General features: G+C 40.9%; 2 protein-coding genes and 1 non-coding gene across 10 annotated transcripts in view; all 3 read left to right on the top strand.

The window, feature by feature from the left end:
- Positions 1-50,233: 50,233 nt before the first annotated feature.
- On the top strand, positions 50,234-89,303 carry LOC113461395 (alpha-L-arabinofuranosidase 1-like). Of its 8 annotated transcripts, none has more exons than XM_089928781.1 (12): positions 50,234-50,449; positions 51,405-51,510; positions 52,229-52,283; positions 56,525-56,736; positions 57,063-57,184; positions 57,286-57,439; positions 82,869-82,940; positions 83,067-83,170; positions 86,995-87,051; positions 87,387-87,585; positions 88,281-88,424; positions 88,859-89,303. In XM_089928781.1, the coding sequence occupies exons 2-12, from the start codon at positions 51,478-51,480 to the stop codon at positions 88,979-88,981; spliced, it is 1,275 nt and encodes a 424-aa protein (XP_089784907.1). In that variant the 5' UTR covers positions 50,234-50,449; positions 51,405-51,477; the 3' UTR covers positions 88,982-89,303. The 8 variants fall into 8 exon arrangements, with proteins under 8 accessions (XP_089784907.1, XP_089784904.1, XP_089784905.1 ...); XM_089928778.1 differs by having other exon boundaries at positions 50,236-50,449; positions 51,330-51,510; XM_089928779.1 differs by having other exon boundaries at positions 50,236-50,512; positions 51,330-51,510.
- A 26,696-nt stretch (positions 89,304-115,999) lies between these two features.
- LOC120106309 (small nucleolar RNA R71) lies at positions 116,000-116,105 on the top strand. The gene has a single exon (XR_005508492.1). It is a non-coding gene; the product is annotated as a small nucleolar RNA R71 (small nucleolar RNA).
- A 27,442-nt stretch (positions 116,106-143,547) lies between these two features.
- Positions 143,548-144,179, top strand: part of LOC103698018 (E3 ubiquitin-protein ligase At1g12760-like) — a 6,025-nt gene continuing 5,393 nt past the window's right edge. The window contains exon 1 of the mRNA XM_008779969.6: positions 143,548-144,179. This exon is cut by the window's right edge and continues 162 nt beyond it. Within this exon, the coding sequence (XP_008778191.1) occupies positions 143,830-144,179 (350 nt within the window). The 5' untranslated portion in view covers positions 143,548-143,829.

Below are 144,179 nucleotides of genomic sequence, written 5' to 3'. Positions count from 1 at the left end.
CATTTGTTTAATGCATTTTTATTAAGCCATATCTGTAAAAGAAGTACGAGTATCTTTGTCCGTACTAAAAGGTTCTTGATTTGGTTTTCACATAAAGATAGAGGTTGAATACCCCGGCTAGATCATCTAAGTGCCTTATGTTCTGACTTTGGTTGACCTATAGTCACGTTGCAGTCACATTATATGGTTCAGTTTACCTTCTCTTTTTGATTAAAAAAAAAATGAGGAGATGACAAGTCTAACCTCGTGGCGTAGTCTGGTTTGAGTAATTAAGTCCGAGGGGTGTTTCACCTAATATCTTGAGCCAATTGGATCGGGAGTCATTGGCTGAAAGCTTGTTACATGGACCTTACTAGAGCCTAATGGGGTCGGACAGTTGTAGTCGTCATATGTATTTAAAAAAAATGAAATAAAAATAAGCATGAATGAGTAGGTCAGGTTGAACCTAGTGACATGTGGTAATGGCTGGTGTTGGGAGAAAAACCTCAAGTCATACCGCCACGGAGGCGCTCGGCCAAAAAGCGCCGGCCGGAAAGGCGCTCGGCCAAAGGGTGCCGACCAGAGAGCACCAACCAGAGGGGTGCTCGGCTAGAAAGAGCCGACCAGAGGACGCCGACCAGAAAAGCGCTCGATTAGAGGGCGCTGACCAGAGAGGAAAGAGCGCGAAATAAAGGCGCTCGGCTAGAAGGCGCTCGACCAAAGGGCACCGACCAGAAGCATTAGAAGCGACCCCGCCACAGGGCGCCCCATTGGGCGACCAGCTCGGCTCGGCACCCCTGCCGAGCCGATTGCCTTGACCAAATGTTCAACCCCTGCCTAACCCCCTGAGGGACTTGATAACTCCACTACAACCTGCCGCTATCTCCAAGCCGTCAAGGCATAAGATCTCCGCAGGTATTTGGCATAACCTGCCATTAATGCATGAGACCCCCTCAAGTCTCCGATGCACTCAGTCATTTAATGAACACGGCTCAAGACGATCTCCGGATCACTGAACCATCAAAGCGTATGGCTCTCCCTGACCGCCGGTTCACTCGGTAATAAATGCACTTACCATCCATGGACCCCGGGCCTACCACGGCCGGCGGTTCAACCACTCCAACAGGTCCGATCGACCGTGACAACTCCCTGGTTCCGGTCTGATTCGGCCTCATATTCCACTACGCCATTAATGGGCCAAATCGTGCCCAATTATTACAAAAGAGGACAAACTCCCTGTCACCTCCCGGGCAACATAAAATCCCTCTATAAAAGGGAGCCTGGGAGGAAAGAAGAGGAGGACCGGAACACAAGTAAACAGCACAGACACAATTGAGCACGATATCCTCTTCATCTTCTTCACTCTCTGGCTTGCTCTCTCCACATATTTGCCCCCTCTGACTTAAGCATCGGAGGGCCGGCGCCGGGGAGCCCGGCCACCGGCTTTTTTGCAGGACGGGACAGGACAGGACGCACTCTCCTCTCCGCTCTCTCACACCCCCCAGGAGGGCACAGGAAGACGCAGCCGGCCGGCGCACCGCCGTCCGCCCTCCCCGCGGCGGAGCTCCTCCTTCTCCGGCTTCGCGGCGGCCCCCGGGTCCAATTTCCAGCAACAGTTGGCGCTAGAGGAAGGGCCCGAGTTCGCTGCCATGAAGCTAAGAAGCAAAGGGGCTTCCAACGCCTCTCGACATCCTCCACCCAGCCCTGAGCATTCCGTCCGAAACTCACCACCTCCGGCTGAGTCAGTTCATCAAGTTCGGCCGGAGCAGTTTGATGCCCTGGTGCAACAAGTGCAGGCCCTGGCTACCGCTGTCCAAAGCCTGCAGCCCAGGGGCATCCCAACGGCACCGCCTCCTCCGGCTCCAGTTCAACCGGAGCCCCTTACAAGCGGACTTCCCCTTCGAGGTCAGGACTCCCAAGTCCAGGCCTCCCTCTGGAGAGAGCACCCAGCCAGGGGCCACGGAGGCTGGCCACAGCCTTCAGAAGCTGAGTCGGTTCCAGGGCAACCTGCGCTCAAACGAACCGCTACAGCGATCCTCCAGAATGGCGAACTCAACAAGAAGGTCGAGAAGCTGGAACGCCAAATCCAGGCACTCCACGGGAGGAAATCAGGACGTGACGGCGACTTCGAGTTCAATACGAAGTCGCCCTTCTCCCCGGAGATTGAAGATGAACCGGTTCCACTACGGTTCAAAATGCCCCAGGTGGAGCCTTACAACGGCAAGGCTGATCCCCTTGACCACCTGGAGAGTTACCGGGTCTTAATGGCCCTACAAGGAGCCTCGGAGGCCATGATGTGCAAAGCTTTTCCGGCGACACTCCGAGGACCAGCCCGGCTGTGGTTTGCCGGGCTGAAGCCGAGTACTGTCTCATCCTTTGAGCAGCTCGGCAGACAATTTGCTGGCAACTTCGCCGCCAGCCAGCCCCAGCGACGGACGTCAGACTCCCTCCTGGACATTAAGCAGAAGGAGGGAGAGTCCTTTAAAGAGTATTTGGATCGGTTCACCGCCGCAACATGGGAGGTCCGGGAGCTTGACCAGTCAATCGCCATGTCGGCGTTGAAGACTGGAGCCCGGTCTTACAGATTCGTCTTCTCGATTGAGAAGAATTTCCCTGCGGACCTCACCGAAATGTTCGCCCGGGCGCGGAAGTACGCCAAGGCTGAGGAAACCGTGGCCGTTAGGCGGGGCGGGGCCGAGCAGAACCCCAAGAAGAGATGCCGCGAGGAGCGCGGCCAGCCCAGAAGCTCATCTCCGCGACGAGCTAAGAATCCGCCCCGCCCGAAGAGTCCACCCCGGTTGAGGGGACCACCACAGCAGAGGTTCCCACAGTGGGCCCGCACGCCCGAAGGGAGGTATGAAAGATACACTCCCCTTAACGCTCCTCGGGCTGAATCCTCATGGAGATTGAGAGTCGGGATTGCATCCGGCTCCCACCTCCGAAGCCAGACACCAGAATCCGGCGTGATCTCCGGAAGTATTGCCGTTTCCACCGGGATCACGGCCATGATACCGAGGAGTGTTACCAGCTCCGAAATGAGATCGAAGCACTCATCCGCCGAGGGGTGCTCGATCGGTTTGTGCAGGGCCGGCGCGAAGGGAAGAAGCCCGCCGAAGGAGCAGCACAGCCTGAAGGTTCAAATGCCAACAGGCCCATCGCCGGCGTCATCAACACTATCCGAGGCGGGACCTCGGCTGGGGAGGCCTCAGGGGAAGAAGCCTCCTCGAAGCACCCGCGCACCTCTGAAGCCGTCTCCTTCTCAGATGATGATCTAGAGGGAGTCGAAACTCTCCATGATGATGCCGTGGTCATCTCCATGATCATAAATAAATTCGATGTAAAACGCATCCTGGTTGATAATGGAAGCTCGGCGAATGTTTTGTATTTTGGTGCTTATTGTAAAATGGGGATGACAAAAAAGCAACTACGGAGGATGAATGCTCCGTTGGTTGGATTCACTGGGGATTCAGTCCCAGTAGAGGGCGAGATCGACCTTCTGGTCACAGCCAGGCTCGCCCCTCGTGAAAGTACCGTGGGTATGAGCTTCCTTATAATACGCCTGCCCTCGGTTTACAACGCCATCCTCGGAAGGCCAGGACTCAACGCCCTCCGAGCAGTGGTCTCGACTCACCACCTGCTGATGCGATTCCCCACCAGCCAGGGAATCGGTGAAGCTCGAGGGGACCAAATGGTGGCGAGGCGATGCTACCTAGCAACCCACGAGGCAAGACGACCAGCCGAGGTGCCTGCCCCAACGACTGACCAGCCCTCAACTGAAGTTATGGAGGCACGGGTCAACCCCCAGAAAGAGCGGGTAGAGCCTGGTGAGTTGTTAATTCAAGTTCCCTTACGAGAGAACTTTCCCGAGCTAACCGTGCAGGTCGGCTCTGGCCTTGGCGAACACGAGAGGAGTCGCCTCGTCAACTTCCTACGGGACAATATGGATGTCTTCGCATGGTCGCCTGCAGACATGCCGGGGATAAATCCGGAGGTCATGGTCCACCGGCTTCAGGTGAAGCCGACCTACAAGCCCGTGCGACAAAAGAAGCGAGGCGCCGCCCCTGAACGACAGCGAGCAGCAGCCGAGGAGGTCAGCAAGCTCCTTGAGGCTGGCTTCATCCGGAAAATATCCTATCCGGAGTGGCTCGCCAACGTGGTCCTCGTCAAGAAAGCCAGCGGGAAGTGGCGTATGTGCGTGGACTACACCGACCTGAATAAAGCCTGCCCGAAGGACAGCTTTCCACTCCCCAGCATCGACCAGCTTGTGGACTCCACCTCGGGTCACGAGCTGTTGGCATTCATGGACGCCTTTTCCGGATACAACCAGATCCGCATGGCGCCAGAAGATGAGAAAAAGACAGCCTTCATCACCGACGGGGGAACCTACTGCTACAAAGTGATGCCGTTCGGTTTGAAAAATGCCGGGGCAACTTATCAAAGGCTGGTCAGCCAGATCTTCAAAGACCAAATAGGCCGAAACATGGAGGTCTACGTGGATGACATGCTGGTGAAAAGCAAGGTGGCGCAAGACCACATAGCCGACCTCAATGAAGCATTCTCCACACTCCGAAAGTACCAGATGAAGCTCAATCCAGCTAAATGTGCATTCGGGGTCACCTCCGGCAAATTCCTCGGCTTCATCATTACACAACGAGGAATTGAGGCCAATCCAGAGAAGATCCGAGCCCTCCAAGAGATGGCGCCTCCCAGGACGGTCAAGGAGGTACAACGGCTCACAGGCCGAGTCGCAGCCCTCAGGAGATTCATCTCCCGCTAGGCCGAGCGCTGCCTTCCATTCTTTGCAGCCCTCAAGAAACCGAAGAACTTTTTGTGGTCGGACGAGTGCCAGCAATCTTTTGAGGAGCTCAAGCATCTACTGGCTTCCCCTCCCCTGCTCACAAAGCCTCAACAGGGAGAGCTTCTTTATCTATATCTAGCTGTCTCCCCTGTAGCAGTAAGCTCGGTCTTGGTCCGAGAGGAGGGTAAACTCCAAAAGCCAGTATATTACACCAGCCGGGTCTTGAGGGACGCCGAGACCCGATACTCCAAGCTGGAGAAGACTGCCTATGCTCTGGTCATCTCAGCTCGAAGGCTCCGACCCTACTTCCAAGCCCACACAGTGGCCGTACTGACCGATCAGCGGTCAAGCAGATCTTGCAGAGATCAGACCGTGCGGGCCGAATCACTAAATGGGCCATCGAGCTCGGGGAATTCGACCTCGAGTACCGATTCAGACCGGCGATCAAAGCACAAGCGCTCACAGACTTTATAGTCGAGTGCATCATACCGGACGAGGCCGAGCCCGAGCCTGAGCCACCAACAGAGCCGACCCCGAGTTTGACATGGACTCTGCATGTCGATGGCTCTTCAAACTCGGGGGGTAGTGGAGCGGGACTTATCCTCACCAGCCCGGAGGGGGTGGTCGCCGAGCAAGCCTTGCGCCTCGAGTTTCCCGCTTCCAATAATATGGCGGAGTACGAAGCGCTTGTTGCCGGGCTCAAGCTAACCAAAGAGCTAGGAGTGAAGGACTTAAAGGCCTTCAGTGATTCTCAGCTCGTCGTCAACCAAATTATGGGCGACTTTGAAGCCAGAGACCCGACCATGCAGAAGTATCTTCAGAAGGTACGGGATCTCACCTCGACCCTGGATTCTTTTCACATTCAACATGTTACCAGGTCGGAGAATCTCAGGGCCGACCAGCTATCAAAGCTGGCATCCTCTCGCATGAGCGAGCTTCCCAAAACGGTAGTACTGGAGTATCTCCAAAAGCCCAGTATAGACGAGCCTGAGCAGACCCTCTGCACTGAGTTCGAGCCAAGCTGGATGGATGAACTCACCAGCTACCTGCAAGACGAAGTCCTCCCCACCGATGAACGAGAGGCTCGCCGAATCAAGCGCTCCGCCACCCGATACATATTGTATGAGGGAAGGCTCTATCGGAGATCTTTCACATCTCCCCTCCTCAGATGCCTCCGCCCAACGGAGGCTGATTACGCCATGCGCGAAGTCCATGAAGGAATCTGTGGAAATCATCTGGGAGGGTGAGCATTGGCCCACAAAATTTTACGCCAAGGATATTATTGGCCGACACTCCAGAAGGACGCTATGAACTTCGTCCAAAGATGTGACCGATGCCAGAGGAACGCCAATGTTCAACGCCGACCTTCGGCTCCCTTGACTTCAATCAGTTCGCCTTGGCCTTTTGCCCAGTGGGGAATTGACATTCTAGGGCCACTTCCACTGGCCACCGGGCAAAGAAAGTTCCTGGTCGTCTCCATCGACTATTTCACAAAGTGGGTGGAAGCTGAGCCCCTCGCCCGGATCACCGAGCAGAAGATGCGGGATTTCGTCTGGAAGTCCATAATCTGCAGATTCGGGCTTCCCCGCATCCTCATCTCTGACAACGGTCGCCAGTTTGACAACATTCACTTCAGAGAATTCTGCTCCGAGCTTGGCATTGACCACCGCTTCACCTCGGTCGCGCACCCTCAGACGAACGGAGAAACCGAGAAACAAACCGTACTATTTTGCAGGGTCTCAAAGCCAGGCTCGACAAATCCAAAGGACAATGGGTCGAAGACCTATACAATGTCCTGTGGGCTTACCGGACCACGTTCCGCATCCCCACCGGCGAGACTCCCTTCAACCTGACATACGGGACGGAGGCTGTCATCCCACTGGAGATTGGAATTCTTTCTCCAAGAGTCGAGCATCACGACGCCAGCTCCAACTCTTTGCAGCTCAGAAGTAACCTTGACTTAGTCGAGGAAATAAGGGAGGCCGCCCGAGTTCGTATGGCGAGGTATCAGCAAAGGACAGCTCAGTACTACAACGCCAGGGTCAAAGTCAAATCTTTCAGACCAGGGGACCTTGTCCTCAGAAAAGCTGAAGCCTCTCGACCAACTGAGCAAGGGAAGCTGGCCCCGAACTGGGAAGGACCATACCGAGTCACGCGCATCCGCCGATCCGGAACTTATAAATTGGAGTCTCTAGATGGGACTCCCATTCCGTGGAGCTGGAGTTCTGAAAATCTCCGCGTGTACCACCAGTAGAACCCCAAGGGGTCCCTCATTATTCAACTATTGAATTTCATTCTATGAATTTCATTTCATAATAAACTTATGGTCTGCATACTCATTTCAAGCTCACCGATTTTCCTGGTTATCTCATGATCCCAGGTTTATTTCTCCTCCCCTGACCACGGTTGGGATACCCCGATATCTCGGGATAATGGAGGACTTACGAGGATTCCCTGAAGATGTTCGTGAGTTCGTGATACGTGCTCCATCGGCCAACGAGCTCGGCTCGTTCTCCTACCCTGACCACGGTCAGGATGCCCCGAGATGTTGGGATGCCCCGATCCATCGGGATGGCTCGAGACGTCGAGATACGGTCTTAAGTGACCGACGAGCTCGGCTCGTCCTCCATCGACTTCCACCGACGAGCTCGGCTCGTGCTCCATCGGCCAACGAGCTCGGCTCGTTCTCCTACCCTGACCACGGTCAGGATGCCTCGAGACGTCGGGATGCCCCGATCCATCGGGATGGCTCGAGACGTCGAGATACGGTCTTAAGTGACCGACGAGCTCGGCTCGTCCTCCATCGACTTCCACCGACGAGCTCGGCTCGTGCTCCATCGGCCAACAAGCTCGGCTCGTTCTCCTACCCTGACCACGATCAGGATGCCCCGAGACGTAGGGATGCCCCGATCCGTCGGGATGGCTCGAGACGTCGAGATACGGTCTTAAGTGACCGACGAGCTCGGCTCGTCCTCCATCGACTTCCACCGACGAGCTCGGCTCGTGCTCCATCGGCCAACGAGCTCGGCTCGTTCTCCTACCCTGACCACGGTCAGGATGCCCCGAGACGTCGGGATGCCCCGACCCGTCGGGATAGCTCGAGACGTCGAGATACGGTCTTAAGTGACCGACGAGCTCGGCTCGTTCTCCATCGACTTCCACCGACGAGCTCGGCTCGTGCTCCATCGGCCAACGAGCTCGGCTTGTTCTCCTACCCTGACCACGGTCAGGATGCCTCGAGACGTCGGGATGCCCCGATCCGTCGGGATGGCTCGAGACGTCGAGATACGGTCTTAAGTGACCGACGAGCTCGGCTCGTCCTCCATCGACTTCCACCGACGAGCTCGGCTCGTGCTCCATCGGCCAACGAGCTCGGCTCGTTCTCCTACCCTGACCACGGTCAGGATGCCCCGAGACGTCGGGATGCCCCGAGACGTCGGGATGCCCCGATCCGTCGGGATGGCTTGAGACGTCGAGATACGGTCTTAAGTGACCGATGAGCTCGGCTCGTCCTCCATCGACTTCCACCGGCGAGCTCGGCTCGTGCTCCATCGGCCAACGAGCTCGGCTCGTTCTCCTACCCTGACCACGGTCAGGATGCCCCGAGTCGTCGGGATGCCCCGATCCGTCGGGATGGCTCGAGACGTCGAGATACGGTCTTAAGTGACCGACGAGCTCGGCTCGTCCTCCATCGACTTCCACCGACGAGCTCGGCTCGTGCTCCATCGGCCAACAAGCTCGGCTCGTTCTCCTACCCTGACCACGGTCAGGATGCCCCGAGACGTCGGGATGCCCCGATCCGTCGGGATGGCTCGAGACGTCGAGATACGGTCTTAAGTGACCGACGAGCTCGACTCGTCCTCCATCGACTTCCACCGACGAGCTCGGCTCATGCTCCATCGACCAACGAGCTCGGCTCGTTCTCCTACCCCGACCTAGGCCGGGATGCCTCGAGACGTCGAGATGCCCCGATTCTTCGGGATGCCCCGATACGTTGGGATGCGGTCTTCACTGACCAAGACGAGCTCGGCTCGTTCTCCACCGGCTTCAACCAACGAGCTCGGCTCGTTCTCCATCACCGGATTTCTCTGCCGACGTCCTCAAAGAGCGGACCCCGAGCAGAGGAAGCGTTTTCAGTCGCCTCGGCGCAAGGACGCACACGGTACAAGAGGAAGCGTCTTCAGTCGCCTCGGCGCAAGGACGCACACGGTACAAGGTACCCATTTATTTAAAGTTTTTACATTACTTATCTATTCTTGGATCTCTGCCGACGTCCTTAAAGAGCGGACCCCGAGCAGAGGAAGCGTCTTCAGTTGCCTCGGTGCAAGGACGCACACGGTACAAGGTACCCATTTATTTAAAGTTTTTACATTACTTATCTATTCTTGGATCCCTGCCGACGTCCTTAAGGAGCGGACCCCGAGCAGAGGAAGCGTCTTCAGTCGCCTCGGCGCAAGGACGCACACGGTACAAGGTACCCATTTATTTAATGTTTTTACATTATCTTATCTATTCTTGGATCTCTGCCGACGTCCTTAAGGAGCGGACCCCGAGCAGAGGAAGCGTCTTCAGTCGCCTCGGCGCAAGGACGCACACGGTACAAGGTACCCATTTATTTAATATTTTTTACATTATCTTATCTATTCTTGGATCTCTGCCGACGCCCTTAAAGAGCGGACCCCGAGCAGAGGAAGCATCTTCAGTCGCCTCGGCGCAAGGACGCACACGGTACAAGGTACCCATTCATTTAATGTTTCTACATTATGTTTTGGATTTCTCTGCCGACGTCCTCAAAGAGTGGACTCCGAGCAGAATGTTTTAGTCGCCTCGGCGTGAAAACACTCACGATACCAACAAACTTGGTATAAACCTAGTCTGTTGAATCCCCGTCATGAGCTGACGAGCATTCGACCCATTCGCTGGAAAAGAATCCGGTCCGCCCCGGCAACCCGAGGCTCGGATTCAAAGTTCACTACGCTAAAAAATCCAAGTCCTAGCGACCGCCCCAGGGCTTGGTCGAATTCTGGACTAGGCTCGAAAAAATTCTCCGAGCCCAAATCCCCTTGGTATAAGCATGAGCGTCGCTATACCACTGGTCGAAGGACCGAGCAATGGAGCTCGGCTAACCAAACCTAAAATCAAACCCTGTGGCGGGTAAAGCTGAGGCCCTAGAGCCCATGTCCTCGGAACCTAAAATGGATCCGAGCAGAGAAACTTGGACTACAACAGACGAGTTTCCAAAAAAGTATATTCATTTCAAAAAGCCCGTAGGCTGAGTACAAAAATTCGGGTTCGGCCCTTACAAGTATGGGGGGCCATCCCGACTTTACAAAATAACAAAAATTACACTAAGGCTCGAGCTCGACCACTTCGGCTTCGGCAGTATCGGGAGCGGTAGGCTCAGCAGTCGGGGCTTCAGTAGCCTCGGCAGCAATGGGAGTAGCCTCAGGGGTGGCTTCGGGGGCGGCTTCGGTCACCTCGGCTGGACCTCCCTGGTCGGCCCCCGGAGTTTCTGCCTCCGCCTCCGGCCTCTCGACCCCTGCTCCCGGTTGGAGCAGGTTTACATCGAAATCCGGGAGAAGCCGCCGCAGTTGGTTGCGGAAGTCCCGGAAGCCCTGAATTAGCCCGTTCATGCCCTCCTCTGCTAGGAGGTCGTGAAACTCCTCCGACTCGCGGAAGAGCCTTACCGCGTTCTGGGCTTGCTCCCGAGCCTCGAGCTCCCGAGCCTCGTGGTATGCGGCCTTCCGCTCGAGGGTTTTTATTTCCCGCTCGAGCTCCAAGTGTCGGAGGCGGGCATTCCCCACATCCTGCTCGCGGGAGGCCAACGCCAGCTCGGCTGCGGCCAAACGAGCCTCGGCGGCGCGCACTTCGGACCTTGTTAGTGTGTGCGCGCCCTTCTCTTCATCAAGCTCGGCGGTCAGAGCTCGAATTCTTTCTCCGGATGCTCCAATTCTCTCTTGGAGCACCTGACGTTCGGCCTCGGAGGCCTGGTACCTCGCCTCGGCGGCCAGGTACCTCGCCTGGGCCTCCTCGTAACCGCGCTGGCACCTCCGGGTCCGCTCCCGGTAGTCTTGGACTATGTGTATCAGCATTTCCGTCTCGTGCAAGTGCTGTAAAAGAGACGAAAAGAAAAATATAAGGCGCTGCGAGTAAACTTTTTACAAATTACACAGATGGAAATTTTTACTTACCCGGACGGCGTTGCAGCGGGTAGCGTCCATGAAGGCATTGTAGCTCATGGACTGTATCGTGGCCCGGTCGACCGGGAGCAGCGCGATCCGAAATACTTTGCGCGCCACTCGAGGGTTTTCGAGGGCTGAATCGCCCTCGAATACCGACCAGGTGAGTGCAAGAGGCACTCGCTCCCCCGAGCCTGATGGGCCCGGAAGGCCAGCATCGATGCTCCCCGGCTCGGAGCTAGGGGGCTGGGGTCGGACAAGCGGCCGATCTGACTGCCGCACGACTGAGGCGGGGCGCGCAAGCGCGGGACCCGCGGAACTCCTCCCCTAGTCGGCAACTGAAGCATCCTGCCGACCAGGAATTTGTGCCAAGGGCACCGGGCATGGGAGCACCACCGAAGCTCCCCGGGAGCCCGAGCCCCTGGAATCCGCACCCTCCCTCTGACCAGCATCGGGGTGCGCGGGGCGAGAAGGCCCCACCTCGGAGTGCGCAGGGCGAGAAGGACCCGCCTCGGCCACTGCTGTCGCCGGGGTTACTGGGGTCGCCGAGACCTTCTGTTTCTTTCTCGGCTCGGTGGGCTCGCCCGAGAGCTCGGCGGCCCTCTTCTGGAAGCGAGCATAGAGGACTTCGCTTTTAGTCACCATCTTTGCGATATCTGCAAAGGCGAATAGGATTAGAACATTAGAACAGTAAGGAAATAAAAAGAGACACTGTAACTATCCTTACCGTGGGGACGTGCCGAGCTCAAGCCCACGTTCACCAAAGCGTCCTCACATATGAGGCCGTTCAGTAAGATGCCGTCCCCGAGGCTGCGGATGGCGTCGAGGATCCCCTGCTCACGTGGAGAAAGTCTGGGGGGTTTGTTGATGGACTTGAGCTGAGCCGGTCCCCACCTGGGGTCAAACCCCCAGGACTGTGCAGAACCAAGGAAGAAGAATTTCTCCTTCCAGCCATGAATGGATGAGGGAGCACCATGAAAAAGTGGCCGACCCGCCCGAAGGGCGATATACAACCACTCACCGTCTCCCGGATTCGACTTAAAAATAAAAAGCCGCCGGAAAACGTTGACAGAGGTCGGAATCCCGTGCAGTAAGCATAGTGACAGGAAACCCATCACTGTCCTCCAGGCATTCGGAGCGAGTTGCGCCGGAACCAGCCGGCATACCATCAGCAACTCATTCACGAAGCCGTGAAGAGGAAATCGGAGACCGGCCCAGAGTGACTCTAGGTACACTCCAATCCGGCCTACCGGAGGATCGGTTACCCGATCCCCACGCCTGGCGGGTTCCAAGCGGAACCCGTGAAGAGGGAAAAACCACTCTTCAGTCATTTCGACCTCCAGGACGCTCATGGTAGACTCGACCTCACTGGGGAGAAAGGGAAGAAAGGGATTAAGAAAGAAAAAAGGACGACCTGGGGAAGACGCCGGAGAATAGAACTTCGGACCGTGAAAGGCTGAAGGAAGAAAAGCTGGAAGAAGGCGATAAGAATGGGATAGAAGACCAGGGTAGAGTTTATATAAACCTCCCCAACGGCCCCGATCGGCAAAAAGAAAAGCCGCACCCCGTTGAGATGACCACACGTGTCGGTCCAAAAGACAGAACGACGCATTTAATTAGGGCTAACGCTTCGAACGCCGAAGCGCCCCATCGGATCGTGCGGCCCCATCATGAGCCCACGGCGCGAGGACGCCTCGCAAAAGGTGTCCCAATAATAAGGCTTTTCGGGAAAGAAGAGACGCCGCCTATTAAAGGCATCTCGAAGCATCCGATAATCCAAAATGCGCAATAAATTAAAATTTTCGGAATTCGTAACGACCCAACTGAAGCTACTTCCCGCGCTCCAGCTGGTAGCCAACTGGAACTCGGAAGTCGGGGGGTAGTGTTGGGGGAAAAACCCCAAGTCATACCGCCACGGAGGCGCTCGGCCAAAAAGCGCCGGCCGGAAAGGCGCTCGGCCAAAGGGTGCCGACCAGAGAGCACCAACCGGAGGGGTGCTCGGCTAGAAAGAGCCGACCAGAGGACGCCGACCAGAAAAGCGCTCGATTAGAGGGCGCTGACCAGAGAGGAAAGAGCGCGAAATAAAGGCGCTCGACCAAAGGGCGCCGACCAGAAGCATTAGAAGCGACCCCGCCACAGGGCGCCCCATTGGGCGACCAGCTCGGCTCGGCACCCCTGCCGAGCCGATTGCCTTGACCAAATGTTCAACCCCTGCCTAACCCCCTGAGGGACTTGACAACTCCACTACAATCTGCTGCTATCTCCAAGCCGTCAAGGCATAAGATCTCCGCAGGTATTTGGCACGACCTGCCATTAATGCATGAGACCCCCTCAAGTCTCCGATGCACTCAGTCATTTAATGAACACGGCTCAAGACGATCTCCGGATCACTGAACCATCAAAGCGTATGGCTCTCCCTGACCGCCGGTTCACTCGGTAATAAATGCACTTACCATCCATGGACCCCGGGTCTACAACGGCCGGCGGTTCAACCACTCCAACAGGTCCGATCGACCGTGACAACTCCCTGGTTCCGGTCTGATTTGGCCTCATATTCCACTACGCCATTAATGGGCCAAATCGTGCCCAATTATTACAAAAGAGGACAAACTTCCTGTCACCTCCCGGGCAACATAAAATCCCTCTATAAAAGGGAGCCTGGGAGGAAAGAAGGGGAGGACCGGAACACAAGTAAACAGCACAGACACAATTGAGCACGATATCCTCTTCATCTTCTTCACTCTCTAGCTTGCTCTCTCCACATATTTGCCCCCTCTGACTTAAGCATTGGAGGGCCGGCGCCGGGGAGCCCGGCCACCGGCTTTTTTGCAGGACGGAACAGGACAGGATGCACTCTCCTCTCCGCTCTCTCACACCCCCCAGGAGGGCACAGGAGGACGCAGCCGGCCGGCGCACCGCCGTCCGCCCTCCCCGCGGCGGAGCTCGTCCTTCTCCGGCTTCGCGGCGGCCCCCGGGTCCAATTTCCAGCAACAGCTGGTTTAACTCCATTGTATTGGACCTCTGTGTACCTGGGTTGTTTAGTTGGGATTAATAGCTCCTTCTTTATATGCGAACCATTCTTGACAAATTTAGATAACATGAGATATTCTGAAAATTTGATGGATCAGGCTCTAATAAACTGTAGTAAACACTTGTGAACTTGAGTAGTGCACCTAAAATTCAAGCGGTACCATGTTGTGGTGGAGGTATTAGTGCTCTAAGAAAGTCATTCTGTTTATGCATACTACACTTTAGTATTACCCTTGCTTTGATAGTTGCCATGCTTGAGAAAAATATATATCACGTGTGTATCGACTTAAATTTCATTATATATTATTTTATGAATGATGTTTGTGGGTAACATCACTGCAAATCCTCACGAGACAACACTCATCCACTAAGGTAACCTAGGGGTTTAACGGCTTGTTGCGCGTGCTAAGTGCAATCGTGATGCCCTACGAAAATGGGTACGTATCTTAGTTTTGTGTCTTTAGCTTCAATAAAAAATCATAGGTTAGACGACATCTTTTGTGCTCTTATTTTATCGTTTGCTCGTTAATTGCTAGAGACTAGCAATAAGCTAGTTGGGCGGTGTGATGAGAGCACAAAAGTGCGATCTACATGCTGCTTAAATTAATATTATTGCTAATAAATAATGATAAAAGTGTTGCATTAATTTCATATTTTTTATTTTGGCACAGATCAGAGTTTAAATGCGCATTGGGTCTATAAAGATGCATCACCTCAGGCCAACAGCTGAGCGCATAGGGTCAGCCCCATTTGCACACTAGAAGGAGCATTAACAGACCAAGTTGAGTCTAATGGAACAGCAACCAAAGAGGCTAGATTCATTATCCGGGAGGATCCAACGGTCCGTGCGGTTCATAGTAGCATGCTCACCATCCCACACATCCGTCCGTGATTCATCCGTGAGCCAGCCTTCCGGATTAGGAACCAATCCTTCTGCACCGTTTCCGCATCCGTTCTCAGCATTCGTGCATATCTAGCATCCTCCCAGCCTCATCCACGCCTAGCATTCCCAGCTCTCCTTGGCCAAAGAAGGAAACCAGAAGCAGCGATCTCTCATTCCGTGATCAGCTCCAGCGTCCACGAGCCTCCCAGCCGTCCGCCTCCTCCGTTCTTCCGCGAAGCACCTGCGATCAACGTCCCCTTCTTTCGGACCCGCATCAGACCCCCCCAGCCGTTCGTGAGCATCCCAAGCCCAACACCCAGCCATCCGTAGTGATTCTCCCGCATCAAATCCTCCGCAAGCTTCCGTTTCCGCGTCTGCCTCTTTCCACCATTTCAAAGCTTCCGCGATCAACGTCCGAGCAATCTTTCGGATTCCCAACATCCCGTGAAGCGTTGCAGCATCTGCGAGCATCTTCTGCATCCATCCGCTCGTCGTCCGCACCCGGGATCAGCCCCAGTCATCCCGTTCGTCCATTCGAGTCCCAGCATCAGCCCAGCCGTCCGCAAAGCACCCCTCCGCGTCCGCTCTGCGTTCTCTGCATCCCACGCGCGATCAGGGAAATCATTGATTCCATGGGCTCTCGGGATCTATATGTAGAGAGCTTCCTCAACTGGGAGCAGATCATCGGGGGAGATTTCACATAGACAAGGGAGTTCGGTCGAAGAGGAGAAAGGGGGAGAGAAACAGAGAAAAGAAAACAGAGCATGTTCTGTTTTCCGAAAAGAAAAGAAAAAAAAAGAAAGGAGGAACAGGGGAGAGTTTTAATGTTGATGGTCGGCTAATCCCTTTGGTCAAGGGTGATGGGAGAACCCTTGACTTGTTACTCTCTTGAAGTAAACTCTGAACCTTGGTTTTAATTGAGTTACATCTTTTCATATATTCTGATTCTCTCCTATTTATTTATTAGATAGATTCATCATGTTTTATATTTATTGATGCATGGATTGCTCTGATATTTGATTTGTCGTAGATATAATTGACACAATGAATGCTTAGACATTGAGTTCATGTATTCAAACGATATATTTCATGATTAGAACTATTTTATTTATTTGATCCTTGATCGAGAATCGCCGAGTTTATTTGTTGAAAGTAATATTATCAAGGGGGATTCCGGATCCCTAACCAACTCTATCTTATTGAACTTTGTTTATTCACCTATTATTCTCTTCTTTTAATTTCTAAAAAATCAACTGAAAATTACATCTGAAGTTACGCTAATAATATATAGATCGTTTCTTGAGGAATCGACCTTGAACTCCGAGTTATACTGTTAGATGTATGCCCTAGAAGCCAATTTGGCTGACACATTGTTGATTCTAGGGACATAATTTTGTACTTGACTATTTATTATTGAATAAATAAAAGGCATCTTTTTCATTCATATTGTTTATGTGTCTATGAATCGTCCAAGAAATTAATAAGATGATGATACATATTCTCAAGAGTTGAGAATTTGAGCCATGTATCATTGGTGATTAATTTCTAAATGCTCCTGATCAAAGGATCATCACGAGGACGGTGATCGATCCGATCAGTGCACAGATCACTCTCCTTCTGGATGGACGAGACTTGAGTCCACAGTGTAGGGATACTGAAGTGATAGTGCAGGTGCTTGTTAGAGAACAAGGGTACTGAGCGTGACCAATACAAGAAGTCACTTGGATGTCTATCCACTCGTCAGTGACTTGCTTGATGTTGCAGTAGTGTGACTGGTCCTTTGACCTGCGGTGCTTCGGCTACTCACAGTGAGGTTATTGTAGTTTGACTGCACACATACATGGTCTCTAGCCATATGGGTCCATGCAGTGTAGATTGGCTGCAGTAAGTTCACTGTAGGAGTAGGGTATGCACCTATATGGAATCTATCGACCTTGATAGATAAGGAGAGATCCTATGTGATTTATAAGACTGAGTTCGTAAGACCTCGGCCGGGGCAGTATGCACAGTGGAGAAAGAGTTTTTCACTATCGAACTCGAGTCGAATAAATCTTGACATATGACAGACGATGGGGTTTGACGAGTTGTCCATGACCTCCGTCCTGTAGGGATCCACGATAGTAGGACTGTATCACATGTTTAACTGCACCTAGAGGTTCATCATTCTATTCTGCTGGGTAGCCACTACATGCTGCTAGGTGTCACTGGTGGATGGTGGGACTCATAGGGATTATCTTGATGATCGATAAACCCTAATGAGTTGAGTTGGAATCGTTCCAACCCATTGAAAGGAGTTTTCAATGATATAGTGATAGAGATCACAATATATCTCACTACCAGTCAGAATAGAACCTATGGGGTCACACACACTAGAAGTATTGACCGATCCGATGGTTGAAATCGTGATTAGGAATCACAAGAAATCAATTTGATTGATAAGAAATTGAAGAAGAACAAAGGGAATTAATTAATTGGACTTGAAACAAGAATCCTACTTCGGGTAGGATACCTAGAGTTCTAATTGGATTAGGACTGGGATTCCTACTTGGAATAGGATTCCTCAATCCTAATGAGATTAGGAGTTTTGAATTAAAATTGGATTCCTACTTGGAGTAGGATTCCTAGAAATCCTAATAGGATTAGGACTTCGGATTCAAATAGAGTCCTAATTAGATTAGGACTAAAATTAAACAAATCCTAATTGGATTAGGATTCCTTAAGTCTAAATTAATTATTAATCTAATGAATCAACATGACTCCTAATTGGATTAGGATTGAAGAGTTCAATTGAGTCATGGTTCATTCAAGTCCTAATTGGATTAGGACTAGCATAGATTGAACCCAATTTGGCCAATCCTAATTAGATTAGGATGAAACCATGAGAGAGGCACCTAATCCTCTTTGGAAGAGGATTAGGTTAACCAACTAAGAGGGGCATCAGCCCCTCTCCAAATGCTTGGGGCGACAAGAAGAGAGGAGCTAGGGCCGGCGCCCCCTTCTTATTTGGTAGGTTGTCATTGGAACTCCTAAAAGTTAGGAGCTCCAATCCCTTTTTAAAGAGGACTAGAGGCCGGCGCCCTAGGAGAGCTTTTCATCCTCCTCTTGCTGCCGCCACCCTCCCCTCTCCTCTCTTGGTTCAGCCGCAAGCAAAGGAAGAGCAAGGTCCAAGCGTTGGCGTCTTCCTCTTCCTCCAATCCTTCTTCCAACGCAGGGAAAAGAAAGAAGGCTGCAGAAGCTGTGTTCTTCTTCCTTGAGTTCCTTCTTCTTCTTCCTCCTCTCAAGCACTTTCAAGAGTTGAAAGAAAGAGAAGAGATCAGCCATCAAAGGAGTCTTTGCAAGGGAGCTAGCACCCCGGGAAGACAAGAAAGCTTTGATCGGTTCTCTACTTCGTGTGGATACCCGTAGAGGCCGGACGTTTGAACGGCTTCAAACGAACCCTCTTCCAAAACCACGAATTCAGATTCGCGGTGATCATCTACCCGCGCAAGGTGAAGATTTGATCTTCCTATTAGTTCTAAAAGTTTTAATTCTTACCTAATTACGAAAGGTCTCGAAACAAGCGTTCATGCGATGAACGTCGAACCCGTGCATGCCGATTCCGCTGCCATCTGAAATTTTTTGAAATATCAGCGGCATGGGCGGGTTCCCAACAGTGGTATCAGAGCCTAGGCTTCGTAGATTAAGGTAAGAATTAAATATCTAAAGGCATATTAGATCTGAAAATTAAATGATCATGCATGCTGAAAAATTCTGCATGCAGATTTTTTCAGGGGTGCTGATTTTTACATGCTGATTTTTATGTGATAAAAAGATGATTCTAATTGCATTGTTAATGGGATTACAAAGTTTAAAATCATGATTAGCATGATCAGCGACCTATGTCATGATATAATCAGTTATGTTTCAGATCTGAAAATTATAATTGTAGCATACAGTGATGATCATAGGATTCAACCCATTTTGGTATCAAATGTAATGACCTGCGATGTGATCTGCGATGTCATATAATTTTTCAGATGCTTGCATGCATCTTATTTGATGTTTTGAGAGGCCTGCGTGCCTCCTAAAAGGAGATGTAAATTATTTTTATTTTTATTTTACATCTGGTTGTATTTCTGTGATGTGATGTACATCAATGATCAAGTCGAAGACGATGCATGAGATGAACAGGGGTCTAAGCGGTTGATGGCGATGGGATCAAGAGTTGATCAAGGATCGAATCAAGGAAGCTTGGATCCAATTCAAGAGTTGAAGACCACTTGATCGATTGATGTGCATGTGCTTGTAATACGACCTAATTAGAATCCATGATCATCACCTAGTTAAAGTTTAGCTTTAATTATTGCCGCGATTATAACTGCCTGCAATGCGCCGTTTGCATGTGATGTGAATGAGAGTCGGGTAGATAGGTCTACATGTGATGTAGCAAACCCAATTGAGACCTAAATCAAAACCTCCTCAATCAAGTCGAGAGTGAACCGACATAAGCAAGTCATATTAGATTAATTGATCTAATTGGTGTCTAGGAAAGCATGAAAGGTGGTTACTTAATTAGGACCTTACTCTCTGAGTAAGGGGAGCCTCCCACCTGCTTACCTGGCCAATTGTTCGATTACCTCTTATGAAAGGCTCAAGTTGCAAACACTAAGACCTGATTAACCAATATTAAGTCAATAGGTCTTCCACTGTAGTAGAGCTGCTAAGGCCTTTCTGATGTTGACTTGTCTCGGCTGGATACAGTGGTCAAGTTGCATTGGGGGGCTGGACCTCTCTATAGACATGAGATGTTGTAGGGTAAAGGTGGGGTTGGGCACCAATAACTGTTAGGTGAGGACCCAATGACGACTTTATTCCTACGGTTATACAGTGGGTCTGACTTAACTAAGAAATGAGACCAATAACTGTTAGGTGAGGTCTTCATGGCTTAGAGACCAAGTTGCACTGCAACATGCTTGAGAAGCATTGTACAAGAGTTGTACACTCATCCATCTATGTGTCACCAATAACTGTTAGGTGAGGTGGCATGTGAATTGGTGGGACCGCAGTACCCACTAGAAACCCTAGTCGTGTGGGATTTCCGTTTTCCTACCAGGGGAGTGTGAGGAATTCGAAAAAATAGTGGGAGTCATATTTGTTCTAAAAGACCTTAGGACAGATTAGGATCAAGTACAAGAGTCTAACTAGAATCTTTACTCTCTGCAGATACAATGTCGGCTTCAAACCCTTTGACCCGTATTCTTGAGACCAACCGACTGACTGGAACCAATTACAAGGACTGGCTTAGAAAGCTCAAAATAGTTTTGGACTGTGAGAAGATAGGCTATATACTCGATTCAGATATCCCCACATTACCAGCACGTCCCACTGATGTTCAGCGTGAGATGCATAAAAAGTGGTTGGATGATGACATTAGAGTAAAATGCTATATGATGGCATCTATGTCTAATGAACTCCAATGCCAGCATGAAAATATAAAGACTGCTAGGGACATACTGGCACACCTACAAGAGTTGTATGGTGAGCAGAGTCGCACAGCTCGTTTTGAAGTGTCCAAGAGGCTTTTCAAAGCGAAGATGCGCGAAGGGCAGTCTGTCCATGATCACGGTCTGACCATGATCAAGGACCTAGAGGAGCTTGAGAAGCTCGGTATGGACATGCACAAGGAATTGCAAGTGGATTTGATCCTACAGTCACTTCCTGATTCATTTGGTCAGTTTATAGTAAACTACCACATGAATAAGATTGAATGCACTAAGACTGAACTAATCAACATGTTGGTAACTGCTGAGGGAGCCTTGAAAGGTTCAAGGGGCAATGTCCTCGCTGCTGAGTTAACTTCTGGTTCCAAGAGAAAGTCTACTTGGAAGAAAAGGAAGCCTACAAAGAAGCAGAAGAAAGACAAGAAGCCAAAGAAGGAAGTTCAAAAGAAAAAGGCTAACGACAAAGGAAAATGTTTCCACTGCAATGTCGAAGGCCACTGGAAGAGAAACTGTCCTTCATACCTCGAGAGCCTGAAGAACAAGAAAGGTGACACACCTTCAGAAGGTATAGACTTGCTCATAATTGAAACTAATCTAACGGTTTCTTCTACTTCCAGTTGGGTTATAGATTCTGGTTCTAGTGCTCATTTGTGCACTACCATGCAGGGTCTAAAGGAAAGTAGAAGGCTGGCAGAAGGTGCGGTAACCCTTCGGGTTGGCAACGGGGCAAAAGTTGCTGCTGTGGCTGTGGGCACCTACCATCTGTGACTACCGTCTGGATTTAGTTTAATACTTAGAGACTGCTATTATGTACCTGTTGCTAGCAGAAATTTGATTTCTGTTTCATGTCTAGCACAGGAAGGTCATGTTTTTACATTTGACAAAGACTGCTGTTCTATTTATTTGAGAAATAAAATAGTCGCACGTGGTTTTATGATTGACAGTCTCTATCATTTACATATGGATGTATCTGTGAATGTTACCGAGCAAGATGTGAGTGCCAAAGGATCCAAAAGATCCAGAGATGAGATAAACCAAAGATATTTGTGGCACCTCAGACTTGGCCATATTGGAGAAGATAGAATGAACAAAATAGATAAAGATGGGCTCTTAGGCTCATTGACTTCCGAGTCATATCCAGTTTGCGAGTCCTGTCTTCAAGGAAAAATGGCTAGACTGCCCTTTGTAGGACATGGGGAGAGGACCACTGAAATACTTACCCTAGTACATACAGATGTATGTGGCCCATTCGATGTGCTAGCCAGGGGATGTTATTCTTACTTCATTACCTTTACCGATGATTATTCACGGTATGGGTATGTGTATCTTATGAGACACAAGTCTGAATCCTTTGAAAAGTTCAAAGAGTTCAAAAATGAAGTAGAAAAACAAACTGGAAAACCTCTTAAGGCTCTTCGATCAGATCGGAGAGGAGAATACCTTAGTGGGGAATTCCGGGACTATCTCAAAGAAAAACGGCATAGTCTCACAATGGACACCTCCGGGTACACCTCAACTCAACGGGGTGTCAGAGAGGAGAAATCAGACCCTATTGGATATGGTCAGGTCCATGATGAGCTTCACTGATTTACCTATGTTCCTTTGGGGAGATGCCTTACTCACAGCGATTTATTTATTGAATAGAGTTCCCTCTAAATCCGTTCCTACCACACCGTATGAGATATGGCATGGTAAGAAACCAAGTCTGGGTCATCTCAAGATTTGGGGATGTCCGGCCCACGTCAAGCGACTACAGGCGGACAAGTTAGAGGCTAGGACCATAAGTGCTCGTTTTATAGGATATCCTAAAGAGTCATTAAGATACAATTTTTACGTCTCAGAGGATCACAATGTGTTTGTGAGCCGTCATGCCATCTTCTTGGAAAATCAGTTTATGCTTGATAGAGGCAGTGGGAGGAAAATTGAGCTTGAAGAGAAAGTCTCTGAAAAGCAACGAGTCATGGATCCTAAAGAACCTATTCATAAGGAGCCAGTACACGATGTCCCTCAACCACCTCGTAGATCTAGTAGAGTCTCCCATCCTCCCGATAGATACTTAGGTATACTTGAAGAGGATACTGAGGAAATGTTCCTAGTGGGCGATAGGGATCACATACAGGATCCCAAAACCTACAACGAGGCGATATCTGATATCGATTCCGAGAAATGGCTGGAAGCTATGAAGTCAGAGATAGACTCCATGCATTCCAACTAAGTCTGGACCTTAGTAGATCCACCAGAAGGTATTGTACCTATTGGATGCAAATGGATCTACAAAAGGAAGATAGGTTCGGATGGAGAGGTAGAGACCTATAAGGCAAGGCTTGTGGCGAAAGGGTATAGTCAGCGCGAAGGCATTGACTATCAGGAGACCTTTTCACCTGTAGCCATGCTAAAATCCATCCGAACATTGCTTGCCATTGCAGCATTTCATGATTATGAAATCTGGCAGATGGATGTGAAAACTGCTTTCCTGAATGGATATCTTGATGAAGATATCTATATGAAACAGCCTTTGGGTTTCACTTCCAGTGATGGAGATCACAAGGTCTGCAAGCTGCAAAGGTCCATCTATGGACTAAAGCAAGCCTCTCGGAGTTGGAACACTCGTTTCGATGATGCAATCAAAACGTTTGATTTCATCAAAAACGAGGAGGAACCATGTGTTTATAAAAAGGTTAGTGGGAGTGCTGTCGTTTTTCTCGTACTGTACGTAGATGACATTCTCCTGATTGGGAATGATATTCCCATGCTAACCTCGTTCAAGGTCTGGTTGTCAAAAGAATTCTCCATGAAAGACCTTGGGGAAGCATCCTATATTTTGGGAATAAAGGTCTATAGAGATAGATCTAAAAGGATGCTTGGCCTGTCACAGAAAATGTACATAGAGGAGGTGCTGAAGAGGTTCAGCATGGAAAACTCCAAGAGGGGTCTCTTACCCCTAAGGCATGGAATTCATCTCTCCAAGAAGATGTGCCCCAACACATCTGAGGAAATTCAACGCATGAGCAAGATTCCTTATGCATCGGCAATAGGAAGCCTCATGTATGCCATGTTATGTACACGACCTGATATAGCTCTTGCTGTGAGTGTCACAAGCAGATATCAGTCGAATCCAGGTGAAGAACACTGGACAGCTGTGAAGAATATTCTTAAGTACTTGAGAAGAACTAAAGATTTATTCTTGGTTTTTGGAGGATCATCAGAGTTAAAGGTAGAAGGGTACACAGATTCAGACTTCATGACTGATGTCAATGACAGGAAGTCAACATCTGGATATGTGTTCTTGTGCAATGGTGGTGCGGTAAATTGGAAGAGTTCTAAACAACCGATCATTGCTGATTCTACTATGGAAGCCGAATACATCGCCGCCTCTGAAGCTGCTAAGGAAGGCTTCTGGTTCAAGAAATTCATTGCAGAGTTGGATGTGATGACATCAGATGCCATAACACTCTACTGCGATAATAATGGCGCCATAGCCCTTGCTAAGGAGCCAAGGTCTCATCAGAAGTCTAAGCATATAGAGCGGCGCTTTCACCTCATACGCGACTATGTGGAGAAGAAATATGTAGAGGTGCAGAGAGTAGACTCCGCGGATAACGTGGCAGACCCGTTCACTAAGCAGCTGAGTCAGCAAAAGACTGAAGCCCACCATGAGAAGATGGGCCTAAGATATATGACCAATTGGCTTTAGTGCAAGTGGGAGATTGTTAGATGTATGCCCTAGAAGCCAATTTGGCTGACACATTGTTGATTCTAGGGACATAATTTTGTACTTGACTATTTATTATTGAATAAATAAAAGGCATCTTTTTCATTCATATTGTTTATGTGTCTATGAATCGTCCAAGAAATTAATAAGATGATGATACATATTCTCAAGAGTTGAGAATTTGAGCCATGTATCATTGGTGATTAATTTCTAAATGCTCCTGATCAAAGGATCATCACGAGGACGGTGATCGATCCGATCAGTGCACAGATCACTCTCCTTCTGGATGGACGAGACTTGAGTCCACAGTGTAGGGACACTGAAGTGATAGTGCAGGTGCTTGTTAGAGAACAAGGGTACTGAGCGTGACCAATACAAGAAGTCACTTGGATGTCTATCCACTCGTCAGTGACTTGCTTGATGTTGCAGTAGTGTGACTGGTCCTTTGACCTGCGGTGCTTCGGCTACTCACAGTGAGGTTATTGTAGTTTGACTGCACACATACATGGTCTCTAGCCATATGGGTCCATGCAGTGTAGATTGGCTGCAGTAAGTTCACTGTAGGAGTAGGGTATGCACCTATATGGAATCTATCGACCTTGATAGATAAGGAGAGATCCTATGTGATTTATAAGACTGAGTTCGTAAGACCTCGGCCGGGGCAGTATGCACAGTGGAGAAAGAGTTTTTCACTATCGAACTTGAGTCGAATAAATCTTGACATATGACAGACGATGGGGTTTGACGAGTTGTCCATGACCTCCGTCCTGTAGGGATCCACGATAGTAGGACTGTATCACATGTTTAACTGCACCTAGAGGTTCATCATTCTATTCTGCTGGGTAGCCACTACATGCTGCTAGGTGTCACTGGTGGATGGTGGGACTCATAGGGATTATCTTGATGATCGATAAACCCTAATGAGTTGAGTTGGAATCGTTCCAACCCATTGAAAGAAGTTTTCAATGATATAGTGATAGAGATCACAATATATCTCACTACCAGTCAGAATAGAACCTATGGGGTCACACACACTAGAAGTATTGACCGATCCGATGGTTGAAATCGTGATTAGGAATCACAAGAAATCAATTTGATTGATAAGAAATTGAAGAAGAACAAAGGGAATTAATTAATTGGACTTGAAACAAGAATCCTACTTCGGGTAGGATACCTAGAGTTCTAATTGGATTAGGACTGGGATTCCTACTTGGAATAGGATTCCTCAATCCTAATGAGATTAGGAGTTTTGAATTAAAATTGGATTCCTACTTGGAGTAGGATTCCTAGAAATCCTAATAGGATTAGGACTTCGGATTCAAATAGAGTCCTAATTAGATTAGGACTAAAATTAAACAAATCCTAATTGGATTAGGATTCCTTAAGTCTAAATTAATTATTAATCTAATGAATCAACATGACTCCTAATTGGATTAGGATTGAAGAGTTCAATTGAGTCATGGTTCATTCAAGTCCTAATTGGATTAGGACTAGCATAGATTGAACCCAATTTGGCCAATCCTATTTAGATTAGGATGAAACCATGAGAGAGGCACCTAATCCTCTTTGGAAGAGGATTAGGTTAACCAACTAAGAGGGGCATCAGCCCCTCTCCAAATGCTTGGGGCGACAAGAAGAGAGGAGCTAGGGCCGGCGCCCCCTTCTTATTTGGTAGGTTTTCATTGGAACTCCTAAAAGTTAGGAGCTCCAATCCCTTTTTAAAGAGGACTAGAGGCCGGCGCCCTAGGAGAGCTTTTCATCCTCCTCTTGCTGCCGCCACCCTCCCCTCTCCTCTCTTGGTTCAGCCGCAAGCAAAGGAAGAGCAAGGTCCAAGCGTTGGCGTCTTCCTCTTCCTCCAATCCTTCTTCCAACGCAGGGAAAAGAAAGAAGGCTGCAGAAGCTGTGTTCTTCTTCCTTGAGTTCCTTCTTCTTCTTCCTCCTCTCAAGCACTTTCAAGAGTTGAAAGAAAGAGAAGAGATCAGCCATCAAAGGAGTCTTTGCAAGGGAGCTAGCACCCCGGGAAGACAAGAAAGCTTTGATCGGTTCTCTACTTCGTGTGGATACCCGTAGAGGCCGGACGTTTGAACGGCTTCAAACGAACCCTCTTCCAAAACCACGAATTCAGATTCGCGGTGATCATCTACCCGCGCAAGGTGAAGATTTGATCTTCCTATTAGTTCTAAAAGTTTTAATTCTTACCTAATTACGAAAGGTCTCGAAACAAGCGTTCATGCGATGAACGTCGAACCCGTGCATGCCGATTCCGCTGCCATCTGAAATTTTTTGAAATATCAGCGGCATGGGCGGGTTCCCAACAATACTACTTGTGCGATTCTTCTGCACTTGGAAGAGCATTTCTGTGACACATCAGCTACAATGTAGAAGATACATATATCAAATTATAACTTTGAAAGCCTGTTGTCCACTTTTCTGTTTACCTAAAAATATGCTAAACAGATCGTTGTGAGAACCGACAAATAAAGTTTAATTTAATTTTACTCTTACCTTTCCTACTCGAAGAATAGCGGTTGTAAGAGGTCGATCCACAGGGAGGCGATTGGAGTTGCATAAAAATTAGAACGTTTACTCGGATTTGAAATTAATTTTTGAATGATAAAAGGAAAACATTACGTCGGAGATGTTAATAGATTCTCTAGTCTACTGGAGAATGATTTTTAATTGAAATTAACTAGAAGACATGTACTTAGATTCAAAGAGCATTTATATATTTAACTAATCAAAGAAGAGCTTTGGCATAAATTAAAATGGATGAAAACAAGAAGATTGAAGCGAACATAAATTGCATAAAGGAAGATTTAATGTATTGTATAAAAAAAAATAAAAGATTGCATAAATAAAATCTTAAAAGTAAAACTCTCCACCAAAATAAAATTCTCTAAAGTTAAAACTTAAAATATTGTTTGCAATTAAAACTCAAACTCAAAATACATTGCTCTCAATTAAAATTCAGACTAAAAATAACACATTGCTCTTAATTAAAATAAAACTAAACATAAAACATTGCTCTTAAAAATAAAACTAAGCATGAAAAGAAAAAGAAAAAGAATAAAAAAAACAAAACACGGCACTGTGCTCTGTTTGAAAACAAAGCATGAACACTCCTCCTCTCTGTTTCTTCTTCCCCGGACCAGCCGACCACCCTCTTCTCCCCTGTTCTTTGGCCCAACCGAGCACCACTGCCGAGCGCTCTACCCTGGTTCTTAGCCTCAACCCCAACCGAACACCTCTCCCTCCTTCTCCTCCGTTCTTCTTATAGGCTCTTGGAGACATATTGAAATTGCTGAGAGGAGCGGTGATCGCGGAGCTCAGATGCGGCGTCAGAGGCTGCGGGATCAATGGGAGGAGCTGGCAGCGACGCGGATGGAAGGCGCTTGATCTGCGGAAGGATTTGGGACGCATGCGGAAGGTGGGGACGCGGATCCGGGCGCTGGAAGGAGGCGAATCGTCCGGGATCGCACACGGAAGAGGAAGGATGCTTGGGCTTCCTTTATGGACGCAGGATCGTTGCTCTTCCCTTCTTTGGTTGCCGGATTGGAAGCGGGAGGAGGACGTGAATGACGCTTCGAATCCGGAAAGCTGAATCAAGAGCGGTGGGGACACACTGAAATGGAAGATGCCACGGGATGCTGTGGCGTTGATGGGATCACGAAAGAGGGGAGTCATCCGGGATCTTTGCTGGGAGGAGTCGTGGATCACGGGGTCGATGGCGTGAACGGAAGAAGATGAGATGGTTTCCTTCTTTGGGTGCTGGATTGGATGCTGGGAAGGAGGAGGACATGGATGACCGTGATGCACCGGAATGCTCAAATGGAGAAGGAACGGGGACCACGAACGGCTGGGATGCGGCTTCGGCTTGATTTGGGAAGGAGCTGGGACGTTGCGGGATCACGAGAAGGAGCTTGAATCTTTGGCTTAACGGCTAAAGCGACTCCTTGAAACGGACGGCTACTGATCGTGGGACGTTGTTTTGATTGCGTTGATGGCGTGGAGGAGCCGATCGGAGTGGATTTATTCGAAATGTTGATGATTGGCTTGGCGGATGGCTGGGAATGGAAGGTTGCAACGCTGGTTGGGAGCTGATCTGGATCATTGGATGCGGACACGGAGATGCTCGCGATGTTGTGTTGTATCACGGGATGAAGTCAGGATGTGCAGGCTCTGGAAGATGCTGGCTTGACTTGAGCTTGGGCTGCCGGGCATTGGGCTCAAACCCGATATTATTGGGTTTCTTGGATTACTTGCACTCAAACACAAATACAACGTTAATTAGTTAATTTTATTATTGATGATTAGCTATAATACTAATTAAGATGGTATGACGATTGTACTTTTGTGCTCTCATCACACCTTCCAACCAGCTTATTGCTAGTCTCTAGCAATTTAGTACGAAAATGAGAAAATGAGAGTGCAAAAGTGTTGTTTATTATTATATATATACATGAACTAAGATAAATACTCACTTTCGTAGAGCATAACGATTGCACTTAGCACGTGCAACAAGCCGTTAAACCCCTAGGTTACCCTAGTGGACGAGTGTTGTCTCGTGAGGGTTTGCAGTGAAGTTACCCACAAACTTCAATCCCAAAATAAAGTTTGTTTTATGAAATGAAAATCTAATTTCAAGTACATAAGAATTTCAAAAGCACACAAGGTTTTAATTACTAAGTAGCCCAAATTCCAGGTTAGTATGCAATTTAAGTTGAAGTCATTAAGTTTTCTGTTAGGGAGTTGTAATACTTATTTATACTTGAGTGCTTAGTGAAGTCTAGACCATGCACCAGCTAAGGTTTCGGATCTCCAAAATATCACTAATGCTAGTAGTTTCCAAGAATTGGTCGGACAAGACCTATTTGCTGATTCAAAATCATCTTATCTGCAGGATTTCGAGAGCTGTGGATGTTTACTTTAATACCTCATGGGCTTTATATGTAATATTCCAGTTTACTCGAATTTTTATAACGATGGCTTTCACACTATTGTCTTTCTTAAGGCCAATATACATTTTTTTTTTTTGCATGAAAGAGAAATGATAATGTATATATTGTGCACTTTTACTCCTGTGATGATTCCTCCATGTAGCGAGCAATTAGTCGACAATTCTCACACCAGTTGGCATGAGGTGTCGGGCATTAAGACTCCCCTACGGACCTATGCTCGGGTTCCTCATCACAAATCCAATGACCTTTGACAACAGGTAGCCCTTTTCGATGTACTTGACTAAATCTACCAAATATTTTATTTTTTTTTTGGATCAGAAAAAGATGGTTCATCAGGATTCGAGGTTGCTGCCATATTCTCAACACAATATCGACCCTATACCTTAGAAAATGCAGGCTAGATGTGTTGTGAAATTCAAAGCACTAATTAGCTTACAACTCACTAAAAGGAACTTAATAAAAAGAACTCAATTTGCACTATTTTCGACTAGTCATTAGGCTCTTTAGATTTTATATACCTTGTGTGTTGTAAAGAAAATTTTTTTTTTCCAAAAATTTTCACTAAAAACTTTTTTTTTTATAAAATTCCAAATGCTTAAGAATACCCCTAAACCTAAATCTAACATTGTCCTCAATGTTAAAGAAAATTTAAAGCAATAAGAGGATAGAGGAGAAGTTACCTGATATGGGTGGGTAAATTGAAAATTTGGGGCAAAATCCTCCAAACCCGCATGTTAGTAATTTATTATTTTTTTTATATTATTATTATTATTTTTTTATAATATCTCTATGTTGGGTTGCCTTCCAAGAGCGCTAAGTTTTATGTCTTCAGTCAGACAATTTTAATTCATTCATGATAGACAGGGTCGGTCAGAAGTGTCTCCTTGACTTCTGGACTCAGATACTCAAGGTATGGTTTTAAACGATGTCCATTAACTTGAAAGGACCTACCATCCTTGGTATTGCATATTACTACTACACCATGCGGGTGCACTTTCTCTACTGTGTATGGGCCAGTCCAGCGACATTTAAGTTTTTCAGAGAATAGATGTAATCGAGAATCATATAGAAGAACTTTTTGTCCTTGGTGAAATTCCTTACGAATGATCATTTTATCATGCATGATCATCATACGATCTTTGTACTTCTTGGCACACTCGTAAGCATCGTTTCCAATTTCTCCAAGCTCATCGAGTTGAAGCTTCCTATGTTCTTCCGCTTTGTCAAGATTGAAATTTAAATTTTTAATCACCCAATAGGCCTTGTGCTCTAACTCGACAGGTAAATGGCAGGCCTTGCCATAGACAGTTCTATATGGAGACATTCCAATTGGTGTTTTGTAAGCTGTCTGATATGCCCACAGTGCATCTGTTAGCTTAAGAGACCAATCCTTCCAAGATGTATGAACAGTTTTTTCAAGGATGGTCTTGATCTCCCGATTGGAAATTTCGACTTGTCCACTTGTTTGTGGATGATATGGTGTACTGACCTTATGATTAATGTTGTACTTTCTCATAAGGGCTTTAAAGATTTTATTACAAAAATGTTTCCCCCCATCACTAATGATAGCACGAGGGGTGCCAAAACGAGCAAAGATAGATTCTTTAAGGAACTTGATCACCACTTTGTGATCATTGGTCTTACACGCGATAGCCTCAATCCATTTTGATACATAGTCAACTGCCACAAGAATGTACTGATGCCCAAACGACATAGGAAAAGGACCCATAAAATCAATACCCCAAACATCGAAAATTTCTATAATTAAGATAGGGTTCAGGGGCATCTCATTCTTTCTCGAAAGTTTTCCTAATCGTTGACATCGATCGCAAGATTTACAATAGTCATGCGCATCTCGAAAAAGTGTGGGCCAATAAAATCTGCACTGCAAAACTTTTGCAGCAGTTTTCTTCCCACTAAAATGACCACCACAAGCATGGTCATGACAAAAGAAAAGGACATTCCTTTGATCGTGTTCAGGGATGCATCGTCTGATGATTTGATCAGGACAGTATTTGAACAAGTATGGTTCAACCCAAAAATACCATTTTACACGAGCTAGGAAGCGGAATTTCTCTTGTTTGGTCCATGAACTGGGCATTCGTTCAGTAACTAGATAGTTGACTACATCAGCATACCATGGAACATTGGTATGGGAAATCAACATTAATTGTTCATCAGGGAAGGTCTCGAACACAGGCATGGATTCTCCAGATGATTCAACAATTAATCTGGACAAGCGGTCAGCTACAACATTTTCAGATCCCTTTTTATCTCGTATTTCAAGATCAAATTCTTGAAGCAATAGGATCCAACGAATGAGTCTTGCCTTGGCATCCTTCTTTATGAGAAGGTACTTAAGGGCGGCATGATCAGAATAAATAAGGACCTTGGATCCTATCAGATAGGGATGAAATTTGTCAAGAGCAAAGACAATAGCCAACAACTCTTTTTCAGTTGTAGAATAGTTAAGTTGGGCATCATTCAGAGTTTTGCTCGCATAATGAATCACATGGGGAAGCTTCCCCACTCGCTGACCTAGGACGGCACCTATTGCATGATCAGATGCATCACACATGATTTTAAATGGCAGATTCCAATCAGGGAACCTTATGATGGGTGCTGAGGTTAGTTCAGACTTCAGTTTTTCGAAAGCAGTTATACAAATCGGCGAAAAATTAAAAATAGCATCTTTCGCTAACAGATCGCATAAGGATTTCGACAATTTACTGAAATCCTTGATAAAGCGGCGGTAAAAACCCGCATGCCCTAAAAAAGATCTGACTTCCCTAACAGTTTTGGGAGGTGGTAACTTGGCAATTAATTCTACTTTGGCTTTATCCACCTCGATTCCCCTTTGTGACACGATGTGTCCCAAAACAATATCTGATTGGACCATAAAATGATATTTTTTTCCAGTTAAGAACTAAATTTTTCTCTTTACATCGTTCTACAACAAGGGTCAAGTGATGGAGACATTCATTAAAATTAGATCCGAATATAGAAAAGTCATCCATAAATACTTCTAAAAATTTCTCCACCATGTTGGAGAAAATGCTCATCATACACCGCTGGAATGTAGCCGGTGCATTGCATAACCCAAAAGGCATGCGACGATAGGCAAAAGTGCCATAAGGACAGGTGAATGTGGTTTTCTCTTGATCCTCACGTGCAATTGGAACTTGGTTATATCCAGAATAACCATCAAGGAAACAGTAATGAGAGTGGCCAGCTAGACGTTCTAACATTTGGTCAATGAAGGGTAGTGGGAAGTGGTCTTTCTTAGTCATGGCGTTTAGCTTTCTGTAGTCGATGCACACTCGCCATCCAGTTTGGATTCGAGTTGGGACTAACTCATTTTGGTCATTCTTGATCACAGTAATTCCAGATTTTTTGGGTACGACTTGAACTGGGCTCACCCACTGGCTATCAGAAATAGGATATATAATCCCTGCATCTAAGAGTTTAATGATTTCAGCTAGAACCACATCCTTCATGACTGGGTTAAGTCGCCTTTGTGGTTCTCTAAAGATTTTTGCATCCTCTTCTAGATGAATTTTATGTTGGACCATAGAAGGGCTAATCCCCTTAATATCAGCTATAGACCAGCCGATCGCTTCTTGATTTTTCTGAAGGATATTTAACAACTTCTCTTGCTGTTCTTCAGTTAAATTTGATGCAATAATAACAGGTAAGGTGTTGTTGTCCCCTAGAAATGCATATTTTAGGTTTTCAGGCAGAACCTTAAGTTCAAGCTAGGGAGGTTTGATACTTGAAGGTACTAGCTAGGATTCAGGTATAGGTAATGATTCAAATTTAGTAGCCCATCTGCTAGTATCCATTACAGGAATGGAATCTAGCAATGCATTAACCTCCTGATTCGACTCTCCTTCCTCACAATCTTGACTGAATTGGGCCAAACATCTTTCTAGTAGATCAGAATAACTTGATTCCTCGAAGGACTTGCTGATTATATTTTCAATCATGTGAATTTCTTCTAAATCGTCCATCTCAGATGGTTGATTACTACTGTGAAAGATATTGAGTTGGACGGTCAAGTTTCCAAATGCTAGGTCATTATCCCATTTCGGCAACTGATCACAACATTTGAAGTGGCCAAAAATGGTCTACCAAGGATTACCGGGATGTGACTACCTGGATTTTTTACTGGTTCAATTTCGAGGACTACAAAATCCACAGGGTAGTAAAACTCATTTACCTTTACAATTACATCCTCTACAATTCTCTTAGGATATTTCACAGTCCTATCTGCTAATGACAAAGTAATGTTTGTGGGCTTTAATTCCTCCAAACCTAGTTCGGTGTAGACAGAATAGGGTAATAGGTTTACACTTGCTCCTAAGTCTAATAGGGCTCTCCGAATGATGGTTTCTCCTATTTTAATTTCAACAGTGGGGCAACCAGGGTCCTTGTATTTTGGGGCAATTTGTTGTTGAATAAGAGATGAGGCTTGTGCCGCCATCACAGCTTGCCTAGGAATACTGGTTTTCCTTTTCACCAAGGTTAGGCCTTTTAAGAATTTTGTAAAGGAGGGGATCTGTCTGATGGCATCTAGGAAGGGTAAATTTATTTGGGCATTTTTAAAGACTTCCATGATTTCATCGTACTGAGATTTTTTCTTTGAGTCTTGTAGTCTACTAGAAAAAGGAGCCTTGGGTGTGTACGTCTCTATTGGTTTCTCCTCTATTCATTGTGTTCCCTGTTCTTATGCCTTTTTCTGAGTGGGGTTCGGTTCATGCTTTTCTTCTTTTTCTTGTACAAGAAGTTGGACCTTGTTGTCCACTTGCTTGCCAGACCGTAAAGTGGTAATTGCCTGGACTTCATGGGTAGGGTTTCCATTAGAATCAATCTGAAACTGGCCTCTCGGCCCTTGATTCTGTTGCCTACTAGGGTTAGGCACTGGCTGACTAGGTAGTTCACCTTTTTTCTATCCCCTAGAGAGTTTGCTATTTGGCTTACACTAACCTCAAGTTTTGCAATTGCTTGCGCATGGAATTGGTTAGTCTGGGTTTGAGCCATGTTGGTCTGTTGTTGTTGTTGGATGAAGTCTTGTTGCTGCTTCATCATATTAGCCATCATGGTTTCTAGAGTTGAAGATTGTTGTGGGGCAGGGATATTGTAAGGAGGTACAGATGGAACCAAAGATTGGTTCATTTGTGATGGACCTATTCTGGAAAAGTTCCTCTGAAACCTGGTGGACCACTTTGATGCTGAATAGGTTCATTTTGCTTGTATGAGAAGTTTGGGTGAAACCTATTATCAGGGTGATAAACTGGGCTGAATGAATTGGGAGTGGGCTTCTTGAAGGCACTATATGAGTTTAGAGCATTTGCTGCTCAGCCTTAATGTTGGGTAAACTAGGACAACACTCCACTAGATGCTCAGAACTGTTACACAAGATACATAAACTATGTGACTCGTGATCCACTTTCATGATGGGATTTAACTCTTTATATGAACTCGAGCTAGTGGAAACAGTGAAAGCATCAAACTTTTTACTTAAGTTGTTCATTCTAGTCACCAGATTGGACATGACATTTTTGAGTTCTGGGTCTACTTTCATTTCATAAGTACCTGGTTTTCTAGACCCGAACTCATCTCTATTTACTTCCTCTCCATAGCTACTCCAATTTTGGGCGTTCTCGGCTAAGTCAACAAGAAATTCATAGGCTTGATCCGGGGTTTGGTTCATGAACCTACCTTTGTGCATGGACTTGATCATGTTTCTATGTGCCGGAGGTAGTCCTTTGTAAAAGAAATGTACAAGATCAGCCTTGTCAAGCCCCTGGTGCGGGCACTTGACCAAAAGATCATGGAATCTTTTCCAAAGTTGGAAAAATTCCTCCTCAGATTTTTCTCTAAAAGTTCTGATAGCATCCTTATCGATCATCGGGATATTCCCTATGAGTCTCACCATCCACCAGTGACACCTAGTAGCATGTAGTGGCTACCCAGCAGAATGGAATGATGAACCTCTAGGTGCAGTTTTCGTGTGATACAGTACTACTATCGTGGATCCCTACAGGACGGAGGTCATGGACAACTCGTCAAACCCCATCTTCTGTCATATGTCAAGATTTATTCGACTTAAGTTCGAGAGTGGAAAACTCTTTCTCCACTGTGCATACTGCCCCGGCCGAGGTCTTACGAACTCAGTCTTATAAATCACATAGGATCTCTCCTTATCTACCAAGGTTGATAGATTCCATATAGGTGCATACCCTACTCCTACAGTGAACCTACTGTAGCCAATCTACACTGCATGGTCCCATATGTCTAGAGGCCATGTGTATGTGCAGTTAAACTACAATAACCTCACTGTGAGTAGCCGAAGCACCGCAGGTCAAAGGACCAGTCACACTACTGCAACATCAAGAAGTCACTGACGAGTGGATAGACATCCAAGTGACTTCTTGTTTTGGTCACGCTCAGTACCCTTGTTCTTAACAAGCACCTGTACTATTACTTCAGTGTCGCCAAACTGTGGACTCGAGTCTCGTCCATCCATAAGGAAAGCAATGTGTGCACTGATCGGATCGATCACCATCCTCGTGATGATCCATTGATCAGGAGCATTCAGAAATTAATCACCAATGATGCATGGCTCAAATTCTTAACTCTTAAGAATATGCATCATCATCTTATTAATTCTTGGACGATTCATAGACACATAAATAATATGAATGAAAAAGATGCCTTTTATTTATTCAATAATAAATAGTCAAGTACAAAATTATGTCCCTAGAATTAACAATGTGTCAGCCAGATTGGCTTCTAGGGCATACATCTAACAACCTCGGACTAACAATGTCAAGTACAAAATTATGTCCCTAGAATAGTCAAGTACAAAATTATGTCCCTAGAATTAATAATGTGTCAGCCAGATTGGCTTCTAGGACATACATCTAATAATTTTTTTTTCACATTTCAGTATCTAAAGCTAAGACAACCTCGGACTGGGTTCAATAATAAATAGTCAAGTACAAAATTATGTCCCTAGAATTAACAATGTGTCAGCCAGATTAGCTTCTAGGGCATACATCTAACAATAATAAATAGTCAGGTACAAAATTATGTCCCTAGAATTAACAATGTGTCAGCCAAATTGGCTTCTAGGGCATACATCTAACAATTTTTTCTTTCACATTTCAGTATCTAAAGCTAAGACAACCTCGAACTGGGTTCCGCCCAAAGCTATAGAAGCTTGGTCAGGAGAGCCCTGACTTGATCTCCCTTTGTCCGTGGACCATTCCTCTAGAGATGGATCCATCGCGGGAGAACGAAAAGATAAAAAAGGAAGAAGGTCCAAGAAAATCTAGATTGAAGGCCTAAGAAGAACTTGTTAGGGAGAGTCTCTACTCCTACATAGGTTCGGTCCTATTAAAAATAGGGTGACACCCATGTATACCTATCAGAGCACGTATCTCTATACGCCTCCGGACAGAGAGCCACGCTTCGTCATACGATCACGTGTGAGAGTTTCCGGAGATCGGTCACAACTCTTAGACCCTTGCTCTGATACCACTGTTAGGTTTCCCAGTGCCCTAGGGCGCAGCAGAAGATACGGAATTATAAAATTTTCTTATAAAACCCATTATATAAAACCCTAATAAAACAAGATCACCTTAATAGTATAACCAAATAATGTAGAAAATATAATCTTGGTATAGAAGAATACCTATCACGCTATATCCAATATGTCTGAAGATGTCCTAAGGTGCCCAAATGTTCACCCTCCAATGTTGATCTTTAGAACCCCAGGGCGCCTCCTTATTTATAAGAGATGGAGGGATACATCATAAAGGGATGCATCCCATCCACACACCTCATCATGATGAGGCATGTGCCAAGAGAGGCATCTCATCATGACGGGGTGCTAAGGAGAAGGGTGTATCAACTTCTTTCTCACGTCTCCCTCTTAAATCCTAATGATCCAAGGGCCCAAATGCAGTGAACCAAAGCCAATGGTCCAGATCTAGGCGCCATCTAATGGTCTAGATCAAGGCATCATCATCCAGGGTGCTATCCAATGGTTCAGAAGCAAGATGCCATCACCGATGGTCCAGATTCAGGCGCTGAGCAACGGTCCAGATCTTTCATTCAGATAGCCATCCAGTGGTCCAGATTCAGGCGCTGAGCAACGGTCCAGATCTTTGATCCAGAGAGCCATCTAGTGGTTCAGAATAAAGCGCCAACCAGTGGACCAGATCCTTTATCTAGGAAGCCATCCAATGGTCTAGATGAAGGCGCCAACCAGTGGACCAGATCCTTCATCCAGGGAGTGATCCAATGGTCCAGAAGTGAAGGCCCTATCAAACCCAATCCAATTGGGTTTAACCAACTTAAAGGAAATATTAAACCTAATGAAATCATGTCTAATTAAAGCCAAATGGGTTCTAACTCTTAGCTAACCCATATTAGGTCATGATCTAATCATATTAGATCAACTTAATCTAAAAATCAGATTCGAATTTAATTTGAATCAGGAGCTAGGGTTTGCAACAGGTGCTAGCATATTTTCTTGCAAACATAATCTAATCCAATTAGACCCTTGATCAATTTCCTTGTGTGTGACCCATTGGGTTCCTTATCTTAGCCAGCAGTAGGTGCAGGTGCAAGTGACCTAACCTGATTAGAATACCTCTAATCTAATTTAGGTTCAATTTAGTGCTAAACCTGACTTAGCAATCAGAACCTTTCTGATGCTTTGATCTAATCAAACTTTTTGATCTGATCAACCCACAAGACAAGATTGACGTCTAGCAATGTATCATGTCTACCCAAAAGATGAGGAATGTATTGGACAAATCCAAACATACCCTTTAGTGGCAAGTTACCATGCAATTCAATTCCTCAGTCATACTACATCCTGAATAAGTGCATGAGTATGGATCAATATCAAACTCAATCACTTATTCATGTCTCTCTCAATCTTTTTATATGATAATTCAAACAATGAAACATTAGAAACTCTTTCTAATTTTCATTTTGTTTTGATCAAAGGCTTCTTGAATCATTATAAGATTAGAATAAGTAGGATGTTACCTTCTCTTATTAGAAGTGACTGATTCCTTGTTGACCTACTCACAACCTTCGTATAAAAACCACCATATCCAGAATACCCCGTACACAACGCAATGTCGTGAATGAGGGTAAACCAAAATATAGGTTCAAGTGCACAAGGTACCATGGTGATCTCAGGTCTAAGGATCACTTGCACAACTCCCACTATGAGAACCATCTTTTGACAATTAAGTAAGAATCCATAAGATGTTCTCATGGCTGGTCATTTCAGTGAACTCATTCCTCTAATGAGCATCCATATCTTTGTATTAGTGTCTCACACAAATGATTGTGAGATCAATCACCCTCTACATCGAGCATACATAAGATGTGCCAGTCTTTCCAGTAATATTGATCGCCGACTCAATATACCAATTTGACTGGAAATATTCTAAATTAGGATTTTAGAATTTTAGGTCTCACTGGTATGATCTCATCATAACCCTAAAACCAATGTCCTAATTTATGGAGTTCATCATCCAATAATAAAACAGAGAAGCAGCAAATGATGAAACACAATGCCTTTATTGATATATATCGATTGTCAAAGTACATGATTTGGAGGATTACAAAGAGAAACCCATCAAATGATTGGCTTATAGGGCATCTACTCTTTCAATCTTCCACTTGGACTAAAGCCAATCGCCCTTATATTTTAACCTCATACAATCGAGGTGACGATTGAATTGCTGCTGTGGTAGAGCTTTAGTAAATGGGTCTGTTATATTGTTCTTTATGTCTACTCGTTCAATCTTGACGTCTTGTCTTTCAATTATCTCTCGAACAAGGTGAAAGCGTCTCAAAATATGCTTGGATCTATGATGAGACCTTGGTTCCTTAGCCTGTGCAACAGCTCCAGTATTATCGCAATAAACTGGGACTGGTCTGGCAATCTCAGGAACTACACCCAGCTCTGTGATGAACTTCTTCATCCAGACTGCTTCCTTAGCAGCTTCACTAACAGCTATGTATTCTGCCTCAGTAGTTGAGTCAGCTATAGTTTGCTGTTTAGAACTCTTCCAACTCACAGCTCCACCATTCAAAGTGAAGATATATTCAGAGATTGACTTGTTATCATCTGGATCAGATTGAAAGCTAGAATCTGAATAGCCTTTTAGTTTCAATTCTGATCCTCCATAAATCAGAAAAACATCTCTAGTCCTTCTCAAGTATTTGAGAATGCTTTTCACAATTTTCCAATGATCCTCCCCGGGATCTGCCTGAAATCTACTTACCATATCCAACGCATAAGATACATTAGGCCTGGTACATAACATAGTATACATGATCAACCCTACTGCTGAAGCATAGGAATAGAACTCATTCTATTCCTCTCTTCAGATGTCTTAGGAGACATCTTCCTAGAGAGTTGTATGCCATGTCCTATGGGTAAGAAACCTTTCTTACTTCCATCCATGCTGAACCTCTTCAGCACATTATCTATGTACCTAGACTGGGACAAACCTAGCATCCTTTTAGATCTATCTCTATAGATCCTTATACCAAGTATATAGGATGCTTCATCCAAGTCTTTCATGGAAAATTTTTTTGATAGCTAAGTCTTGACCGATTTCATCATTGGAACATCATTTCCAATGACTAATATATCGTCCACATATAATATCAAGAAGACAATAGCACTCCCACTAGTCTTCTTGTACACACAAGGTTCATTTATATTTTTAATGAAGCCAAACTTTTTGACTATCATGTCAAAATGGATGTTCCAACTTCTAGATGCCTGCTTTAATCTATAAATGGATTTCTTAAGCCTACATACTTGATTTGCTCTCCCTCTTGAGACAAATCCCTCTGGCTGTGTCATATAAACCTCTTCCTCAAGGTGACCATTAAGGAAGGCGGTTTTGACATCCATATGCTAGATCTCATAATCATAGTATACAGCTATAGCAAGCATAATCCGAATAAATTTGAGCATAGCTACTGGCGAAAAAGTTTCATCATAATTAATACCTTGTTTTTGCCTGAAACCTTTTGCCACTAGCCTGGCCTTATAGGTTTCTAGTTGGCCATCAGCTCCTATCTTCTTCTTGTTTACCCATTTGCACCCTATTGGAATCACTCCCTCAGGTGCATCAACCAAAGTCCACACTTGGTTTGTATACATAGAATCTATCTCGGATTTCATGGCATCCAGCCATCTGTCAGAGTTCCTACTCTTGACAGCTTCCGAATAGGTCAGAGGGTCATCGTTATCAACGATGTGGGCTTCATTATTCTCAATGATAAATCCATACCTCTCAGGTGCATTTCGCACTCTTTCTGACCTTCGGAGAGGAGTAGTGTGTAGTGGCTGTACCTCTTCCATGGGTACATCTGGTTGAGGATTATTATGTGTCTCACCTTGTAGGTGTTGAACTTCATCAAGTTTAATTCTTCTATCCTTGCCCTTTTCTAAGAAAAACTCTTTTTCCAAGAAAGTGGCATGCCTAGCAACAAATACATTTTGTTTGGTAGGATCATAGAAGATATATCCTAAATTGTCTTTAGGATAACCTACAAATATACATTTGTCCGATCTAGCACTTAGCTTATGTCCAAAATTTCTTTTGACATAAGTATGACAACCCCATATTTTAAGATACTTAAGATTAGGTTTCTTTCTTTTCCATATCTCATATGGAGTGCTAGATACAGACTTAGATGGTACTCTATTTAATACTAATGCAACAGTTTCTAGGGCATATCCCCAGAAGAAAATTGAAAGATTTGTGAAGCACATCATGGACCGTACCATATCTAATAAGGTACAATTCCTTCTTTCAGCTACACCATTTAATTGTGGCGTATATGGAGGTGTCCATTTAGAGAGTATACCCTTTAATTTAAGATAGTCTAAAAATTTACTAGAAAGATATTCTCCTCCTCGATCAGATTGAAGGATTTTAATACACTTCCCAGTTTGTTTTTCGACCATACTTTGATACTCTTTAAATTTATCAAAAGCTTCGGATTTATGTTTCATTAGATACACAAAACCAAACCTTGATAAGTCATCAGTAAATATGATGAAGTAAGAGTACACATCAGTGTGTACGAGTTCTAACAACTCACTTGCCCTTTCTCCATGTCCCGAGAATGGAGGCTTGGTCATTTTACCCATAAGACAAGATTCACAAGTTCCTAATGATTCAAAATCATAAGGATCAAAGAATTTATCTTTATACAACTTGTGTAACGTTGTCTCACTAATATGACCTGATCAGTAATGCCAGAGGAGGGTATTATTAATATTCTCTCTTTTTCTTTTATTATCTTTGCCAATATGAAACATAACATTATTAAGACATAATACTAAAAGACCATTTTCCATAGTATCATGACAATAATACTCATTATATAAAGAAATAGAGCAACCATTGCTCTTTCCATTTATTTTGAATCCTTTCTTAAGCAATAAAGGAATTGAAATTATATTTCTAATAATTTTTGGCATAAAATAACAGTCTTCTAGCTTCAAGAACTTTTCGGAGGGTAGCTCCAGTATGTAGGTGCCAACAGCTTCAGCCTGGATGGATTCTCCTCCAGCGCCATATAGCTCGAAGTCACCTTCTTCAAACTTCTAATTTTCTGCAGTCCATGCAAAGATTTGCATATGTGAGAACCACAACCGGTATCCAATACCCATGAATTAGAATTATAAGAACTTAATGTCATATTGGCATGTAATAAAAACATACCTTTTGATGCAACACTTGCATCAGGCTTCACACTTGCAAGAAAGTTCTTGCAGTTCCTTTTTCAATGCCCCGTCTTGCCACAGTGGAAACAGGTACTGGGTCCAGAGATTTTCTTTTCCTTCTTCTTTTTGATGCAACTCTTAGGGTTTAGTTTTTTTTTTGAACCCTTGTTGTCCGACTTCTTCTTTAAGCTCTCACCAATGAGAAGGATCGGACCCTTGTCCTTCTTGATGTGAGACTCTGCTGTTTTCAGCATATTTAGAAGCTCAGGCAGGGAGGAATTCAGTTTATTCATGTGATAATTCACGACAAACTACGAGAATGAGTCGGATAGTGATTGCAGGATCAAATTCTGACGGAGCTCAGTGTCCATAGCAAAGCCAAGTTGACTCAATCGAGTGATCAAGTCTATAACCCTTAAACAGTGGTCTTGCACAGACGATCCCTCGATCATTCTAGCACGGAACAACTACTTAGATATCTCATATCTAGCAGTTCTGCTCTGCTCACCATATAACTTCTTCAAGTTAAGGAGTATGGAGTGAGTATCCATGCTATCATGCTGCCTCTGCAAGTCATTATTCATAGAAGCAAGCATGATACATTTGACAGTCAAACTGTTATTTTTTCACATACGATATGTGGTCAATTCCTCCTCAGTTGCATCTTCCCCTGCTGACCCTAGGTTAGGGGTTTCAAGAATGTAGGAAAGTTTTTCTTGTGTGAGAACAGTCTTTAAATTTCTCAACCAGTCCACATAGTTGGGACCAGTCAATTTGTTTGTATCTAAGATACTTCTAAGTGAGAGTGAAGATGCCATTTATGCAGAATTAATCTATAATTACAAAGAACACTAATATAAGCAGACCAATCATGATGACATGTATTCAATCAGATAAGGACTTTTATCTAATTGTTACTCCCACTATTTTTATCGAATATCATAATCCTCAAGTATGATGAACGAGAAAATACTAATTTTCTTAGTGGGGTTGAGATCCAAATTCCTTATAAAAGATCTTATGGGAATCACAACAAGCCCTTATAAGTTCAAAGGTAGGAAACTCTTTCCAATTACATCCCATGCAATTTCCAACTTTATCCTGTCCTCTAGCACACATATAGTCTTGTGGAAATCACAACAAACTATTGTGTCTAGTGAAGTCAAACCCTTCATTTTTATACAGTCATATTTGAATAATGCTGCCCTTGTGGGAATCACAACAAGGCAACATATTAAAATATGCCATATGCATCATATGCACCAAAATATTACAATATCAATCCCTAATACTAGCCTTGTGGGAATCACAACAAGCTAGCGTAGATATTGACATAATAATATCTAAGCATGAAGGAAGGACCTTTATAGTGTTATATCAGCAATTAGTTTTTCCATGGAGGTCAATCAAATAGTTGGCCAGGTAAGCAGATGGGAGGCTCTCCTTACTTAGTAAGGTCCTAATTAAATAACCACCTGTAGCCTCTTTCCTAGACACCAACTAGTTAATTGATTCAGAATGGCTCAGCTTAAAACAATTAACACTACGACTTAATTATGAATTGAGTGAGGGCTTTCAAATAGTAGTATCTTACTAACATTAAGCTCAACCATAAAAGACAATCAAATAATTGGCTAGGATAGCAGGTGGAAGGCACCCCTCACTTAGAGAGTGAGGTCCTAATTAAGTAACCACCTATGGCTTCCTTCCTAGACACCAACTGAGTCGATTGTTCCAGAATTGGTCAGCCCAAAGTTTCATACTGCTATATTGGTCTCATTGCACATTCTATAATTTAGCACTAGGAATTATACTGTGCTACAACATGAATATAACACTATCTCATAGCATAAACTAATCATGCATACAAACAACCAAGCTATCTCATAGCATCAAGATAATAGCATGTATTATCATTTGGTTAAACTGATTAAGGGTGGCTCTGATACCACTATTAGGGGGAGTCTCCACTCCTACATGGGTTCGGTCCTATTAAAAATAGGGTGACACCCATGTATACCTATCAGAGCATGCATCTCTATACGCCTCCGGACGGAGAGCCACGCTTCGTCATACGATCACGCGTGAGAGTTTCCGGAGATCGGTCACAACTCTTGGATCTTTGCTCTGATACCACTGTTAGGTTTCCCAGTGCCCTAGGGCGCAGCGGAAGATACGGGATTATAAAATTTTCTTATAAAATCCATTATATGAAACCCTAATAAGCTAAGATCACCTTAATAGTATAACCAAATAATGTAGAAAATATAATCTTAGTATAGAAGAATACCTATCATGCTATATCCAATATGTCTGAAGATGTCCTAAGGTGTCCAAATGTTCACCCTCCAATGTTGATCTTTAGAACCCCAAGGCGCCTCCTTATTTATAAGAGATGGAGGGATGCATCATAAAGGGATGCATCCCATCCACACACCTCATCATGATGAGGCATGTGCCAAGAGAGGCATCCCATCATGATGGGGTGCTAAGAAGAAGGGTGTATCAACTTCTTTCTCACGTCTTCCTCTTAAATCCTGATGATCCAAGGGCCCAAATGCAGTGAACCAAAGCCAATGGTCCAGATCTAGGCGCCATCTAATGGTCCAGATCAAGGCATCATCATCCAGGATGCCATCCAATGGTCCAGAAGCAAGATGCCATCACCGATGATCCAGATTCAGGCGCTGAGCAACGGTCCAGATCTTTCATTCAGAGAGCCATCCAGTGGTCCAGATTCAGGCGCTGAGCAACGGTCCAGATCTTTCATCCAGAAAGCTATCCAGTGGTCCAGAATAAAGCACCAACTAGTGGACCAGATCCTTCATCCAGGAAGCCATCCAATGGTCCAGATGAAGGCGCCATTTAGTGGACCAAATCCTTCATCTAGGGAGCGATCCAATGGTCCAGAAGTGAAGGCCCTATCAAACCCAATCCAATTGGGTTTAACCAACTTAAAGGAAACATTAAACCTAATCAAATCATGTCTAATTAAAGCCAAATGGGTTCTAACTCTTGGCTAACCTGTTAGATGTATGCCCTAGAAGCCAATTTTGGCTGACACATTATTAATTCTGGGACATAATTTGTACTTGACTTTATTATTATTGAATAAATGAAAGGCATCTTTTTCATTTATATTGTTATTGTGTCTATGAATCGTCTAAGGAATTAATAAGATGATGATGCATATTCTTAAGAGTTGAAAATTTGAGCCATGTATCATTAGTGATTAATTTCTAAACGCTTCTGATCGATGGATCATCACGAGGACGGTGATCGATCCGACGAGATCAGTGCACACATTACTTTTTCTGTGGATGGACGAGACTCAAGTCCACGGTGTAGGGACACTGAAGTAATAGTGTAGGTGCTTGTTAGAGAACAAGGGTACTGAGCGTGACCAATATAAGAAGTCACTTGGATGTCTATCCACTCGTCAGTGACTTGTTTGATATTGCAGTAGTATGACTGGTCCTTTGACCTGCGATGCTTCAGCTACTCACAGTGAGGTTATTGTAGTTTGACTGCACACATACATGGTCTCTAGCCATATGGGTCCATGCAGTATAGATTGGCTACAGTAGGTTCACTGTAGGAGTAGGGTATGCACCTATAAGGAATCTATCGACCTTGATAGATAAGGAGAGATCCTATGTGATTTATAAGACTGAGTTCGTAAGATTTCGGCTGGGGCAGTATGCATAGTGGAGAAAAAATTTTCCACTCTCGAACTTAAGTCGAATAAATCTTCACATACGACAGACGATGGGGTTTGACGAGTTGTCCATGACCTCCGTCCTGTAGGGATCCACGATAGTAGGACTGTATCACATATTAACTACACCTAGAGGTTCATCATTCTATTCTGCTGGGTAGCCACTACATGCTGCTAGGTGTCACTGGTGGATGGTGAGACTCACAGGGAATATCTCGATAATCGATAAACCCTAATGAGTTGAGTTGGAATCGTTCCAACCTATTGAAAGGAGTTTTCAATGATATTGAGATAAAGATCGCAATATATCTCACTACTAATCAGAATAAAACCTATGGGATCACACACATAGAAGTATTGACCGATCCGATGGTTGAAAAGTGATTATGAATCACAAGTAATCAATTCGATTGATAATAAGTTGAAGAAGAAATGGAAATTGATTAATTGGACTTAAAACACGAATCCTACTTGGAGTGAAATTCCTAGAGTCCTAATTGGATTAGGACTGTGAGTCCTACTTGGAGTAGGACTGGGATTCCTACTTGAAGTAGGATTTCCACAATCCTAATTAGATTAGGATTTCGAATTTATTTTGGATTTCTACTTAGAATAGGATTCCTAGAAATCCTAATTGGATTAGGACTTCGGATTCAAATTAGAGTCCTAATTGGATTAGGACTAAAATTAAATAAATCCTAATGAGATTAGAACTTCTTAAGTTCCAATTAATTATTAATCTAATGAATCAAGATGACTCCTAATTAGATTAGGATTGAAGGGTTCAATTGAGTCATAGTTCATTAAGTTCTAATTGGATTAGGACTTACCTAGATTAAACCCAATTGGTTCACACTTGGACTAAGCCTAATTAGATTAGGGCTTAACCACATTAGGGCCTCCCAATCCTTACTTAATGAGGATTAGGGTTTACCATGAGGGAGGGGTGCAAGCCCCTCCCCTTTTTCATCCTTGGTGCGGCATGAAGAGAGGGGTCGGCGCCCCTCTTAGGAAATAGATCAAGGGCTCCTAACTTGTAGGAGCCCTAGATGCTTTATAAGGAGAGGGGCTTGGCGACACCTAGGTATTGGAAATTCTCCTCTTCCTTGTGCCGTACACCCCCTCTTCTTCCTCTTGGTTCATCCGCAAGCAAGGAGAAAAAAAGAAGAAGGCCTTGGCGGCCTCCTCCTCCTCCTTTCCTCCTTCCAACGCAGGGAAAAGAAAGAAGGCTGCAGGGGCTTTGATCCTTCTCTGATCTTCATCCTTCTTCTTCCTCCTCCCAAGCACAATCAAGGGTTGATTCAAAGGGAGGATATCATCCATTAAAAGAAGTCTCTGCAAGAGAGCTAGCACCCCGGGGAGACAAGGAAACCTTGATCGGTCCTCTACTTCGTGTGGATACCCGTAGAGGCCGGACGCTTGTGCGGCTTCAAGCGAGCCCTCTTCCAAAACCACGATCATCAGGTTGCGGTGATCACCTACCCGTACAAAGGTGAAGATCTGATCTTCCTAAAGTTTTTAAAAGTTTTTAATCCTTATCTAACTACGAACGATTTTTGAACAACATTCATGCGATGAACGGTTGATCCCGCGCATGCCTCTTCCGCTGCCATCTAAATTTTTTTAAATTTTCTGCGGCATGGGCGGGTTCTAACATAACCCATATTAGGTCATGATCTAATCATATTAGATCAACCTAATCTAAGAATCAGATTCGAATTTAATTTGAATCAGGAGGCTAGGGTTTGCAACACGTGCTAGCATGTTCATCTTACAAATATGATCTAATCCAATTAGACCCTTGATCAATTTTCTTGTGTGTGACCCATTGGGTTCCTTATCTTAGCCAGCAGTAGGTGCAGGTGCAAGTTGACCTAACCTGATTAGAATACCTCTAATCCAATTTAGGTTCAATTTAGTGCTAAACCTGACTTAGCAATCAGAACCTTTCTGATGCTTTGATCTAATCAAACTCTTTGATCTGATCAACCCACAAGACAAGATTGATGTCTAGCAACGTATCATGTCTACATGAAAGATGAGGAATGTATTGGACAAATCCAAATATACCCTTCAGTGGCAAGTTACCATGCAATTCAATCCCTCAGTCATACTACATCCTGAATAAGTGCATGAGTATGGATCAATATCAAACTCAATCACTTATTCATGTCTCTCTCAATCTTTTATATGATAATTCAAACAATGAAACATTAGAAATTCTTTCTAATTTTTATTTTGCTTTGATCAAAGGCTTCTTGAATCATCATAAGATTAGAATAAGTAGGATATTACCTTCTCTTACTAGAAGTGACTGATTCCTTGTTGACCTACTCATAACCTTCGTACAAAATCCACCATATCCAGAATACCCCGTACACAACGCAATGTCGTGAATGAGGGTAAACCAAAATATAGGTTCAAGTGCACAAGGTACCATGGTGATCTCAGGTCTAAGGATCACTTGCACAACTCCCACTATGAGAACCATCTTTTGACAATTAAGTAAGAATCCATAAGATGTTCTCATGACTGGTCATTTCAGTGAACTCATTCCTCTAATGAGCATCCACATCTTTGTATTAGTGTCTCACACAAGTGATTGTGAGATCAATCATCCTCTACATCGAGCATACATAAGATACGCCGGTCTTTCCAGTAATATTGATCCCCGACTCAATATACCAATTTGACTGAAAATATTCTAAATTAGAATTTTAGAATTTTAGGTCTCACTGGTATGATCTCATCATAACCCTAAAACCAATGTCCTCATTTATGGGGTTCATCATCCAATAATAAAACAGATAAGCAGCAAATGATGAAACACAATGCCTTTATTGATATATACGAGTGTCAAAGTATATGATTTGGAGGATTACAAAGAGAAACCCATCTATTGATTGGCTTATAGGGCATCTACTCTTTCAGAACTTACCGAAGACTCCCAACGGTAGAAGAGCACCCGTGAGGCGGTGAAACTCTGACGGAAATGCAAGAAGAAAATGGTTACAGAGGCTCGATCATAGTCTCTCTCTCTAAGCTCCCGAGCACAAAAGATTGAAATGGGGGAGATGCACCAGTCTCCTGCCTTTTTTAAAGCCCCAAACAACCTAGATAGGCATGGCGGTTCACCTATCCTAATCGATCCTCACCATATGTCGCTCGAATGTTCGCTCCCTGATGGTCACTCGGATCGCCATCGGCCTCCAATGTCTAATCATTGCGCCGATATTCCCACCACAAACAATAATGCTTCAAAAGGCGTAGACGCCAGCATGTCCTTCATAAATGCAATATCTAGAAGATTTCTCTTTGTAGCAAAATCGAAGGAATAGCTATGGCGGCACGATTTCATAGTTAGATTCGGTTTCAGAAATCATCTTAGCTGGTCAAACTCACTGGCAAACCTACTTTCATTGCCTAAGCCAACAAAATAGCTCGACCTCAAAAGTAGGGGGCAAATGATATGCCTAGAAACCGACTACAGTCGACGTGGCAGACCGATTAACCAGAGCTCAACATCAAGCCCCCAATCAACTAGCTAAAGCTCGCCACATGGCTAGTCTAGAGGCACACGAAGAGTTCTTTGAATTTCAAAATCTCTCCATCGCTGGTGACACCTCAGCCATGATTGCAAGTGATTTCTTTAATCACACGGGCGAGATGCATAGAGCGTGATGTGTGAGCGAAACAGCCGCATGCGACCTTGGGGATGTGGGATGGGTTGCCAAAGACGGTTGATCTGTATGTCCTAATCCCTCAGTGATGGGCACTGATCCTCACCTTTACAAATTAATGCCGAAGATTTTTCAGGTAAGTGCTCTCAAGCTCTAATATGTCCTTGTATCGTTACTCTGTTCCTCTCACAATATCTCCACTATTTTCTAAGAGTCTATTTGGCTTAGGCATCGGAGGATCCCTACCAAATACTCTTTATCTTTGCTATTTTAGATCACATTCGCCATTAGAGCAAAACTCTAAGCATGGTTTTTTTTTCCCAATACCATCAGCGTCGTTCCCATCCGAGTATATTGCTGCTTGATTAAATGGATTAGCAACAATCTGTAGAAGAAATTTTATGCTATTTCTGAAAATCTATATTGACTCTTGAAGATGGTGAAGCGACTCTCGACGGCGAGTAGATCACGGGGAAGATGGCGATGCCTTCTCTCTCTCCTTCGCGCTCTCAAAGGTACGGCAGCTAATCAGACGGTGGAGCGTGCCTCCTTTGTCCTAGTAGAGGATCCACCGAAAAATTTTCATAGTGGAGGAAATCAGCTGTACACTCCAAACTTCAAGGTATGGCCAACCTGCCATTGCAAAACGAAAACGTGGCAAAATAGCTCAGGCTGCAATTAATTCAGCTTTATAACAAATGTCCGTGCGAACAGAGAATCGAAGGAATATGATCTTTCGTACAACAGATATTACATTTAATCCACCCACCCGAAAGTCATCCAGAGTTACGAAACTTATCCCGCTTGACGTGTACCTCTATTGGAGATTGAGACGTGCCACCAGAATAAAATCTTACACCTGTCCTTCCAATCATTCTTTCATTTTTTTTTTATCCAAAATGACCACTGGGCGGAGCTCGGACTCTCGCAATCTCAACCGTCCACTAGATGATCTCTCATCAATTCGACAGTCCTGATCGGCAAGATAACGTTCAAGGCTATATATGATATCTATCCTGTCAGGAACTCACACGGAACCGCTTTTTAAATTTTCCTTCCGCGAGCGAAGTACAGTGTACCGCAATAAAAGCACAGTGGAGTTTGGCCTGCAAACAAGGGAACGAGGAGTGAAGAATCCGCGTGCCGGCGCTTGATCGGAAGCCGTCGGATGCTGATCGGACGGGCGAGATCTCGGCGATCGTTATGACAGCGACTCCCTGACAGCAGCACGAAGAACGTCTGTTGGTACTCTCTACAAACCCTATAACTCATGCTTTAGTACTGGTGATCCCGATCAGCTCTCGCGGGGTTTGTATCCAACTTGATTAGAGCTTGAACTTTCGTTTTGTTTCGGCGAATTGAATCGTCTTTTAGGCATAAAATTGACTGGAAACCTGGTAATCTTATTGCCTTTTTGTTTGCGCCTTTTCTATTGATAGTTTCCAGGGGACTATTCTGTTTGGTTTCTCTTCTGTATGATAATGGAAAAGAAATTTCTGTGTCTCAAAGTTTTTTCTGCAATTCATAGGTTCATTTGACTGACCTTCTTTTTAGTTTTGTTGCATCAGTTTCTTGAGCTTTGCAGAATGATAGATTGATTGTATGATATTCTAATGCCAAAAAAATAGAGATTCTTTTCTTCTCAGTTGGTCTTTTCTTTTGCCGATCTTTCAGAGTTTTTTTTGGGCACTATTTTTTACTGATCTTGGCTTTGCCATCCAGACTAGATGTAGGATAGTGTATTAGTGTCAGATCATATTTTATACTAGTTTCAAAGAAAAGACAGTTAAGGATACTGTTTCTGGCTACCAATTGTTATTATTGCTTTTCTCTTTTATTCAACCAACTTGGAATTTTAAGTTGGATCAAAAATATTGATAAATGTAGTTTTTTAATGAGAATGACTCCCTACTGGAAACACATTCACCATAAATAACACATTCCATGCAGTTTTACCTGATATGGCATCAATATCAATTTTTACACAGAACTAGATTTATTCCTGCTGATCTGGGGTGACTAGGTTTCTGTGGATTGCATTCCTTTTATTGATTGTTCATCATGTCTGAATTTCGCCTGTTTACAAAGTGCATTAATACTTTGTGGGGATTGGATTCTCTGCAAGGGAAGTGAGTCTCCGAGAAGTTTATTTCAGTGCTCTGTTTCATGTCCTGTTCCTGCTATGTGCTTCATGCCAAAGTTTTGCTTATGGGTTCGAGGCAAACAAGACAGCGCTTCTTCTTGTAGATGCTTCACCAGAATTGGGACGTCAAATGCCTGAGAACATGTTTGGTATCTTTTTTGAGGTGAATCATATGCTTTCATCTTTGTATATTTAAGAAGCATCATGAAATCATAAATTCTAATAAATTCTGGAAATGGTATAATTGACATCCAGCCACCCTTAGAGATTGGCCTTTTCGATTGAAGCTGTCCTAAAGGATACTAAATAGATTTACCATGCTGCTGACATGTGAAGCTCTCGATTGATTGCTTTGCTTCAACTCTTTCGTCGTTATTCAATTGCAACCAAGCAGACCACTTTATGCGAATGCAGATTTATTTTTTAATGGTTAATTGTTCCTTCTTTACTTATCTTCTTTTTATAATAATGTTTTGTTAGCTCCTTTCATATCTGCTTGTAATCAATGTGACATTTGCCTAAAAAAAAAAAATTCATACCAATGTCTATGACTAATTTTAAGGAATTCTTTTCTTGCTACCTCCTCATGACAAGCAAAACTTGAGTTTATGAGAAATGCTTCTATGTTGCACTTGTATTTATATCGATCAGTGGGCTGTTACATTTTCTGGTCTGCGGTTGAGTTATATTGTTTCTTTTTTATCAACAATAACCTAATGATGTTTACTTTTCCAGTCTTTTGATTTTGTCCAAGTCGAGAATAGTTTCAAATAGCTACCACCTCAAAAGAATTTTTATTTTGATCATTTTGACTTTTTATCCTTGCTGAAGTTTAGGTCAAAGTGTAATTACTAGATATTCACTTGTAATTCCATCTATAGGAGATCAACCATGCTGGAGCCGGTGGATTATGGGCAGAGCTTGTAAGTAATAGAGGTAAGTTGAACATCTGCCATCCATAATGCCAAATTACCGTGTTTCTCACAGTTTGCTTAGCTTTTTATTGCCATCAATTTTGCCATTGGTGATATACTTATCATTCCTAAATTTGAACTTTAACAAGGAACAAAAAGAGAGAAAAGTGAAAACTCATACTACATAGCTTCTTATTTGTACTCATGCACTATATTGATGAATAAAATGTAAGGCAGGTGTCTACAGAGTTCGTAGAAACAGGTGGTGACATTCAGTAGACTCTTAAATGCTGATTGTATTCTTCTTTTACAGCCTAAGGAGTAGGTAATCAAAGGGAAGGAAAACTGAAAATCAAGGGTTTAAACCTCGGTCCTAGACCTCATCTTGATTTGTTTTTGGGAAGGTGTGCTACCAGGATGGGGCAATACAGTCAGGATGGACTTGGCAATCGGCAACAAGAATCAAAAAGGAAAAACCGGTATCCTGTTCTGCCCCAATTGTCCCTGTTTGCCTCTGTTGCCCAAGGTGACAACCCAAGGAAAGGAGGAGGGGGTGGGGGTGAATTAGTTTTTCTAAAATTTATGATCCTAAACTTTCTTGTAGATATGTGCACAATTTAACCTATGTGAAAGGTGTAAATGCAGTGGAAGCGAATTAATATAAACTCGAGGCAATCTCAAGTAAACAAGCAAGAAATTAAACCAGAGCAACTACATAATGCAAGAAGGTAAGTAAAGTAAGGTGCACAAAAGAATATAATCCAAACACCAACAAATATAGTAGTTTGGTGCACTCCAAGGCACCTACGTCCACTTCCCAAAAATCTTCTTGAAAATTTACTATAATCCCGCAGATTACAGCTGAATTGTTTTGCCGGGCTCGCAATCCAAAAACCCACACCGTTAGTTTTCCAGGCTCACCAACAAAATCCTAACCGTTGGTTTTTCTAGGCTCACCAACAAAACTCTAACCGTTGGTTTTCCAGGCTCACCAACAACCCTTACAAAAAGAATAAATAGTTCAGAAATTTAAAGCTCTTTAAATGAGCAAACAAAACTATTATGCTCTAAAGAGGAAGAAAAAGAATGATGTCACTTGAAAGTGCTTTGCTTTTCTTCCTTGCTGAGATTGCTTTACGCTTTAATGGATTGGTTGAGTTCTTGAATGCACTTGGAATATCTGCTCAATACTCTTCTTTTTGGCCTTGACTGAAGCAATGAATAAACTCTTGGTTTGCAAGCTTTCTCTCTTGAATGCACACTTAATATTCCAACCTTCTTTTTCTTCAGATGAATAGTGGCTCTTAAATACCTCTCCAACCTCTAAATATCTGTTACTAGCTGTTGGATTGAAGAAAATAGCCAGTTTATAGCCGTTGGAGCCTTCAAAAAAGCTTCTGCGCAACTAGACGTTAGGCTGTTAGACGAGTTGGGGTCGACTCGAGCAGATCTAGGGTCGGCTCGATCAGTGGTTATAGAAGAACAAGTTTTTTGTCATGACTGGTAGGGTCGACTCGAACTTCTAGTAGGGTCGACTCGAACTTCTGGTAGGGTCGACTCGAATCCATGCCAGTGTTCAAGGTGTGTCGGGGTCGGCTCCAAACTTTCTGGGATCCACTCGAAAGCTGTGCCAAGTGCCAAATCGTGCCATGGTTGGCTTCAGAAACTCTTGGGTCGACTCTAACACAGATTCTTTGCCTCTTTAAGTTAGATTTGCACTTATAACTGAACTTCTTAAACTAGAACCATAACAAATCATTTCTTTTCACTTAGGATCCTTGGCACATGAATTTTTCATCTCTTTAATCTTGGAAAAGATAGAATTACACTACAACCAAGGGAACTTGACTCTTAAGTCTATCAATCTGAAATTTAGGCCTTCCCTCAAGTTCATCCAATGATTTTACCTTTTGTTGAGTTTTTGCAAATTCTTCTAATTGAACAACAAAGCTTATCAAGAATATTTTAATTCTTTCTTCCTTAAACACTTATATACTGTTGGGATAAACTGTCCCTGAAAAATTAAAATCTAAACTATTCTATTTCAACAAATAATAGGCAGAAATAGGCTTAAAGAAAATAAATAGAGAAAGCGAAAAAATGGAACCCGAGTGCTGAGGCGTGGTATGTTGGTTACTTTTCTTGAAGTAGATTTCGTTGTCTTACAGTGCACTAGGCTTGGATGGCGTTCTACTCCTGAGATACAACAGCCTCTCGCAATGTTCCTTCTGCCTCAATGATTTGCACGGATCAAAGAAGCCTTTGAACTATGCAGCAAGCCCGTTGATTGAAAGAAAAATAGTAGAAAGGGAGAATAGAAGTTCTCTGCTTTTTTCTCTCCTCTGTCTAATCCATAGAGATCTATTTATAGATTTCTTCGGGACGGATGCAACCAAAAACCGATCTAACGGTCAAAACTAGTAAGAAAGTTTGAAAAAGACACTGGGAGTAGGGCCAGCGGATGCGAGGTCGATCGCGAAGAGGTGCAAGCGACGAAGTGTCGTGGCTTCTCGCGCCTTGGGTGCGAGGCACGGCCCATGCACCTCGGCTCCTCGCACCTGTGGTCCGACCTCGGCCTCGGCTCCTTGCATCTCTGGCGCGAGGTGTGACCTCGGCCTCGGCTCCCACCCGCTTGCGGGTCGGACGAGCATAGGAGCAAAGGGCCTCGGCTCCTCGCACCTCGGAGGCTCGTGTCACGAAGCGGGACCCTCCCACCTTGGACGAGCTTAGGTGAAAGGGGCCTCGGATGAGCAACGAAGAAGCCAAGCTGAGGGAACTTTACGTGAATAAATCCTCCACGTGAGAATAAAAAGGAGGGAATAGAGAGTCGAACCCACGACCTCCTCCAAATCAAGCCAACACACCAACCATCCAAGCCATACTCCTATCTTAACCTATATATAAATATATATGTTTTAAGTATGAAAACTTTTAATCATTATTTAATCAAAATCTAACATATATTAAATCATCTGAAATACTTAATTTAAAAGCATTAGTCCAACAATATGACCTCAATGGCTTTGTAAACATCAAAATCACACTAGGGTCAACAACCTCAAGTGTCGGAACACAACCGGGAGAGTCAAGACATCCTAGTTTATCAAGAGATAACTGGTTTTCCACTCCTGCCTTGTCCCTTTTTCTTGTTGGAATGGTTCAAAACCAATCATACTATCCCATTCCAACATGACCAAGATACTTGTTGAAAATACTAATTTCCTTGTTGTTGTGTACATGTATGTTTATGTTGGGTCTAGTATTGAAGCTGGAAAATGTAGATGATTGCAGGGGATATTAGGATGGATCTTTGCGAAACTGGGCTAAACAGAGGAACAAATGATTACATGGAGCCTAAGTGTAGCTTTGAGAGAGACAAGGATGGTAGGGTGGCAATGGGTAGGGTTGAGTTTGATTCAGGCTGGATCAGGTTAGGACAATAATATGTGGAATCCTGACCCATAGCAAAAGGTTCAACCCAAGTGACCCGATTGACCTGTTTGACTTGTAATATAGTCTAATTTACAAGGTTTAATCCTTAAAGGACCCAACCTAATATGTATGACTATCTTGTAACTCTTGATAACTCATTTTTTGCTTCTTTCTCGAGATTTGTCTTTGACTGTAGTAAGTATATGCTGAACAAAGTGGAAACGATCTGTTGGAGCTCCGCTCGTCCCCTCTCCCACCCTTCGTGCATGAGCATTAATGATATATCAGAACTAGCACTAAAAAGACTGACCACTTATAAGATCCTCACCTAGAGTCACAACTCAACCAACCTAAATTGTCTTAAGCCAATAAGAATTCTATCTCATGACCTGGGTGGGGTCAAAGCACTAATTATACATGATTAATTAAAATTTTTGGGTCAAAAAAAAGATACATACTCGGCTCTAACTGAAAAACTTTGACCCAAACTGACCCAAATAGGATCAACGGGGTTTCCCGGTTGGTCAATTTTTGCTACCCCTAAAGGAAGGTGAAAGGAATTTGCATGTCATTGACTACAAGCAGGAACAAATGGCGAAATATACTTATTCCAGAATAGTTGCCAATTATTGTTTTTCATGTTATGATTATGGTTCTGCTTTCTAGATATCGGAAGTTGTGTCCTGAATTTTAAACTTTTTCATTTTTCAGACTAGTAGCTCCTACCTAGATAGCAAGTTTGGTAACACGTTTAGCAGAATGTTGGTCAGAATTTGTTTGGTTTAAGTGTATATCCATTACTTTTGGAGATCTCATACAATTTAAATACAGGTTTTGAAGCTGGAGGTCCTAACACTCCTTCAAACATTGATCCGTGGTCCATTATTGGGAATGAATCATACATAATTGTATCAACTGATCGGACATCTTGTTTCAACCGTAATAAGGTTGCACTTCGAATGGAAGTACTTTGTGATGATGGAGGATCCAATATCTGTCCAACTGGAGGTGTTGGTATATACAACCCTGGTTACTGCGGCATGGTATGAGCTTATGTTGATCATGTAAATTTCTGACTTTGTTGCTTATTTTGATACATAAATTTCTTGATATTTGCCTTTGTTCTTTAATCAAGGAATCTTGTGTCTACAGTTCTTCTGCATAATTGAAATATTTCTATGATAACCATGATAGTACACTTTTAAAGTACCCTAGATACAGCATATTGTTGATATTTGGTTTGACATTTAATCTATGCCTTAGTTGACCATTCTTGTCCTTGTTGTTTGCCATTTTCTGGCATGATCCTTGTTAACTGCTTGTTTTATTTTCAGTCATCATTATTTCTTTTCTTGCTGTGAAATTCCAGAATATTGAACAAGGGAAGACCTATAAAGTGGTCCTGCATGTTAGGTCATGGGAATCAATAAATTTATCAGTTTCACTAGCAAGCTCAGATGGATTGCAAAGCCTGGCTGCTGCACCCATTATGTGAGTCTTTTTTGTATGCTAAACAATTTGAAATGTTTCTGGTTGATAGTAACGTTTTTCCATTTCATTTGTTCCTTTACATAATTTAAATTATTTTTTAGAGCTGATACCTTGGATATATTGAGATGGACCAAGTTTGAGCTTCTATTGGAATCTGCTGAAACTAATGTTAATTCAAGACTTCAATTAACAACTATGAAGCAAGGTGTTATTTGGTTGGATCAAGTTTCAGTTATGCCTCTAGACACATACATGGTAATTTTTTTCGCTGATATATATTAACCCTGACATTGATATTTTGGATGTTGTTGCCCAGTAGATACAACCCAAGAGGGGGGGTGAATTGGGTCTTTTAAAACTTTTATGCTACTTCTAAAACTTTATGATTAACTATGCTAAGTTGTATAGATGCACAGTGAAAGTTAAACTTAGCAAGGGTTTGATGTATAGACTTCGACTTGATTAAATATGCTTGCAACTAAAGGATGTGCGGATAAGAATTAAGCAAGCAATTTATCTAAGTAAGTAAGTGTGTTAGTTAGACAATAACTAGAGGCATTACAAACACAAAGGACATATAGTGGTTCGGTGCACCCCAGCACCTACATCCACTCCCCAAGACCTCTTGGGAATTTCACTATAATCCTACCGATTACAGCCGGTTGTTTTACAAGCTCACAACCCAACTTGTTGTTTTACGAGCGCACAACGAACTCGGTCGGTTTTTCCAGGCTCACCGACTAGAACCAACCGATTGTTTTCACGGGCTCACAATCCAACCTAGTTGGTTTTCCCAAAGGCTCACCAACCACAACCTTACAATGATTGTTTTCCGGGTTCACAATCAACCCGGTTGGTTTTCCCCAAAGGCTCACCAACCACAACCTTACAACGTTGGTTTTTTCCTTTGGCTCACCAACAAACCTTAACCCCTTGATTCAATCCCTTGATTGAATCAAGTTACAAGATATTAGAACAAAGAATAAAAACAAATCAAAGCTTCTTAAACAAGCAGATATGACAATATAAACAAATAGAGTAAAGAGAAGCCCTCAAACGAGTTTTTGAAGATGGAGGAGCTCGGCTTCTTCTTTACTTGATCCTCCTCTGATTTGGCATGAAGTAGAGGATCCCCGAGGCAGCACACGGATGGAGAGGAAGCTTTCGGATTCACTTGGATGCTCTTCTTCTCTCTATTTCGTTTTGGATGGCCCTTTTGTGCTTGTGGGAGATTTCCTTTGTAATCTCTTTGAGATCTCTTTCCTAGATGATCTCTCCCACTTCCATGATTTCTCCCCTAGCTCTCTTCTTGTTTTTATAGCTTTAGATGGCGTGGAAACAAGAATATAGCCGTTAGAGACAAAAATAGAGCCGTTGGACACAGTCTGCACTTCCTGACAATATTACCGTTGGGATCGGAGTCGACTCGCGCGATCAGGAGTCGACTCGCCTGTTGCAGGAGTCGGCTCGTGCTTTACTGGAGACGACTCGGCCACTGTTCCAAATTTGAATTAAAGTGCATGCCTTGACTGGGAGTCGACTCGGCTTAACCTGGAGTCGACTCGCCAACTTCTGGAGCTGACCTGGCAATTTCGGAGTCGGCTCATCCACTGAAGTCCGTGGATCCAATTTTGAATTTTGTCCTCTCGAGTCGACTCGACTGTCCTGGGAGTCGACTCGAATCTCAGAGCCCGAACTTCCGATCCTCTGTCTTTTGGCTCGTCCAGTCTTGGAGTCGACTCGAACTTCCTTGGAGTCGACTCGGCTCTCAGTTTGCGAAACACAGCCTTCTGCCATCTTGGTGTAGCGCTGCCTTGGAGTCGACTCGAGCTGTCTGGGAGTCGACTCGAATCTCAGAGGCAGTAACTTGGTTTTCTGTTTGTTGATGGTCGCGGAGTCTCGGAGTCGACTCGTGCAATGCGGGAGTCGACTCGAATCTCAGAGTCCCAAAAATGCTCTCTGACTTTTTCCTTGTGTTCCGCTGAGAGTCGACTCTTGCTTTCTTTGGAGTCGACCTACCAACCATCGGAGTCGACTCGAATCTCAGACCCGAAAACTGCTCTCTGACTTTTCTGCCTGTGACTCCTAGGAGTCGACTCATACTTCCCCGGAGTCGACTCGGTAAACATTGGAGTCGACTCGAATTCCTCAGGAGTCGACTCGAAGACTATTCTTTTGAATTTTTTTCTTTGATTTTACTCCTCCAATTTGAATCCTTTGAACTTTAAGCTTGGGCCAATAAATTGTAGCTTTCTTCCAACTTGAGAGCTTTGGAGGCCTTCTTGTGTTCTCCCAACTTGCTATGTTCCTTGCAAAATAAATATCTTTCTCCTTGCAACATAAACATTAGTATCTATACTTCAAGGTTTTGTGATCATCAAAATCAATCTATGAATCAATCTTTGGTCATCAATCTCCCCCTTTTTGATGATGACAAAACTTGGAGTATATGCAATATAAAAGATATTGATTTCTAGAAGTAATACATAGCTAAGTTGCATGAAGTAGAAAACATATATATGTAAAAACATACTTCATGATAATGCTTTAGATTTAATCAGCTTAACACAATTAACATATTTAAATTTTAAGCTGATTTGTATTCAATTCAAAGTAATAAAGCATTATGAGTATATATAGCATATACTTAGATATTTCTCCCCCTTTTTGACAACATCAAAAAGATAGTGAAACATTAAGCACAAAGATCAGAGCAGAACACATCGAGTGTGAATTCAAGAGGTTTTCTAATTTGATACCACAGATAGTTTTCTAATCAAGTGTAGGTGGAATCTTCCTTAGGTTAATTCAAGAAGTACTACAAATGATATTCAAGGAAAAACATGAGTGGAAATCTAACCTCTCTTCACTGAGTATGAAAGCTTGTTCGTTTAAGACCTTTTGCCCAATCTATTAAGTATTTTATCAACCATGAGAGCAATTTAATTAATTTTCTTAATGACTTCAAAGTTCTTTTATGATAATAGGAGCATTGGGGCACAAATATCAAAATATACATTCATGCAATTTTTGATACATCTTAGAGCTCTTTTAAAGACTTTCTTTTATTTCTTTAGAAAATAAGCACAATTTGATACATAAAATAATGAATTTGCACAAAATTGAAGTTCCAAAAAGCAAGCCAATTAGAGCTCATTAGTGAAGTTCCAAAAATAGATTTTCTAAGAGATACTCAAGAAAATTTAACACATTATTCTCCCCCTTTTTCATTAAATTAGAGGCTCTTAAGATTTGCAATTTGGTTCAAGAGTGATGCATGAGATATACTAACCAAATAACACGCCTCAAGGTGTATCATACAGATTTTCAGATTTAAATTTCAGATGATACATATTGGAGAGTATTAGAATCACTTTTCATTTAGTGTTCTTTCTCTCTCCTTTAGTTATAGATTTATGCGATTAAGTTCCATAAGACCTTTCCTTCTGAAATTTTCTTTCTCCCCCTCAATTGATCACTCCATTTAAGAGTTTAGAATCCTAAGATAATGTTCAATAAGATTGTCAATCTCAAAAATATATTTCAGCTTATTTTCATAAGACTCAAGGTTTGAGATAAGACAACCTTTATAAAACTCATCTCAAGGAAATTAAAGCATGTCTTGCAATATAAGGAGGTTCATCAAAATCAATCCATAAAATTCAAAGTATGCATCAAAATAAAGTGTCTTTGGGATAGGATACTGAATATCTAAAGCTCCCCCTCAAAAGATGCATTCTTCTTTAATCATTTTAAATTGTTGAATTTCAGATTTTAGTGATAAACGTGAATAACACTGAAATTCTGTAATATCGAGAATGTAGAGTAATCTAGTATTATTCCAAAATTTGTAGTAATTACTCTTTCTAATCCTTTACGAACAAGTTATGCTTTCTCTTAATCTTAGAGAAAATGTATAGAAATATTAATCAGAAAATGATTCATTTGAAGCTCAATTTCTTTCAAAAGCATTTACATTTTCTTTCTTTTAGAGTCATTTGAGTGAACTGAAATGTTTCTAGTTTTAAGATCATTCACTCTATTGATGGAAGTCTTTAATAATGTAGGAGAGAAAAACATATAGATGATCATTGAAGTATATCTATTTATAGAACTCAATTTCTTAATTATAGTTTTTCTGCAATGGATACATGAAGCACAATAAATCTTTTTAATATCAAAATAAGATCATATATTTAGAAATTTTTGTTTGCAATCAAGATCATCGAAAGACACATCATTTGGACCAATATTAGTACACTTTGAAGATAAGAAATGATATGTTTCGGATGCGTATCGGAGCAATCAACCAAAGGCATCAGAATTAATTCTGTTTTTCTTACATTAAGATTTTATTTAGAAATCATATTGAGTCTAAGCTTGTATACAAAATCAGATTCTGAATTACATAGGATTTTCAATTGAGGCTTTCAAAATCATAATTTGAGATATGTATCTTCCACATTATAGCTCATCTTAAATCATTAAGATTGAAAACGCATATTTCAATAACATTAGAGCACTTTCAGAATCTTTGTATTTAATTTTGAGTTTTGATACAAAATGGAGGATATTTTAACAAGTATTAGGATATTATGTATCAAAGTTAGGCAAGTAGAAAGATAGATCAAGATTAATTCATTCTGCCTAAATAGAGATATCTTTCTCTTCTCCTTTTTACAAATTTATTTAACTTTCAGATTTTAAAGATGATTGTGAACGACAAATCTGAAATTTCTTTTCAATAATACCCAAAAATTTATGCAGTATTTCAAACATTCAATTAAATTATCTAAGCATGGAGCATTACAAAATATTGAGAACCCATAATTCAAAACATCATACCATATGCACACTATATTAAGTGTTAAGTCATACATTAAAATAATAAGAACAAGCATGTCAAGGATCAAGATCAATTCTTTTCAAATAAACTCCTCCTATTTAAATATTATCTTACATTGATTTCATCCTTAAATTATGTTTTCAAGTAAAAAAAAAACTTGATTCTTCTTATATACTTTCATTTACTTTGTCTTTCATTTTTACTTTCTTATGCTCTATACTCTATTTGCTCCCTATCCGGTGGAGTTGGGAAGGGGCACGAGGTACTACCACTAGCCTCCCTCTTGTGCCGTCCCTAATATGCCCTACACCGAATAGTTGGGTCAAATAGTGCCGGGTACTACCACTAGCCTCCCCATTGACACCATCCCTATGATGAGCAATATAGAAAGGTTAAAATGTTTACTTCAAACTCTCCCTGTTTGAGTGTAATTAATTATAGATTTTATCCCTTCCAAATGTGCCGAATATATTATGCTTGTTTTGCTTTTCCTTAAGATTGAAGTACTTGCCTTTGCTCAGATTTTTCATCTCTTGAACAATGTCCATTTTCTTTTCTTTATCTCTCTCTCTTTTTGTTATTCTCAAGTAATCTACATGAAAGGGCAGAATAAAGAAATAATGAAATGTATCGTATAGAGGTATATCATGCAAACACTATTTTCATTATGCCCAAGAATTCGTAGCTTCTCACAAGTCATTCTAAATCAGAGTTTTAATCATATACTTGTGTATTTCATGGTTATGATACAGCCATAGAAATATTTTAGATTGAGCAAACCATGAAACAATTTCTAAAAGTATAAGTCAGTCAATACACATATAGACATGATATCAAAAATTAATAATTAAAGAATTTAATCATGCCATAATAGGATTTAAGTTATTGACTTTGCTCAATTAATTTGTGAGAAAGGTATCTAAAATTACCTATTCATTATATGTTCTTCAAGCCAAACTAGATTTCTTATGTGTGAACTTTTGGCTGAAGAAGATCCTCTCTCTTGTTTGCATGTGAATGTTTAGTGTATCTTATATGAAGATATCCTTCAAGTTGAAATTTCTTATTTTTCTTTCTTGAAGGAAGGTCATTAGTTTCTTTAAGATACAAAGCATTCATCCAACATATATATATTTTTTAATTAGATGACTCAATATAAGATATGACAATAGTTGCATGTTGAGTCACTTTACTCAAGAGATTGCCTAAATATTAGCAAGCACATATCACTTGAACTAAAGAGATAGAAAGATAGTTCAAGCATGTGAGGCAATAGATAGATTTATCAAGATCAAATCAATTTAGTTTAGATTCTATTTGCTTAAGATAATTATCTGTAAGATATGTTAACTAAGTTTTAATCAATTTATCTTAACCGTTTGTTTCTATCAAAATTCAAATTATGATTTATTGGTTATTAATAAAATATGATTCATTAAAATTAGATTGAAGTCTTGCACACGGTCACATAATGAGCGTACAATCTGGTCTACTAGCTGTATGATAAAATAATTATTCTATCATGCTTCAATACAGCTTTAACACAATAGATCTACTTTTCTCATCTTTTTCGAATTCTACAAGATGGGGTCATAGATATACCTTCTTCATGCCAATCTTCTATAAGAGTTTTCTTGTGGACTAACGTTGGTCAATGAAGATCCCCTTTCCTGTTTGTCTTAATTTGGAGTTTGAGAGAAGATGTTAATTCATTCATCATATTTCAAACTCACCTTGCAATATAACTATTCATATAAATTTTCATTGGTAGAACAAAAATGATGCCATCAATGTGTGCTATGAGCAAGCAAGATATCATAGATTCTTCTTTTTGATGTATAGATTTATCACTATTACTTTCTATCAACAAGGTTACCTAAGCTTTTATATATCAAGCTTTTGATGCTTGTTTTAAATCACATATTGCTTTATCATATATGTAATGTGTAATTTTTAAATATGGTGGTTATTTAACATAGATCTACTTTTTAATGAAATAACCACATAGGAGTGAATTCTACACATTCATTTGACAGAATATAAAGCTCATGAGTCAAGCAAATGATAGTGGTGATCTTTACTTTTAATCATGCAAGAATCAAGATCTATTTCATCTTTTCTTGATTCAGTCTTTTAGTAGTTATCAATTTTTCTTCATTAAGTGCATTTCTGAAAAACTCAATTTTGTTATAATTATTAACAAGTTTTCAGATTGTTATATGTAAAAGATTAACCATATATAATTTGATCTTAGTATCTTGACAGTAAATCATTAGTCTCATAGAGAATAAGACGACTTGATATTTTTGCAACTAAAATCTTTTCATTGAATATTCTATATGCATTGCTTGATGAATGATATCCAAGGATAGACATATCTCTATCAGATTTGGCATTATTTTTCATAAGAACATATCAAGCATAACATGTACGACTGAAAAATATGAAAGATATGCAATGGTTCATTTTCCATTTTTCAGAAGATCAAAAGGAGTTTTCATCTAAAATAGATCTAATAGAAATCATATGTATGACAAGCAGTGATGATAGTTTTTTTTTTTTAAAAATCATTTAAGTAGATGACTATCATACACAATTGTCTTTTTCATTTCTTCAAGAATTCTATTACCCCTATTTTACTTAAGATGTCCTTGGTGCTGAAATAGTTAATTTCTGCATAAACTTTATCAGGATTTTGGTTTTCAACACTGTGCCATGAATCTTCACAGTTAGGAAACCTTTATCATTTGAAACACTTTTACAAGATTCAGCAAATACAGAAAATATTTTCAAGTTTATTTTCCAAGAACAAATCCAATGTAAGCTTTTGAAAACTTAGAGATGGAAACAACATCTTTAGATTTAGAAATGATTTTTGGTTGTTTCCTTAGTTAGCATGCATAGCAAAACTTTGACCTTTAAGAAGATAATTTAAGTAAGCCAATGGCAAGGTCTTTTGAGATTAAGTATATACTAGCATGAGTTGATTTTGTATGCTAAAGATGGTTTCTTTAATCTTGGTATTCATAGTGCATATATTTAAAAACATACCAAGTACACATTATCATATCTATGATCAATAAACAATAATGCCATGGATAAAAACTCTCAATCAAGCATATAGAGAATTCATAGAATTATTCTTAATAAATTAATCATTTTGCGACTTATCCAATAGTGAGTAAAGTATACTATGAAGTGATTTGATCATATTTCCAAAAGTATTTTCTATATCACAAAATTGATCACTACTAGCAATTCATATCAAATACTAAGCAAAAATAATGATGAGATGCAAGGATTACTGATTTTTGTTAATAACTTTTCATAAGTATATTTTAAGTTTCTTTTGTTCCATGGGTATCTTGGTACACCTATGTGTACATCCTCATTTTCTCATTTTGGGTACCCAAGCTTGCTTGAGTCCTTGAGAGTTAGGACATATGGTTCCTTTTGGAACCCATATCTGTTTAATAGTAATAACTTTACCATTTGATTTAATTATACTAAAACGATAGGTAAAGTTGTTATTCCCATCCTTTTCATTTTTGAAATAACTTATCTTATTTAATGGTTTGCTTGATGAATTGATAACCTTTTTCTCTAGAGATTTATTGTTAAGTAAAGGAATCAAGCCAAGTTTTGATTTATCACAAGCAACATATTGGCTTTCAAACATCATTTTTAATCGTTCTGAACTTACGGTGAATTTGTTAATAAAAGATTTTAATTGATTAATTTTTTTACTTAAGTTTTGATTTTCTTTAATTAAGCTATGATTTTTCTGAATCAATTCTTCTGAAAATGACCTTAGACTTTTATTTTCAGAATTTAGTTTGTCTTGTATTTCAGTAATAGAATTTCTTTCTTTTGAAATTTCCAAATTTAGCTTTTTAAGATTTTTATTTTTCCTAGCTAATTTTCTACATTCACTATACAAATCATGAAAAGCATTTAAAAGTTCATCATAAGAATGAAAGTCATTTGGTGTAAGATTAGATTCAGATTCTACTTTATCTTCTTGTACCATAAGACATAAGTTAGTTACCTCTTGTAGTTCATTGTTGCTCCTAACTTTCAATTCCTTGTCTGACTTTCTCTTGGTCAAGGCTTTCTTGCGCTTTACCTCTTTCTTCCTTTCTTCTTGCTTCCTCTTCTTTTTTGTCTTTAGGAAGCTGATTTGCCTCGGAGTCGACTCAGACCTTATTGGAGTCGACTCGACTAACTTGGGAGTCGACTCTGAGCTACTTGGAGTCGACTCGACTGAGGGAGATTCATCACCCTTTTCTGCAGTCTCATTGTTAGTATATAATTGAAGCATATGAGAGCTAATCTGAGATTTATCATAAATATTTTCTAAAGTATCCCAGATCTCCTTAGCAGATAGGCATGCAGAAATTTCATTAAACTTTGTTTCTTGAATAGCACAATATAATATGTTCATAGCATTAGCATTTAATTGTGCTAAGTCCTTCTCATTAATATGAGAGAGTGTGTGAAGGTCATTTATTATGATTTTTCATAGATAATAGTTTTGTGATTGAATGAAAATGCGCATGCGTATTTTCCAATGTGGGTAGTTTATACCATTAAACAGTGGAGGTGTATCAATTGATTATCCTTCTCCTAGAAAACTATCTATTTGAGTTGTCATGATCTTTGGCTCTAGTCGGTTAAGACTACAAATAATATTTGAGCACCTGCTCTGATACCACTTGTTGCCCAGTAGATACAACCCAAGAGGGGGGGTGAATTGGGTCTTTTAAAACTTTTATGCTACTTCTAAAACTTTATGATTAACTATGCTAAGTTGTATAGATGCACAGTGAAAGTTAAACTTAGCAAGGGTTTGATGTATAGACTTCGACTTGATTAAATATGCTTGCAACTAAAGGATGTGCGGATAAGAATTAAGCAAGCAATTTATCTAAGTAAGTAAGTGTGTTAGTTAGACAATAACTAGAGGCATTACAAACACAAAGGACATATAGTGGTTCGGTGCACCCCAGCACCTACATCCACTCCCCAAGACCTCTTGGGAATTTCACTATAATCCTACCGATTACAGCCGGTTGTTTTACAAGCTCACAACCCAACTTGTTGTTTTACGAGCGCACAACGAACTCGGTCGGTTTTTCCAGGCTCACCGACTAGAACCAACCGATTGTTTTCACGGGCTCACAATCCAACCCAGTTGGTTTTCCCAAAGGCTCACCAACCACAACCTTACAATGATTGTTTTCCGGGTTCACAATCAACCCGGTTGGTTTTCCCCAAAGGCTCACCAACCACAACCTTACAACGTTGGTTTTTCCCTTTGGCTCACCAACAAACCTTAACCCCTTGATTCAATCCCTTGATTGAATCAAGTTACAAGATATTAGAACAAAGAATAAAAACAAATCAAAGCTTCTTAAACAAGCAGATATGACAATATAAACAAATAGAGTAAAGAGAAGCCCTCAAACGAGTTTTTGAAGATGGAGGAGCTCGGCTTCTTCTTTACTTGATCCTCCTCTGATTTGGCATGAAGTAGAGGATCTCCGAGGCAGCACACGGATGGAGAGGAAGCTTTCGGATTCACTTGGATGCTCTTCTTCTCTCTATTTCGTTTTGGATGGCCCTTTTGTGCTTGTGGGAGATTTTCTTTGTAATCTCTTTGAGATCTCTTTCCTAGATGATCTCTCCCACTTCCATGATTTCTCCCCTAGCTCTCTTCTTGTTTTTATAGCTTTAGATGGCGTGGAAACAAGAATATAGCCGTTAGAGACAAAAATAGAGCCGTTGGACACAGTCTGCACTTCCTGACAATATTACCGTTGGGATCGGAGTCGACTCGCGCGATCAGGAGTCGACTCGCCTGTTGCAGGAGTCGGCTCGTGCTTTACTGGAGACGACTCGGCCACTGTTCCAAATTTGAATTAAAGTGCATGCCTTGACTGGGAGTCGACTCGGCTTAACCTGGAGTCGACTCGCCAACTTCTGGAGCTGACCTGGCAATTTCGGAGTCGGCTCATCCACTGAAGTCCGTGGATCCAATTTTGAATTTTGTCCTCTCGAGTCGACTCGACTGTCCTGGGAGTCGACTCGAATCTCAGAGCCCGAACTCCCGATCCTCTGTCTTTTGGCTCGTCCAGTCTTGGAGTCGACTCGAACTTCCTTGGAGTCGACTCGGCTCTCAGTTTGCGAAACACAGCCTTCTGCCATCTTGGTGTAGCGCTGCCTTGGAGTCGACTCGAGCTGTCTGGGAGTCGACTCGAATCTCAGAGGCAGTAACTTGGTTTTCTGTCTGTTGATGGTCGCGGAGTCTCGGAGTCGACTCGTGCAATGCGGGAGTCGACTCGAATCTCAGAGTCCCAAAAATGCTCTCTGACTTTTTCCTTGTGTTCCGCTGAGAGTCGACTCTTGCTTTCTTTGGAGTCGACCTACCAACCATCGGAGTCGACTCGCGTTCCACTGGAGTCGACTCGAATCTCAGACCCGAAAACTGCTCTCTGACTTTTCTGCCTGTGACTCCTAGGAGTCGACTCATACTTCCCCGGAGTCGACTCGGTAAACATTGGAGTCGACTCGAATTCCTCAGGAGTCGACTCGAAGACTATTCTTTTGAATTTTTTTCTTTGATTTTACTCCTCCAATTTGAATCCTTTGAACTTTAAGCTTGGGCCAATAAATTGTAGCTTTCTTCCAACTTGAGAGCTTTGGAGGCCTTCTTGTGTTCTCCCAACTTGCTATGTTCCTTGCAAAATAAATATCTTTCTCCTTGCAACATAAACATTAGTATCTATACTTCAAGGTTTTGTGATCATCAAAATCAATCTATGAATCAATCTTTGGGTCATCAGATGTCATTGGTCTAACAAGAAGTTTGCTTACTAATTTTGTACATGCCTTCTTGTTATGATGTTAATTGCAAGACTTGATGAAATTCTGAATCAGCATGTTATATATATTGTAAGGGTTCTGACCTGCTGTTGGTACCTCAACCTAATATGAGGTGCATTTGCTGTCTTCCAAACAAACAACCTGGAAACTAGGTAATAAAAGTGGAAGTCGTTATACAAAACAAATGTGTAATAATTGAATGAGATCTTATTTTCCTCTTATTGTACGAAAATAACAATATTTCAAACATTGTACTGGTAATAATTGGAAGAATGTGGAATTCTGAGCAATTTTAATTTTAAGATACTTGCATATGGAGACTCCTTATCAGTTTTCATAGTTGTCTAAGAGAGCTGTCTGATAAACTGATTAGAAGAACATATGCTGATTAGTTCATACATGAACTTAGCTTTGTGGTGTTTTAGACGATAATAGCTGCTGACTTTGGAGTCAAACATTTTAATGTACCAAAAGATTTCTAGATAAATGCAGGAATTAGTTTTGAGAAAGCTGTTGTTGCACAATATATGTGCAGACAAGGATACTGGTGCCATGGAAAGTTATATCTACTACACATGCATGGGTAGATGGATGGATGGATGCATGCTTGCTGTTTGAAAGATTGGAGTAGATTTGAGAAAGACCTGGCAGAGAATATATTGTTTGTAACTAAATAATGTGTTGTTTTGGCTAATATTTCATATTAAGTTACAGTAAAATATGAGAATCAAAACAAAACCTTATTTGCAACTATATATATTAAAATTAATCTATATGTTCAATTATCTTCTAGTGGGGGAACATGAATGTCAATATCATCAATTCATCCTCAGGATGATCCATAGGCAAAATGATTATTGTCAATGCACCAGATAAAGAAATATGCACCTCCTTAATACGAATCTCAGGTGGTGTATGGTACTTTTATCAACACTGGCTGTCACGCCCCAAGCTCGAGGCGCGGCAGACGCCGCACGCCCGCACGGCGGGCCGCACAGGCGTGCAAGGCAGCTGATTCGATCAAAGCAAACACAGATGCTTAAAACTGACATAAATAATTAAAGTCATTCAAAAGCAGTCTTACAAAATTTCAAAATAACATTTGCTAACATAATTCAAATGTCCAAGCTAATCTAACTAAAAGACCAATAATTGAAGGAATCGTCGGAAAATCTAACGCACTCCCCAATCCCGTACGATCAAGCCTCTGGATCTGAAAAATAGAGAAAATAAAATAATAAGCTACACTAGCCCAGTAAGCAACAAAATACCTCAGAGTGGGGTCGCAGCATATCAGATCAAAATACAAAATAATAACTGAAAATAAATCACAAATAACATCATTTTTCTCTTTCCCAAACTTATTATCATTTTACAAAAACTCTGATATCATAATCTCAACACAAACAGGCTATGGCCATGTAACCCAGTGGCATGGGTTGCACAAGGTGCCAAATCCACTATTTTTATCCACTGATGGCAGCCGGTGTGAAAGAATAGATGCCCTACAAGCCAATCGCAATATGAATTGCGAAGGATTTTCTTTTGATTTTTCCAATCATGTACATGACATTTAAATTTGAATAAAGGCATTGTGTTTTATCATATGCTATTGATTATATTTGTGATAAACCCCTTAGATTAGGGCAATAGTTTTGAGGCTATGATGAGATCATACTAGTGAGACCTAAAATCCTAAAATCCTAATCTTAAATATTTCCAGTCGTTGGTACATTGAGTCGGAAATCAATATTACCGGAAAGACTGGCACATCTTATTTATGCTCGATGTAGAGGGTGATTGATCTCACAATCACTTGTGTGAGACACTAATACAAAGATGTGGGTGCTCATTAGAGGATGAGTTCACTGAATTGACCTACAAAGAGAAATCTTATGAAATCTTACTTACATGTCAAAAGATGATTCTCTTAGTGGGAGTTGTGCAACTGATCCTTTGACCTGAGATCACCATAGTATCTTGTGCACATAAATCCATATTTTGGTTTCCACTCATTCATGACAATAAGTTATGTACGAGGTCTTCTGAATATGGTGGATTGTGTACGAAGGTTATGAGTAGGTCAACAAGGAGTTAATCACTTTTAGTAAGAAAAGATCGCATCCTATTTATTCTAATCATATGATAATTCAGGAAGCCTTTGATCAAAGCACAGTGAAAATTAGAAAGAGTTTCTAATGTTTCATTATTCGAATTATCATTAGAAGATTGAAATATATGAATATGGAATTGAGTTTGACATATATTCATACTCATACATATTCGGAATGCAGTTTGATTAAAGGACTGAATTGCACGGTAACTTGCCACTAAAGGATATTTTTGGTATTTTCACCAAATTTCATATTTTTCGGGTAGACATGACACATTGCTAGACGTCAATCTTGTCTTATAGGTTTGATCGAATTAAAGAGTTTAATTCAATCACCAATTAGAAAGGATTCTAATTGTTAAGTTCGGGTTCGTGCAGTTTGGACTTAAATCGATTAGAAGAGTTCAAATCAAGTTGGGTCAACTCGCACTCATACCTATTGCTGGCTAAGTATGGAACCCAATGGGGTCGACTCAAGTTCCATTAGGGTCGACCCTCTCAGGGATTCCAGAGACAGTTTTGAATGACATAGCCTTGGGGTTGACTCATGTTCAGTTGGGGTCGACTCCATTGGGGTCGACTCAAGCATTCCTGGGGTCGGCTCCATCTGGGGTCGGCTCAAGGAAAGTTGGGGTCGGCCCTCTCAGTAAATTCCAGAGACTTGTTTTCTTGAGGCTTGAAGCTGGCGTCGACTCAAGCATACTTGGGGTCGACTCCACTATTGTTCATCCGTGCCATTTTCGCAGAGGTGTGCCTGATGGTTCCATGATGTGCCAGGGTTGACTCCACCTATGTTGGGGTCGACTCATTCCACACTTTGCTGCATCTTAAGGTTAGACTCATCCATACAATCAATGAAATATATTTCAAGCAATTTTGAATGTATGCCATGGTAGTGCTACATACTCTTAACAATAAAAATTACTATTTTGCCCTTAAGAGTACGTTTCACTTGAAACTTTGCTGAATTAGAATTTAGAATTCACTATCCCTTTTCTATTACAAATTTTATCTCATTATTAATCATTGAAAGACATCTTGATTTCATTCTTCTAATGTATCGAGAGTGTCGAACTCAGTAATGATGTATCATGTTAACTTGTAGTACTTAATTAGATATTTCCTCAATGGTTGTGTTAATCATCAAAATAACACTATCATCCTCAGTATCTTTTTTTTTGCAAAAAAAATCCTTCTTGGTTTATTAGGTAAAATGATATGGTATTGATAATTAAATGCATCGCTTGTTAGACTATTTCCTAATAAAGCATATATTATGATTCACTTTATACTTTATAAAAGAGTTTTTTGTCATTTGTAATCCTTGAAACTTTGAATATAAAATCTATATGGAACTCAAAATTCCATTCAATATTTCCTTTTGCTCATGGAGGGAACTAGGGTTAGTCTCATGTTTGAAACTTGGATAAGATGGGAGAACAGAGAAGCCTATTATAAGGAGGACATCTCTGTGTCCATTGCTCCAAAGTTCCTTCTCATGGGAGCCTCCCTCCTTGCATGGAAATAGGAGCAATATAATTTTTACAATATATACATGTATGTATGTTTGTATATGAAAGTGACTTCATAGGGGATTGGAGGGTTTCAATTGTTTCACTAGAGATTTCTAATAGAAACAGCTCTCTAGCTGTTGGCAGTAAAACTCCATCACTTTCAAATTCAGGTCTCTGCAGAAAGGACAATATTCACTACCTGACATAATTTATAAGTACATCCTTTAGAGGGTGACCAAGAACATGAGAAGTACCTCTCTTTTCAAACTTCTAAAATTCATAAAACACTCTTATATAACTTTGTTCCTTCATCATATTTTTGACTTGGTATTTTGGCTCTATAAGCTAACTGGGTGGTGTAGAACTTGGATAGGCTTATCCTCTTGGGCATTGTATCCTAGCTTCTTGTTGTCCGATTCCTGTTTACCTAAAAATATGCTAAACAGATCGTTGTTAGAACCGACAAACAAAGTTTAAATTAATTTTACTCTTACCTGTTCTACTCGAAGAATAGTGGTTGTAAGAGGTCGATCTACAGGGAGGCGATTGGAGTTGCTTAAAAATAAAAACATTCACTCGGATTTGAAATCGATTTTCGAATGATAAAAGAAAAACATTACTTTGAGGATGTTAAATGATTATCTAGTCTACCAGAGAAGGTTTTCCATTTGAAAATAACGAAAAGACAAATACTTGGAATAGAAGAGCATTTATAAATTTAATAAAATATTTAACTATTCAAAGAAAAACTTTGGCATGGATGAAAACAGTGCTTAGGAAGATTGAAGCCTGGAACATAGACTGCATGAAAGAAAATTTCATATATTGCAACTAAAGCAAGAATTCTTGAATGCATGAAATAAACTGCAGGAATTAAACTTAACCTAAAACATGAATTGCATAAAAGAAAAATTAATGGATTGCATAAAAGAACAATTACAAAAGTAAAATGAAGATTGGAAGCCTAATGCTTCCTCCTTCTACAAAATAAAACATAAAAACAAAGGAAGAAAAAAAAAACAAAACAAAACAACTCCTTTCTTCTCTCCCCTAATAAAATATGCTTTCTTCTCAACCCGAAACAGAGCATGGCTTTGTTTCCTTTTTTTCTTTCTCTCTTACAAACAAACAGAGCCTTCACTCCCCGCCGAGAGCTCCCCCTTGGACCCGCCGGCCACCCTCCAGCCAAGCTCCCCTCTCCTCTCGTCCTCCCCTTCTTATAGATCGCCCGAGCCTTGAAGTCGGCGATGGATCAAAACACGTGGGGACTATTTGATGGGCGCGGGATCGTCGGGAGGAAAGGAGACACAGGCTGAGGAGTAACGGACGCTCGTGCGCTTGCGGAAGAGGGATCTTCCGGGATGCGTGAATTCGGGAAGGGAGGATGTCTCGAATGGCCGGATCCTTGGATGCAGGGCTGGAGCAGCTCCTTGATTGCAGACGTTTGTGATTGCGGACGGCATCTTGGGCTGCTGGGAATTTGATGCGGCTTGGAACGGACGGAAGACGCTGGGATCACGCTTGCAGTCGGACGGAAAGAGCTGGATCACGGGCGGAAGGAGAGGGCGGACGCCGGATGCTACGATCACGGGGACGCGCTGAAATGAATGCCGACGGGCTCTTGGCTGCTGGGAGCGTGATCGACGGGAGATTTCATGCGCTGGTGAGGAGGATGTGGCCTTGCTTCTTCGGGCCATGCTGGGATTGCGGGATGCTGTGAGGAGGCGATGATCCGTGGGCTGGTGGGAGGAGCCGATCACGGCAATCGGTGGAAGCTTGGATCACGGCTTGAAATCGGAAGGGAGCTTGATCCGTGGATGTTCACCGCTTGAAGAATGGGATCACGGGAAGGAAGGAGACGCGCGGGATGACTGGGATGAGCCGAAATGGAAGATGCCGTGGATCCGGAAAGAGCTGGGATTTTCTTTGCCCTCCTGAGATAGGAGCTGGGAGACACCAAGTTCCGTCCAATCAGTCATATAGATAAAAAAATAGTGTGATATAAAATTTGGCTTGTAGACGGACGGACTCAGTTCGTCACGGGTCATCTGTTTTGACTGGAGGTCAAGTGCAAGTCTTTCAAGTCATGGGTCACCCAGCACCTCATAGTTATGATATGGCCAAATTAGATTTGCCCAAATTTTTTTCCCAAAAGCACAAACAAAATGGACCTGATTCGGACTTGAACCCGACTCGGACCCGACCCGATCTTCAACCGGGTCGGGTCTGGAAAGGGATTCTTCTGAAGTCAAATTTATACTCAATGTGCATTTTATCTCTAATTTATGATAATCTGTGTCAAACCCAAATATAATATTAATCCAGTGAATTTATCATTATCGGTTAGCAATAACACTAATTTTAGTGACATGTAGGTCGCACTTTTGTGCTCTCATCACACCCCCCAACTAGCTTATTGCTAATCTCTAGCAATTAACAAGCAAACGATAAAATGAGGGCACAAAAAGATGTAGTCTAACTTATGACTTTTTTTTCTTTTTTATTTAATAAAAAAATTGAAGCTAAATACACAAACTAAGATATGTACCCATTTTCGTAGGGAGTCACGATTGCACTTAACACGTGCAACAAGCCTTTAAATCCGTAGGTTACCCTAGTGGACGAGTGTTGTCTCATGAGCATTTGCAGTGAAGTTACCCACAAACTTCATCAATCAAGGATTTCTAATGTTTAACTCAAAATTTGAACAAGTATTATTGTATGAACTTAGAATTGCAAGGACAATAAAGACTTATTGCTATCATATTTAAATAGACTCGAACTCAAGTTCCATTACTCCCCATCTATCTGCTAACAAGTCAAGAATGTAGTGAGGTGCAAGATAGTATCATATAAATGAGTGGCTTTCACTTACTTCCAACATGATCACTCCAATTTTCAAGACTTTCTAGAGTTAAATGGTAATGAACATCCCAGATTTATTTATTTATTTATTTATTTATTTATTTTATTTTTTTTATTTTTTTTGAATGAAAAGAAGAATGACTTGTGCAATATCTAGCCTTATTAAGCTTTCTAGCTAATCCATGTAGCAAGTGTTAGGCCAATGACTTCCGATCCAGATGGCTCAGGGTACTAGGTGTAAAGACACCCTAACAGGCTTAATAACTCAAGTCAACTAGGCTCCAAGGACAAATTAGTCACTCAGAGTTTAATCTCAGCCATCCTCACCTTTTTACGCAAACACTCGCTGCTTGCCAGGCAAGAGGCTCGGTTACTCAGTGAGAAGATTTAAAATAAACTCATTATTTTATTTTATTTTATCTTTTTTTTTTTGATTAGGGTGTTCATCACACATATAACTTTAAATTATCCCGAAGATTAAAAGTATTCATATTAGTTGCAAGTATACATACCCCACTATTCATGTGCTTACGTGTAGGTGCTAAATTATGTTAGCAGAAGATAGGTGGGACGAAAACTCAAGCTAGAACTGCTATCATATTCCTTAACTCAAAGCTATTGTCAAAGCAATTCCTAGTTTGTACAGCCAAAAAGATTAGAGTTTGAGTTAAAAATTTGAAATTCCTTTTTTTTAATTTTAATTTTTTTTTAATTGCATAAAAAATCAAAAATATTCTCACCCCCATACCTAAATCTAACATTGTCCTCAATGTTAAAGAAAATTTAAAGCAGTAATAGGACAGAGGAGAAGTTACCTGATATGGGTGGGTAAAGTGACAATTGGGGCAAAAAATCCCAAACCTGCATGTTCGTAATTTATTGATTTTTTTTTTATTTTAATTATTATTATTATTATTTTTTAATAATATTTACATGTTGGGTTGCCTTCCAAGAGCGCTAAGTTTAATGTCTTCAGCCAGACATAATGTAGATCCTCCTTTTTTTCAACCATTATCTAAGAATGGTTTTGGAAGAGTCCGAGGAAGAACAGTCGGCTGATGACGATCTATGCTCATAAGGGGAACAAAATTAGGGGGCATATGCTCGACCCCTTCCTTGGAATGGGCAAGGTAAGCTTCTAAAGGGTCCTTATTATAAGTTTGTAAGAAAGTCTCCTGAACCAGACTTTCAATCATGTCAACTTCATTGATTTCTTTGTCGTCTGGTGGTTGTTTACTTATGTTAAAGACATTAAGTTCGACTTTTATGTTGCCAAAAAATAACTTCAGCATCCCATTTCGACAGTTGATCACAGCATTTGCTGTGGCTAAGAAAGGTCTACCTAAAATTATAGGTGTGTGACTGTCTGGATGTATTGCAGGTTCAATCTCAAGGATAACGAAGTCCACAGGATAGTAAAACTCGTTTACTTTCACTATTACATCCTCTACAATCCCCTTGGGGTACTTTACCGTCCTATCTGCTAAGGAAAGGGTAATATTTGTGGGCTTTAATTTTTCCAAACCTAACTTTTGGTACACATAGTAGGGAAGTAGGTTCACACTGGCTCCTAAATCTAATAGGGCTCTCTGGATGATCGTCTCTCTTATTTTTATTTCAATGGTGGGGCAACCAGGGTCTTTGAATTTCGGGGCAATCTGTTGTTGAATGAGAGATGAGGCTTGTGCAGCCATAACAGCTTGCCTAGGAATACTGGTTTTTCTTTTGACCATGGTGAGGTCTTTCAAGAATTTTGTATAGGAGGAAATTTGTCTTATGGCATCGAGAAAAGGTATATTTATTTGAACAGTTTTAAAGACTTCCATTATTTCATCAAAATTAGATTGTTTCTTGGAGTCCTGAAGTCTACTGGGAAAGGAAACCTTAGCTTTGTATGTTTCTATGGGTTCTTCCTTTTTTTCTGATTTATCCTGTTCTTGACCTCTCTTCTGAATAGGGTTCTTATCGGATTCATTTTTATTTTCTTTTTCATGTTCAGGAAGTTGGACTTTATTATCCACTTGCTTGCCAGACCTTAAAGTGGTAATTGCCTGGACTTCATAGGTCGGATTTCCATTAGAATCGATTTGATACTGACCTCTCTATCATTGATTTTGTTGTCTGCTAGGGTTAGGCACTGGTTGACTAGGTAGTTCACCTTTCTTTCTATTCCCTAGAGAGTTTGCTATTTGGCTTAGACTAACCTCAAGTTTTGCAATCGCTTGCGCATGGAATTGGTTAGTCTGGGCTTGGGCTGTATTGGTCTGTTGTTGTTGCTTGATAAAATCTTGTTGTTGTTTCATCATACTAGCCATCATGGTTTCTAATTATGAAGGTTGCTGTGGAATAGGGGCATTATAAGAAGGTACAGATGGAACCAATGGTTGGTTCATTTGTGATGGACCTATCCTGGGGAAGTTGTTTAGAAAACCTGGTGGACTACCTTGATGCTGAATAGGTTCATTCTGCTTGTATGAGAAATTTGGGTGGAACCTATTATCAGGATGGTAAACTGGGCTGAACGAGTTGGGAGTGGGCTTCTTAAAGGCACTATATGAATTTAGAGCATTTGCTTGCTCGATCTTTATGGTGGGCAGATTAGGGCAGCACTCCACTAGATGCTCAGAACTGTTACACAAGATACATAAGCCCTGTGGCTCGTGTTCCACTTTCATGATGGGATTTGACTCTTTGTATGAACTCAAACTAGTGGAAACAATGAAAGCATCAAACTTTTTACTTAAATTGTTCATCCCATTCACTAGATTGGACATGACATTTTTGAGTTCTGGGTCTGTTTTTATTCCGTAGGTACTTGGTTCTCTAGACCCATAATCATCTCTATCTACCTCCCGACCGTAGCTACTCCAATTTTGAACATTTTTAGCTTAAGTCCACAAGGAACTCATAGGCTTGATCAGGGGTTTGGTTCATGAACCTACCCTTATGCATGGATTCAAGCATGTTCCTATGTGTTGGAGGTAATCCTTTGTAAAACAAATGTACTAGATCAGCCTTGTCAAGCCCATGGTGCGGGCACTTGACCAGTAGATCATGGAATCTTTCCCAAAGTTGGAAAAATTCCTTCTCAAATTTTTCTCTAAAAGTTCTTATGGCATCCTTAATTTTTTCAGTCTTTACCATGGGATAGAACTTAGCCATGAACTTCCTAGATAGTTGTTCCATGATGTGATGGAATTTGAAGCAAGGAAATACAGCCATGCAGCAGCACGATCCTCTAAAGTCATGGGAAATAACCTTAATTTAATACCCTCTTCATCTAAGTTTTGATTTCTAAATGTTTGACAGATTGTCAAAAATTTGTTTAGATGAATGTAGGGTTGTTCCCTCTCGAACCTATGAAACTTGGGTAACATGTTTATTGTTGCAGCCCGAATCTCGAATTGGGCTGCATTATTAATTGGTAATACTATGCAAGTAGGGGGACTGGCAGATGCGGGTGCAAACAACTCATTCAAAGTTCTAATATGTTCACCCATTGTAGAGATTGACGGTTGGTTTACAGTTCGCAAGTTGTGATGAAAAGTTCTGTCAATCTCAGGATCAAATGGGGTTAACTTATCCCTTAATGACCTTCTACCATGCATACATTATCAACAATTCATTAGGTTTGACTCCTAAAATGAACGAAATCCTAAGAGAAGAGAAGGGCTAGACACAGATGACCACAACCAACACCACATAACAATTTGACCCTATTAGTTTTAGAATTAAGTGAGGTTTAGTAGCTTCTTAAATCTAGTTGCACAGAGATTTATCAGGTTAAAAAGTTCCTGACATTGTCTCTAGATTAGACAGCTCCTAATCTCCCTTTCAGATTAAGCTTGAGCTTACCAGTTAAGCGATCCAGTAACCAGTGACCAGAAAAGTTCCGGGATGTGTGGTGGTGCCAGAAGGGATACACCGATACCACATTACCCATAACAGTTCTCACTGTTGTAAAACTTTCCTAGACATCAATTACTAAATCCTCACTGGAGTGGCTTTCAGCCGCTTCTTTCCAAGAGCCTAATTGAGCTCGAAAATCCTAAGGCCAACGTCTAATTGATTTTAATTTAATTTGGCTTAGGATATGTATGCAAGGTGGTGATTTTTGGGCTAAGGATAGGTAATGACTTCCCGACCTTATCTTTTTAATAGGTTTTGCCCTTAAATTATTTTATGCAAATGCTTAATACTAAATGCAGCAAATAATCAATAATTTTTTTAAAGTTTATGCAATGTCATTAGGTTGTATTGATTAAATGAGCAAGCAAAATTTTTTTTTATTAATTTTTTTTTAATTTTTATATAGCAATAACTTGAATCTAAACTAAACATAATCCTTGTGTCAGTCAATCTCCGAATGTCCGTTGAATAAGCTCTGGAGATTACTACGTGAGGAGCCCCAATAGAGGTATGATAATCTCGGAGGATTGCACCTTATCAATTACTAGCAAAATTAATATTTTTTTTAATTTTTTTTTGATTTAATTAATTTTTTTAATTTAAATTTCAAATTTCGAATCTTAGAATTCAAATTTTGAATTTAAATTTTTTTTGAATTTTTGAATTTTGGAATTGTTTTTTTATTTTTATTTTTTTTTGAATTTTAAATTTCGAATTTCAAATTTCAGAATTTAATAACTACGAAATTATTAACTAGAAATTATCAAAATAAGGAAAATTAATAAAAATAAAAATAAAAACTTACTACCGGAGTGCGTTCACTCTGGGCATCCAAAATCCGATTTGATCTTCGTGATCGTTCTTGCTTCTCAATTTGCCTTCCCAGTAATGGCGCCAAAATTTTTGTTGTCCGATTCTTGTTTACCTAAAAATATGCTAAACAGATCGTTGTTAGAACCGACAAACAAAGTTTAAATTAATTTTACTCTTACCTGTTCTACTCGAAGAATAGTGGTTGTAAGAGGTCGATCCACAGAGAGGCGATTGGAGTTGCTTAAAAATAAAAACATTCACTCGGATTTGAAATCGATTTTCGAATGATAAAAGAAAAACATTACTTTGAGGATGTTAAATGATTCTCTAGTCTACCAGAGAAGGTTTTCCATTTGAAAATAACGAAAAGACAAATACTTGGAATAGAAGAGCATTTATAAATTTAATAAAATATTTAACTATTCAAAGAAAAACTTTGGCATGGATGAAAACAGTGCTTAGGAAGATTGAAGCCTGGAACATAGACTGCATGAAAGAAAATTTCATATATTGCAACTAAAGCAAGAATTCTTGAATGCATGAAATAAACTGCAGGAATTAAACTTAACCTAAAACATGAATTGCATAAAAGAAAAATTAATGGATTGCATAAAAGAACAATTACAAAAGTAAAATGAAGATTGGAAGCCTAATGCTTCCTCCTTCTACAAAATAAAACATAAAAACAAAGGAAGAAAAAAAAAACAAAACAAAACAACTCCTTTCTTCTCTACCCTAATAAAATATGCTTTCTTCTCAACCCGAAACAGAGCATGGCTCTGTTTCCTTTTTTTCTTTCTCTCTTACAAACAAACAGAGCCTTCACTCCCCGCCGAGAGCTCCCCCTTGGACCCGCCGGCGACCCTCTAGCCAAGCTCCCCTCTCCTCCTCTCGTCCTCCCCTTCTTATAGATCGCCCGAGCCTTGAAGCCGGCGATGGATCAAAACACGTGGGGACTGCTTGATGGGCGCGGGATCGTCGGGAGGAAAGGAGACACGGGCTGAGGAGTAACGGACACTCGTGCGCTTGCGGAAGAGGGGTCTTCCGGGATGCGTGAATTCGGGAAGGGAGGATGTCTCGAATGGCCGGATCCTTGGATGCAGGGCTGGAGCAGCTCCTTGATTGCAGACGTTTGTGATTGCGGACGGCATCTTGGGCTGCTGGGAATTTGATGCGGCTTGGAACGGACGGAAGACGCTGGGATCACGCTTACAGTCGGATGGAAAGAGCTGGATCACGGGCGGAAGGAGAGGGCGGACGCCGGATGCTGCGATCACGGGGATGCGCTGAAATGAATGCCGACGGGCTCTTGGCTGCTGGGAGCGTGATCGACGGGAGATTTCATGCGCTGGTGAGGAGGACGTGGCCTTGCTTCTTCGGGCCATGCTGGGATTGTGGGATGCTGTGAGGAGGCGATGATCCGTGGGCTGGTGGGAGGAGCCGATCACGGCAATCGGTGGAAGCTTGGATCACGGCTTGAAATCGGAAGGGAGCTTGATCCATGGATGTTCACCGCTTGAAGAATGGGATCACGGGAAGGAAGGAGACGCGCGGGATGATTGGGATGAGCCGAAATGGAAGATGCCGTGGATCCAGGAAGAGCTGGGATTTTCTTTGCCCTCCTGAGATGGGAGCTGAGAGACACCAAGTTCCGTCCAATCAGTCATATAGATAAAAAAAATAGTGTGATATGAAATTTCGCTTGTAGACGGACGGACTCAGTTCGTCACGGGTCATTTGTTCTGACTGGAGGTCAAGTGCAAGTCTTTCAAGTCATGGGTCACCCAGCACCTCATAGTTATGATATGGCCAAATTAGATTTGCCCAAAATTCTTTCCCAAAAGCACAAACAAAATGGACCTGATTCGGACCTGAACCCGACTCGGACCCGACCCGATCTTCAACCGGGTCGGGTCTGGGAAGGGATTCTTCTGAAGTCAAATTTGTACTCAATGTGCATTTTATCTCTAATTTATGATAATCTGTGTCAAACCCAAATATAATATTAATCCAGGGAATTTATCATTATCGGTTAGCAATAACACTAATTTTAGTGACATGTAGGTCGCACTTTTGTGCTCTCATCACTTCTCACAGCACCTGTATCAATCATGTGAGAAAACCATTCTTTTTAAAATAGATCATTTCGACTTTTTTTCCTCTTGTTATCTTTCTATTTTTTCTCTCTATTCCTTCCACGACTTCCAAAATTGATGGTAATCAACTATTCATTAGACCCTAGATGCAGCAGATAGGTTTCATTAACAATTTCCAGGCTTCTTCTCTCTTTAAGATATAGATTTCTCAGATGCCTTTGAATGTCTACTGTCACTAGAAAAAAAAAATCTGTTTTAATATTTTAATTTTTACTAGAATTTCTTTCACTAATAAGCTTAAGAACAAACTTTATTTGGGTATCATTTTGATGGTTGAAGGACAATAAAAAGCTCAATAAAATTTCTGACTGATGGCCTGACTTGTAATTGAATAGGAAACTACTACAAGTTTTACTTTGCGATAAAAGCTGCTTATCCAGACATCAAAATTGTATCAAATTGTGATGGGTCTTCTCGCCCCTTAGATCATCCTGCTGACCTATATGATTTTCATGTAAGAATCTACAAATAGTTCTGCTTTCAAATTTTTTTGTTGTTGTTGTGTTCAAGTCTATTAGCTGCTTTAGTTATTATTACTGTATTCCATTAAAAAAAGTCTTTAACAGTGTTATTTTTTTGATAGATTTATACCTCAGCATACGGCATGTTTTCCAGGGCTCATCAATTTGACCGCACACCCCGAAGTGGCCCCAAGGTGTCAAATAATATGCTCTTCAGACTCAGACTTGATATTTTCCTGTAACCATACCCATGCATTATCCATGTCTTTGGATATGGCTTAAAAGGTGCAAAAAATCACTTAACATGACTATACTGCCAGGCTTTTGTTAGTGAGTATGCTGTGACTGATAAAGATGCTGGTAAAGGAAGCCTCTTGGCAGCATTAGCAGAAGCTGGCTTTCTTACTGGGTTGGAAAGAAACAGGTGTGCTTTTCAATGTCCCATTATTAGAAGATTACCTGTTTTCTGTTAGATCCTCCGTGCTTGCAAGTGCATGTGATAATTGCTTTGGCATAGGAAATTTTTTGCAGTATCATGCCACTGAAAACAATGAGAACAGATAAACAATATTTTATGTACCATATAGGCCCTATTTGGCAAAATTTTTGGAGGGTCAGAAAATACTTTCTAGGCTTCCAAAAATACTTTTGAATGTGTTTGGTACAAAATCGGAAAGTTGTTTTGGCTTTGTTAAAAAGCTGAAAAGGTCTACTTGGGAAAACTTCTATTTTGGAGCTTCTCCCCAAAAGTATTTTCTGGCCAATGTCAATAAGCTATTTTAGTTCTAATAAAATTTTTCAAATGACCAAAATACCTACAAAAAATCTCATAATTACATCTTATATTATATCATATCATATTATTATACTATAAATATAATATAATATAGTATAAAAAATTAATAATATAGTGTTTATATTATATTATTACGTTATACTATTATAATATACTATATTATTGTACTAATACATAATTATAATATAATATATTCTTATATTATACTATAAGCATAATATAACATACTATTACAATCATAATATTATATTATTATGAAAATAATAGTTATATTATGATCATATATTATTATAATTATTATTATTATTATATTATATTATATATTATTAATAAAATAACAATATAAAATATTAGTTTATATTACATTATTTTATATGATATTATATGATTATAATATAACATGTAGTATCGTCTATTATATTATATTATTATAATATATTATAACATGTAGTTATCTTATATTGTTATCTTATATTACAGTATTATTATATTATTTATTTTATATATTAAATTATAATTATAATAATATTATATTATAATATTATAGTATAATATTATATTACATTATATTACATGGTAATAATATTGTACTATACTATTAATAATACATTACTATATCATATCATGTTATATTATTATATTATAGTATTCAATATTGTTGCCCTAGGTGACAAGCCAAGAGGGGGGGTGAATTGGATTTTCTAAATTTTTAATCCCTTAATCAAATTGATAGGTGAATGGATAGTTTAGCTAATCTTAATTAAGTGCGTGTAGTGAAATTAGAAAGGCACACAATACAAATACACAAGAAATATAGTGGTTCGGTGCTCTCCTAAGCACCTACGTCCATTTCCTAAACGTCCCCTTGGAAATTCACTATAATCCCGCGGATTACAGTTGGATTGTTTTTCGGGCTCACAATCCAAAAATCTTTACACTTTGGTTTTCCAGGATCACCAATAACCTACGTTGGTTTTGCGGGCTCACCAACAACCTACACCGTTGGTTTTACGGGCTCACCAACCAACCTTACAATAAATTTAAAAGAAAGAAGTTTGTAGCTCCTAAATGAGCAGATATAACAAATATACACTAAAAGAAGAGATGAGAAATAGTTATCGCTTTGAAGAAGCTCTTCTCTTCTTTGCTCAGGTTACTTCACTTCGAAAAAGGTTGGTGGAGCTGTTGAATGCACTTTCAGATTGCTCAACCACCTTCTTTTTGGGACTTGAATGAAGTAACTTGATGAAGAACACTTGGGCTTGCTTTCTCTTGAATACTCAATTGATTTTATACAAAAAGATTCTTCTCTCTGATGGATAGTGTCTCTTAAATACTTTCCAACCTCTATTGGTCACTCCCCAACTGTTTGATTTGAAAAACTAGCTGTTTCTAGCCGTTGGAAGCTCAAAAAGTACTTCTGCAGAACTAGCCGTTATGCTGTTACCCGTGCTGGGGTCGACCCAAGCTTTTCTAGGATCGGCTCAAGTTACTGTTCATCAGCCGTGGGGTCAACTTAAACTTCTCTGGGGTCGACCCCTACTACAGTGGGGTCGGCCCCTGCTACAGTAGGGTCGGCCCCTCATGCTTTCTTGAGGTCGACCCGTGCTACAGTGGGGTTGACCAAAGCTCCATTGGGTCGGCCCTTTTAGGGATTCCAGAGACATGATTTTTTGGACACTCATCCTGGGGTCAGCTCATATTCTCTTGGGGTCGGCTCTACTGGGGTCGGCTCAAGTCTTCCAGGGGTCGGCTCCACTTGGGGTCGGCCCTCTCAGTAAAGTCCAGAGAGTTGTTTTCTTTGAGGTTGCAAGTTGGGGTCGGCTCATGTTTCTTTGGGGTCGGCTCAAGGATACTTGGGGTCGGCCCTAGTTACTGTTCATCTGTGCCATTTTTATAAGTTAGTGCCAAATCGTTCCAAAATGTGCCAGGGTCGACTCCACCTCTTCTGGGGTCGACTCCTACTCTGTGCCAAGTGTGTCACTCCGTGCCAGTGTGTGCCATATGTATCAGGGTTGACTCCTAACCTCTTTGGGGTCAACTCAACTCACAATTTCCTGCATCTTAAGGTTAGACTAGTTCATAGAGTCAATAGAGCATACTTCAAATAATTTTGAGTGTATGACACGATAGAGTTTCATACCCTTAACAGTAAAAATTATAGTTTTGCCCTTAAGAGTATACTTGACTCGAAACTTTGCCGAAATAGATTTAAAAGCTCTCTATCATTTTCTACTATATATTTTATCTCGTTGTTAATCATTGAGAGTCGTCTTGATCTCATTTTCTTAATGTATCGTGAATGTATCGAGGGTGTGATATTCATTAGTGATGTATCAAGTTAGACTGTATTATTAATTCGATATTCTCTCAATTGTTGTGTTAATCATCGAAATAATACTATCATCCTCAAATATTATATTATACTATATTATATAAAAATATTTTAATATGTAACGATATGTAATATTACATTGTATTATATTCCACTATACAATACTATGTTTCTTGTCATTTTATCATTCGAAAAGTACTTTCTTATTTTGATTACCAAACAAATGTTAAAGTTCCACAGTACTTTGTAAATGTAGTTACGAAATAGCAAACAGCTTTTTATGAAAAATCTATTTCCAAAAGCTCTATTTTCCGAAAGCTCTACTTCCAAAAGTTCTACTGGCAATAGCAATACCAAACAGGACCATAGTCTGTTGACAGTTTCTGGTCCTTTTCAACTTTGCATAGCCTGCAAGGCACTGTTGCCTTATTTGCTGCAAGTTTTCACAAAAACCTTCCTGCAGTTAGAAGCCTATCAAAATTCCAGTTCTCCAGCAGTATAAAGATCGCATAGGAGCTTATGTAATTCAAAATGCTGATCATCAAATTTTTTAGGAAATATGAACAAAGATGCCCCATGCCACAGTCACCGTAACTAGCACTTTAACATTTCAATGCCTTGACATAAATGCTAGTGGCATGGTATCACTACATGCCAGTGCCTGGCACACTGCACTGCCAATGTGTGACAAGCACTGGCATAGCACATTATGTACCACACCAGTGCCAGGCCAGCACTCCCCTGACATGCAGTACCTCAATCCACAGTAGGAAATGCTTTTAGTGTTTCGTAAACGCAGGCTTTATGAACATTGCAGCATAATAATTATTATTGTGTGATGCTGGAGCTAAAATTCTGTTGCAATTAGGTTCTGCATGATTATAAAAAGTTTGCACATTTACATATTAGATGTATTGATATTAATCAACTGCCTGTTACATATTGTGGTTAATCCTGGTTGGCCAACCAAGATTTTTTTTGTGCTTAGGTTCTAGTTAATTTTAAATTATTTTTGAACTTTTGAATCATGATGTAACCAGCAAAATTTAATTTTTATGTCTGACCGCTAAACCCTTTATTGCTAATTAATTGTCTTTGCTTGATTATTTTCATGCAGTGATGTTGTTGAGATGGCAAGCTATGCACTGCTTTTTGTCAATGCCAATGATCGCAGGTAACTTCTTGAATTTCTCCTATTTTTCTCGGTCATAGGCTCCTTGGTTTCTAAACACAATCAACTTTTAGATTTGCTATTGTGCTCACCTGATGAATAACTGGATTTGCATCATTTACTTATGAGTTTTGGTACACATTTCAAATAGTCACTACTACATTGCTGGACAACATATTTGCAATTGGAATTCAAAATTTCAGGTTGATTTTTGGTTTTAAACCATAACACTATGAAAAAAAACCCATATATGTGAGCATAGCACTCTTACCAACAAACTACTTCATTTATCTCATATTGCGGAGTTCTAATTTTTGTAAAGTTTTTGCATGATAAAGGTGGAACCCAGATGCCATCGTCTTCAACTCATGGCAGCAGTATGGAACTCCTAGTTACTGGATGCAACAATTCTTTAAGGAATCGAGTGGTGCTAATCTTCATCCTTCCACCATTCAAGCTAGTTCCTCCAATTCTTTGATTGCATCTGCAATTACTTGGCAGAATTCAGAAGATGATAGCAGTTACCTCAAAATAAAGGTCTTCATTTCTTAGACAGGCCCCTATATCTGATGCTCCTTAATATCCTATTTTAATTTTTTTTATTTTGTTTGCAGCGGATGTTTCTGATGCGTATCTTTAGTTAGTCATGAAATGTGGTAAATATAATTACTCGGGATACATCCTTTTCAAAACAAAGTCATTCCCTTTTATCAGAACTGCAAACATCAAATTATAGCCTTGTTGTTTTCTTAATGAATTAACACTGCTTGTTATGTATAATGCAGTTTCCATAACATCCTGCCTTAATTTAAATTAGCCTCTTTTTTTTACCACTTATTCTTCAAGAAGGATAACTTGCTACTTTTGTTTATGAAAATCATTTCATTTTTTACCTGCTTCTCTGTGTCAGTACTCTATATAATGTGACTGAATTGCAGTGATACTCTCTCATCTGTCTTTCCAGTTGCCACTATTTTTGGTATGGTGATTTCTCTCTTTCAACCTTTTCTTACGTTTATACCAGCAATTAATAAAATGTTTATTCAATGGACCAAAAAGCTTATGACCCTTTCTATGGTATTAGACTCCAATTTTTGCATAGAGGACATGTCATATTTGGCTATGTTTGTCTGTGGAACCTTTTTCGATTTCTTATTTCAACTGGTTGATTTAGTCTCAGTTATGCTTTTTGCAAGATTCTTGTCATTAACCACACAAAGTGCTTTGTGCAGGTTGTCAATTTTGGGAATGACATTGTGAATCTTAAAATCTTTGTGACTGGATTACAGAATGATGTCAACTCATTTGGATCAAAAAAGACTCTACTTACATCCAGTAGATTGACAGATGAGAATTCCTTCCAAGAACCCAATAAGGTTAAGCGGCCATACTATATCAGTATTTACTATCCACATCAGAAAAAAATTTACATGCCTGGATGCATACAGCATGTAGGATAGATCATCGTGATGTTTAACCTATCATTGCCAGGGTGAGATAATGCGTCACACTTGTTTCTTAAAATTGCAAGTACTTTCTGCTCATGTTCATGTGACCGACTTATAGTTTGACCTGATACGTAGAAGGACCAAAATTGTTTTAGAGTTACTTCCTTACAGCAATTTGTTGACTTTCATACATTAATATTTATATTCTGTTACTAGGTGCTCTCATAACATGATGAAGAAAGAGTATTTTTAGTTACAGTATATGATGATTGGTGTGTCTGAGCTATTGATTTCTCTTTAATATACGATGATAAAAAAAATATTACTTAGTGTCCATTAAATTTTTTCATTGTATTGTGTAGGTTGTTCCAGTGCAGAGTATGCTCCCAAATGCAGGAACAGATATGGATGTTGTGATCTTCCCACATTCTATCACTTCATGTGATTTGTTACTTGCTCCAGAAGTTTATAGATCTGTAATTTAAATAATTAAATATAGGAAGGGAAAAAATGCAGGTGGCTTTACCAATATTCATTTGAAAAAAAAATAAGGGAAAAAGTGTGCAGGAAAAGAACCATGAAATAGCAGAAAGTAATAAGGCAAAGTCTGATTTTAAAAAATTATACTTCTTTGCCAGCCTTGTTTCAACTTGGAAAGCCATTCTGTCTATTTGGATACAGTATTACATTAAGTAAAGAATAAATCAGGTCCAAAACCATCTGTTTGCTCCACTTATTTGAACTCGAAATCTCATCTATATTGATGCTTGTATCAAAATAATTCAAATAAAGAGAGTTGTGGATTCAGGAAAGATCAGAAGAATTTTTTGCACGAGATTTGGATTTATGTTCAGCCTGACTTAGTAAACCTGATCAATATCCTAAGTGGCACTCCAATGCCTTCCTCAATGGTCTCTCACAGTTTCCACTATCTGAAGTAAATAAGGCAGTCCATCAGCTTGCTCAAGAGGCCATGATCAAAAGCATATGTTCTGCTGGTAGCAATTAATCAATAGCATATGAAATTACTATTTTGGACCTGAACCTCTGAAGATTGGGACTTTGGGAGAGAGGTTGGCCTGACCCATCAGAGTGACCCAGAAATAGAGCAGTCCAATACTGGGTTCAGGGAAAATCCCAAACATGGCATCATTGACTGCATTTCTGGTTGAAGTCCATGCAGATGAATTGGGGTATTTCACATTACTCTTGTGCTCCAACCCTCTCTTTGCAGATTGGTTACTTGAGCAATATTTGAACAAAAGAAAATTTTTAATATTTGAAACTGCATTTTGAGAATAAGCATAAAATGGTTGGAACTCAAGTTCGGTGAGTGCAAAATAAATACAATGGAATGCTGGTAATGGTCCAGTTTTTCAGAGGAAAGGAATCAGAAAGGACCTAATATTGATTGCTACTTTCCAGCAGATGTAGTTTGATGGAAGTTCTTGTGGAAGGAGAGAAACTAAGGATCTTTAGGCTTTCACCTTAGAATGGCTCTCCTCTTGTGCAAGAGGTTAAAATGAAATCTGGTTTTCTTGGCCTTCTGCAGTACCTTTTAAGTATCAGTCTCAAATAAGTAAATTTACAGAAATATGTTTCGTGTAGTGTGAGGCCCAATAGTCCCACATCGGAAAGACTCGTTCCAGAGTCTGGGCATATGAGGCGGGTGTCTCCAAATCCTGCAGACGCGTTTTGGGTGAAAAACAAAACCGGGGAGGGGTGAAGGACACTTGCGTGAAGCCCCAGAACCGGACAATATCTGGCAGGGGAGCCCCGTGTTCCCCCTCATGTGGCCCCCACGTGGGCACTAGGTGCCTCACGTGCCTCGCAGAGGCGGGGGCGTGACATTTGGTATCAGAGCCGAGGACGGCTCTTGTCCGATGGTGGGAAGGGTGTGAGGCCCAATAGTCCCACATCGGAAAGACTCGTTCCAGAGCCTGAGCATATGAGGCGGGTGTCTCCAAATCCTGCAGACGCGTTTTGGGTGGAAAACAAAACCGGGGAGGGGTGAAGGACACTTGCGTGAAGCCCCAGAACCGGACAATATCTGGCAGGGGAGCCCCGTGTTCCCCCTCATGTGGCCCCCACGTGGGCACTAGGTGCCTCACGTGCCTCGCAGAGGCGGGGGCGTGACATGTAGTTTCTGCTTAAGTTTGTTGCCATAATCCTTTCCATTTTATAGTACCAATGAATTGATGATAGGCCATGCTTGTCTTTTTCTTGAAAACTTAAGGCAAAGAAATGATGCTGATAGGTGTTGCTACCAGAGCCATCTATCTTGCCGGGGAATACCATCGTGCAACTACTGATTCTAAACATGTTCAGGCACTGGCATGCTTCTGGTTCTCAGAACCCATACTTCTCATCAGCTCTATGGGTCGTATGGTTGCTCCAACCAAGGAATTGGCATATCATAAGAGGTCGCTAAGAGAGTATTATATGCTGGATCTGAGAGAATTCCTCGCTGTTTAGTGCTTTAGTGCTGATAGCTAAGATAGGAGGGCATCGGAAGGACTCGGTGTACCAAAGTTACAGGCTACTCCGTGACTAATATACTAAATAACTCAATCGAGACATGTGGACCATGACAGACGCTGTTCAAGATTTCAGAGCAAGTCACAAAAAGAAATCATCCGACTGATCCTTGGCTGATCATGATTCTTTGGTCGGTTCAAATTTTGAATGTATAAAAGAACCAAGGCATGTTCTCTGGCTCTCTTGGTGACGACCGACTTCTCTGGTATTTCTTCTTCAGAGTTAACTAATGAGGATCCTCTCCTTTCTTCTGCCTTTTTTCAGATAAAAAAGAGCAGCTATAAACTATAGTTCTCTTTTTGACATGAAGTTCTTAGAATGTTGGATTAAACATTTTGGATGGAAACAAACAAGCAAGTCCATTTGCCTGTTGGTCCTTTCCACTATGAGGCATATAAGTTGCCTGAGCATTTGCCAACTTTCTGAGTCAATCCCAGCCGTTTTTGACAATAGCTTCGATGCTCCCTAGCTTCTCAAATGGTTGGTAGATTACACCTAACAAAATGATTGATCGTCTCGAATTCCATCAACAAACATCCTTTATTATTATGTTAGCAGCTTCGTGCGACCATATTTGGCTTAGTTGGCATTCTGTGTCAAATCTAAAAAGAAAGCTAATGTGGTCAAAATCAGGCCTGCCTATCACAAGTAAGCATGTGGCATACTAGAGGACTAATTTCAGTTGGCCATATACTCCTAAGCCGATTCAGATAAGAAAAGCTGAGAAATAGAAAAGTCTAACCCTAGTGAGACAAAAACTCTCCATCTATAGAAAGGTGTTTAGGGTATCAAGCCTTCACCTCAAATTATTCTACACTACTCTTCTCTTTTCTTTTTTCTTCTATATTCTAAAGCTCTATTTGACTTAAGCATCGGAGGTCGCCCAGTCAAATTAGCTCCAGTGACCTTTAATATTTTTTTTGTATACAGATCAGTTCTTCTTCCACCCTAGTAGATCATTCATTGCCCTGCTCGTCTCTAGATCACTAAACCAAATTTTGGCGACAACTGATTGACATCGTCTATGAGAAACAAAATCTATAGCACCGCCTATGGTTAGTTTTCTTGTTTCGCCAAATATTAGAGTCTTCAGCAACGGTCTCACTATCCACGCATCCATGAGCACCTCGGCAACTGACTCCTCTTCCGTGACAATCCCCAAGCACTGCCTTCTCTTCATACGAGACATGCATCATGGGAGACCATGATGCAAGTCCTTGGCTCATGAGTCGCCCTTTTATGCTGCCTGTGATTAAGTTCCGTGCACACGGGAAGCGCGACCATGGATGGCACCAACTATGGTCTTTAGACCCATCACCACCACCGCTATCATGATGTCCACCACCACAGCCATCGTGGTGCATGCTACCCTCATCGTGCCACTACAACCACGATTTGACACCATCTACCATTCTCCTGCACTGAGGAGGCCAAGGCTAATGCTATCCTCCAAGGTCCTCCAAAGAGACCAAGGCTGACATAATCTCCACCAGACTCGACCGCGACATCTCTTCCATGGGGATTTTGTTCCGACAAGCACCATTGTTGTTATGAATATACATTGCAAGCTAAACTAAGTGCAAGATTTAAAGAGTCGAGTCATTTGTTAAGTATTTGAATTGGTCTTATCTATGTTAGTTATGAACAACAAATCTTATCTATGTTTGTTATGGATGGTTGTACATTACCCACTTTGTAACAGAACAGTTTTATAAATACAAAGAGCTTCCCACATGCCAAATTTGAGCTGTGGAATACCACATATCTCCACTACCTAAACTACCTTCTCTAACCCTTCTTATGGTATTAGAGCGTCTAAAGGATTAACCTCTGTTCACGATCCATGGATTCCGAAAACAGTTCCACCTACTCTTCTCGTCTTCTCACCTTGACACCTTCAATACCATGGTCCGTATGCTATCTGTCAAGTTAACCTCCACCAACTATCTTCTGTGGCAGAGTCAAGTTGTTCCTCTTCTCACCAGTCAAAACTTACATGGGTACATCGATGGTTCTCTTTCTGAACCACCCATGCATGTGATTGGAAACACTGTTCAAGTTTCCAACCCAAGGTATGTTAAATGGAAGCAAATTGATAAAGTTGTCCCTAGTCTCCTCTACTCATCTCCTTCTGAAGAAGCTATATCTGAAGTTCTTGGTCTCACTACAAGTCATGAGGCATGGACAGCACTTGAACACTCATTCTCTCACAAATCCAAAACTCGTGAGATTCGCCTCAAAGATGATCTTCAGCTTATGAAAAAGGGTTTCAGGAGTGTTGGTGACTACGCTCGTGCATTCAAGTCCTTATGTGATCAGCTCACTACAATGGGTCCTGCCGTAGATGATACTAATAAGGTACATTGGTTCCTTAGGGGTCTCGGCCGTGAGTTCTCCACTCTTTCAACTACCATGCTTTCTTAGGTTGCAATTCCTACTTTTCATGATGTTCCTAAAGCAGAAAGTTGTGATATTTTTGTTAAATCTCTTGAACCTCCCACTGGTTCTGTTTTGGCCTTTGCTGCTCAACGTGGCCAATATAATCCAAACCACAACTCTGGCAACCACGGCAATCGTGGTTCTTCAAATAATCGTGGTGGTCGCAGTCACCGTGGTGGTAGGCATGGTGGTCGTAATCAAGGAGGTCGTTAGCACTACAATCAAACTCGGGCACCACAACCTTCTGATTCTAGCAAACCCCTTTGCCAAATATGCGGCCGTGACAATCACATTGCTCCTTACTGCTGGAATCACTATGATAAGCCTAATCCCTCGGCAAATCTTGCGGAGGCTTTTGCTTCATGTACTGTCAATGATTTCTCTCCTTTGATTGGTATACGGATACTGGAGACAATGCCCACATGACAAACGACACTGCTAATTTGGACACCTCTAATACCTACTCAGGTTCTGACAAAGTGACTGTTGGTAATGGTGTATCTCTTCCTATCACTTACATCGGTTCCCTTTGTCCTAATCCTTCCCTTCGCTTTACTGATGTCTTAGTTGTTCCTTAAATAACAAAAACATTGATCTCTATCAGTAAGCTTACAAAAGACAATCATTGTAAAATCATTTTTATTGACTCTGGTTTTTCTATTCAGGACCGCCTCACGGGACAGGAGCTGTGCACCGGTAGATGTGTGAATGGGCTGTATGTGTTAGACAAAGGTCACACTGCTTTTCTTACCACCCTTCGAGACACGAGTTTAGGTGCTCCTTTTGATGTATGGCATGCCCGATTGGGTCAGGCCTGAAATAATGTTCTTCAGAAATTGAACAAAGATGGTCTTTTATCTGTCACCTCTATTTGGCTTCTCCCAAGTTATGTTCAAGCTGTCAAATGGGAAAAAGTCACCGCCTTCCTTTTCCTCTTAATGACAAACAAAGTACAAATTTTCTAGATGTTGTACATTGTGATTTATAAGGTCCTTCACCAATTCAGTCAACCTCGAGCTTTCGTTACTATGTTATATTCATTGATGACCACTCTCGTTTCACTTGGTTCTACCCATTGAAACACAAATCAGATTTTTATGTCATCTTTGTTTAATTTCAAAAACTTGTTGAGAATCAACTATCCACTAAAATCAAAATTTTTCAAAGAGATGGTGGTACAGAGTTCACAAACAATCACTTCAAAAATCCATAGCTAATTGTGGCATCATTCACCATATGTCTTGTCCTTATACTCCTGCCTAAAATGGAAGGGTGGAATGTAAGCACGGACATATAACAGAAACAAGCCTTACCATGCTATTTCACTCTCATTCTCCAATGTCCCTATAGGTGGAGGCCTTTAGCACGGCCACATTCATCATCAATCGGCTTCCTACTCTAGTCCTTGTGGGTGAGTCTCCTTACTCAATTTTGTTTGGTAAATCTCCTCAGTACTCTTTGTTTTGTACATTTGGTTGTTTATGTTTTCCTTATATGCATAATTACAACGCTAACAAGTTTGCTCCACGTAGCTTTCCTTATGTTTTTCTTGGCTGTAGCTCACTCCATAAAGGCTTTCGTTGTCTTGATCGTGCATCCCGTCATGTATTCATCTCTCACCATGTAGCATTTGATGAATCTTTTTTTCCTTATGCTGGGAATTCACCATCAGCTACTTCAAAGCTTGACGACATTGTCACGTTCTTCGAACCTTCTATGGTCCTCTCTCTACCATCTCCATCTTCTCAAACCAATGCTCCAAAGCCATCAGTCACCAGTCATCGATATGTGTTCCATGTGCCATTGAGCAATTCCTAATCATGTTGGTGTTTTGCCTCAGGTCCAAAGTACTTCATTCAATCCTGAGCCAACCTACAATGAAGACAATCATGTTATGTCTCAAGCACCTCCACATCTAGAGTTGGAACCTTCAAGCCTTAGGTTAGAGCCTGCTCCTACTAGTTCCATGCCACTTAATACACATCCCATGGTTACTCGGGGAAAGGCCGGTGTGTTCAAACCAAAAACTTACCATTGTTTTCAAGGGCTTCTAGATACACAACTTTATCATTGTCTTCTCTCTTTGCGGGAGCCACGAGGTTTCAAATCAGCTTCTAAGAATCCAGAATGGGTTCAAGCAATGGATGAAGAGATCCGTGCTCTTCACCAAAACAACACATGGCAACTTGTTCCAAGACCTTCTCACAAGAATGTTGTTGCTTGTAGATGGGTTTTTCGGACCAAACTGAAAGCTGATGGTAATATAGAGCACTACAAAGAGTGTCTCATGTCTAAAGGGTTTACTCAACTCCATGGGATTGATTTTAAAGAGACCTTCAGTCCTGTTGTTAAGGCTACCGTTCGCATTGTTCTCACTATTGCCATGACTAATGGATGGTCTCTTCGTCAACTCGATGTCAAGAATGTTTTTCTCCATGGACATCTTCAAGAGAAAGTCTATATGGAACTATCACTCGGTTATGTTGGTGATGTCTATCCTCATCATGTGTGTCGGCTTCAAAAGGCACTCTATGGTCTGAAGCAAGCTCCTCGCGCTTGGTTTCATCGCTTTAGTACTTTTCTCCTTTGTCTTGGTTTTATTTCTAGTTGTGCCGACGCTTCTTTGTTTGTGCATCATACTAGTGAAGGCATTATTTACCTCCTTGTTTATGTGGATGATATTGTTCTTACTGGAAGTTGCACTTCGCTGCTTGCTCGGATAATAGATCGCCTTGGACGAGAATTTGTGATGAAGGATCTTGGGCCACTACATTATTTTCTTAGACTTGAAGCTCAACCACATTCCGCTAGTCTCTTTTTATGTCAAACAAAATATGCACTTGACATCTTGAAGCGCACTAAGATGACAAATAGTCGACCTATTAGTACTCCCATGGTAGTCGGCCAACATCTCTCATGAGAAGGTAAATCATTTGATGATCCTAACTACTACTGGTCGATCGTTGGTGCCTTACAAATCTCACTATTACAAGGCCTGATCTTGCATGCCCTGTTAATTCTGTAAGTCAATTTATGCATTCCCCTATGGAGTCTCATTTTTAGGCTGTCAAGCGAATTTTGCATTACATCAAGGGTATACTATCCAATTTGGTCTTACTTTTTCAGCGCGACATTCTCGTGCTTTTGTTGCTTATTGTGATGCAAATTGGGCGGGTTGCCCTGACACAAGAAGGTCTACCTCTGGTTATGCAATCTTTTCTGGTGATAATCTAGTTTCTTGGAGTTCAAAAAAATAGTCCCCCGTTTTTTGTTCAAGTGTCAAATCAGAGTATCGCTCAATGGCACTCACCGCTGCTGAAATCACTTCTCAATTACTTTCTGAAATGAAAGTTCGCCATATAAAGCCTATTACACTATTGTGTGATAATCGTAGTGCCATTTTTATGGCGTATAATCTGGTCACTCATGCTATATCTAAGCATATTGCTCTAGACTATCATTTCATTCGTGAAAAAGTTGCAGCTGGTGATTTACAAGTGAAGTTCATTCCCTCCAACTTTAAATTGCAGACATATTCACTAAGAATCTTTCTCAACATCTCTTTACTTTTTTCAGATCCAAGCTGACCGTGTCCATCCCCATGATCCGCTTGAAGGGGGGTGTTATAGATATACATTGCAAGCCAAACTAATGCAAGATTTAAAGAGTCGAAAGTATTTGAATTTGTCTTATCTATGTTTGTTATGAACAACAAATCTTATCTATGTTTGTTATGGACAGTTGTACATCACCCACTTTATAACAGATCAGTTTTATAAATACAAAGAGCTTCCCACACGCCAAATTTGAGTTGTGGAATACCAAATATCTCCACTACCTAAACTAGCTTCTCTAACCCTGCTTAATTACCACCACCTAGAGGCTTTTACCAATGTTGTCATCGCCGCCATTGTTAGAGCTTGGATCCAAGCACTTGTGAGGAAGGAGAGCAAGAGCAGATCCAACTCACCTCCTGTGAATCCAAAAGAAAAATTCGTTTGGGTTAAGATAGCTTACCACATTAGTCACGCCTGCCACATCATCTGCCATGTAAGTTGTCATATAGTCCTTCATATCAATCAGCCTGATGTGTCAGTTTTCATGTCAACTTACCATGTCATTTGCCATGTCAGCATCGACACAATATCAATCTATGTCATCTGCCACATCAGCATACCACTACTCCATCATGACACGTCGACTCTACTGCATTGATCAGATAGGTCTAAACCAAATGATTCTTTTGACCGTCCGATCACCTATTTTTGAACTGACTCTAGACTGGTTATCTATATTTTCAGGTGTGATCTTTCCATTTTTGGCCTCTATTTGGCCTGATTCTGCCTCTATAATTAGTTTTGTATCTAATTCTTCAATTCATCTTTGTATACTTGCAATTGTGGATAAATCTAATGCCCTTTTGTCTATTTGTATCGCGGGGGAACGAAAGGAGGTGGAATTTTTGATGAAGGTTGAATCGTCGATCGAATTCAGGCTTTCTTGCTTCTCCGGTGGGGACCTCTCCTTCTTCATTTCTAAAAGCCGGGTCCCTTCCTGTCTAAAAACAGCGAGAATCAAGCCATGAATGTTCTATGGTCATACTATGATGAAAGAAGATACTTTGGATGCACGCAACATGTCAAGTGGCTCCACAAGCTTGCAAAATGGCAAATTTGACAAGCTCAATGACTTGACTTTGAAACCCAAGTGGGGCCAACAAGGTAATGGCAGCTAGACCAGACTACAATATATCTTGCAGGCCTCAAACCAGTATACATACATATTCTATGTGTAAATTGAATATTCATTAAATTAACCACTGGTGAATGGTTTTAAATGCACAAGACCTAGTTTTCATAGTTCACAACTCCTTCAGAATTCAAGCATTGCATCCGTCCACGCAAGAAGAAAGCTCTAGCCATACAGAAAAGTCCCAACTAGATTGGGCCGAGGTGACACCCATGGGATCCATCCCGAGAACCGTCAGGATGAAGACTGGGCCGAGGCAATACTCACAGGATTTTGTCCTGAGGACTGCCAATTGAAAAATCCCAAGTAGACCAAGCCGAGGAGACACCGTGAGGACCAATCCCTAGGACCTTTGATCTACAATCCTACATGCTAGAGAGAAAATCCAAAGATCGAAATCTCTAGGTTCTCCTTAGAGACATCCTGAACGGTCACTCTACAAGCCTACAGGATAGGGAGAAACCCCAAACATCAAAACTCTTGGTCCTCCCTGAGGCACCTCGAATAGTCAACTTTGGGACCTCCGATCTACAAGCCTACAGGTTAGAAAGAAAATCTAGAGATCCAAACTCTGCATCCTCCTTAGAAATATTTTGGATAGGCAACTCTTGTACTTCCAATCTACAAGCCTAGAAGCTAGGAAGAAATCCTGAAGATACAAACTCTAGGTCCTCCCTAGAGACATCTCGAATAATCAACTCTAGGACCTCTGATCTACATCCCTATACGCTAGGGAGGAAAACCCTAAGATCCAAACTTTGGATCCTTCCTAGAGACACCCTTGACAAACAACTTTGAGACCTCCAATTTGCTGCATATAACCACTCCTCAAGACCGACCTACTCACAACTCCTTAAGACCAACCTACCAACAACTCCTTGAGACTGCTCTATAATCGATCTTGGAGATCAACCTCTTAATAGCTCCTTAAGACCGACCTACAATGATTCCTAGAGATCGATTTACCAATAGTTCCTAGAGACTTGCCTGCCAACGACTCTTTGAGACCAATCTATAATGGCTCCTAGAGATCAATCTCCTAATAACTCCTTAAGACGAAACTATAATGGCTCCTGGAGACCAACCTCCTAACGGCTTCTTGAGATCAACATGCTAACGACTCCTGGAGACCAACTTGCCAATAGCTCGTGGATACCGACCTAATGACTCCTTGAGACTGACCTATAATGGCTCATGAAGATTAACCTAATAATGTCTCCTTGAGACTAACCTAATAATAGATCTCTAAGACTAATCTAACGTTCTAAAGCCGATCTCAAGCAATGATGACTTAAAGGAGGATAGGGATAGCTAAGAAGAAGGAATGAAGGGCAAGGGTCTGATCGGTTCTTTCAATTTCAAAAATAAACCACGCAATAGCACGTATCCTATAGGATAGTGATTACGGATGTCGGTCCACAGGGATTGGAGACAAGTTATTTTTCTTAATTAAATAATTACTTCAAAGGGCATAAGCTAGAGTAAATGATAAAAACTAAGAATTAATATGGGTGTAGTAGTATGAATTATCTATGGAGAGAGGTGTTTAGGGCTAGATTCCACCGATAGATTTATATCCGTGACGCTTTCAATGATTGAGTTGTATTTAAGACTTGATTGCTTCCGACTACAAGCCAAAGCAATCATTAAAAATTATAACTAATTTCCAGCATGAATCATTTAAGTCTAGCACAAACCATCTACTCTAACGATAAGCATGGCCTGTCTAACCTAGCATGATGCATCTGATCATTAAAAATATGAAATTGATGTCACATGAATATCTCCTCCAAACCACAGGTGTTGGATTCGATGAAATAGATCAATCTATATAAAATATTTTCTGCAAGATAAACGATTCACAAAAATTAAATAAATCATAAGATCAATTGATAAATTCTTCATCATATAACAATCTTACAATACAAACTCAAGTCAATAAAAATGAAACGGATACTCCTCTATGGCTTCGTCAAACCCCTAAACCGAGGTTTAGCTGCTCATGATGCTCAGCGACTTTGATCGGCTTGCTGAGATGCTCCACGCCATCCGTCTCTAGTCCTTCCTTCTTTTTCTTTCACTAATTAATCCGCTCCCAGCCTCCCTCTATTTTTTTTATTTTTTTATTCCCCCTTTTTGGCACAAAACAGTTCATGCTCTGTTCTTCAAACCGTGCTCTCCCCCCCGCCTCCCTTCTTCCGTCTTCCTCTTATAGATCGCCGAAGACCCAGCGATCGATTCCCAGAGAGGAGGAGGGCGTGGTCTGCGGTCTTTGATCTCGCGGAGGCTGGATTATGGGCGCTGTTGCATGCGGGAGGGCTGAAGAAGAAGGTGGCTGGATCGATGGCTCCAGATGCTCCGTGGATGGCTGATCACGGACGGCTAGGAAGAGAGGCTGGCCGCGGGATCGACGGGAAGATGCAGTGGAAGGTGGACGGCCGAGATGCTCTGAGGGAGGAAGAAGATGAACAGTGGAATGAGTTTTTATTTTTTTTTCCGTAGCACTATTCATATGAACAGTGTTTTCACGGAACACTGTTCATATGAACAGTGATTCCAGTAATTTTTTCCGAAATTACTGTGGATATTTTATTATTATTTTTTTAGTTTTAAAATTATGAATTTTATACGAAGGCAGGTAAGAAATTGGTTGGAAATTAGCTTTGGATTTGAGGTGGGTCATGATCGTTGATTTGCTTGAACTTGTTCTCGAGCCCAATGTTATTTAAATTTAATTCTTGCTAAACTGCTTCAGACCGAACTCGACCAGATAAAATAAACAAGACTAAAAACAAGACAGTGTCTTAATAAAAAGGGTTAATCAATTTTCCCCATACAAAAATAATTAATTATAAACTTTGTTGCCCAAGGTGACAACCCAAGAGGGGGGGTGAATTGGGTTTTCTAAAAATTATGTTCCCTAATTTTTACTTTGAATAGAATGCAGCGGAATAATAAGATGTTATTTACTTAAGCTCTAGGCAATTACAAGTAAAGCAGTGGAAGATTAAGCTAGAGCAATTATACTATGGCTTTAGGGTGCAATTGATCTAAAACTAACTTATAGTTGTATAATCAATTTTAATCTATGTGTATGGTAAGAATGGAGTGGAAGCTAAGCAAATCACTTATAACTCTATAGAAAACAAAGCTAGAGATATTACACAATCAAGCATGAATGGAAGGCATGAAATACAAGAGATAAGGCATCACAAACACAAAGATGTATAGTGGTTCGGTGCACCCCAGCACCTACATCCACTCCCCAAGACCTCTTGGGAATTTCACTATAATCCCTTAGATTACAGTCGGTTGTTTTACAAGCTCACAACCCAACTTGTTGTTTTGCGAGATCACAACGAACTCGGTCGGTTTTCACAGGCTCACCGACTAGAACCAACCGATTGTTTTCACGGGCTCACAATCCAACCCAGTTGGTTTTCCCAAAGGCTCACCAACCACAACCTTACAATGATTGTTTTCCGGGTTCACAATCAACCCGGTTGGTTTTCCCCAAAGGCTCACCAACCACAACCTTACAACGTTGGTTTTTTCCTTTGGCTTACCAACAAACCTTAACCCCTTGATTCAATCCCTTGATTGAATCAAGTTACAAGATACTAGAACAAGAGTTTATATCAAATACAAGCTTCTCAAATAAGCAAATATAGCAAATGTAAATAAGTAAAGAAAAGAGAAGAAGCCCTCAAACTAATTTGTAGATGGAGGAACTCGGCTTCTTCTTCACTTGCCCCTCTTCTGATTTTGCACGAAGTAGAGGATCTCCGAGGCAGCACACGGATGGAGAGGAAGCTTTGGGATTCACTTGGATGCTCTTCTTCTCTCTATTTTACTTTGAATGGCCCTTTTGTGCTTATGGGAGATTTTCCTTGTAATCTCTTTCAAATCTCTTCCCTAAATATTTTCTCCCACTTCCATCCGTTCTCCCCTGGCTCTCTTCTTGTTTTTATAGCTTTAGATGGCGTGGAAACAAGAATATAGCCGTTAGAGACAAGAAAAAAGAGCCGTTGGACACAGTCTGCATTTCCTGACAATGTTACCGTTGGGATCGGAGTCGACTCGCGCGATCAGGAGTCGGCTCGCCTGTTGCAGGAGTCGGCTCGTGTTTTACCGGAGACGACTCGGCCACTGTTCCAAATTTGAATTAATGTGCTTGCCTTGACTGGGAGTCGACTCGTCTTAACCTGGAGTCGACTCGCCAACTTCTGGAGCTGATTTGGCAATTTCGGAGTCGGCTCATCCACTGAAGTCCGTGGATCCAATTTTGAATTTTGTCCTCTCGAGTCGACTCGACTGTCCTGGGAGTCGACTCGAATCTCAGAGCCCGAACTTCCGATCCTCTGTCTTTTGGCTCGTCCAGTCTTGGAGTCGACTCGAACTTCCTTGGAGTCGACTCGGCTCTCAGTTTGCGAAACACAGCCTTCTGCCATCTTGGTGTAGCGCTGCCTTGGAGTCGACTCGAGCTATCTGGGAGTCGACTCGAATCTCAGAGGCAGTAACTTGGTTTTCTGTCTGTTGATGGTCGCGGAGTCTCGGAGTCGACTCGTGCAATGCGGGAGTCGACTCGAATCTCAGACCCAAAAACTGCTCTCTGACTTTTCTACCTGTGACTCCTAGGAGTCGACTCATACTTCTCCGGAGTCGACTCATACTTCTCCGGAGTCGACTCGAATTCCACTGGAGTCGACTCGAAGACTGTTCTTTTGAATTTTTCTTTTGATTTTACTCCTCCAATTTGAATCCTTTGAACTTTAAACTTGGGCTAATAAATTGTAGCTTTCTTCCAACTTGAGAGCTTTGGAGGCCTTCTTGTGTTCTTCCAACTTGCTATGTTCCTTGCAAAATAAATATCTTTCTCCTTGCAACATAAACATTAGTATCTATACTTCAAGGTTTTGTGATCATCAAAATCAATCTATGAATCAATCTTTGGGTCATCAATCTCCCCCTTTTTGATGATGACAAAACTTGGAGTATATGCAATATAAAAGATATTGATTTCTAGAAGTAATACATAGCTAAGTTGCATGAAGTGGAAAACATATATATTTAAAAAATTTAAAAACATACTTCATGATAATGCTTTAGATTTAATCAGCTTAACACAATCAACATATTTAAATTTTAAGCTGATTTGTATTCAATTCAAAGTAATAAAGCATTCTGAGTATATAGCATATACTTAGATATTTCTCCCCCTTTTTGACAACATCAAAAAGATAGTGAAACATTAAGTACAAAGATCAGAGCAGAACACATCGAGTGTGAATTCAAGAGATTTTCTAATTTGAACACATAGTTTTCTAATCAAGTGTAGGTGGAATCTTCCTTAGGTTAATTCAAGAAGTACCACAAATGATATTCAAGGAAAAACATGAGTGGAAATCTAACCTCTCTTTAATAATAAGTATGAAAGCTTGTTCATTGAAGAACTTTTGCCCAATCTATTAAGTATTTTATCAACATGAGAGCAATTTAATTAATTTTCAGAGTATAAGATCAAAACTTATATACTCGAAAAACATATCATCAAGTTGGATCATTAACTCTTAATGACTTCAAAGTTCTTTTATGATAATAAGAGCATTGGGGCACAAATACCAATATATGGATTCATACAATTTTGATATATCTTAGAGAATACATAAAGTTCAAAGCTTTGAAGGTTCTTTTAAAGCTCTTTTACAAACTTTCTTTTATTCTTTTAGAAAATAAGCACAATTTGATTCATATATAGAGATATGAATTGGCACAAGATTGAAGTTCTAAAGAGCAAGCCAATTAGGACTCATTAGTGAATTTCAAAATAGATTTTCTATGAGATACTCAAGAAAATTCAACACATTATTCTCCCCCTTTTTCATTAAGTTAGAGGCTCTTAAGATCAACTATTTGAATTGTAATTTGGTTCATGATTGATGCATAGGATATACTAACCAAATAACAAGCCTCAAGGTGTATCGTAAAAATTTTCAGATTTAAATTTCAGATGATAAATATTGGAGAGCATTAGGATCACTTTTCATTTAGTATTCTTCCTCTCTCCTTTAGTTATAGATTTATGCGATTAAGTTCCATAAGACCTCTCCTTCTGAAATTTTCTTTCTCCCCCTCAATTGATCATTCCATTTAAGAGTTTAGAATTTGAAGATAATGTTCAATAAAATTGTCAATCTCAAAAATATATTTTCTATAAGTTTCAGCTCATTTTCATAAGACTCAAGGTTTGAGATAAGACAGCCTTTATAGAACTCATCTCAAGGTAATTAAAGCATGTCTTGCAATATAAGGAGGTTCATCAAAATCAATCCATAAAATTCAAGGTATGCATCAAATTAAAGTTTCTTTAGGATAAGATACTGAATATCTAAAGCTCCCCTTCAAAAGATGCATTCTTCTTTCATCATTCTTTTCTTTGGTTGAATTTCAGAATTTAATAATAAACGTGAATAAAACTGAAATTCTATGTTATCGAGAATGTAGAGTGATCTAGAATTATTCAAAATTTATAGTATTCACTCTATATATATATTCTGATGATAGTTTCTAAGAATGTAGGAGAGAAAAACATATAGATGATCATTGAGGTATGTGTATTTATAGAACTCAATTTCTTAATCACAGTTTTTCAGCAATGTATACATGAAGCTCAATAAATTTTTTTAAATATTAAAATAAAGTCATATATTTTAAAAATATTTACTTGCAATCAAGATCATCGTAAGGCACATCATTTCAATCAAAATTAGTGTACTTTGAAGGTAAGAAATGATATGTTTCGGATGCGTATCGGAGCAATCAAAATAAATTCTGTTTTTCTTACATTAACATTTTATTTAGTAATCATATGGAGTTTAAACTTTTATACAAAATTGGATTCTGAATTACATAGGATTTTCAATAGAAGCTTTCTAAGTCATAATATGAGATATGTATCTTTCACAATGTAGCTCATCTTAAATTGTTACGATTGAAAAATACATATTTCAATAACATTAAAGCACTTTCAGAATCTTTGTGTTTAATTTTGAGTTTCGATACAAAATAAAGGATATTTTAACAAGTATTAGGACATTATGTATCAAAGTTAGGCAAGTAGAAAGATAGATCAATATCAATTTATTTTTCCTAAATAGAGATGTTCTTCTCTTCTCCTTTCTACAATTTTATTTAGCTTTCAGATTTTAACAATGATTATGAATGACAAATCTGAAATTTCTTTTCAATAAAACTAAACAAAAGATGTTATGTAGCGATTCAAACATTCAATCAAATTGTCCAAGTATGAAACATTACAAAATATTGAGAATCCATAAATCAAGACATCATACCATATGCAAAATATACCATGTGTTAAGTCATGCATTAAAATACTAAGTACAAGAATGTCAAGGATCAAAATCAATTCTTTTCAAATAAACTCCCCCTATTTAAATATAATCTTGCAATGATTTCATCCTTAAGGTGTGTTTTCAAGTGATTAAAAATTTGACTTAATTCTACTTTCATTTACTTTGTTTTTCATTTATAACTTTCTTATGCTCTATACTCTATTTGCTCCCTATCCGGTGGAGTTGGGAAGGGGCACGAGGTACTACCACTAGCCTCCCTCTTGTGCCGTCCCTAATATGCCCTACACCGAATAGTTGGGTCAAATAGTGCCGGGTACTACCACTAGCCTCCCCATTGGCACCATCCCTATGATGAGCAATATAGAAAGGTTAAAATGTTTACTTCAAAATCTCCCTGTTTGAGTGTAATTAATTATAGATTTTATCCCTTCCAAATGTGCCGAATATATTATGCTTGTTTTGCTTTTCCTTAAGATTGAAGTACTTGTCTTTGCTCAGATTTTTCATCTCTTGAACAATGTCCATTTTCTTTTCTTTATCTCTCTCTCTTTTTGTTATTCTCAAGTAATCTACATGAAAGAGCAGAATAAAGAAATAATGAAATATATCGTATAGAGGTATATCATGCAAACACTATTTTCATTATGCCCAAGAATTCGTAGCTTCTCACAAGTCATTCTAAATCAGAGTTTTAATCATATACTTGTGTATTTCATGGTTATGATACAGCCATAGAAATATTTTAGATTGAGCAAACCATGAAACAATTTCTAAAAGTATAAGTCAGTCAATACACATATAGACATAATATCAAAAATTAATAATTAAAGAATTTAATCATGCCATAATAGGATTTAAGTTATTGACTTTGCTCAATTAATTTGTGAGAAAGGTATCTAAAATTACCTATTCATTATATGTTCTTCAAGCCAAACTAGATTTCTTATGTGTGAACTTTTGGCTGAAGAAGATCCTCTCTCTTGTTTGCATGTGAATGTTTAGTGTATCTTACATGAAGATATCCTTCAAGTTGAAATTTCTCATTTTTCTTTCTTGAAGGAAGGTCATTAGTTTCTTTAAGATACAAAGCATTCATCCAACATATATATATATATTTTTAATTAGATGACTCAATATGAGATATGACAATAGTTGCATGTTGAGTCACTTTACTCAAAAGATTCCCTAAATATAAGCAAGCACATATCACTTGAACTAAAGAGATAGTTTCATTAAATCAGATGGTTCAAGGACAAGCATGTGAGGCAATAGGTAGATTTATCAAGGTCAAATCAATTTCTTATTTTCAAAATCAATTTAGTTTAGATTTTATTCAATAAGGCACGCTAGCTAAGTTTTAATCAACTTATCTTAAACAGTTGTTTCTATCACAATTCAGATTATGATTTATTTGTTTATCAATAAAATATGATTCATTAAAGTTAGATTGATGTCTTGCACAAGGTCACATAATGAGCATACAACCTGGTCTACTAGCTGTATGATAAAATAATTATTCTATCATGCTTCAATACAGCTTTAAACAGTAGATCTATTTTGCTCATTCTTTTCAAATTCTACAAGATGGGGTCATAGACATACCTTCTTCATGCCAATCTTCTATGAGAGTTTTCTTGTGGACTAACATTGGTCAATGAAGATCCCCTTTCCTGTTTGTCTTAATTTGGAGTTTGAGAGAAGATGTTAATTCATTCATCATACATATTTCAAACTCACCTTGCAATATAACTCTTCATTAGTAGAACCAGACATGATGTCATTAATGTATACTTTGAGCAAGTGAGGTGTCACACATTTTTTGATGCAAATAATTATCACTATTACCTTCTATCAAAAAGGTTATTTAAGCTTTTATATCATGCTCTTGATGCTTGTATCAAACCATATATTGCTTTATCATATTTGTAATGAGTGTTTTCAAATATGGTGGTTATTTAACATAGATCTACCTTTTAATGAAATAACCACATAGGAGTGCATTCTACACATTCATTTGATAGAGAATAAAGCTCATGAAGCAAACAAATGATAATGGTGATTTTTACTTTTAATTATGCAAGAAACTTATCAAGATCTATTTCATTTTTTCTTGATTTAGTCTTTTAACAGTCATCACTTTTTCTTCATTAAGAGCATATCTGAAAAATCCAAGTTGGTTCTAATTATTAACAAGTTTTTCAGATTGTTATATGTAAAAGATTAACCATATACATACATAATTTAATTTTAGTATCTTGATAATAAATCATTAGTCTGATAAAAAATAAAATACCTTGATATTTTTGCAACTAAAAACTTTTCATTGAATACTCTATATGCATTGCTTGATGAATGATATCCAAGGATAGACATATCTCTATCAGATTTGGCATTATTTTCATAAGAGCATATCAAGCATAACATGTACGACTGAAAAATATGAAAGATATGCAATGGTTCATTTTTCTTTTTTTTTCAGAAGATCAAAATTTTCATCAGAAATAGATCTAATAGAAATCATATGTATGACAAGCAGTGATGATAGTCTTTTAAAAATTATTTAAGTAGATGACTATCATACATAATTGTCTTTTTCATTTCTTCAAGAATTCTATTAACCCCTTTTTACTTATGATGTCCATGGAGCTGAAATAATTGAATTTAATACTATTTTCTGTATAACCTTAATCTGGATTTTGGTTTTCAACACTGTGCCATGATCTTCACAGTTTGGAAACCTTTTTCATTTGAAACGCTTCTACAAGATTTAGTAAATACAGAAAAATACTTCAGTTTTATTCTCCAAGAACAAGTCCAATGTAAGCTTTTGAAGACTTAGAGATGGAAACAACATCTTTAGATTTAGAAATGATTTTTGTTTGTTTCCTTAGTTAGCATGCATAGCAAAACTTTGACCTTTAAGTAGATAATCTAAGCAAGCCTATGCCAAGATCTTTTGAGATTAAGTATATGCTAGCATGAGTTGATTCTATGTGCCAAGGATGGTTTCTTTAATCTTGGTATTTATAGTGCATATATTCAAAAGCATACCAAGTACACATTATCATATTGATGATCAATAAAAATAATGCCATGGATAAAAATTCTTAATCAAGCATATAGAGGGTTCATAGAGTTATTTTTAATGAATTAATTAATCATTTAGCAACTTATCCAATAGTGAGTGGAGCATACAAAAAAAATGAAGTGATTTGAATATATTTTCTTTTCATACCCAAAAAGACAAATATCACTTATATCACAAAAATGATTAATACTTTCAAGTTATGTTTTAATCAACTAATAAAGTAATTTCAATACGAGAGGATGTAAGAATTACTTATTTCATCCTTTCTTTCATTTAAATCATTCTTTTTAATTACATTTTAAATTCAATTCTTTAACACATGTCTAGAGCACCCATCGTTTAGATAACATCTTTCATTAGGACCTTGGATAGCTAGACATGCTTGCTGAAAGAATAATCATATTTTCAACTTAGGAACCCAAGCTCTTTTGGGTCCTTGTAGGTTAGCTATAATTGTTCCTTTTGGAACCCATATTCTCTTAATAGCTATTTTGTCCATGAATTTATAGATTTTAGGATTACAAGGGATGTATTTCTGTATCCTCTTGTTGAATTTAACAAACTTAGATCGAACATGAGTAGTAGGAAAACTTTTAATTTTCTGTTTCTCCCTTTTTGGTTCATCAAATTTGTAATGTATAGATTTAGGAACAACAGAAGAGATTTTACTTAGCTTTTGTTTATAAGAATCTGTTTTAGAGTAATTAAAAACTGTTTTAACAAACATATTCTTAAAAGGTTTTTGGGTGTACCAAGATTGATATCCTAATGTAACTTTATCAAATTCAGCTCCTTGATTATTTATCATTAGGTTCAATTTTTCAGAGCTGAGGGTAAATCTTTCAACAACAGGTTTTAATCTGTCAACTTCTTTAGTTAATCTTCTGTTATCTTCTGAAAGTAACTCATTGTTTTTCTTAAGTTTATCATGACTTTCAGTGAGAAGTTGATCTCTTTGATTTAGTTCTTGATTTTCTTTAATTAAGATTTCAGTTTTACTGGTTAGTTTCAGTTTTTCATCTATTAGAATTTGATTTTCAATCTTCAAGTTTTTGTTCTTACAAATAAGTTTCTTATATTCTAAATACAAATCAGAAAAGGCATCATAGAGTTCATCAAATGTAAAATTGCTTTTAGTTTCAGCATGTACCTCTTGTGCCACCAAGCATAGATTTTCAATATGATACTGCTCTCCTTCTACACATGATGTTTCAGATTTGTTAGTGCATTCATATTTGTCTTCAAGCATATTCCATATTTCTTTAGCAGTCATGCAAGAAGATATGCAATTAAACTCATTCCTATCTAATGCACAATATAAAAGGTTCATGGCATCAGCATTCAATTGTGCTAAATCCTTTTCATTAAAAGTTTGAGAGAGTGTGTGAAGATCATTTATTATGATTTTCCATAAATAATAGTTTTGTGATTGAATAAAGATGCGCATGCGTATTTTCCAATGTGTATAGTTTATGCCATTAAATAGTGGAGGTGTATCAATTGATTGTCCTTCTCCTAGAAAACTATCTATTTGAGTTGTCATGATCTTTGGCTCTTGATCGTGAGATCAATAATTAATCTTGAGCACCTGCTCTGATACCACTTGTTGCCCAAGGTGACAACCCAAGAGGGGGGGTGAATTGGGTTTTCTAAAAATTATGTTCCCTAATTTTTACTTTGAATAGAATGCAGCGGAATAATAAGATGTTATTTACTTAAGCTCTAGGCAATTACAAGTAAAGCAGTGGAAGATTAAGCTAGAGCAATTATACTATGGCTTTAGGGTGCAATTGATCTAAAACTAACTTATAGTTGTATAATCAATTTTAATCTATGTGTATGGTAAGAATGGAGTGGAAGCTAAGCAAATCACTTATAACTCTATAGAAAACAAAGCTAGAGATATTACACAATCAAGCATGAATGGAAGGCATGAAATACAAGAGATAAGGCATCACAAACACAAAGATGTATAGTGGTTCGGTGCACCCCAGCACCTACACCCACTCCCCAAGACCTCTTGGAAATTTCACTATAATCCCTTAGATTACAGTCGGTTGTTTTACAAGCTCACAACCCAACTTGTTGTTTTGCGAGATCACAACGAACTCGGTCGGTTTTCACAGGCTCACCGACTAGAACCAACCGATTGTTTTCACGGGCTCACAATCCAACCCAGTTGGTTTTCCCAAAGGCTCACCAACCACAACCTTACAATGATTGTTTTCCGGGTTCACAATCAACCCGGTTGGTTTTCCCCAAAGGCTCACCAACCACAACCTTACAACGTTGGTTTTTCCCTTTGGCTTACCAACAAATCTTAACCCCTTGATTCAATCCCTTGATTGAATCAAGTTACAAGATACTAGAACAAGAGTTTATATCAAATACAAGCTTCTCAAGTAAGCAAATATAGCAAATGTAAATAAGTAAAGAAAAGAGAAGGAGCCCTCAAACTAATTTGTAGATGGAGGAACTCGGCTTCTTCTTCACTTGCCCCTCTTCTGATTTTGCACGAAGTAGAGGATCTCCGAGGCAGCACACGGATGGAGAGGAAGCTTTGGGATTCACTTGGATGCTCTTCTTCTCTCTATTTTACTTTGAATGGCCCTTTTGTGCTTATGGGAGATTTTCCTTGTAATCTCTTTCAAATCTCTTCCCTAAATGTTTTCTCCCACTTCCATCCGTTCTCCCCTGGCTCTCTTCTTGTTTTTATAGCTTTAGATGGCGTGGAAACAAGAATGTAGCCGTTAGAGACAAGAAAAAAGAGCCGTTGGACACAGTCTGCATTTCCTGACAATGTTACCGTTGGGATCGGAGTCGACTCGCGCGATCAGGAGTCGGCTCGCCTGTTGCAGGAGTCGGCTCGTGTTTTACCGGAGACGACTCGGCCACTGTTCCAAATTTGAATTAATGTGCTTGCCTTGAATGGGAGTCGACTCGTCTTAACCTGGAGTCGACTCGCCAACTTCTGGAGCTGACTTGGCAATTTCGGAGTCGGCTCATCCACTGAAGTCCGTGGATCCAATTTTGAATTTTGTCCTCTCGAGTCGACTCGACTGTCCTGGGAGTCGACTCGAATCTCAGAGCCCGAACTCCCGATCCTCTGTCTTTTGGCTCGTCCAGTCTTGGAGTCGACTCGAACTTCCTTGGAGTCGACTCGGCTCTCAGTTTGCGAAACACAGCCTTCTGCCATCTTGGTGTAGCGCTGCCTTGGAGTCGACTCGAGCTGTCTGGGAGTCGACTCGAATCTCAGAGGCAGTAACTTGGTTTTCTGTCTGTTGATGGTCGCGGAGTCTCGGAGTCGACTCGTGCAATGCGGGAGTCGACTCGAATCTCAGACCCGAAAACTGCTCTCTGACTTTTCTACCTGTGACTCCTAGGAGTCGACTCATACTTCTCCGGAGTCGACTCATACTTCTCCGGAGTCGACTCGAATTCCACTGGAGTCGACTCGAAGACTGTTCTTTTGAATTTTTCTTTTGATTTTACTCTCCAATTTGAATCCTTTGAACTTTAAACTTGGGCCAATAAATTGTAGCTTTCTTCCAACTTGAGAGCTTTGGAGGCCTTCTTGTGTTCTTCCAACTTGCTATGTTCCTTGCAAAATAAATATCTTTCTCCTTGCAACATAAACATTAGTATCTATACTTCAAGGTTTTGTGATCATCAAAATCAATCTATGAATCAATCTTTGGGTCATCAAACTTCAATCTAATCAGGACCGAAACCCATTTAATTATAACCTTAGCTTGATTACAACTCTATCAGGTTACCAAACCGGGTCAACACAATCTCCTCCTTATATGTTTTCCTATAGTTTTTATGAAAGATCGCAACCAAGAGAGAGACAAGTTCAGAGTCTGGTTTAAGAAAAGAATTATTTACTTCTTACCATATTTTAAATTTATTTCAATGATTATTAAATTTTATGGTAAAATATGTATTTATCAGTTTAAGAACATTGATAAGTGCTATGGAAAGATAACTAAATTATAAATTATTAAGCACTTATCACACCCCCAAACTTATGTTTTGCTAGTCCTCGAGCAAAATAAAATTAGAAAAGAAAAACTCTAACTCACTTTCGCAGGCATCGTGATTGCATTTACCATATGCAACAAGGCTTTAAACCCCTAGGTTATCCTAGTGGACGAGTTATAGTCTCGTGAGGGTTTTCAGTGAAGATACCCACAAACTTCAATCTTAAAATAAATCATTTATTATTATTGTTATTATTAATTTCTTTTTTCTTTTTTTTAGATCGATTGATCTATGAAGTGAAAATCAAATTCCAAAATACTAGCAAAGAATTTCAAAAACTCTTTATTATTATTATTATTATTTAAATCTAATTTAAGATACATAAATGATAAGAATTTCAAAGCACACACGATTTTATTTACTAAGTCAGCCCAAATCCTAGGTCAAAATGCAATTCAAGTTGAGGTCATTAAGTTTCTGTTAGGAAGTTGTAAGACTTATTTATACTGGAGTGCTCGGTGAAATCTGGACCGTACACAAGCTAAGAGTTCGGATCTCCAAAATATTGCTAAGACTAGTCGTTTCCAAAGATTGGTCGAAAGGGACCTGCTCACTAATTCAAAATCATCTTATCTGCAGGATTTCGAGAGTTGTGGATGTTTACTTTAATACCTCACGGGCTTTATCTGTAATATTCTAGTTTACTCAAATTTTTACAATGACGGCTTTTACACTATTGTCTTTTACAAGGTCAATACAGAGTTTTTTTTTCATAAAGGAAAATGTATAAATTGTGCACTTTTACTCTTGTGGTGATTTCTCTGTGTAACGAGCAATCAGTCGACAACTCTCACACCAGTTGGCACAAGGTGTCGGGCATCAAGACTCCCCTACGGACTTATGCTCGGAGTCCTCATCACAAGCCCACCTGATCTTTGACAATATATATCCCTTTTCGATGTTCCTGACTAAATTTATTTTTATTGATGATTTTTTTTTCTTTTTTTGGATTAGATAAGTATGATTCATCAGGATCCAAGGTTGCTACTATACTATCAACATAATGTCGAGCCTAGACCTTAGAAGGGTCGGCCAGTGTGTAGTGAAATTTCATAGTATTAATTAGCTTACAACTTCCTAAGAGAGACTTAATAAAAAGAACTTAAATTTGTACTACTTCCGACTAGTCATTGGGCTTTTTAGATTTTATATACCTTGTGTGTTTATCATTCTCGCATTAATGTATAGAAATTAGGTAAAAAATATTTTATTATTATTATTATTATTTATTATTTTTTTATTATTTTTTTCAATTTATAAAAATAAAAATGAACATTTTTTTTTGGATGAAAATCAAGATGAAGACCCCCAAACATAAACCTGACATTGTGAAGTGAAAACAAATGCAAGAGATGCAAAGAAAACCAAAAATACTTAAAAATACTTAAAAATACCCCCAAATCTAAACCTAATATTGTCCTCAATGTTAAAGAAATCTAAGAGAATTGGGTTGCCTCCCAACAAGCGCTAAGTTTATTGTCTTCAGCCAAACGCAGTGGGATGGTTTTTGCATCTCCTTCTATGAGGTCATCTATTTTGTCTATTATAAAACACTCAACTTCCCTCCCGGGTTGGTCGGCCGCATTGAACACATTTAATTTTACCTTCATGTTCCCAAATGATATGTTTATCACCCCCGTTCTACAATTGATGCACGCATTGGCTTATATTTGTTGCTAAAAAGGGGCGCCCAAGGATCACGGGGATTTGTTTCTTAGGATTAGGCTCATGTTCCATATCAAGGACGATAAAATCTACTGGAAAATAGAATTTGTCTACCTTGACAAGAACATCTTCAATTATCCCACGTGGTGTTTTTACAGGTCGATCAGCCAATTGAAGGGATACCGAGGTTGGTTTTAACTCACCTAACCCAAGTTTCTCATAAATTGAGTAAGGTAAAAGGTTGACACTTGCCCCTAAATCTAAGAGTGCTCGATCAATGAAATTATTTTCTAAGACACAGGAGATGGTGGGAGCACCAGGATCTTTGAATTTTGGAGGGGTGTTGTGTTGGAGAATGGAACTTACCTGCTCAGTTAGGAAGACCTTTCTAGGCACATGTGTCCTATATTTTCGCTTTTGGGTACAAAGGTCTTTGAGAAATTTGGCATAGGAGGAAACTTGTCTAATAGCATCAAGAAGCGGAAGGTTGATTTTAACTTGTTTAAAAACCTCCATCATCTCTTCTAGTGAAGTTCCCTTCTTGCCAAAGGAAGAGGGTGAATTAAGAGCTTCAGAAAATGGAGCCTTTGGGATGTGAGTTTTGGCAGAAGGTGGACTAGTTGAAGAAGAAAAAGGTTTTAGATTTTCATTTGACACATTTCTATCCTCTTCTTCACCTTCCTTATTGTTATCCTCCCCAATCTTATTGTCTACTACACGTCCACTCCGTAGGGTAGTCAAAGCATTGGCTTGTTCATGATGAATTGTATTTAGTTGATTTTCTTGAGCCATGTATTGTCCCCTAGGATTACTTAGTGGTTAGCTTGGAAGATTTCCTTCCTCTTGCTTGTTCAGTGCATTAGCTAGTTGCCCCATTTGGGATTCTAGCTTGGCGATTGATTGCGTGTGAGAGTGCACCAATTGTGTAATGGTTTCCAAACCTTGAAGGGCGTTCAACACTTTCTCCTCAAAGGCTGTGTTTCTTTGGGGTGGAGGAGGAGTGTGTTGAAATTGAGTCGAGGGACGGTAGGGATGAATATTTTGTGAGGTTTGAAAATTCTGAGGGTTTTGAAAATTTTGGGAGTAGGGTTGGGTAGTATTCGAAGCTTGCTGCTTCCAAGAAAAGTTTGGATGATTCCGCCATCCCAGGTTATATGTATTGGAAAATGGGTCATTACCCGATCTGGGCTGTGTTTGAGCAGCATTGATGTGTTCTTGCATCGAGTTCGGAGAATTGGGGTGCTGAGGGGCACTCATGAATATGGTGGGATGGACTAGAACAGATAGTACACACTTGTGCTTGGGAAGAGTTAATGAAATGCCTACCTATCATCAGTTGGTCAATCTTATGGGATAGTGCATCTACCTTGCTAGACATATCCATAGAATGACTTATTTCATAAATGGTCCCTTTCCTTTGAGAGCTCGGGGGTGCTTGACGAGAACAGGAAGCATGGTGGAGGGAGTTTTCATTAAGATTTTCAAATAATTGCCATGCTTCATGCTCATTTTGAAGCATGAAAGTCCCCCCGCATGCGGCATCGATCATCTGACGGTTTCGTTCAGTCAATCCGTCATAGAAACATTGCACTAGCTGCCATTTAGGTATTTGATGATGTGGGCATTTACGGATTAGGTCCCGAAATCTCTCCCAAGTTTCATGAAATTCTTCTCCCTCAGTTTGGGAGAATCTTGTGATGGCACGTCTAAACTGGTTCGTTCTTCCTATGGAAAAGTATTTTTTAAGAAATTCTTGTTGCATTTGATCCCAAGAACGAATCGAATTGGCTTCTAAAGAATTCAGCCATTGCTTGGCTCTATCTTTAAGGGAGAAGGGGAATAATCTAAGTTTCAGAGCATCATCAGTGAAATTCTGAATCTTGACAGTAGTGCAAATCTCAAGGAATTCATCTAGGTGTTTATATGGGTCTTCGTTGGTGAGCTCATAAAAAGATGGGAGCATTTGGATCACACTAGACTTTATTTCATATTGTACAGCTGCTACCTCAAGTAATCGAATGCAAGATGGGGAAGTGTAAATGGTGGGAGTAAAGTACTCCCTTAGGAGTTTGGGTTGTTCTTCAGCCATCTCAGGAGGTGGGATGATTCTAATGTTCTGATCTCAGCTTAGATATTCCTAAGGGTCCATTCTATTTCAGGGTCAAAAGGTAATAGGTTACGTACTCTAGAATGACTCCCTTGCATACACTAGTACTTGATCAGTCAAGCATGCAATAAAAGAAAAATACATCAATCCTTGTATTTGCCCTAAAATCACTAGACAGCTCCTAACTGGTTTGAAGAGGGCACCTAAGCCTCCATTCCGGTCTAATGAACCAAGTTGACCAGGTAAGTGGAGGGGTCACGATGCATTCGCAAAGGTCCTGTTGCCCAGATAGACAACCCAAGAGGGAGGGGTGAATTGGGTTTTAAAATAATTTTGCAATTAAAACGTTGTGGATGACTAATTAATGCTTTACCAAGATGATTAATTAATTGCTATGTGCTGTGAATGAAATGAGAGTAAAAGAAAGAGACACACAATCACAAACACAAGGCTTTTATAGTGGTTCGGAGCTAACCCTTGCTCCTACGTCCACTCTCCAAGTCTCACTTGGGAATTCACTATAACCCCTCGGATTACAGCCGGTTGTTTTACAAGCTCACAACCAAACTTGTTGTTTTACGAGCTCACAACGAACTCGGTCGGTTTTCCCTGGCTCACCGACTAGAACCACCCCGATTGTTTTTCCGGGATCACAATCGAACCCTTACACGTTGGTTTTACACTCGGCTCACCAACCAACCTCTACACCCTTGATTCAATCCCCCGATTGAACCAAGCAAAGACAATATGAAAAGAATAAGAAACAAACAGAAAAATTGAGCTTCTTAAAAAGCAGATTTGCTACAATATAAACTAGAGAGAAGTTAAGAGCCCTCAAACACTTTTGAGTTGGAGTAGAGTAGGGCTTCTTGAACTTTGAGTCTCCTCTGGAATGTCTGGTCGACTTGAATGCAGGAGGAGGCTTCTTTAAAATGTTGGGAAGAGGAAGTTGGAATGGAGTTAATGGCGCTCTTCCTTCTTTTCGTTGAAGACAAGTATGCAGAGAATGAATGCTTGATTTCTCTGAATGGAATGGTGCTTCTCTACCTTGCTACAGTCCTCTGTGGCTATTTAAGCCATCCCCCACGGAAACTAGCCGTTAGACACCTTTTTCTGCCCGTTCTGCACACTCTGCACAACCTGACAATATGTCCGTTGGGGGTCGGAGTCGACTCGCGCGATCAGGAGTCGACTCGGCTGTAGCGGGAGTCGACTCGGCAACTGTTCCGGATTTGAATTAAAGTGGCCTCTTCGACTAGGAGTCGACTCGACTTGACCCAGAGTCGACTCGCCAACTTCTGGAGCTGACTTGGCATTTTCGGAGTCGGCTCATCCCATGAAGTCCACGGAGCCAATTTTCAACCTGGCCCACTCGAGTCGACTCGACAATCCTGGGAGTCGACTCGGCGCTCAGAGCCCGAACTCCCGATCTTCTGTCTTTTGGCTCGTACAGTCTTGGAGTCGACTCGGACTGTTCTGGAGTCGACTCGGCTCTCAGTTTCCGAAACATGGCCTTCTGCCTTTTTGGTGTAGCGCTGCCTTGGGGTCGACTCGAGTTGTCTGGGAGTCGACTCGGCTCTCAGAGACAATAATTCGGTCTTCTGTCTTTTTGGGGTCGCGCTGTCTCGGAGTCGACTCGCGCATTGCGGGAGTCGACTCGAATCTCAGAGTCCGAAAACTGCTCTCTGACTTTTGCCTTGTGAACCACTGAGAGTCGACTCTCGCTTTCTTTGGAGTCGACCTACCAACCATCGGAGTCGATTCGCGTTCCACAGGAGTCGACTCGAATCTCAGGGTCGAAATTCGCTCTCTGACTTTTCTGTCTGTAACTCCTTGGAGTCGACTCATACTACTCCGGAGTTGACTCGGTAAACATCGGAGTCGACTCGCGCACTTCAGGAGTCGACTTGCTGACAGGTTTTGAGTTGATGCTTTCTGCTCGTCTGTCTGTTCTCAGTCGGAGTCGACTCGTAATGATCCGGAGTCGACTCGAGCCCGTGCCAGTGATTCTGATACGCTTGGAGTCGACTCGTAATACTCTGGAGTCGACTCGAGTCTCAGACTTTGGTTCAAACTGACTTCTTAACTTATCCAAAATATTATGAACCAAGTCTAGAAACACTTTAGACAAGATTTTCACTGAAACACTCAATTGAATTCATTAGTAAACAAGAGATATACTCAGATGCTTTGAGCTCATCAAAATCAAATAGGGTTATGATCAATCACTCCACAATCTTCCCCTTTTTGATGATGACAAAACATTGAGTATATGTAAAGTGAATTGCTCAATAAACAAGAAAATAAAATCCATAAATGAATTCAAGTGTCTGGTTATTTAATTTATCCAAGCTTGAAAGGTGTGAAACAATAAATTTTGGAATTAAAGCTCCCCCTTTCATTTGGAATTATATAAGCCTTCATATCATGCAATCAATTGTTTGGCTTATATATATTTAATGATTTAGCTTTCTTAAAAATTCATATTCTCCCCCTTAACATATGCATTCAACTTTGTTTTGATTCTCTGAATTTCCTTTTAATGCATTGCAGTTTTTGAACTGAAATTTTTGGTTTTTAGAGGAAAAATCTGTCAATTTGTTCTTGAGTAGGATTCAGCTAATCTCCGAATATCCCTTGAATAGATTCTGGAGATTACTCCATTAGGAGCCCCAACAGAGAGATAATGAGCCTCGAGGTACCAAATCCACTAAGAACAAATTATGTTTTAATTTTTGATTCTCATTTTGAGTTCTTTTATGTTGATTCCATTTACATATCTACTAAATATTTCTCTCCCTTTTTGTCATCATATCAAAAAGGAGGTAAGCAGAACAAACAATCACTTAGAGATCAAATTGCACACAATTAAAGAGAATATGTCTACTCATTGTATTGATGTGTATGTAAATACATTTTAGAATACAATAAGTAAAGCAAAAAAGTACATGTCAAAATAACACAAAATGATCTAAGGCTTCCTCGAGGAGGATGCGGGTCCCCGGGGCATGCGCTCTGCAAGTAGCGTGACTGCATTGGTGAAGTGCTCGAGCTGTCGGATAATGGCCGAGGTGGCCCTGCTATGTGTCGTATCGAGCTCGGTCACCGACTTTTGAAGTGTGTCCAGCTTGTCGATGAGCACATTCGCCAAGCGCTCGGCCCCCTGGGTAGTGGTGCCCATATCCTGTCGGACGTTATCGCGCATCATCCGAGTGGTGCTCGAGACTTCGCTCATGCTATGGAACTGGGCTTGGACCAGGAACCGTACATTGTCGATCTCTTCCCGCACATGGGCCGTCATCTCAGTCACGGCTGTCAAGGAAGGGACCAACGCTGAAGATGGTGCAGGAGAGGGAGCAGGCACTGAACCCCGGAGCTCCCGAAGTAGATCATCCCGCAGGTCTCTAACTATCTCCTGGCGCAACTCCCGGAGCTGCTCAGGAGCGATCCGGACCTCCATGGGCTGAGGAGCTGAGGAGGAGGGTCCGGCTGAGGTGGTAGGAGCAGAAGTGGAGGGAAAGTCAGGATAATCTGAGTCTGGCTCAGGACTAGGAGAATGTTTGGTGGTATGTGTGGAGGTGGAAGACTTCCTAACCCAGATCCCCTCTACCTTCCGAAACCCCATCTTGTGTAGGGTCCCCGAACGCATGCGATCTGTCCATCGCAATGTGCGAGAGGGTTCCCCCTCAGGAATAGGGATCTCGGCCTCCCTAAAGATAAGGGTGAACATCATGCCATAGGGGAGGGTAAGCCTAGGTCTATCTAGTGGCTCACATAGGTATTTATATATCATCTTGGGAAAGTTTATGGGGGTATCCTGAAGAATGTAGTACATGAGGGCTAGGTCCCTCTCAGACACAAAATCAAACCGTCCGGTCTTTGGGAATAAAGACCGAGAAATGATGCTCAAGAGGAGCCGCATCTCAACTGAAAGTGAGCTGGCGGACACCTCATCTAAAGGGGACTGGGGTGGATGCCCTAGAATGGCCGTAAGGGCCTCAGTCCTATCTTCGGGGTGTGTGGGAGCCACCCCTAACTGTGGAAGGTGGAGGATTTGGGCTATGAAATCCTCGGAAATAAACAATGGGACACCGGCTACGGTTCCCTCTATTCCCCCATTCCCCCTATGGACAGTACCATAGAACTCTCTAATTAGGCCAGGGTATGTGGGGAGGTCTAGGGAACAAAAGTACTCTAAACCCTGGGCCCTAAGTCTATCTCCTATAGTGAAGCCCTCCCGGGAGAGATAGTCGAAATCGACGTATCTCCCGGTGGAGACTGCCTTCCCGGCACACGGCCTCGAGGGAACGGCCCTCGGCGGGGAACGAGTCGGAGGTTGTGGCCTCACGGGGTCGTTCCGAGCCTTGGAACACCACTCGGCACCGGTCGCGGACTGGGGCCTCTTCCGGCTTGGGACAGTGGCTTTGCGAGGCATGGTTGACCTAGAATGGTATGAAATCCTAATGGACGATGAAGGATCAACGGAAAAAGGACCTAGGGGCGGCCGGAGACGTTCTAGGAGTCGGCTCTAGGGTTTTGAACAGTGGCGGCGGTGAAAATAAGTGTTTTCTAAACGATGGAGTTAGGGTTAAAAAGTCGGATCCCGACTGCGAGTCGACTCCACTGAGTCGCGAGTCGACTCGACCTCGAGTCGACTCCAAAATATGCGCGAGTCGACTCTCCTTAGGCGCCTGTTGACCTCGAGTCGACTCCTTACTGTATGCGAGTCGACTCCCCCTCTGCTGCCATTGTTTTCGAGTCGACTTCCGTAAATGTGCGAGTCGACTCCCCCTTACAAGCCGACTCTGAAACTTACTCGAGTCGTCTCGAACTCTGGCACGCACCTAAAAATCATGCTATGTTCGTGCCGAATGAGGGAAAATCACTAAGTTATGATCTGATTTGATGATCATTGTAAAGAAACTCTAAATTAACCACAATCTAATCATCATAATCAATAAACTAGTGGAAAACACCACTAGCATGGATCAATCACTCCTAATCTCCTCCTAAGCACACTAAATCTGTCTTCACTTAGGGGTTTTGTAAAAATGTCAGCTAATTGATCATCAGTACAAACAAATTGTAGTGTCACATCACCATTCAGTACATGATCTCTTATGAAGTGATGTCTTATCTCAATATGTTTAGTTCTTGAATGCTGAATTGGATTCTTAGTTAGATTAATGGCACTTGTATTATCACAATTAATGGGTATTTTATCTTGTTTAATGCCATAATCTTCTAATTGTTGTTTGATCCATAAGATTTGAGCACAACAACTCCCGGCTGCAACATATTCAGCTTCAGCAATAGATAATGCAACCGAGTTCTGTTTCTTGCTAAACCATAGATTAAGTTTTCTTCTAGAAATTGACAAGACCCGCTGGTACTTTTTCTATCAAGTTTACATCCAGCAAAGTCTGAATCTGTGTATCCTATTAATTTTAGGCTAGATTCTTTAGAATACTATAAACCTATATTCTTAGTTCCTATTAGGTATTTAAAGATTCTCTTAACTGCAATTAGATGTGATTCCTTAGGATTAGACTGATATCTAGCACACATGCAAACACTAAACATGATATCAGGTCTACTTGCAGTAAGATACAATAAAGATCCTATCATACCTCTATATAGTTTATGATCTACAGATTTACCTGATTCATCTTGGTCTAATTTGCATGATGAGCTCATGGGGGTGCTGATTGACTTGTTCCCCTCCATATCAAACTTTTTAAGCATCTCCTTGATATATTTGGCTTGATTGATGAAGATGCCTCCTTCAGACTGTTTGATTTGAAGCCCGAGGAAGTAGTTCAGCTCTCCCATCATGCTCATCTCAAATTCACTCTGCATCAAATCAGCAAATTCTTCGCAGAGGCGATTGTTAGTAGCACCGAAAATAATATCATCAACGTAAATCTGCACTAATAACATATCTTTGTTTTGCTTTTTCAGAAATAGTGTTGTATCTACATTATCCCTAGAGAACTCATGTTCTAATAGGAATTTGCTAAGCCTCTCATACCATGCTCTAGGTGCTAGTTTCAAACCATAAAGTGCTTTGTTCAATTTATATACATGATTAGGGTATTGATGATTTTCAAAACCAGGAGGTTGTTCTACATTACCTTCTCATTAATATACCCATTTAAAAATGCACTTTTTACATCCATTTGAAATAGTTTGAAGTCCTTAGAGCATGCATATGCTAATAATAATCTAATAGCCTCAAGTCTAGCTACAGGAGCAAAGGTTTCATCAAAATCTATACCTTCTTCTTGATTATAGCCCTTTGCTACTAGTCTAGCCTTATTCCTTATGACAATTCCATTTTCATCAAGTTTATTTTTATAAATCCATTTGGTACCTATAATTGGATATTCAGAAGGTCTTTCAACTAGATTCCATACTTTGTTTCTAGTAAATTGGTTTAATTCTTCTTGCATTGCATTTATCCAATTTACATCTTTTTCAGCTTCTTCTATGCGTTTAGGCTCAAAATGTGAAACGAAAGCTAGATGATTGTTTAAGTTCCTAAGGGATGCTCTAGTCCTGATAGGTTGAGACGGATCATCTAGAATTAATTCCTTAGGATGCCCGTGAGCATACCTCCAAGCTTTAGTTAGCCCATGATCTACTTTAGTCTCTTGGCTTGATGATGCATCTTCAATTAATTTTTGACTGTTATCTTGTAATGTCATCTCGTCAATCTTTTCTTCAAGAATTTCCGTATCATCATCAAAATTAACTCTCTTACTAGAAGAGATATCACTAGAATCATCGAAGACAACATGTATGGATTCTTCTATAACTAGGGTTCTTTTATTAAAGACTCTATATGCTTTACTAGTTGTAGAGTACCCTAAGAATATGCCCTCATCAGATTTAGAATCAAATTTTCCTAGATTATCTTTCCCATTATTATGAACAAAACACCTACATCCAAAGATATGAAAATAGTTTACCTTTGGTTTTCTGTTTTTCCAAAGTTCATAAGGTGTTTTCTTTATAATAGGTCTCAATAAAACTCTATTTAATATATGACAAGAAGTATTAATGGCTTCTCTCCAAAAGTACTTAGGGAGGTTACTTTCACATAACATAGTTCTAGCCATTTCCTCTAGAGTTCTGTTTTTCCTCTCCACAACTCCATTTTGTTGTGGTGTCCTAGGTGCAGAAAAATTGTGTGTTATCCCCTTTTTACTACAAAACTCATCAAATAAATGATTTTCGAATTCGGTACCATGGTCACTTCTAATAGCTATTACTGAAGTATCTCTAGCATTGGTTACTTCTTTATGAAATTTCTTGAAAACTGAAAAAGCTTGATCCTTATGAGCTAAGAACATGACCCAAGTGTATCTAGAATAATCATCTACAATAACTAGACCATATTTATTTCCACCTAGGCTTGTGGTTCTAGTTGGTCCGAATAGGTCCATGTGTAGTAGTTCTAGAGGTCTAGAGGTTGAGACATAATTTATAGATTTAAAGGAGTTCTTTGATTGTTTGCCAAATTGACATGCTTCACATATTTTATTCTTTTCAAACTTTAATTTTGGCAAACCTATCACCGAATCTCTTTTAACTAGTTTAGATATTGTGTCCATGCTTGCATGACCTAACTTACGGTGCCATAACCAACTAGCATCATTGTCCTTAGTTTCATTAACAACTAAGCATGGGTTGTGTTTGGCAAGATCCTCAAGGTCTACAACATACACATTTCCACGTCTTATTCCTTTAAAAACTAAACTATTGTCATTTGGGTTTGTTACGATGCATAGTGATGGTTTAAACATAACATCATAACCTTTATCACATAATTGACTAATGCTTAATAAATTATGCTTAAGACCGTCAACATATCTAACATTATCAATAAAAGTAGAAGGGGTAATTTGTACTTTACCTATACCAATGATGTGACCTTGGTTGTTGTCTCCAAAAGTCACAGCACCTCCCTTCTTAGCTTCAAGGGTGAAGAATTGATCCTTGTCACTCGTCATGTGTCTTGAACAGCCATTATCCAAGTACCAGCAATTTTTGTTGACCATGGCTGCAAGACACTCCTACACAAGCAGATCATATAATTTTAGGTACCCAAGTTTTCTTGGGTCCTTCATGGTTAGTCATGTTGGTTCCTTTTGGAACCCATACCCTTTTGATTTTTCTTTTAGTTTTCCCTTTCCTATAGTCACATACATTTGCTTTATGTCCTACAGTTCCACAACAAAAACAGGTTATTTTCTTAATTTTACTTTCTCCTGCTTTAACAAACAAGTTACTAAGAAGTTTTTGCTTGTTTTTAGGTTTGTATCCTAGACCTGCTCTATTGAATACAGCTCGTTGACTATTAAGTATCATATTTAATTTTTCAGAACTATATGTAAATTTTTCAACCAAGGGTTTGTATTTCTCAAGTTCTTTAGTTAGTGTCTGTTTTTCTGCTTTTAGATCATTTAGTTCTTTTGTGATACTCTCATTTATATGTTTATAGTTTTTGAGTTCTAATGTTTCTTTGTTCAGCCTTTCATTTTCTTTAGTTAAGGTATTATTCTTTTGTATCAAGATTTGGTTGCTTGTTTTAAGTTCTGCATTTTCTTTGATAAGAACATCTTTATCCTTAACTAATGAATCATACTTACGGAGATGAGTTTGGTTAGTTACTTTTAGTTCTTTATTCTTAAGATTTATGGCCTTATATTCAATCATTAATTCATTAAATGCATCATACAATTCATCAAAGGTAAAATCGAGATGCGTGTTGGATGTTACCTCATTTTCATTGGCCATGAAACAGAAATTGGCCTTTTCTTCTTGTTCCTCATCGGATGATGAAGATGATGCGTCGGAGTCCGATAAGGTGGTGACAAGGGCTTTCTTCTTCTTGTACTTGCTGCCCTTCTTTAGTAAGGGACACTCAGCTCTGATGTGCCCCGGCTTCTTGCACTCATAACACCCAATCCCCTCATTTTCCCTTTTCTTACCTTTATCCTTGCGATAGGAATTTGAGGGGCCTCTCCTTTGATGATAGGACTTCTTGTGGTTGATGAATTTTCTGAACTTGCGCACAAGAAGAGCCTCATCATCATCTCCCTCATGATCTTCTTCTTCACTGCTGCTACTGCAAGACAAATCTTTGTTAGATGATGTAGATTTGAGAGCTATTACCTTTTTCTTATGGGAGGACTCTTCTTCGCTGTGCTGCTTCATTGTTAGCTCGTGAGTCATTAGGGATCCAAGGAGCTCTTCAAGTGGAAGCTTGTTCAAGTCCTTAGCTTCTTGGATTGCCGTCACCTTGGCTTCCCATGACCTTGGTAGACAGCGAAGAATTTTCCTGACAAGATCACTGTTAGTATAGTTTTTGCCAAGACTTTTTAGGCCATTGACAATGTCAGTAAACCTAGTGAACATGCTAGTGATTGTCTCATTAGAATCCATCTTAAATAGTTCATACTTATGAACTAATATATTTATTTTGGATTCTTTGACTTGATTCGTGCCCTCATGGGTCACTTCAAGTGTGTCCCAAATCTCTTTTACAGAATTGCAAGTAGAGACTCTATTGAATTCATTCCTATCTAATGCACAGTAAAGCACATTCATTGCTTTAGAATTGAGTTGTGCCTTTCTCATGTCATGTTCATCCCAATCCTTTTCTAGTTTAGGTACAGTGACACCCTCTACATAGATGGATGGGATGTATGGTCCATTTACTACAATGGTCCACATCTCATAGTCTTGGGCTTGGATGAATATTCTCATCCTAGCCTTCCAATATGAGTAGTCGGATCCATTAAAGAATGGGGGTCTTTGGGTGGACTGACCCTCAATGTGGGAATATCCAAATGGGGTTGTCATTTTGATCTTTTACTCTTAGGGTAGAAGAGTTTAGGCTTTGATACGACTTGTTGCCCAGATAGACAACCCAAGAGGGGGGGTGAATTGGGTTTTAAAATAATTTTACAATTAAAACGTTGTGGATGACTAATTAATGCTTTACCAAGATGATTAATTAATTGCTATGTGCTGTGAATGAAATGAGAGTAAAAGAAAGAGACACACAATCACAAACACAAGGCTTTTATAGTGGTTCGGAGCTAACCCTTGCTCCTACGTCCACTCCCTAAGTCTCACTTGGGAATTCACTATAACCCCTCGGATTACAGCCGGTTGTTTTACAAGCTCACAACCAAACTTGTTGTTTTACGAGCTCACAACGAACTCGGTCGGTTTTCCCTGGCTCACCGACTAGAACCACCCGATTGTTTTTTCGGGATCACAATCGAACCCTTACACGTTGGTTTTACACTCGGCTCACCAACCAACCTCTACACCCTTGATTCAATCCCCCGATTGAACCAAGCAAAGACAATATGGAAAGAATAAGAAACAAACAGAAAAACTGAGCTTCTTAAAAAGCAGATTTGCTACAATATAAACTAGAGAGAAGTTAAGAGCCCTCAAACACTTTTGAGTTGGAGTAGAGTAGGGCTTCTTGAACTTTGAGTCTCCTCTGGAATGTCTGGTCGACTTGAATGCAGGAGGAGGCTTCTTTAAAATGTTGGGAAGAGGAAGTTGGAATGGAGTTAATGGCGCTCTTCCTTCTTTTCGTTGAAGACAAGTATGCAGAGAATGAATGCTTGATTTCTCTGAATGGAATGGTGCTTCTCTACCTTGCTACAGTCCTCTGTGGCTATTTAAGCCATCCCCCACGGAAACTAGCCGTTAGACACCTTTTTCTGCCCGTTCTGCACACTCTGCACAACCTGACAATATGTCCGTTGGGGGTCGGAGTCGACTCGCGCGATCAGGAGTCGACTCGGCTGTAGCGGGAGTCGACTCGGCAACTGTTCCGGATTTGAATTAAAGTGGCCTCTTCGACTAGGAGTCGACTCGACTTGACCCAGAGTCGACTCGCCAACTTCTGGAGCTGACTTGGCATTTTCGGAGTCGGCTCATCCCATGAAGTCCACGGAGCCAATTTTCAACCTGGCCCACTCGAGTCGACTCGATAATCCTGGAAGTCGACTCGGCGCTCAGAGCCCGAACTCCCGATCTTCTGTCTTTTGGCTCGTACAGTCTTGGAGTCGACTCGGACTGTTCTGGAGTCGACTCGGCTCTCAGTTTCCGAAACATGGCCTTCTGCCTTTTTGGTGTAGCGCTGCCTTGGGGTCGACTCGAGCTGTCTGGGAGTCGACTCGGCTCTCAGAGACAATAATTCGGTCTTCTGTCTTTTTGGGGTCGCGCTGTCTCGGAGTCGACTCGCGCATTGCGGGAGTCGACTCGAATCTCAGAGTCCAAAAACTGCTCTCTGACTTTTGCCTTGTGAACCACTGAGAGTCGACTCTCGCTTTCTTTGGAGTCGACCTACCAACCATTGGAGTCGACTCGCGTTCCACAGGAGTCGACTCGAATCTCAGGGTCAAAATTCGCTCTCTGACTTTTCTGTCTGTAACTCCTTGGAGTCGACTCATACTACTCTGGAGTCGACTCGGTAAACATCGGAGTCGACTCGCGCACTTCAGGAGTCGACTCGCTGACAGGTTTTGAGTTGATGCTTTCTGCTCGTCTGTCTGTTCTCAGTCGGAGTCGACTCGTAATGATCCGGAGTCGACTCGAGCCCGTGCCAGTGATTCTGATACGCTTGGAGTCGACTCGTAATACTCTGGAGTCGACTCGAGTCTCAGACTTTGGTTCAAACTGACTTCTTAACTTATCCAAAATATTATGAACCAAGTCTAGAAACACTTTAGACAAGATTTTCACTGAAACACTCAATTGAATTCATTAGTAAACAAGAGATATACTCAGATGCTTTGAGCTCATCAAAATCAAATAGGGTTATGATCAATCACTCCACAGGTCCCACTTAAAAACCACTTGCTTTGAATAGATGAACTGTCTCCCTTATAGGAACAAAGTTTGCCTAGACATCAACTGAGCCACAGAGCGAAATTGGTGCAACTTTCGATGATCTTCGTCCTATTGAGCTCGAATGTCTCTAGGGGCCAACGTCTAATTGATTTTAATTAAAGTGACACTATGTGAGATTGAGTTCACCTAAGTTGGGCAAGAGTCCGATGATGAAATCCGGCTCTTATCTTGTTGGGGTGCTTGCCCTTACTATGTGCGAATTAATTTGTGTATGTGTATAAAGTATGCATTTACACTTTTGCTGAAATTAAACTCAAACAATTACCACAAAATTTCAAACTAATAATCAATTTAAACAAGAAAGGTTTAGAGGTTACCAAAGAAAATTTTTCCAGCAAATTTTTTTTTTTTAAGCAAACCTCTACAGCATTCCTTTTATGCAGTCCCCTCTTTGATCGTCCCAGATTTTCTCTTCGATTTCTAATCAAATAATATCAAAAGAAAATTAAAATTAGTAAGAGAGAAAAAAAGGAGATAAGAAAAGTAACAAAAATAGAAAATATTTTTATTTTAGATATATATATTTTTTTGAAAGTTTTTTTTAAATGAAAAGAAAAACAACTATGCTAGCAATCCCCGGCAACGGCGCCAAAAATTGATCGGTTCTTTCAATTTTAAAAATAAACCATGCAATAGCACATATCCTGTAGGATAGTAATTACGGATGTCGGTCCACAGAAATTGGAGACAAGTTATTTTTTCTAATTAAATAATTACTTCAAAGGGCATAAGCTAGAGTAAATGATAAAAACTAAGAATTAATATGGGTGTAGTAGTATGAATTATCTATGGAGAGAGGTGTTTAGGGCTAGATTCCACCGATAGATTTATATCCATGATGCTTTCAATGATTGAGTTGTATTTAAGACTTGATTTCTTCCGACTACAAGCCAAAGCAATCATTAAAAATTATAACTAATTTCCAGCATGAATCATCTAAGTCTAGCACAAACCATCTACTCTAACAATAAGCATGGCCTGTCTAACCTAGCATGATGCATCTGATCATTAAATCATTAAATATGAAATTGATGTCACATGAATATCTCCTCCAAACCACAGGTGTTGGATTCGATGAAATAGATCAATCTATGTAAAATATTTTCTGCAAGATAAACGATTCACATAAATTGAATAAATCATAAGATCAATTGATAAATTCTTCATCATGCAACAATCTTACAATACAAACTCAAGTCAATAAAAACGAAATGGATACTCCTCTATGGCTTCGTCAAACCCCTAAATCGAGGTTTAGCTGCTCATGATGCTCGGCGACTTTGATCGGCTTGCTGAGATGCTCCACGCCATCCGCCTCTAGTCCTTCCTTCTTTTTCTTTCACTAATTGATCCGCTCCCAGCCTCCCTCTATTTTTTTTATTTTTTTATTCCCCCTTTTTGGCACAAAACAGAGCATGCTCTGTTCTTCAAACCGTGCTCTCCCCCTCGCCTCCCTTCTTCCGTCTTCCTCTTATAGATCGCCGAAGACCCGGCGATCGATTCCCAGAGAGGAGGAGGGCGTGGTCTGCGGTCTTTGATCTCGCGGAGGCTGGATTATGGGTGCTGTTGCATGCGGCTGATGGCTGGAAATAGGCATGATCCGTGGAGCTCGGATGCGGAAGAGCTTGGCTCACAGGCTGCTGGGGCTTCCTTCACAGATGGCTGGAGGATCCAACGGATGCATTCCGGGCAAATTACGGGGAGACTGGATCACAGAAGAGGAGGATACGCTGGAACATTGGATGATCGCTAGCTGCACGCGGCTGATGGCGGAACACCCGAGGACGCTGGGAAGAGCTGATCATGCTTGGAGCTAGGAATCTAGAGGAGGAAGAGTCGCTACGCCATCTCTGGGATTCGGAAGCTGGTGGCTGGATGGACGATGATTGCGGAGGAGATTCGGTGTGGATGCGGAAGGGCTGAAGAAGAAGGTGGCTGGATCGGTGGCTCCGGATGCTCCGTGGATGGCTGATCACGGACGGCTAGGAAGAGAGGCTGGCCGCGGGATCGACGGGAGGACGCCGTGGAAGGTGGACGGCCGCGGGATCGACGGGAAGATGCAGTGGAAGGTGGACGGCCGAGATGCTCTGCGGGAGGAAGAAGATGAACAGTGGAATGAGTTTTTATTTTTTTTCCGTAACACTGTTCATATGAACAGTGTTTTCACGGAACACTGTTCATATGAACAGTGATTCCAGTAATTTTTTCCAAAATTATTGTGGATATTTTATTATTATTTTTTTAGTTTTAAAATTATGAATTTTATACCAAGGCAGGTAAAAAATTGGTTGGAAATTGGTTTTGGAATTGAGGTGGGTCACGATCGTTGATTTGCTTGAACTTGTTCTCGAGCCTAATGTTATTTAAATTTAATTCTTGCTAAACTGCTTTAGACCGAACTCGCCAGATAAAATAAACAAGACTAAAAACAAGACCGTGTCTTAATAAAAAGGGTTAATCAAATATTTTTCCCATACAAAAATAATTAATTATAACTTTCAATCTAATCAGGACCAAAACCCATTTAATTATGACCTTAGCTTGATTACAACTCTATCAGGTTACCAAACCGGGTCAACACAATCTCTTCCTTATATGTTTTCTTGTAGTTTTCATGAAAGATCGCAACCAAGAGAGAAACAAGTTCAGAGTCTGGTTTAAGAAAAGAATTATTTACTTCTTACCATATTTTAAATTTATTTCAATGATTATTTAATTTCATGGTAAAATATGTATTTATCAGTTTAAGAACATTAATAAGTGCTATAGAAAGATAACTAAATTATAAATTATTAAGCACTTATCAACGTCTAACAACCATTCTCAGGCCATAACAACTCTCAAGGCGACTGTAGAGAACCATGACCTTAGCAATACAACCTCAAGCTCAATGAGGCAACCTCAAATACTTGGACAAATTCTTCACTAAACTCTAAATTTTTAATCTTTCCCATTGAGTTGAATTCTCATATGTAGAATAGGACCTAACAAGTCCAAGCATGAAGGTAGCTCTGACTAACCTAGAGGGCAAAGGCAAAGATAAGATGACTTCACTCAACAACAGCTTCTAAAGCCAAATTAAAGAAGAAAGACCCAATAAATTGAACTCCATTTCACGGCCTTCAAAGGCCGACTAGGGGGCAAGGGTCTAGAAGCTGATTTCATACACAAACGGCTTTTCAAAGCCTACCTCAAAAGAGATTGTGGCCTCTATAAGCTGGATTCAAAAAATAATGACTTATAAAAAGCCAACATCCAAGCTTAAGGCCCCCAAAAGCTAGATTGAGGGACAAGGTTAAAGAGCCGACCTAAATGGCTCTCAGGTCCAAGAGCCAACCTCAATGGTTCTCAATATAAGAAACCAACCCTAACAGCTCTCAAAATAAGAAAATCTCAATGGCTCAGATCAAGCAAAAATCTATGCGACTGATCACATTTCTGACCTAAAAAGATGCCCCATATTGCATTAGACAAACTATCAGCCTTTTCATATTCCAAATAAATCTACCCAAAATAGCCTACCAAAAATTTGCGGTTACCATCCAAAGTCCTCATGACCTAAATAGATGAGCTATAACTTGAAAAATGAGTAGGATAAGATAGATCATATTTGACCTGATATTGGTTCATCTATCTACTTTCTTAGCACGAGCTAGAAGAATTGCTTAGGCATGGAAGTGGAGTCCATGTGATGTGGCCAAAATCAGGCCTGCCAATCACAAGTTGACACATAGCATAGTAAAATATCAGTTTCAATTGGACTCATATTTCTAGGCTGATTCAAATAAAGAAAGCCCAAAGATAACTTTCCACTTGATTCAGGACTCTGAATAGTCTAACCCTAGTGGGACAAGGACTTTCCATCTATAAAAAGGTGCTCAGGATACCAGACATTCACCTCGAATTATTTTTTACTACTATTCTTTCTAATCTTCTCTACTTGTTTCTCAACACCTTGTCTAACTTAAGCAGAGGCAGTCTAGCCGGAATAGCTCTAGTGACCTTTTTTTTTTATGTACAGATGGGCGCTTTATCTTCTACTGCAGCAGATTGATCAGCATCCTCCTCATCTTTAGATCATTAGAGCCTCATGCATAATAATTATAATTAACAAGTGGACTTGCAAAAGGATTCCTATTGAGCTAGTTAACTCGTGCCACTCTTTTCATTGTCTTTTTAGAGCCTCAAGATGCTTAGCAAGTGGTCTACTAATGGGTAATGGAAAAAGAAATTAAAGTTTTTGATGCCAATGGATGATCAATAAATTTGTATTTGGTTTGTTTTTATATTGATCATTTATTTTAGGGTTAATTGCTCCATCTTAAAAAAAAAATGTATTATATTGTGAAATTTGTTTTACATCTGGCAAACCCTACATACTGCTTAAGGCTATACACTGTGGAATATGCAGTCATGTGACGTGTCAGCTTAGGTGAGTGGGTTTGAGGTATGACCGGAGAATGTGAACAAGAAGGATAGAAAAGGTAGTGAAATAAATTCTGCAATAGATCATGGTGGTATTAGAGGTGAAACACTACCAAATGTTTCGTATTAAGCTATTCTTTTCCAAAACTTCTTACAGGTAGGAATTAAGGAACATTTTAATTTTTTATTACAATATCACCTGTATATCCCACACTTTTGATGTATCAAATAAAATCACTGAGCACTTATTCCTATGGTATCACCTCTTGTCGATTAGACAAGGGATTGGTGCTTGATTTCAGTTGATGGTGTGCGTGCAGAGGGCTAAGCATGAATTTCAGAAAATTTTTATGCGGAAAGAACGGGTTAAACATTTTAACCAAAAACATGCTTGATATTTTAGATATTTTAACTCTGGTACCAGTCGAAGACAGTCTTCAACTGCACATCGCATGTGGCGCGGGCTCAGTCCCAATACATAGGGTGACACCCGCGTGTGCCTATCAAAGCACTCATCATATGAGCCCCCGGGTGGAGAGCCACGCTTCGTCACACGATCACGCGTGAGAGTTCCCGGGAATCGGATAGTCTCCACTAATCCTTTGCTTTGACACCAAATATCACAAAGCCCTCAGATCCCGAGGATTGTGTAATTCAAATCAATATGCATAAATCACAATTTCTTGTGATTTGAAGATTGAGATCATATCTCAACCATAAAAGAGATCAGATCTCTTACCTTTAGAAGGGGGTTCCTTCAAGGATGCTTCGCAGCCGCACAAGCGTCCGGCCTCGATGACTCGTCCACGCGAAGCTCCGGAATGATCAGCTTCCCGGGGAGTGCTAGCTCGCAGGGAGGCAGAAGGTTGGCTGAAAGGGAGAAGGAAGAAGATGGACCTTCACAGCTCAAGAACTCCTTCTTGGGCTTTCACCTTCAGAACTACTCTCTCCTCTCACTCTCTTTCTCTGGTGCTCTCCATTTGTTAGGAAGAAGGAAGAGGGGTGGCCTATTTATAGGCCAAGAAGAAGGTGAGGTGTCCCTATGAGGTGTCCTGTGAGGTGTCCTGCCAGGACACATGTCACACATGCAAGGAAGAGAGATGTCCTGCTCAGCCACGTGTCACGCATGCAAAGGGGTGAGGTGGCCTGGAGGGCGATGTCGTGGATGACCTCATGAGGCAGATGAGGTCATGGATGACATCAGGAGGAGTGTGAGGTGTCCAGGCCCGCCACATGTCACACATGCAAGCAAAAGAGGTGTCCTGCTCCACCACGTGTCACGCATGCAAGCAAAAGAGGTGTCCTGCTCCGCCACGTGTCACGCATGCAAAGGAATGAGGTGGCCGGGATGTGGGTCCCACCTAAGCAGGACATGGGTCCCACATACAGTATGTGGGTCCCACCTAGGCAGGACGTGGGTCCCACATACAGTATGTGGGTCCCACATAGGGAAGGAAGTCCTAGTCATACTAGGATCATAATTGATTTTAATCCAATTTGACTCAAGCCAAATCTGATTTGGTTGGGGCAAATTAGACATTTTCACCAAACCAATTTTGGTGTCAATTACGGTTTTACCAACTTCAAATCATATTTGAATTTGGTCAAGCCCAATCTCTATTACTCAATCAAATTGAGTCTAATCAGTGATCTAATCACCAATTAACTTCTTCAAGCAACAATTGCTTAGGGCAATCAGTCAATCACATTGACTATTTTACCTCTAGACGATTCTCAATCGTCAATCAGCCATTTGATCAATCCAGAAACTTCTAAGCGTGTGACCTCACAGGTTCGAACCTAAGCCGGTAGTACAAGAACACTTCCTGCACTAATCGAAGTAACCATCTAGCAATGGGACCCGACGACCGGATAGGCCGAATAGATGCAAAGCAACATTCTAGAACCTATGGACTATGGTTACTGCATAATTCATCCTCTTGACCAGAAAATGCCCAGGATGGGTTTAGAGTCTGTCTACCCTGAAACGATCCATCCGGAAATATGTTTCAATTCAATAAGTCAAGTGATAGTGATTTGACTTTCCCTGGCCAGGGTACTACTTAATTGAAAACACAAGGCATTCACCCTTATTTCTAAGGGAGGTCAATCCCATCTTGATCTGCAACTGACTACCACAAGTACTTGACTGGACCCAGAAACCTTTCGTCGCTGGATTAGAAATTCAGGTAGTCTGGCACCAAAGTACAGTGAGTTGCTTGCAAGCCACCGGTTGCAATCTCAGGTCTAAAGGATACATATACCCATATCCACTCGGAACAACTCTTGACAAGAGAGAGTCCGTCAATTGGTCACGTTCAGTGAACGTACACTACCATTCACCTGTATACCATACTAGTATCTCTATACTCTTTGGTTTGGAAGACAACCAACAAATATGATACACAATGACCTACGCCCGATAATACTATCGTCCTATTAATAGTATATCATACGGTCATGAACATTTAAGGACCTGTGTGACAAAATCATATTTCATTACACAAAGCAGTCCTAAGGACTTCATCACATCGGAGTTTGTGAAGATGTTCTGGTGATGAATAAATACCATGTTATTTATAATTGATTCAAATACATTTACAATCAACAATTGATTGGATTTAGGACATAATTTCCAACAACTCCCACTTGAACTAAAGCCAATCAGTACAGTATCGTATACCCATCTTCAAGTAATGATGGTCAAACTCCTTTACACTGAGGGCCTTAGTGAAGGGGTCGGCTAAGTTATCCTTCCCGTCAATCTTTTGAAGATCAACGTCACCTCGTTCTACTATCTCACGAACCAGGTGATATCTGCGCAGAATGTGCTTGGTGCGCTGGTGAGCTCTTGGTTCCTTGGCCTGAGCGATGGCACCAGTGCTATCCGAATAGACAAGGACTGGTCCACTAAGGGAGGGTGCAACTCCGAGCTCAGCAATGAACTTCCGCAGCCACACAGCTTCCTTTGCCGCATCCGATGCCGCAATGTACTCCGCCTCGCACACAGAGTCCGCTATAGTAGTCTGCTTGGAACTCTTCCAACAGACAGCCCCACCATACAGGGTAAAAACATAACCAGACACAGACTTGCTATCATCACGGTCTGATTGAAAACTTGAATCGGTATAACCGACAAGTCTCAACTCAGTATCTCCATAAACAAGCCACTTATCCTTAGTATTTCTCAAATACTTGAGGATAGTCTTTACAACTTTCCAGTGGCTTTCTCCTGGGTCAGATTGGTACCTACTCACTACTCCTAGTGAATACGCCACATCTGGTCTAGTACAAGTCATAGCATACATAATAGATCCCACAGCAGAGGCATATGGAATTCTACTCATACGCTCTCTTTCTTGGGGAGTTGTGGGGCAATCTCCTTTAGAAAGAGTAATTCCATGACCTATCGGAAGATAGCCTTTCTTGGAATTTTCCATGCTGAAACGTTTCAGCACAGTATTTATGTACATGGATTGGGACAGACCGAGCAACCTCCTAGATCTATCTCTATAGATCTTCATCCCAAGGATGTAGGATGCTTCTCCCAAATCCTTCATGGAGAATTGTGATGAAAGCCATATTTTTACTCCCTGTAGTGCAGCAATGTCATTCCCTATTAGGAGAATATCATCCACATACAGTACAAGAAATAAGACTACCGTACCATTAGCCCATTTGTATATGCAAGGTTCCTCTTCGTTCTTAACGAAGCCATAAGTTTTGATAACCCTGTCAAAACGAATGTTCCAACTCCGAGATGCCTGCTTTAGTCCATATATGGACTTTTGCAGCCTACACACCTTAGACTCATCTGCAGAAATAAAACCTTCAGGCTGTATCATATACACCTGTTCCTCTAAATCTCCATTTAGAAAAGCGGTTTTAACATCCATCTGCCAGATCTCAAAGTCCAGATGGGCCGCAATCGCAAGCATGATCCGAATGGATTTCAGCATTGCCACAGGCGAAAACGTTTCGTCATAGTCAATACCATAACGCTGACGAAATCCCTGGGCAACCAGACGAGCTTTATAGGTTTCCACCTTTCCGTCTGCGCCTCTTTTCCGTTTGAAAATCCACTTACACCCTATGGGTTTAAATCCTTCGGGTGGGTCAACCAATGTCCATACATCATTGACCTTCATGGACTCCATTTCAGATTCCATGGCTCCAAGCCATTTATCAGAGTCAGACCTTTGCATAGCATCCATATAGGTGACGGGATCCTCATCGTTCTCATCGAGACCAATGGGATCATCGTCCCGGACAAGAAAACCATAGTATCTATCCGGTTGATGCGGTACTCTACCGGATCGCCTAACGGGTGCAACCTTAATGGGTTCTGAGTTTGATCCAATCAAATCAGACTCTAACGGTTCAGTTCTAGTTGTCTGATCCTCTACCTGTTGAACTTCATCAAGCTCAACCTTAGAGCTGTTCGTTCTTTCACCAAGAAATTTCTTCTCCAAGAAGACAGCTCTATTGCTGACGAACAACCTTTGTTCATTAACCTGGTAGAAATAATACCCTTTGGTTTCTTTTGGGTAGCCGACAAAAAGACATTCTTCCGACCTAGCTTCCAGTTTATCTGCTTTCAAACGACGGACGTAGGCTGGAGACCCCCAAACTTTAAGGTGAGAGAGTACAGGCTTTTGACCGGTCCATATCTCATATGGAGTTTTAGTCACAGATTTACTGGGAACTCTATTAAGAATATAACAAGCGGTCTCAAGTGCATAACCCCAAAATGATAAGGGCAAAACTGTAAACCCCATCATGGATCGGACCATGTCCAACAGAGTCCGATTCCTCCTTTCAGACACACCATTATGCTGCGGTGTTCCGGAAGGGGTCTACTGAGAGAGAATCCCATTCTCCTCCAGATATGTCAAGAAATCACTGGAGAGGTATTCACCACCTCGATCAGATCGAAGTATCTTAATACACTGTCCAGTTTGTTTCTCTACTTCATTACGGTATAATTTGAACATTTCAAATGATTCATACTTGTGTTTCATAAGAAACACATACCCATACCGAGATAGGTCGTCGGTAAATGTAATGAAATAGCTGTATCCACCTCTTGCACTAGTGCTCATAGGTCCACATACATCCGAATGTACAAGACCTAATACAGCACCAGCTCGTATACCTTTTCCAGTAAAAGGCGACTTGGTCATTTTTCCAAGAAGACAAGACTCATAGGTAGGTAATGATTCACAATCATTAATATTTAAAATATCCAGTGAGGCCAACCTGTTGATCCTGTTCTTGTTAATATGACCTAGCCTACAATGCCAAAGGTAGATATCAGAGACATCATCAGATCTAGGGCGTTTACTTGTAGTGTACATTACACTAACAGGTTGTGACAATACATAAATGCCATTGTTTAATCGTCCATTGATTACTGTAACACCATTCATAATGATATCACAATAATCCTTCTTTATACAAATTTCATAACCGTTTAAGGCCAAATGACCAACGGAAATGACATTCATTAAGAAACTAGGACAATAGTGACATTCACCAAGGGCAATTATGTGAGAATTTGAAACAATTTGAATATTACCTAATGCAAGAACTGGAACAGTTCTTCCATCTCCAACATTTAGGAATTTCTCATTGTTACCGAAATTCTCAATGACTTGCAGTCCTTTCAACGTATTACAGATATTAAAAGGACTTCCGGTATCCAATACCCAAGTCATCATATCACATACAGAGAAATTATAAGGTGTTATCATATAACCACCTTGACCAGCAACTCTTTGCTGATTTCTCTCATTAGCACTCGAGTTAGCCTGATTCTTAATCAAAGGTCTAGTCGGCTCATCACTATCCAATAGTGATAGGGGGAACTTATAAGAGGACATTTCTGCATAAAGGATAAAACCATGGCCTTATTAGTAAATGAATCAATTAATCTAAAGACATGGATTTTAGTCTAAAGATCCTTCCACTATTTTATACGAATCAGGAGCCTCTACCTCTAATCCGAAGAATTACTCTTAATTCTTTAGTGGGCACTAGAATCCAATAGGCTATACCTGGGCCCGACTTTGGTCGGTATCAACCCAAATACACCTAAAGGTAGGTTCATAACAAATTGCTTCAACTAAACAACTTCTAGTGATCATTCTGCCCCAGGAAGCACTTCAGCAGGCGTATATCGACACTACTAAAAGTCCCGGTCAGGTCCAACCATTAACATGTAGCAATCAATGCAAACTATCTAATAGATGGTCAAGCCCGACTTTGGCCGGTATCCAACCGGACCACCCATTCCAATAGTTGCAACCGACTCATCATTATTGTATGACAATTCCAATGGCCGATACGCACCAGTGCGCGCACGCGCCTCCAATGTATATAGACGTATTGGACTCATTATCACACAACTAATGGGAGGCTATGACGTGGTCATCTCCATTAACCATATCATTTTATGGACCTAATAATTTAGAGGATTTTTATAATAAAAAGCTGACTCAATCCAAATCCTCCCACTGACTTCATAAGTCAGGTATCATAGGAAATAGATTCAAGTCAGCGCACCTAAATCAGTCCAACTGATTTTCTTACAGGCATGGGTCAATTAGAGTCAATCAGAGATCTGATCAAAAGAGATTCACCAAGATGGCCAGGTAAGTGAGATCAGCGGAAGGGTATGCCATTAACTTGACTGGATCGAAACCCAGCAAGTAGCTCCCAATTAAAAACCTACTGATTACAGTTGCCTTTGACACCAGCTGGTTTATCAATTTCAATTCGATCAATATCATAACTCAAGCTCAACCACGAAGCCTAAATCAACATCCATTTGGTCTAATCAAAGACATGGACTTGATCAACTACAACTATTGCAAAGATCAAGAGCAATCTTGACCCAATCTAAGAAACAACTTTAATTAGATTAGATCAACTACTCTACCAAGTTTGATTTCAACCATTGAGTCCAAATCATTTGGATTTGATTTAGCTAACCCATTACCCCATGAATTATGCAATGTCTTAGACATTCAAATCACATTTAAAGTCTAGGATCTATATCATTACTCAATTCATAATTAAGTATATTACATTATTCATGTCTTATCTTTGTTTTGCATGCTCCGTAACTTTAAATCGTTAAAACACTTTTAAGATTCAAGTTAATCATGCAAACAAACATGTTCATTCATCATATGAATAACATAATGAAATAATATAATTAGTTTACATCATATGTAAAAGATCACATCTTGCATAGATATTTGATATTACAAAGAACCTGGATGGGCTCTGATACCACTGATGGTGTGCGTGCAGAGGGCTAAGCATGAATTTCAGAAAATTTTTATGCGGAAAGAACGGGTTAAACATTTTAACCAAAAACATGCTTGATATTTTAGATATTTTAACTCTGGTACCAGTCGAAGACAGTCTTCAACTGCACATCGCATGTGGCGCGGGCTCAGTCCCAATACATAGGGTGACACCCGCGTGTGCCTATCAAAGCACTCATCATATGAGCCCCCGGGTGGAGAGCCACGCTTCGTCACACGATCACGCGTGAGAGTTCCCGGAAATCGGATAGTCTCCACTAATCCTTTGCTTTGACACCAAATATCACAAAGCCCTCAGATCCCGAGGATTGTGTAATTCAAATCAATATGCATAAATCACAATTTCTTGTGATTTGAAGATTGAGATCATATCTCAACCATAAAAGAGATCAGATCTCTTACCTTTAGAAGGGGGTTCCTTCAAGGATGCTTCGCAGCCGCACAAGCGTCCGGCCTCGATGACTCGTCCACGCGAAGCTCCGGAATGATCAGCTTCCCGGGGAGTGCTAGCTCGCAGGGAGGCAGAAGGTTGGCTGAAAGGGAGAAGGAAGAAGATGGACCTTCACAGCTCAAGAACTCCTTCTTGGGCTTTCACCTTCAGAACTACTCTCTCCTCTCACTCTCTTTCTCTGGTGCTCTCCATTTGTTAGGAAGAAGGAAGAGGGGTGGCCTATTTATAGGCCAAGAAGAAGGTGAGGTGTCCCTATGAGGTGTCCTGTGAGGTGTCCTGCCAGAACACATGTCACACATGCAAGGAAGAGAGATGTCCTGCTCAGCCACGTGTCACGCATGCAAAGGGGTGAGGTGGCCTGGAGGGCGATGTCATGGATGACCTCATGAGGCAGATGAGGTCATGGATGACATCAGGAGGAGTGTGAGGTGTCCAGGCCCGCCACATGTCACACATGCAAGCAAAAGAGGTGTCCTGCTCCACCACGTGTCACGCATGCAAGCAAAAGAGGTGTCCTGCTCCGCCACGTGTCACGCATGCAAAGGAATGAGGTGGCCGGGATGTGGGTCCCACATACAGTATGTGGGTCCCACCTAAGCAGGACATGGGTCCCACATACAGTATGTGGGTCCCACCTAGGCAGGACGTGGGTCCCACATACAGTATGTGGGTCCCACATAGGGAAGGAAGTCCTAGTCATACTAGGATCATAATTGATTTTAATCCAATTTGACTCAAGCCAAATCTGATTTGGTTGGGGCAAATTAGACATTTTCACCAAACCAATTTTGGTGTCAATTACGGTTTTACCAACTTCAAATCATATTTGAATTTGGTCAAGCCCAATCTCTATTACTCAATCAAATTGAGTCTAATCAGTGATCTAATCACCAATTAACTTCTTCAAGCAACAATTGCTTAGGGCAATCAGTCAATCACATTGACTATTTTACCTCTAGACGATTCTCAATCGTCAATCAGCCATTTGATCAATCCAGAAACTTCTAAGCGTGTGACCTCACAGGTTCGAACCTAAGCCGGTAGTACAAGAACACTTCCTGCACTAATCGAAGTAACCATCTAGCAATGGGACCCGACGACCGGATAGGCCGAATAGATGCAAAGCAACATTCTAGAACCAATGGACTATGGTTACTGCATAATTCATCCTCTTGACCAGAAAATGCCCAGGATGGGTTTAGAGTCTGTCTACCCTGAAACGATCCATCCGGAAATATGTTTCAATTCAATAAGTCAAGTGATAGTGATTTGACTTTCCCTGGCCAGGGTACTACTTAATTGAAAACACAAGGCATTCACCCTTATTTCTAAGGGAGGTCAATCCCATCTTGATCTGCAACTGACTACCACAAGTACTTGACTGGACCCAGAAACCTTTCGTCGCTGGATTAGAAATTCAGGTAGTCTGGCACCAAAGTACAGTGAGTTGCTTGCAAGCCACCGGTTGCAATCTCAGGTCTAAAGGATACATATACCCATATCCACTCGGAACAACTCTTGACAAGAGAGAGTCCGTCAATTGGTCACGTTCAGTGAACGTACACTACCATTCACCTGTATACCATACTAGTATCTCTATACTCTTTAGTTTGGAAGACAACCAACAAATATGATACACAATGACCTACGCCCGATAATACTATCGTCCTATTAATAGTATATCATACGGTCATGAACATTTAAGGACCTGTGTGACAAAATCATATTTCATTACACAAAGCAGTCCTAAGGACTTCATCACATCGGAGTTTGTGAAGATGTTCTGGTGATGAATAAATACCATGTTATTTATAATTGATTCAAATACATTTACAATCAACAATTGATTGGATTTAGGACATAATTTCCAACATCAGTAACAGTAAGCCCTCAGTGGGTGGATACAAAATAGAAAGGTGGAGACAACCCTTCCTAATCTCAAAAATAATACATCAAATAAGTGATACAATTTGCTAGTATGTGCTCCATCTTTTGATCAACTCTTTATCTCACATTTTTCAAACCATGCGCATGATGATGTTTCCTTCGATATTCATTAACTCAAATGAGCTCTATATCTTACAATTGAATCCAGATTGGATACCAGTATATATATATATATATATATATATATATATATATATATATATATATTCATTTTATTTGATGAATACAAATACGGATTCGGAAGTTAGTTCGATAAAAAATTCATAACGATATTTATTTTAGATGGATATAGACATAACAGAAATATAGACATAAATATGAATATAAGTCAGATAATTAGATATTGTGACTACATAATTAAAAATATTACTAAATGAAAAATAAATCAAGTTAGTAATATATTAATATGGTCATTTTTTTTTAAGTTCATGAGTGCTATATAAAATTAAATAGCATTACAAATAGAATTGAATATTTAGATATGAATGGAATACTTGTCTATTCATATTCATATTTTTTTTTTACGAATATAAATATAGATATTAATTAAGTGCTTAATATTCTATCAATATTTAGATATATTCACAGATGAAAATGGAATTGGGCGGATATTATCCAATCCATTTTTACTCTTACTACACCTACTTGCTAATGGTGATGATGACAAATAAAATAAGTAAAATTTCTAAATGTAGGTAAACAAATGTTAGCCATAAAACCATGGCAGCCGAAATGCGGAGAACATGAAGAACATACGAACAAGAAAACAAAACAGTTCAAACAAAGAGTCTGTCACACCTAAAATTACCAACTAAAAAAAGAAAAGATTCACTCACGAGGTGTATGGATAATATATCCAACCCCAGATCTATCTGTCTTTAGTCCCACCGTTTCTAGGTCCAACCCAATATTTATCATGCATTAACGACGGAAACCGGTCATGCCTAATAATCGAGCCAAATCCAACAAAAGGGAACTCATTTATCTCGTAAACCCCCCTCCCCCGCCCGAAACCCTCTCCCTACCCCTCCTCTCTCCCCCCTCTCTCTCTCGCTCGACCTGCCTGCTTCCATGCTATTTTTATCTGAGGTCTGAGGAAGAGAACATAGTTCAAAAATAGCAGCCCAAAATCCCAGATTAAACGAAGAATTCTAAACCGACCCCACTTTGTGTCGGTCCACTTTCCTCTCCGACCCTCCTCAATTCCTCTCCCCACCTCCCTCTTCGATGGAGGATTCCGATCGAAGAGGTGGCGGCGGAGGAGGAGGGAACCCAGCCGCGGCCCCCCTCCTCGCAGCCTCCGCCGACGACGACGGGGGCGGCGCCACCGCCAGTCGGAGCATCCCGGTGATGCTGGGACGGGCCACCTCGCGGCGGCTGATGCGGGCGCCACCGTCGTCGACGACGGCGGCCGCCGTGGCGGCGATGAGGGAGACCGCAGCGCTCCAGCTGGAGGAGCGCCACTACGACTGGGGCTACTCGAAGCCCGTGGTGGCCCTAGACCTGGTTTGGAATTTGGCCTTTGTTTTGGTCTCGGCGTCGGTGCTGCTGTCGACGGCGAGGGAGCGGCCGTCGAC

Source organism: Phoenix dactylifera, chromosome 2, assembly GCF_051530095.1.
Source record: "Phoenix dactylifera cultivar Ajwa chromosome 2, Ajwa_hap1_PhDact_Kaust_v1.1, whole genome shotgun sequence".
Taxonomy (NCBI): Eukaryota; Viridiplantae; Streptophyta; class Magnoliopsida; order Arecales; family Arecaceae; genus Phoenix; species Phoenix dactylifera.
Note: the sequence above shows the minus strand (reverse complement) of the source record. Positions and strands in the feature narration are given on the sequence as shown.

Excerpts from the sequence above, each read along its gene's own strand:
- LOC113461395 (XM_089928781.1), top strand. The coding sequence starts at position 51,478 with ATGCCTGAGAACATGTTTGGTATCTTTTTTGAG. Across the intron at positions 82,941-83,066 it reads CACCCCGAAGTGGCCCCAAG|GCTTTTGTTAGTGAGTATGC; the intron begins GTGTCAAATAAT and ends CTATACTGCCAG. Across the intron at positions 87,586-88,280 it reads GCAGTTACCTCAAAATAAAG|GTTGTCAATTTTGGGAATGA; the intron begins GTCTTCATTTCT and ends TGCTTTGTGCAG.